Source organism: Chelonia mydas, chromosome 8, assembly GCF_015237465.2.
Source record: "Chelonia mydas isolate rCheMyd1 chromosome 8, rCheMyd1.pri.v2, whole genome shotgun sequence".
NCBI lineage: Eukaryota > Metazoa > Chordata > Testudines > Cheloniidae > Chelonia > Chelonia mydas.
The window spans coordinates 72,042,149-72,186,327 of record NC_057854.1 but is presented as its reverse complement, the minus strand read 5'-3'; the positions used below and the strand labels follow the sequence as shown (position 1 = coordinate 72,186,327).

Genomic DNA, 144,179 nt, shown 5'->3' with positions numbered 1-144,179 from the left:
CATCAGATTTCTTTTGGCCCAATCCTCCAATTTGTCTAGGTCCCTCTGTATCCTATCCCTGCCCTCCAGCGTATCTACCACTCCTCCCAGTTTAGTATCATCCGCAAATTTGCTGAGAGTGCAATCCACACCATCCTCCAGATCATTTATGAAGATATTGAACAAAACCGGCCCCAGGACCGACCCTTGGGGCACTCCACTTGACACCGGCTACCAACTAGACATGGAGCCATTGATCACTACCCGTTGAGCCCGACAATCTAGCCAACTTTCTACCCACCTTGTAGTGCATTCATCCAGCCCATACTTCTTTAACTTGCTGACAAGAATACTGTGGGAGACCGTGTCAAAAGCTTTGCTAAAGTCAAGAAACAATACATCCACTGCTTTCCCTTCATCCACAGAACCAGTAATCTCATCATAGAAGGCGATTAGATTAGTCAGGCATGACCTACCCTTGGTGAATCCATGCTGACTGTTCCTGATCACTTTCCTCTCATGTAAGTGCTTCAGGATTGATTCTTTGAGGACCTGCTCCATGATTTTTCTGGGGACTGAGTTGAGGCTGACTGGCCTGTAGTTCCCAGGATCATCCTCCTTCCCTTTTTTAAAGATTGGCACTACATTAGCCTTTTTCCAGTCATCTGGGACTTCCCCCGTTCGCCACGAGTTTTCAAAGATAATGGCCAATCACTCTGCAATCACAGCCGCCAATTCCTTTAGCACTCTCAGATGCAACTCGTCCGGCCCCATGGACTTGTGCACGTCCAGTTTTTCTAAATAGTCCCGAACCACTTCTTCCTTCACAGAGGGTTGGCCACCTCCTCCCCATGCTGTGCTGCCCAGTGCAGTAGTCTGGGAGCTGTCCTTGTTAGTGAAGACAGAGGCAAAAAAATCATTGAGCACATTAGTTTTTTCCACATCCTCTGTCACTAGGTTGCCTCCCTCATTCAGTAAGGGGCCCACACTTTCCTTGGCTTTCTTCTTGTTGCCAACATACCTGAAGAAACCCTTCTTGTTACTCTTGACATCTCTTGCTAGCTCCAGCTCCAGGTGCGATTTGGCCCTCCTGATTTCATTCCTACATGCCTGAGCAATATTTTTATACTCTTTCCTGGTCATATGTCCAACCTTCCACTTCTTGTAAGCTTCTTTTTTATGTTTAAGATCTGCTGGGATTTCTCCGTTAAGCCAAGCTGGTCGCCTGCCATATTTACTATTCTTTTGACTCATCTGTACCCCATAACATCTGTACCCCATATTATAAGGTTATATTAAGCGTTTGCATTGTAAACCTATAACTTCATAACTCAAACAGAAAAGAAGCAATAATTAATGTAAAGGCTGGCTTCCTAAAGAAGGTGTGAGGTCCTGCACACAAGAACGCCCACTAAACCCAAATGATCCCTTGTGAAACAAAGAACAAAGACTTTGTTAATTGCATTCCTCTCCCTGCATGAAGCAGAGACCTGCAAGGGAACTCATCCCATCAGCTTGAATGCCGGGAGAAAAGGAATAAAAATCCCTGAAAAGAAGAAATTGGATCTCTATGCTGCTTGGACTTGGGCCAGGTCTACACTACAGACCTATATCAGTGTAACTACATCACTCAGGGGCATGTAAAATCCACACAAGCAACATAATTATAGCAAACTACTCCCCCGTGTAGACAGCACTATTTCAGCAGGAGAGGTTCTCCCACTGACATAGCTACTGCTTGTCGGGAAGGTGGATTAGCTACACCAATGGGTAGGGCCCTACCAAATTCACAACCATGAAAAAACGTGTTATGGACTGTGAAATCTGGTCTTTTATGTGCTTTTACCCTTTACTATACCAATGTCACGGGGGAGACCAGAGGGCCCTGACCAAAAACGGAGTTGCAGGGGGGGTCATAAGGTTATTTTAGAGGGGATCACAGTATTGCCACCCTTACTTCTGCACTGCCTTCAGAGCTGGGTAGCAGGAGAGTGGCAGCTGTTGGCCGGGCACCCAGCTCTACAGTCAGCACCCCACCAGCAGCAGCACAGAAATAAGGGTGGCACTTCCATACCATGCCACCCTGACTCCTGCATTGCTGCCTTCACAGGTGGGTGGCCAGAGAGTGGCGGCTGCCATTCTTACTTTCTGCGCTGCTGCTGGGGTGCCTTTGCCTTCAGAGCTGGGATCCCAGCCAGCAGCCACCGCTCTCCAGCTGCCCAACTCCGAAGTCAGCACCGCCACCAGCAGCCGTGCAGAAATAAGGGTAGCAGTACCACAACCCCCGCTACAATAACCTTGTGACCCCCCCCCCCCCCCCGCAACTCCTCTTTGGTTCAAGAGCCCTACAATTATAACACCATGACATTTCAGATTTAAATAGCTGAAATCATGAAATTTACTATTTTAAAAAACGTATGACCATGAAATTGACCAAAATGGACCGTGAATTTGGTAGGGCCCTACAGATGGGAAAAGCTCTCCTGTCAGCGTAGGAGTGTTTTCATTAAAGTGCTACAGCTGCAGGGCTGTATGTGAAGATAACCCCTTGGAGAGGGCAAGATTTCTAAGCCTAAGCAAGAGATCCCTTGTGCTTGGCCTAGGTTAACCCTGGAGCTTTTATAGAGCTTGCATATTATAGCAGCTTCTATTACCTTTTGGAACCTAAGACTAACTCATTTGTGTGTGTATGTTTACTTGCTTTAACCTTGTAAATAACTTGTTTCTTTTTCTTAGTTAATAAATCTTTAGTTATTTTATTATAGGATTGGCTACAAGCCTTATCTTTGGTGTAGGTTCTGAGGTGCAATTTACCTGGGATAAGTGATCTGAATATTATTGTGATTTTTGATGTAAGGGACCATTTGTCACAAAGGCAAGCTTACCTGGATGGCAAGATCAACTGGAGTACACAAGGGGACTGTCTGTGACTTCATGTGAAGGCTGTTATAGTGCTGGAAGAATTCACACTTGATACGTCATAGGTGAAATCCAAGTATAGAGCTCATAACCAGTGTGGGATTTGTGCCCTGCTTCTTAAGTCTGCCCTGAGGTTGGTACTGTCACTCATGAGCCACTCCAGACAGCTTGAGAGCCACCAATGACTTCTATGTCAATTAATAATACAGGCACCACCTGAACAGATCAAAAATGGTGACTAGAGAAACATTAGGCAGAACAATAGAGAAGGAAGCCAAATCCATCAGCATGACACTCAGAAGCCTGAGCAGAGCAGCACAAGACCAAAATAAGCGGCAGAAACTGGTGAATGTCCAAGAACCTGAGTGTGGGAGGATAAAGAAAGAAAGATACACTGGCAACTGCATGTGATGTGCCATGAAAGTGGAGAGCCAGCAGAAAACTAACCAGGGTGATGGAATCTTTCTGTCTCCACAGTGTTTTGCATGTCAGACTATCTCAGAGGTGAGAGCAGGACCCAGGGGAGGGTCTGGAGCAGATGCCACAGTGCATATGATTGGGCCAGCCACTGGAGAGTAGGTATGACACCCAGGCCCAGCTGGGTCCCACCTTCCAGCCACCATGAGTGCTGGCGGAGATGCCCAGCCTGGGGTGCCCACAAACCACCCATTGGGGTGTGGTGGGAGACAAGACAAGGCACAATGGTGGAGGCACCAGGACACCAGCCACTGGGGTGGTGGCACAAGTGAACAGAGTGCCAGCTGCCAATGTATAGAGGCACAGGTACCAGGTACCAGTCACTGATGAATTGCTGTAGGACGAGCAGTAGGAACAATGGGGATGCCCCTTCTAGCCTGGAGCCAGCTGTTCCCTCACCCCTTTTAGTAGCTCCCCTAACTCCCCCTCTTATCCCTCTGTCCCACCCCATTTACAGGGAGCTTCAACCCCCCCGCATGTAACTTATGTCAAGGATTAGAACTTCAGTGCTTGATTCTGCAAATACTACTAAGTGTAGGACTTATTACTGTCAACAGGACTATTTACAGACCAGACCAGACCCTTACTTATTCCCTCTCTTGACTCCTCAGATCAGACACCACTACAGATAAAGGGTCTTTTTCTGTCACTCTTATTCCCATTGTAGTAGTTTTTTCTGCAAATATTCCTATTGACTCCAGAGGGACTTCTTGTGGAATAATAATAATACTCTTGTGGAATAATAATAATACTCAAAATGCGTAAGAATTGCCTCAAATTATAAAGGGCCTAATTCTTATTATCCTAAGGCCTCATCACACTATTCTTGTAGGGTAAAGGGGCCTTAACATGGGCAAAAAGTATTTTTACATTGGCAGGGCAAAGGGATTTTAAAGGCAGAGTGCTGCAAAGGGGCCCTAGTGTAAGCAAGAATAATGCCCATGAATTTGACTGTGGGCTTATAGATTTGTGATGAATGGAAATTACTTTGAAAGACCTATCAAAGAGTGTCTCATTCATTTCCCTTCCTTGTAAAAGTGTAAGCATAATTTCATGGAAACCCCACCCCCCATTACAACACACCCACCATAGAATTATTTCTGCCTGTATAGGATTATACTGATAATAAAAATTACTTCAGATGGAAAGACTGATGATTTGTTTTGAATGATATGAAAGTGACAGGAAAAACTAGACTTGTTTAATTTTAATTTGAAGTTGGGAGTAAAAGACAGTTTCCTCTTCACTTAATTTCTGTTCTTTTTTCCTGAGTTCTGTTCACTGTCATTGTTGCTCAGGAATTGAATTAGTCACAAACTTCACTAATTGCTTATCTCAGTAATTTGTTTTCAAATGGAGATTAAACTACTCTCGATTAAACTTCAGAACAGTTGTTGATTTTTTCTGAATTAATGCTATCTGGTCACATTCCTTTCAGCGTTTTAACCATAATCTTACTCAAACAAAACATCTGTTCTGTATCACACATGTAGTAGTTATCAACAAGACAAGATGTGGCTTTTTTGTTACAGATGTGTCACATCAATTTGGATAATCACAAACATTTTGGGTCATAGGTGCTAGGTCAGTGAGATTTCCTCTGACGATAGGGTTTTGTATTTATAGAAAGACTCATTTAGTTATTAAAAACCAGGAAACAGACATTCAAAGAGTATAGTCTGATAATGCTTATAACAAAAGGATGACTGCATTTTTGGCTTAGCATACAGAAAGTTATCACATAATCAAAGAATTTTACACACACTAGTATGTATGCATGTTAATCAGGACATTATATAAAGCTAGGTTTCAGAGTAACAGCCGTGTTAGTCTGTATTCGTAAAAAGAAAAGGAGTACTTGTGGCACCTTAGAGACTAACCAGTTTATTTGAGCATGAGCTTTCGTGAGCTACAGCTCACTTCATCGGATGCATCCGATGAAGTGAGCTGTAGCTCACGAAAGCTCATGCTCAAATAAACTGGTTAGTCTCTAAGGTGCCACAAGTACTCCTTTTCTTTTTATATAAAGCTAGTACCACTTCTTTGGGGGGTATTGTGCCTATATGGACTACATACATAGGTGCTAGTTAAATCATAGAATCATAGAATATCAGGGTTGGAAGGGACCTCAGGAGGTCATCCAGTCCAACTCCCTGCTCAAAGCAGGACCGATCCCCGACTAAATCATCCCAGCCAGGGCTTTGTCAAGCCTGACCTTAAAAACTTCTAGGGAAGGAGATTCCACCACCTCCCTAGGTAACGCATTCCAGTGTTTCACCACCCTCATCGTGAAAAAGTTTTTCCTAATACCCAACCTAAATCTCCCCCACTGCAACTTGAGACCATTACTCCTTGTTCTGTCATCTGCTACCACTGAGAACAGTCTAGATCCATCCTCTTTGGAACCCCCTTTCAGGTAGTTGAAAGCAGCTGAAGACTAAACATTTGGTAGGGCCCTACCAATCACCCAATGGCGATCAGACCAGCAGATAAAAGGGACACGATCATAATCCTCAACTGTGATGACTACATCAATGAGGACAACTGAAAACACTCTGATGTCACCTACTATTAAGAACTCAAAGAAGACCCCACTCCACAATTCACACAGGAATTTAAGGATATCATCAAACCCTTCCCCAAACAACTCCAAGATAAATTCTACAACCTCATCCCCCACAAACTCATTCCAAGGACCTCCTACATGCTTTCTAAGATACATAATCAAGGGAACCTAAGTAGACCTATCATACCTGGGCATGGCACTCTTATTGTAGGAATACTGGGACTCCTAGAAACCATCCACCACATAAAAGGCCAGTTTCCTCCAGGACACAATCAACTTCCTCCAGAACACCATCCTTACCAACATGGATGTCACTTCCCTATCCAACAACATCCCTCACCATAACAGCCTGACTGCCTGCCTCAAATATCTACAAGACAGTGGCCAGTACTCAGATATCCACCCTAAACACAATCATACTCATCTATTTCATCCTCACCTGTAACAACCTTGCATTTAACAACAAACACTTCATCTAAAACTATGGAAACAGCCATGTGTACTTGGACGGTTCCCCAATATGCCAACATCTTCAAGGGGCAACTCATGGAAGAATTATGGGGAAAATGCACCACAAAAGCAATACATCAATGATATTTTCATCCTTTGGAAAGAGGAACTAAATTCTTTTACATTTCCACCATAGCTACGGTAGCCATCACCGTCCATCAAACTCTCTAGAACATTCCCACATCAGCATCAACTTCCGAGACACAACAATCAGCTTCAACATTAGAACCCTACAGACTTTATCTACAAAAAACCCACAGATCACCACACATACCTCCACAGAGCCAGTAAGCACCCCCCACACACCAAGAAATCAGTTACCTACAGCCAGTTGCTCAGATACCACAGAATATGCTCCAAGGAGAAAGTCCAGGATAAAACACTTAAAAACCCCTTCACCATCAGAGAAGCAGATCACATCATGGAATGGATCACCCAAATACCCCAAGAGAGCTTATTTCAGTATAGGAAAACAAAAAGACTATACACCCCAAATTATTACCTACCACCCCACACTGGAAGCCATATGGGGCATCAAACAAATATAAACCATACTTGATAGGGGACCACAACCTTTCTTCTGTCCTTGAAGCAAACCACCATTCTCGCCAAGCTCATCCTCAGAAGCAAACTCTCCACAGATCATGACACACCTACTCAAAATGGCATCAGACCAGGTCAGAACAAACAGATGCAAAACATGCAGCCATATCTTCACTCCAATGATAATCAATACCCCCCACAACACTCCGCTCCAGATCCATGGCTTCTACACTTGCCTATCATAAGATGTGGTGTACCACATCAAATGCCCAACAACAACTATGGGGGTGAAACTAGACAATTACTACACACTTTCAAATGAATTTGCACAGAAAAATGATAAGACAAAAATATTCTTATCATCCATGAGTGAACACTTTTCAAAGCAACGACTCCATATGTGACCTCACAGTCCTAGTCTTTGAAGGAAACCTGCGCTACTCCTTCAAAAGACAAGCTTGGAAACTTAAATTCATAATTCTGCCAGATACTAAAAATCATGGTATCAGAGACAGTGGTTTTATGACTCATTACAATTTGTAACCTATTAACTCCTTGTCCTATGACCACAGAGGTGTTAATTGCCCACTTCATTTTGAATGGTTTCTTGCAACATGTGTTAACTCCTTATGCTTAATCTGTTTCACCTTATATTTAGCTGTGACACTCTGGGTATATCTACACTGCAATAAAAGATCCACAGCACAGCTGTGGCTGGCCCAGGTCAGTTGACTCAGGCTAATTGGGCTCAGGCTGCAGGGATAAAACTTGCAGTGTAGATGCTTTGGGCCTGGAACTGGAGCCTGGACTTTGAAACCCCATGAGGAGGGTGGGTCTCACAGCTCAGCCTCTCGCCTGAGCCTGAACATCTACACTGCAAGTTTTAACCCCACAAGCCTGAGTCAATTGACCCAGGTTCTGAGACTCTGTGCCATGGGTTTTTTATTGCAGTGTAGGTGTATCCTCTGAGACGCTGGCTATTTTTCCTCACACTCAAAGAAGAGTTCTTTGAAGCTCAAAAGCTTCTCTTCCACCAACAGAAGTTGGTTCAATAAAAGCTATTACCTCACCCACCTTGTCTGTCTCATAACATGTAAAGGAACTCCTGACTGCAGGGTTGTTAACAGGCTGTCTACTTCTAAGTGCTAACTACCTATGCTGAACAATCTGCTTTACCTGGCATTTTGCTGTGATGCTGGGAGTTCCTTTCCCAGATCTGAAGAAGAGCTCCGTTTAGCTCAAAAGCTTGTTCCTCTCACCAACAAACATTGGTCCAGTTAAAGATATTACCTCACCCACCTTGTCTCTCTGACAAAATGTTGTCAGAATAACGAAGTCACACTGGCAAAGTCAGAAACACTTGTCTCCCAATTCATTTCACCTTGCTTCTTTGCATGCTTTCCTGAAGATTTAGGTTTTAGGTCCAGTCTTCAACAAGTAACCTTGAAGGCAATCATTTCTGGCAGTTCTGTGCTTCCCCACATTCAAGCATATTACCTGTTTTAGCACCTGTGTCTGCTTAATTGCCCCATTTACTATTCTGTGTCTGTTTGTAACTACAATTTTCCATACAGCAGCAGCCCAACACAGTACTTCATTTCATCTTTTTGCTGAAACTAGAGTTGGTCTTTTCCACAAACTTCCCGATATCCCACTAAATCTTCCTTCTCACTGAAGACACATGGCATTGCTGGTGCTATCTCTACCAAGACTAGATGTATTCTGGATATCAGACATTCTCTCTCTCTCATCCCCAAAAGCAGGATGGTCATTGCACTCACTAGACCAAATCCTGGTTTTAGTTACACCCTAGAAATCCCACTGAAGGCAGTGGGTTTCATTGTGTCATTGAGGCCTGTCAAGGTTCCTTCCCCACTCTGAATTCTAGGGTACAGATGTGGGGACCTGCATGAAAGACCCCCTAAGCTTTTTCTTACCAGCTTAGGTTAAAAACTTCCCCAAGGTACAAACTTTGCCTTGTCCTTGAGCCCTATGCTGCCACCACCAAGCGTGTTAAACAAAGAACAGGGAAAGAGCCCACTTGGAGATGTCTTTTCCCAAAATATTCCCCCAAGCTCTACATCCCCTTTCCTGGGGAAGGCTTGATAAGAATTCTCACCAATTTGTACAGGTGAGCACAGACCCAAACCCTTGGATCTTAAGAACAATGAAAAAATCAATCAGGTTCTTAAAAGAAGAATTTTAATTAAAGAAAAGGTAAAAGAATCACCTCTGTAAAATCAGGATGGTAAATACCTTTCAGGGTAATCAGATTCAAAACACAGAGACAGGTTTCAGAGTAGCAGCTGTGTTAGTCTGTATTCACAAAAAGAAAAGGAGTACTTGTGGCACCTTAGAGACTAAATGTGTTAGTCTCTAAGGTGCCACAGGTACTCCTTTTCTTAAAACACAGAGAATCCCTCTAGGCAAAACCTTAAGTTACAAAAAGACACAAAAAGAGGAACATACATTATATCCAGCACAGCTCAGCTTACCAGCCATTTAACAAAAAGGAAATCTAACACATTTCTAGCTAGATTACTTACTAACATAACAGAGTTTCTGAAACTGCATTCCTGATCTGTTCCCAGCAAAAGCATCACACACACAGACAGACCCTTTGTTTCCCCCACCCTCCAGCTTTTGAAAGTATCTTATCTCCTCATTGGTCATTTTGGTCAGGTGCCAGCAAGGTTATCTTAGCTTCTTAACTCTTTACAGCTGAAAGGGTTTTGCCTCTGGTCAGGAGGGATTTTATAGCACTGTATACAGAAAGGTGGTTACCCTTCCCTTTATTTTTGTGACAAGGGCAAAATGAGGTAACTCCTTTTGTTTAAGCAATGTTAAAGTTGTAAGCACAGGCTGATAAACTATCAAACTGACAGCTGATGTCCGTACATTTTTCTTCAATGTGTGTGATTTTTTTGTATTATTTTGTTTTGTTTTTTTAAGAAGCACAATAGCATTAGGAAACAGTGCCAGCGAGGGCATTGAACGTTCTGCCTTTGTAGCAATGTCTCACCCTTATTCATTTTAACTTTTTAGTGTTCATCAAACTCTAAAATGTGCGTTTCATTCAGTTCAGAAACTCATGTTAATATATTTATATTTACTTGTGTTTACAAAGGGGGATTATTCTTATCTGAAATATTGAATGAGTTGTCAAGCAGTTGCATACTGAATGCTGTCTGGTTATTTATTCTGTCATGTACTGAATTAACAGGCATTCCATGAGCTGAGTGAGTACAGGATGTGGCCCCAAAATGTGGTACTTTGTTATCCCTGTTTTATAGATAAGTTGAGTGGGCCCTGATTCCACTTGCACCAGTGGTATGATTCTTTTCAGGGTCATTAAAATATGGTATCTTATAGGGACAGGAGGGTCTTGTAGAGAGACTGAATTTCCTGGTGGTGTAATAAAGAGGAGGACCAGAATAGAAAAGGTAAGTGAGAGTACTCCTTGGGAGGATGGAACTTTACTGAAGTGTGACTTGTGATAAACTGTCTTCTCAAAGCTTATCAGACTATTTCCTCGGAACTCTGTACAAGTTTAGTCAGATTTTATAAGAGGTTGTGTTTCAAAAGTTACATTTAGGATGCTGTCCTGCTTCCATGTAAGCAATATCAGTGCTATAGTACTCAAGGAAGAGCTTTAATAGAAACAGCTAGGTTCCGACTTTCAACTTTTAGTAACTGTCCATTCCAAACCTAATAATTACTGAATAATTGCTGCTGAATTATTCTCCTCTGTCTAAATCCAGGTCATAAAACTGGCATTGATTTGAATCCCCAGCCACAGATTTGGTGACTAAATGTGCTCCTTCATTAAGACTGATTCTTTGCAATTCTGCAGCACTTTCAGTTTCTGTTCTTGTTTCCCACACCATCATCCATTACACAATGACAATGAGGCCACTCAGTACATATGGAAGTTCCAGTAATTACCACAGATTGAGCGGAAAGACCATGTTTAGAGCATACATGGTCTCTGAGTGATCACAGTAAGAGAGAAAAAGGCTTGAGAGAGTCAGGCCATTATCTGGAAACAATTCAGGTTCTTTGGAACATCGGGGTTCCCCCCACAGACCATTGGTATGCTGCAGATATTTTAATAGCAAAGTCTACCTACTACTCCCAGAAGTAAATATTCAGTTAATCATTGAGTCATTCAATGGGGCTGGTCATATGGCTGAAAGAAAGATTTTTTACTAGAAATGCTTAGCTTACACCAATGACCATCACAGATATTGGACTAATGATTAAGATTTAATTATGTGAATATTACTGGGATCTGGATGGGGATTATTTCAACAGTCCTGTAACCCTGCACGGCCAGAGCAGTCTAAACACAAGAGGGCCAAGTTCTCCCTTTTGTACAGACTTCAGTGGCATCAAAAACTAGCCCAGTAGTATATTACCCTCATATTAGAGAGTGATTTTAATGTCATATTTAAAATCATCTATGTATTTCCATAGTCAAGGAACATTATGTGCATTATCTAATTTAGTACCAACTATACCTGTCCCTTCTATGTAATGAAAAAATACTGTATGCTATCTCTTATTAATCATCAAGCCAGATCAGTGGGTAAGCAGCACACCCAAAACACAATATTTAGAATTCTAACCAAATGTATCCAGTTATTATTCAGGCACAGTTGCCGCTTTTCAAAGCAAATTACAGACAATGGTCCTGATTCTCATCACACTTTCACGGGTGTAAGTCAGGACTAACGCTCTGAAGTCCATGAAATTATATAATATTTTTCACCAAGAAGTTGAAAATGAATAGGACACTACCAAAAATGAGTGTTTATTTAAAATACATAATTACAAAAAACATGGTAGGTTTTACTTATTGGAAATAAATCATGTGTATATCTTTGAAGGGTGCGTATGAGTTTTAGAGCCATGGTTTATAATGACCACATTACCCACACATGGCAAAGTAGTGAGTAAGTAAAGCAGTCAGTATAATGAGTAACACTTGTAGCCTCTCAGTCTTCCGGCCTGTCTGCATTTGTGTGTATGACCCAAGTAACGCAGACACTGGTACTTTTTTTTAGAGGAAGAGTGCCTTACTGGCTCCTTTTTACTGTTTCACTAGAACAGGTTAAAAAGAGACAAGGAATAAAAGTGGATTTGAGAAACTTATAATAGTTCTGTGCATAAAAAAGAAAATACATGAAAAAATTGCCTGAAATCAGAGTCCCCAAACTGTGGGGCACACCCCCGCAGGGGGGCATGGAGGAATGTCCAGGGGCGTGTGGCAGGACCTGGTCCTGCCCCCAGCTGCATCCCCAGCCCCGCACTTGGCCCCATCCCTAGTCTTGGCATGGCTCCACTCCCACTCCCTCCCAGCCCATTCCCAGTCCAATGCTGAGGCTGGGGGCATGCTGGGAGCAGAGCCACACCTGGCTGCAGACCCAGTTGCTAGCCCCCACCGCAGCTCGGCTGCGGGTCAGCTCCCACCTTGGCCCTTGGCTGCAACCCTGCTCCCGGCCCCAGACGCAACTGCGGCCACTGCCTTGGCCCTTTTACCCCTGTCTGTATCCCCCCCTCCCCCCACACAGTCACAGCCCTGCTCCTGGCCCGGGGGAGTGGGGGAGGCGGCATCCGGACAGGGGTAAAGGGGCACGCAACCCTGAAAATTTTCGGGACTGTTGCCTTAAATAGTATTCTTAGATTTGTTCACAGCTACTTTAGATACTAGTACTGTGATGGACAATATAGATACTGTATTCTCACTACATTCTGTCCCACAGTTTAGCCCTGCAATATTGGATATGTTCTGTCATCCTCATAAGGAAGTTAAGAAGAAAAGAATCCTATCTTTACCAAGTTCAAGTCATGTTGTAAAACGCACCTCTTTGCCATAGCACTCTCAGAGAACTAAAGCAAATGAAAAATCCAACAATCCATTCATGAATAACAGCCCATCATGGTAAGCAGGACAGGGAACTGATATTATGCTCAAAATTAGCGGCCCACAACTACATTTAAGATGAAGAATTGACTTCCCTCGCAGATAGTTTTTGCCATATCTTATTATTTTTACAGGTATATACTATGACAGGGGCTTTAATAAGACCACCACTTAAAATGCATTATATGTACTACTATATGGTGTTGATATCCATATAAACATTGGATTTATCATGCACCTTTGATTTAAACCACCATCTGCTCACTAATGTACCTCCGCTGGGATAACACTTACCTTCCTTTTGTACAGCAATTGAGATCTATGAAAGAAAAGCCTGGTATAAGAGCTAAATATTGTTAATTAAATATAAGAACTAAATATTGTTAAATCCCTGCTATGCTTCAGACTTATGCTTATTTAAAAAAAATTAAAAAGTCAAACCTGCCACAATGATGTGCTTTCCCTTTTCTCCTTAAATGTGGAATAACCCTGCCCCCCATATCTATACCTTATGTCACCCCACTCCATTATGTACTCATTTTTATGCACACACATGCATGCACACACAATGGCTGCTCTTAGAAAGTTGGCATTTGCTAATGGATTCCTCAAAGTTACAGTATCTCAATTATTTCCTTTTCCAAGTAGAGAGAGGAAACTGTGGCATCTCACTGTGTGGTGACTGCGAGTAAACTTGTTAGGGGAGATCACAGTGTAAACCAGGATTGGCAACCTTTGGCCCGTGGCCCATCAGAGTAAGCCCCCATGGCGGGCCAGGCCGGTTTGTTTACCTGCTACGTCCACAGGTTTGGCCGATCACAGCTCCCACTGGCTGCGGTTCACTGCTCCAGGCCAATGAGGGCTGCGGGAAGTGGCGGCCAGCACATCTCTTGGCCCGGGCCGCTTGCCAAAGGTTGCCGATCCCTGGTGTAAACACATACACATACCTATTGGGGCTGTATGAAATATTAGCAAAAAATGCAACAACCTAGCAATAAAATTATGGATTTAACAGGAATTGGTAAAAGTGATCAGATTTCACAAAACAAAAAATGGGAGGAAAAAAACTGTTCCACCACCCCACCCCCACCCCCGAAAGGAACCGTTCTGAGTGAAACTGACTGCTTTTGAATGTCAAAATTTGAAATTCTACTTTGTTCCACTGATCATTTTTTATATCAAAAGATAAATATTTGCTTTCAGCTTTGACAAGTTGTTAAGTTGTGTAATTGCATAATTTTATAGGTTATCCTGTGAAATGTGCTGTATTTGGTAACATATACAAGACATTTTGTATTTTTTTATTTGTTTCTTTATGAAAATAAAAGTATCAATCACAAAAAAGATACAAATATTTGAATGAACCACAAAATGGTCTGTTTTGTAAAATTTTCATTTAAAGCAAAATTTCTGGGCTACAAAATTCATATGTACATACTGAACACAATCCTTATTTCTTGTTTTCCACATTTTTTCTTCCCCCCTCCCCCTTCCCCTCCCTGGGCATTCTTACCTCATTCTTGCTGAGTTGGTGGGCTAGCATTTCTAATTACATGAGTCAGATGCTCCTGTTATTTCCCCACAACCCTCCCACTTGTATACTAATCTTTTCCAGATTCATGGAATACAGAAATATACAGCACATGAGAACTCAGAAGTAGTGTCATGAAAGAAGCAAAATTTTAAAGCTAGTATTAAAAATCTTTAATTTGTCTTGCAACCAAGACCTGGATAATCCGCTGTCTCTGACCATTTATGTACAGAGTATAAAAACTAATACACAACATGTTGACAAATATCAACCTCAAATGAATTCCATCCAAATAAAGCTCAATATAATTCTCAAACCCTCTTAGCAAAAAGCATGCCAGCTGATCTCAAATGTCACAGCTGTGTGTTAAGGTAGAGGTGATCTCTTTAGTAGTCAGAACCCAAAACATGCAGATCTCAACAATCACCTCCTGAAATTGTATTCAGAAGTGAACCAATTTGTAGTCACTTTGGATTTACATTGGTGTAATTGAAACCAGGATTTATCTGTAATGCACTAGCTGTATCTTTTAAGTGACCCTTATGCTTCATTCTTCATAGATCAGAGGTGGGCAAACTTTTTGGTCTGAGGGACACATCTGGGAATAGAAATTGTAGGGTGGGCCATGAATGCTCATAAAATTGGGTTTGGGGTGTGGGGGGAGGAGGTGAAGGCTCTGGTTGGTGGTGCGGCCTCTGGGGTGGTGCCAGAAATGAGGAGTTCAGGGTGCGGGAGGGGGCTCTGGGCTGGGGGGTTGGATGCAGGGGGGAGTGAGGGCTCCAGCTGGGGATGAGGAGTTTGGGGTGTAGGAGGGTGCTCTGGGCTGGGATTGAGGGGTTCAGAGCTGGGGCAGGGGGTTGGGGTGCAGGCTCTGGCTGGGGCTGCAGGCTCTGGGGTGGGGCTAGGGATGAGGAGTTTGGGGTTCAGGAGCGTGCTCCAGGCTAGGATCAAGGAGTTCAGAGGGGGATCAGGACTGGGGCAAGAGGTTGGGGCACCAGGGGGAGGCTCAGGGGTGCAGGCTCCGGGTGGTGCTTACCTCAAGCAGCTCCAGAAGCAGCGGCATGTCCCTTCTCTGGCTCCTACATGGAGGTGCAGCCAGGCGGCTCTGCACGCTGCCTCGTCCTCAGGCACCACCCCTGCAGCTCTCATTGGCTGCGGTTCCCAGCCAATGGGAGTTTTGGGGGCAGTGCTTGGGGTGGGAACAGCGTGCAGAGTGGAGTCCCCTGGCTGCCCTTATGCATAGGAGCTGGAAGGGGGCCATGTTGCTGCTTCTGGGAGCTGCATGGAGCTGGATCGCCAAAGCAGGGCAAGCCCCAGATCCTACTCCCCAGCGGGAGCTCAAGGACCGGATTAAAATGGCTAGTGGGCCATAATTTGCTCACCCCTACTGTAGACCATGTTGTAGTCTTTCATTACAGAGATCAATGGCATGGATCATTGTTACAAGATCTGCATCTGAGGGAAATGCTTGCAATAGGGTAAGCAAATACAAAGGGACGAAAGCAACTTTGGCCCCCCATACTACATAGGAAATTGGAAGCAATCAAGGAACCAAAAGCAGCTCATATTGCAGACTCCTATATGTGAGCATAACTCTCACTGACGTTAACAGGATTTATCTTGTCTATATAAACCCTAATGATTGCTACTGCAGCTTCTTAGAAACTTAACATAATGCAAATTACTTAAATCTTAACTGCTTTAGCACTGAGATTTAAGAATACCAAATTGAAGAGTGCTTTGTTCTAACACAGGGTCAAAGTGATTTGGTAATATCTGCAGAAGCTTGTGTTTGTGCCTACGTTTCACATGCTCCTTTTATTAGACATTATTTCCTGTCGTCTGAACTTTTTGCATAGTTACTGCAAACTCACATGACTTTTTTCAAAAATGTTATCTACAGTCTAGAACAGAGGTGGGCAAACTTCGGCCCATGGGCCACAACCGGCCCGCAGGACCGTCCTGCCTGGTCCTTGAGCTCCCGGCCAGGGAGGCTGGCCCCTGGCCCCTCCCCTGCTGTCCCTCCTCCCCCGAAGCCTCAGCTCGCTGTGCTGCCAGCGCTCTGGGCAGCGGGGCTGCAAGCTCCTGCCAGGCAGTGCGGCTGCCAGTCCTGGTTCTCTGAGTGGCATGGTAAGGGGGCTGGGGGTGGAGAGCGGGGGGGTTGGATAAGGGGCAGAGGGTCCTGGGGGGCAGTCAGGGGACAGGAAGCAGGAGGTAGTTGGATAGGCATGGGAGTCCCAGGGGGCCTGTCAGCGGGTGGGGGTGTGGATAGGGGTCGGGGCAGTCAGGGGACAGGGAGCAGGGGGGATTGGATAGGAGTGGAGTCCTGGGGGGGTGACTAGGGGCAGGGGGTCCCAGGAGGGTGTGGTCAGGGGACAAGGAGAGGGGGCAGGGGGCAGGGGTTGGGGTTGGATGGGTAGGGGGTTTTGAGGGGGGCAGTCAGGTGGCAGGAAGTGGGAGGGGGCGGATGGGGGAATCATAGAATCATAGAATATCAGGGTTGGAAGGGACCTCAGGAGGTCATCTAGTCCAACCCCCTGCTCAAAGCAAGACCAATCCCCAATTAAATCATCCCAGCCAGGGCTTTGTCAAGCCTGACCTTAAAAACTTCTAAGGAAGGAGATTCTACCACCTCCCTAGGTTAACGCATTCCAGTGTTTCACCACCCTCCTAGTGAAAAATTTTTCCTAATATCCAACCTAAACCTCCCCCACTGCAACTTGAGACCATTACTCCTTGTCCTGTCCTCTTCTACCACTGAGAATAGTCTAGAACCATCCTCTCTGGAACCACCTTTCAGGTAGTTGAAAGCAGCTATCATATCCCCCCTCATTCTTCTCTTCTGCAGACTAAACAATCCCAGTTCCCTCAGCCTCTCCTCATAAGTCATGTGTTCCAGACCCCTAATCATTTTTGTTTCCCTTCGCTGGACTCTCTCCAATTTATCCACATCCTTCTTGTACACTGAGAGAGACTGTGCTCAGGTTGTTTCCAACCTTACTATAAGCAGAAGAAGTACTAGAAATAGCCTAGATCGAAAAACAAAATACAAACAAAAACAACAAAAAAATGTCTTCTCATGAGAGCTCCATACTAGTTTTGAAATCGTAGTAGGTTTAAAACATTCAGACAAACATCTAAGCTTGGGGTTGTTTATCTCCCATCCACTTGAGATTTTCCCATCATTGGGCCTGATGCCAAGTGTTTCCTGTAATATGCTAAGAACTTCCACTCTCACTGCACAGTACATGAAGGAGTGATTGTAGGATGTGTAACAATAGCAGAGAAGACATGGCAACATGGGCTTCACATCTTCATTTGCTGTGTGGTGGTCTTTCGATCTTCAGTTGCAGCCTGACCAAGATTTGGCACATATTGGAGACAAGATACAGGATCTCTGAAGCTAACAGCTAGCCTCCATTGACTTTCTAGCGTGTACTTAAGTATCCTTATCTGGGAAGCCATTGTATTGCCTTCCTGTACAGCTCCCATTGAATTCAAGCGTTGTAGGTGTATAATAAACTAACCCTAATAAAAATTACATCAATACAGTCACATGGGGAAGTCTTCTTACCCAATACAGAATAACCTCACTGACCTGATCATATACAGTGTGATCCTCCTTCTCCTTATCTCTGACATGAGTTCATTCTGAATTACAGCAGTGAGGAAGGAGGACTAGGCCCACTGACATCAGAAGGATCTGAGGGTGCTCAGCACCTAGCAAGACAGAGCCCACAAACAAGGAGGATGTCCTTCTTGATTTTTTGTTACACTGCAGCAAGGGCATATTAGACATTTTGGAGAAGGCAAACCAAGTACATAATAGTAACAGTACTTTGCATTTTTTCATCCAAGGATCTTAAAGCATTTTACAAAAGGGAGGTTTCTCTCTTTTACAGATGAGGAAATAGAGGCACAGAGAGGTTAAATGACTTGGCCAGAGTCAAACTATGAATCCGTGACAGTCAGGAATAGAATCTGGGAGCCCTGGCTCTCAGGTGCCTACCGTAACTGCTAGACTGCTCTGTCATCCCAAGTTTATCTTAACAGCATTTAATTAAATCCTTAAACTAAGAGTAGTTTGTTTAATAAAATTTTAAAAAGAATAGCCTCTATCAGATTTTATATAGACGTGGTACATTTATCTACAGTGTATATTAATTTAGGTACAGCACAAGTATTTTCCAATAAATATTTCATACAAATGTTTGCTCACTTTAGAAGTGGTGGTAAATACCCTAATCTCTTCTCACATTATCTATATGGTACAATAAATAACTATATTTTCCAGGGAAGAAAAATAGCCTTTGCCTGGCAACAGCCAAAAACACAAACGCACAAAGGGAGCATTATATGACCTCTACTAACCATTAACTAGTGTGCACAAAGAAAATAACATGTATGGAGAATGGGAAAAGTCTTAGGTAAATAGCCTGAAACCAGCAAACACAGACTTAGCTGGAGCCTGGACAAAGCATCACCATTCTGTTGAACAATCAAAGAAAATTGCTTCAGTTTAAACACATCAGGGCCAAACATTCAAATAAACCATTATGTAGGGAGGAATGTTTTAAGCAACTGAATGAGCCATACAATAACCAGCCAAACTTCACCCCTAACGCCTCCTGATCTCTTTAGGCTTTAGGTCTCAGGCCTGGAGCCATCATCTCTTTCTTGGGGTTGAATCAAGCTTTTCTCCCACTCTCAGACCAGGTGCTGGGTGGCAGTTCCCTGCGTATCAGCCGTGATCACTTTAGAAGTTCTGACTTGGGCTCAGCCTCTGCAGTTTTTCTCCCTCTGGGACATAACAGTGTCAATTTGTGACCAAGCAGCTTCCTTAAGACCCGTGGCTGCTCTAGGCAGATAGGCAACCTAGACAGCTGCCTAAAGTGACAGATTTGGGGATCTTCCCAGGTTCCCTCCATGGATGGCACGGGGGACAGGCTCCCCGGAACAGGGGGTTATGCCAGGTGGGCTCCTAGAAGTAGGAAACAGCCCCCCCCCCCCCCAGGGCTCTGGGGAAGCGCTCCTGCCCCTCTGCAGCTGCTCCCCATCCCCAGTCATTTGGCTTCTGGCCCCAGCTCAGGCGCTGAGCTGCTCAGGGCTGCTTCTAGTGGCACTGCGAGTGCTGCTGGGGCTTTGGCCACAAGCACAATGACCAGCCTGGCTCCATGTTAGTGGCCAACCTGCACCTGCCATGCCACACCCAGCTCCCTCAAACCCTGGTGCCCAAGCAGATCCTGGCCCCTGCTGCTTCCACCACTTTGGATTCGCATAGTGGCCACCCCATGCTATGAGCACGACAGAGAGGCGCTCATCCAGAAACGGTATGTGTATGTGTGTGTGTGATCTGGGGCAGAGGGTGCAAGCAGGGATGGACTGGTAGGGTTGGGAGAGGAGAGAGTGCAGCGGGTCAGACAAGGGTGTGGGCTGCCTGGGTCCTGTTGTGGTTGAGCTGAGCAGCTGTATGGGGAGCAGTGGGGCGAGTCCCTACTGCGAACTTCTAAGAGGATAGGATGGGATTGCATGCTGAAGTTTTGCCCAAGGTGGCAGATTGGCTTGAGTGGCCTCTTCTTAAAGCCAAGTGTTATTTAAGAGAAAACATATCTTAAAAATAATAAAGCATACTGCACGCATATCTAGTTCTTCCCTAAGGCTTAGCATTCCCTGCATCTGGGAGACCCAGTTCCTTCAGCATCCTCCACTGAGCCTGTCTGCCCTGGCAGCTGTTCATAAGCGAAGCCACTCTTCTCCTCCTCAGAGAGGCTTTTTAACTCTTTAGGGTATTTCTGCACAGTACATGAAGGAGTGATTGTAGCATGGATAACAATAGCAGAGAAGACATGGCAACATGGGTTTCACATCTTCATTTGCTGTGTGGTGGTCTTTTGATCTTCAGTTGCAGCCTGACCAAGATTTGGCACATATTGGAGACAAGATACAGGATCTCTGAAGCTAACAGCTAGCCTCCATTGACTTTCTAGCATGTACTTAAGTATACTTATCTGGGAAGCCATTGTATTGCCTTCCTGTACAGTTCCCATTGAATTCAAGCGTTGTAGGTGTATAATAAATTAACCCTAATAAAAATTACATCAATACAGTCACATGGGGAAGTCTTCTTACCCAATACAGAATAACCTCACTGATCTGGTCACGTACAGTGTCCAGATCATTATTGCATATCAGTAGTAATAGCTTAATACATAGAAATTCCTACAGCATTCCTGTGATCTTATTACATATCCACTCCACTTTTGTCATACCATTACAAGCAATTTCTGACACAGTATTTGCTACACACACGAGCTACAGTGACACAGCTTTTTCTGGAGCAATCAAATAAATTGGAAAATGTGTAATCTTATAAACGGAAAGAAGTGATAGAAAAAAACACTGCCACTGATGTTATGGGAGAAGATTCAGCAAGTTCCTTGATGTGCAGAGGATGTGGTCTGAATGAACAAGCAGCAGTTCCCAAGAATGAAGATAGCATTGTTGTTTTTATGGGGCTAACATTACTCAGCAAGTCACATACACATGATCAAAATGATAGTATTACAAGATATTTTTATTCCTGTGGGGGTTTTTTTGTTTTAGTTTTTCCTTTTAGTTCTTTAGTTTTCCTTCTTTAAGAACAATGGCAGTAGCAGGACTCGTTACAATTATTGAAAAGTTTATACCAGATTTAAGTCAGATATAATTTCTACCAAATCTATATCATATAATTATATTTAAGTAATCTAGTGAATTGGATCCTCTGGGCAGTAACCACAGAAATGGGAAAAAATAAATAGTTGCTTAGCATTGCTTACATTTGAAATACTATTTTACCAATGGGTTAGGGATTGACCACAGATAATTTTTTTTAAAGTTAACTTTTCAAATTTGACAATTTAGAAAGAGAGAGAGAGAAACATGTAGAAAGTGAGGTAAGTAAGGGTTTTGTGCATCCATCAAGAAAAAAAAATCACGTCCAACAATTTGGACAGAATAGTTGTAAAAGTAACAGATGACAGGTGGAAGCCATGGTCTTATTTTGCCTAGAGGTTACAAAATAGGGGACTGCATGGGTCAGGAGATTGGTAATTGGATAAAAACCTTTCATGAGTAAGAATCCATCGCAGATGGATGGTGACTGAAAATTGCTACCATCTGAGAGCTGTTTGTTGACTTTTGTGAACTAAGAAAACTGTTGTATAAAGTCATGCTGTAGTTGAATTTTAACTTTGACCAATAACGATATTTGTGATTATCCATACTAGCCTAGATGTAGGTGATCAAATCTTATGCTGCGGGGCATAAGATGATCTCCAGAGGGTTCAGAAAAGAATTTCTTACATCCACACAGCTTTGCACAATTGTTTTGTGTCTTGTGAACAGGTTCACCTTCCTCTGAAGCACTACACATCAGCCATTGCTAGAGGCAGTATATTTAATTTGATGGGCCAATGCCTAATCCAGTATGATAAACTCTTGGCTTCTTATTCTTTTGTCGTGGTTAAAAAAAAGCCACAGATACACAAATGCTATAATGTTTTGGTCAATTACTATACATTTTTAAATTATGAAAATAGAAGACAAAAATACATAGCCACAAGCCACGCATATGTAGAATAAACACCAAGCAGGAAACTGGTCTTAGTTTAGCAGTTGTTAAGGGAACTATCCTAACTGCATTGACAGGGAGCAGGAGCAGGCCTTAATTTCTCAGGGCACAACTTTTAGTGGGAGATGCAGTTGTTCAACACACCTTTCAGAATCATGCCCTAAAATTTGTCAGCACTGAGCTCATAATGGTGGCTATGATTGTGATTATGAAAGCACAAAAATTGGCAGAGGGCGATGTACTTCTGAAACTGCTTTCAACAGTTTTTAAAATCAGCTAGATTTCAAATTGGGTGTCTCTTCAACATCATTGGTTAAATGCAGGACAGGTGGTGACTCTGCTGAAACTAATAGACTTCTATCGGGGCATATTTTGATCACTGCTTTTAAAAGAAACATTGTTAAATTAAAAGTCATACACTGAAAAACAATGATCTTATCAGTGGAAAGCTAAGGGAAGAGGTGTGCTCTAGAACATAAGCCACCATAAGTCACTTTGCCCTTGTCACTTTTCTTTTTGTTGCCTGTTTTCCCAACTGTGAAACTGGGATAACACTTGCCCACCTTTGGAACACACTTTAAAGAAAGGTGGTATGTTATCTGCTAATATCTTAGGGCCTGATCCTACCCCCATATTACTTTATTTTATAAAGCTCAAATCCACTAAAAAAATTCAGAAAGCTCAATGGGAAATTGTGGGATTTGGAGCCACTTGTGGAAAATCACAGAGAAAGTAGTCAAAGAAATTATAGAAAGAAATAAAAGCAAACAATACAAAGTCTAAATTATATTAATCTCAACCACTAGTTTACTTTTCACCATTTATGCTGAAGTCAATGGAGTTGATCCCACTGGCAGCCTTGTAATCTTAAATCACAGAAAAAACATTTCTCTCTCTCTCTTCTCCTGGTTATTATTGCATTTAATAACACTGCTGTGGGTGTTCCTAGCATATTTTCATTCCTTCCTCTGTCATCTTAAATAAATGAATGCTTAAAGGCCATTTTAAGTTTCATATTTTACACCATAAAGTAAAAGTTTTAAAGCATCAGCCGAGCACATGCATTTTGGATCATGGGAAGAAAAAGAAAAACATGTTTTTGGCAGTAGTATCCTTGACCTTGACATATCTCAGGAAAAAAAACATCCCTTCTCTCTAAATTATATTCCCAGCCTGAAGTATGACGTGTCCTAATGTTACCTTGAATCAGCATTACAGATGGGACTAAGTCAAAGTTGGGATCAGAATCCAGCTCCAGATGGTATTTGCATCCGGTCCAATAAAAAGCTAGGGGTTGAGTCTTAAGTTTCATTGCAGATCCAAACTTCCTCAAAATTCTGGAATGTTAAGATATGTGGGGGAGAAATTGGTTCCAGCCAGACTCCAAGGAGTGTAGACTTTGGGTGATGAAACAACATTCAACTGTATTCACTCAGGAAAAATATCAGCAGTAGAGAATTTGTATTTCATGTATGTATTATATTTTCCCTCTGTAGAGAGCATATGGAGAACAACTGCAATTCCTTACTAGTAAGATACTGGATTAAATTTTTAACGGTGAAGATACAGGATTCCGATATATATTATTCAAGCTGATGTTTGTAGAGAATGGATCCGTATCAGATAACTAGAGCTGAGCAAAAATCAGAATGGCCATTGTGTGGGAAATGCCAATATTTCAACATTTGTTTTCCCAATCTAGAATATCAAAATTTTTCACAAAATGAAAAGTTGTGAACAACTTTGATTAAGAAATGGTGATACATTTCTCTTCAGCATTTTCAGTCAAAATGAAACTTTCTGATATTCAAACATTTCATTTTGGTTTGTTGAACTGACCTGAAACATTGGCTTTTTGGCCATCTAATAGACTGTTCTTAAAGAACTCCCAAAATTCATTCACATTTTTCTGTCTACATTTTTCCTCTTGGTCAAGTTCACTGATAATTTTGCTCAGCTTTAGTAAATTAGCCCTTTTGAAGCACCAAAGATAGATAGATAGATAGGGGTGGGCAAACTTTTTGGCCTGAAGGCTGCATCGGGTTTTGGAAATTGTATGGAGGGCTGGTTAGGGGAGGCTGTGCCTCCCCAAACAGCCAGGCGTGGCCCGGCCCCTGCCCCCCCCGACCCGCTTCTTGCCCCGATGGCCCCCCCGGGACTCCTGCTCCATCCAGCTCCCCCCATCCCCTGACTGCCCCCGGAAACCCCACCCCTGACTGCCCCCCACCGCCCCATCCAACCCCTCCTCTCATTCCTGACTGCCCCCCCAGAACCTCTGCCCCATCCAACCACCCCTTCTCCTGGTCCCCCGACTGCCCCCGGAACCCCTGCCCCTGACTGCCCCCCACCGCCCCATCCAACCCCCCACTCCTTCCTGACTGCCCCCCCCCAGAACCGCTGCCCCCATTCCACCCTGCTGTTCCCCGCCCTCTGACCGCCCTGCCCCTATCCACACCCCTGCCCCCGACCACCCCCCCCCCAACTCCCCTGCCCTCTATCCAACCCCCCCTGCTCCATGCCCCCTTACCGCGCTGCCTGGAACACCGGTGGCTGGCGGTGCTACAGCCGAGCCTCCCAGCTGGAGCCAGCCATGCCACCGCGCAGCACAGAGCACCGGCTCAGGCCGGGCTCTGCAGCTGCATTGCCCCAGGAGCTCGCAGCCCCACCGCCCAGAGCATCGTGCCAGCGGCACAGTGAGCTGAGGCTGCGAGGGAGGGGGAACAGCGGGGGAGGGGCCGGGGCTCAGGGGCTCAGGGGCTGGACAGGAGGGTCCTGCGGGCTGGATGTGACCCGCAGGCCATAGTTTGGCTACCTCTGATATATATATACAGAGAGAGAGAGATGGGATTGTTCTCTGTTTAATTTAATCAGGTTGTGATGACTGGTCCCTACGCAATCACCAACTTTCAGCCAAGTGATTAATTCATCTTTACCCATTGTAATGAAGTACATAACAGAGTTATTCATGTGGCGTGCAATACCTTTTGTGTTAGAAAAATCATCTCTAATTTTTAGGAGCTCTAATGATGTTTTACTACTGGCTGCCTGAGCTCTCCAACATGACACCTGCAAATTGAAGTCCCCCATAACAACACAATTTCTCTTTCCACACATTACAGACAGTTGCTTAAGGAGTAACTCATCGTGTTTTCTAGTTTGAGTCAGTGGTCTGTTACAGAATCCCACCAGTACTCTCTCCTGGGCTTTGTTAGTCAGTCATTCAAGATCCTTCAGGTCTAAATTATCAACAACACTGAAATAGGTAATGGCATTTTTAATGCAGAGCGTCACCTTGTGACGTTATGAGTGTAATTTAATATCTCATTGAAAGGTGACAGGGCCAGAAAGAGTTAATTAACTCACAGACTGACCTGACCCATGGCCTAACTTTAAAGATTGGTTAGAAAGATATGTAAATGAATAGAGCTTTGAAATGTAAGTCTGCATTGTTAGAGATAGAAGAGTAGATGTTTGTTCAGGTCTTGTCATGTAAGCAAACAAGTTTGGTCTATTGCTATAGCTTTGATTCAAAGATCAAAAAGGGAATATTAACATTTAGGAAGATACTTGAGTGAAATAGTATTATTGTCTATATGGCTCTTTGAAGGTTGTGGTAACCTGTATCTGAGCTATTTAATGGATAAATTACCCTGTGCTAATTGCCATGATTTTTTGGAGAAGGACAGTTAAGCCTATTGTTTTCTCAGGCCAAAAGGCTGCTGGAAATGTATAAAAACCTTGGGACATGATCCTTCTTCATCTCAGATCTGCTTTGGGTTTCAAGAAGGGGAAACCTTAAGCCATAAAGATTGAGATCCCCAGTCACTGTCTGGAGTCACCCTGAATATGGACATTGGACTATAACCTATGGACTATATCTAAAAGGACTTTTTGCAACTACAAGCTCATCTCTGCTATGTATCTGAATCTCAAGAATTGAATTCAAGTCTGTCTGTATATTGATCTTATAACCAACACTCGCTCTCTTTTCTTTTTTAATAAATTTTAGTTTAGTTAATAAGAATTGGCTATAAGCGTGTATATGGGGTAAGATCTAAGTTATTATTTGACCTGGGTCTGGGGCTTGGTCCTTTGGGGTCAGGAGAACCTTTTCTTTTATATGATGAAATAAGATTTTCAGAATTTATCATAATATGTTTGACATGAGTGTCTGGATGGAGGCCAGAGGCTGGGTACTTTAAGGGAACTGCATTATTTGGACTTGTGAGTAACCAGGGAGGTACTACAGAAGCTGTTTTGTGCTGGCTTGGTAAATCTAAGTATTTGAATATGCACCACTGTTTGGGGTTTGTTTGCCCCATTCTGTTTGAAGTTCACCCTAATTGAGTGACCTCAGCTGGCTCCCACAGGCAACATCGTCACACACCTCTGCACATCTTTTACCTGTGCTGTCATTCCTAAACAGATTTTAACATTCCAATCACACAAATTGTGCAGCAGTGTGACAGGGAGGACTGGCCCCGCACTGGGACTGAGAAGGTCAACCCTTCCCTGCTGGCAGAGGAAGACACGCCCCTGAGGCTCTGCTGGGCATGCTTCAACAGAGAGTTAAGTATAAAAGCCTGCAGAGCTGCTCAGTCAGGGCTGGCGGCTGAGGAAGGAGGATGCCCAGTGGAGGCTCCAGCTCAGGAGCAGTGGCGACTCGTACAGAAGGGAGCCGAGGGGCCAGGAAATGGGACCAGAGACTGGCAGCTGTGGGGACCCCAGGGAGTGCCGGGGGCTGAGGAACCTGAAGATCCTGATGCCATGTTTGGAGAACTGGTAGGAAATGACCCAGGAAAGGGAAGGGAGTGGTATCTCCCACCACTATGAGGGCAGTGTGTTGCGGTAGGATTCCCCACTGACCCGGGGTGGATCATGCCGTCAATGACAGGGCCCTGGGTTGGAGCCTGGTGAAGGTGTGTGGGCCCAGGCTCCCCTACCATGAGTCTCTAAACCGCCCCTGCCTTTTTTGTGACCACATAGTTCACCGACCCCTCCCTTACCTCAAAGGAGATAGATGAACTCTGGCTGCTGGGCCACACTATCCTACGAGGGGAAGAGGACTTAGAGGGACTCTGGCCTTTGGGCCACACTGCTTTAGGAGTGTACTATAGAGACTCTGGCCACTAGGCCACGCTATCCCACCAGGGGAAGAGAGTTTTGGAAGACTCTGGCCATTGGGCCATGCTGCTTTAGGAGCGTACTATAGGGACTCTGGCTGCTAGGCCGTGGTATCCCACCAGAGGAAGAAGATTTAGAGGGACTCTGGCCATTGGGCCATACAGCCCTGACTACCAGGGAGGTGGTAGAACCAGCGTAGAAGCCGGGAGGCAGGGTTAACCTCGGCCCCCTGGAATCAAAGGGGTTGATGAGGTACAAAACCCATCACAGGCAGGTTTCAGTAATACCAATGATTTCAAACTTCTTCTCATCAATGAGAATTTCCAGTTCCTCTTGATTTTATGCAGACTCCTAGCATAGTTATATAAGCAAGTGAAAAATTTCTTCTCTTACATTCTTTGCCACCTTGGTTCAGTTTGTTTATGACACATCAAGTTTGAGTAGTATTGTACCACCTCTGCCTCCTAAACACCCTTCCTTTCCTGCTCCAGTTAGTTTCCAACTGAGAAGATTAGTCCCCTTACCCATCAGATGCAGGCCATCATGTTCAAACAACCCCCCTCTCCCACTGGAATGTGGCCCTTTGTAAATTCTCTGTTGCAGAGATCAATTCCAATCTTTGTGCGACTCCACTGACTTTAATGGAGCCACCCCAGGGATGAATTTGGCACAAACATTTCAGTTTGAAAACATTCTCTGATTCCCTCATGAAGTAAAAGAACTAATTAGAGGCTGAAAGCATCACTGTTCCCCTTCAAGTCCTTCCGCAAACCTCACTTCTTCCATAATCCATACACTAAACTGTAATCTGCTAAGGGTTACGCAGATGACGGCTCTGATCACTACTACTGTATGGCTGAGAATAGACTGTGTTTTCTTATATTTATTTATACCCCTGTATCAACTCCCCCTCCTGCACCTGCTTGTTTATCTCATCCAGTTATTGTCTTGTCTTTCAGAATCTACATTTTTTTGGGCAGAGACTGTTCATTATATGTCTGTATAGCACCTAGTACAAATATTTAATAATAATAATTATAATAAATCCTAAAATAATTATTGTTCATTGGTAAAAGTCATTGTTGTTTTTCAATGGGCCCATAGTTTTACAAGATGAACCAAACATTCACACACGTAAAGAAACAACAACAAACCAAATGAACAAGGTTGGCTTCTGTATTCAGGAGTAACTTAAGCCAAGGGAGTGTCTTCTACTGTTCGTTTATCCAGGCTGGTATTATTAAAAAAAATAAACACGAGCAGGAACAACACAGTCAAAACTGGCTGGTTATGTGAACATCAGAAGTGGTTGTTCCCGAAATGACTTCAGTAAGGATGATCATTAACTAGATATTGTGAAATAATGTTTAAAAGATTGCATGGTTTCTTACTGCATTATTTACAGTCTATGAATAAGTCCCACCCTTAGATATGCTTGCATAACTCCCAGATTCTGTCATCCTCTGGCTGAATTGCTGGCTCACCTACAAGATTATAACTTAGGCTGTGCCTGCCCTACACACCACTGGCAGCGACATGGATATGTGTAGTTACATGCCAAGGGAACAGCAGGCTGCATCTGTTCTGCAGTGTATAGCTATATGTGTTAGTGAAAGACTCTGGTGGAGGGAGGCAGTGGGGAAAGGCTTAATCAGCTCCCTGCTGCTTGAGCCCTTCTTCACTGCAGTGAGGAAAGGTGCTAGAAGAGGGAGGCAGCCTCCCCCCCACCAGAGCCTTTCCCCATGGCTGGAGTCTTTTCATTTTATGGGGAAAGGCTCGAGCAACTTGGAGGTGATGGAGCCTTTACCTATGCTTGGGAAGGGCTCCAACCACAGGGAAGTAGTGGGACACTAAGCTGCTAAAAATAGCACTGTAGATGGGGAGGCTCTGCTTGGGCAAGTGGAGAGCTCTGTAGGTATGTATTTGGGCACATACCTCCACCCTTCAGGCATGTCTGTACTCTACTTGCCTAAGCCACGCATCACTATCTACACTTCTATTTTTACCAGTGCTAGGGGGCTACCTGAGTATGTACCTGTGTAGAAGCATGCTGTCTAGAGGTACCCAGAGAGAGACAAATGCCAGGAGTGCTTGATCAGAGGATCAGGCAGTGGCTAAAATTCAACGAGTATTTGGATTTAGCATTTTTTAGAGAATGCTGAGTTTGACATTAGAAGCTGTGAGAATATTTACTTGTTGCTGTTTCTCAGTTCATCCAAGTGCTCTGCCCACTGAACTGGAGAGACTAGGTTCTGAGTTGAGACCACTGTAGTGATTTGGGCCGTGTATGAAATAGACTACTTGTGAAGTTGGTATTGGGCCCTGGGAAAACTGGGTGGGGAACAGGAAGTGAGTGATTTGCTGAGGGTACACAAAGGTAGATAGCAAGAGGCCAGCTAACAATGGAAGTTAGATAGCAACCAAGTGAATCCAATCAATGAGAGAGCTTGCTCTGAGTGAAGCTGGGTGCTGAATACTGAACTGATGTAACAAAGATGGGAGCTAGTGAATATAAACTTTCAAAAAAGTGAATGGGAGACTTGTAAACATGGGATCTCTGAGCACCCTGATGCTAACAGGTTCTAATAAGTGAGGAGACAACCTAAAGAAAGAAACAACAACTGCTACAAGGAATGGAGGCTGACAGATCCAATCCATTCTGGTGTGGACTATATGCAAAGCTCAGATGAAGATCACAAGGATTATATAAGTATGTACTTTTGAATTGCTTCTGGCCAAGAGGAAAATGGAGCTGGAATGGTGGTTGAGGTCACTGGCCCAGATGCTACTGTAAATTGATGTAGCCCCACTGAAATCAACGGAACTATGGCTGTTACACAAGCTGAGGATCTGATCCTCTGAGAGACAAAAACAGCCTAATAAGAGGAGAAACCTAGAAAGTAGTAATGCTGAAAGACTTTGGAATGATAGTGGACAGAAAACTGCATGAATTTGCAATGCTATAGTCAACAAAATTGGCCGGTGTAGTTTTGGCCTGCATGTGGAGTCTTCATGGCATGGAGCAGGGATCTAAAAGTCCTTCTCCATACAGCTATGCTGAGTACTACATTCAGTCCAGGGCACCTCATTATAAAAAAATAGGGAAATTTAAGAAATAAAACATGTGAGTGGGCTAGAGAGATTGATTTATGGGGAAAGATTAAAAAGTGAAATATTTATAGCAGGCCAGATTCTTCTTTCAGCTAAACCAGCGCAAACTCAGGATAGCTCCACTGAAATCAATAGAATTACTCTTGATTGACACTGATGTGAGATCATATTTTTAGCTCCTTGCTCTTATTATTTCTTGGAATTGGGTGGGATCATAACAGATATAATTTAAAAGTATAAATAAGGAGGACCAGGCATTATTTTGGGTGGTGGCAGGAATAATGTGCAGGAATATGCAGGCTGAATATCGGTAGAGAGATCTGTTGACAGGGAAATATTCACCGAAGGAAAGTGATGAAAGTTCCATTACCTGACCTATTTCCAAACTGGTCTGGACACAGCCCTGGAAGATGCACTGTAGGGAGCATTCTCTGTTTATCGGTGAAGGTGGGAGTGGACATGGTGACCAAATAGGCCTTTTTCCCTCTGATTTCTCTGGGCTGTTCATTGGTGTTTGTCTAGGGAGGCCAGGATACATTGTATTTGTTCTGCCTTTGAGACAAAGGACTCATTCCTGCCTTGTGTTTGTGCACAAAGTGGGGGCTGGGAGTAAAGGCATAGGATTTCTCTCCATTCTATACAAGCAGCAGGGCAGGTCACTCCATACAGAACACTTGAGAGCAAGGAGGTTGGACTAGAGAGTCCTGAGATGGTCGTTCCATCAACTTCAAAAGGCTTTGGATCTGGCCTTCCATTCTCAAGGGGCTGTGGTCTGTGAGCTACAGGGCATGTACAGCTCCACCTTGCTAGTTAGCAGATTTGCACATGAGGTATGAGCACATTGCACCTTCTCAGAGGAGCAGCAAAGTTGCCCTGTGCAATTCTGCTCTGTACCAGAAGAAGCCTGGTGCCCAATGACACATTAATCTGTGGACTGCTCCCTATCACTGCACTGTTTAGAGCAGAGTTTGGCCTAGAGTACTTCAGATACAGTGACATGCTCTTCCCAACTCTATTTTTAACTAGCTTTTTCCTAGGTTTTTTCCACTTTATCCTTTAATTTTTTGTTTTTAGTGAATTTACAGTAGCTCTTGTCTGGCCCTTTTCACAGGAGTTCTCTCTTTATTCACAGGTCAGTAACAGCATGAGCAATAGCAGTGAGCTTCCTCACTCTACCCCACCAGCATGCTTCAAGCCTGATGGAACCATAGTTAGGGATGAGGCAGTCTTTATCACCCATTCACCTCTGGGCCCACTGTGGGGTTTTTTGGGGGAGTGGAGGTGTGGGTGGTGAAAAGATAAAGGAAAACACAAGAGTGAAGAATTAAGTTATTACCAAGGGAGCTTGGGATTCTGGGTGAAGGTTGCGGTGGTCTGTTCTATCATCTCTCTTCCTGATGTTGCTCTTCTTTCAGAGTATTAAACAAAATAATGATTCTTCACATCCCTGAGTCATTTGTATGAGTCAAGGGGTAGGAGGATACATTTCCTTGTCTAACCGTCTATTTGATTTCCAGGCTTGCTGTGAGTGTGAACTACTCTAACATTGAGGATTTGCAATATTGCACCCTATAATCTCATGCACAATGCCCATTGCAGTATTTAGCATAACAGCCCACACACTACATGCTTAGGTTTGGCAAAACTTGATTTGTTTTAAAAATGTTGCTCACATTTAAGTATTGTTTTTATTACTGATTTACATTTTGACAGTTGCAGGAAGTTATGGTAGGAGTCAGACAACCATTATATAATTACAGTAGATGTTGAGATTCAAGAGCTTTATAACTGTGAAAACACAAAGTATCAATATTACAGGCAAAATATACAAAGTAAATATCAAGCATCAGAGGGGTAGCCGTGTTAGTCTGTATCCACAAAAACAACGAGGAGTCCCGTGGCTTAAAGACTAACAGATTTATTTGGGCATAAGCTTTCGTGGATAAAAACCCCACTTCTTCCGATGCATGGAGTCCATCTCCAAGCCTCAGGCAGCAAGAGCTCCTGGGATACTCCTTCCCAAGAGCTCAGAGCAAGGTTTGCTCCCTTCCACTGTCTGTCTCCCTCTGAGCTGCTCTGCGTCCCTTTTTAAGCTCTGCCTCTGCTTGTGCAGGCTTTATAGTGCAGCAGGGCCAACTGAAATCACAGCTGCTCCTTAACCCCTTCTTCTCCAGGGTAGGGTTTGTACACCATCACAGTGCCATAAAAGGTTGCACATTCATATAATTAGGGAACAAACAATAGTACATGGTTTATCTGTCCAACCACAAATGCACAACTCAAATTCAGAATATTCATGATCAATTCACAGAATACAAAATTCATTTGATAAATTTAAACAAAGTTTGAGGAAATCTTCACATGAAAAGTCAATGAGCAGGAAAAGGGGCTCAGTTCAAATAGAGGCTCAGCTCTAGTTGTAGTTGAAAATATTTGACTCTATATTTTTTAAAATATCTTTTTACATTCTGTCAATGCCTCTGTAACCATTACTATAGAGCCTCCAGTGTCACTCCTTAAAACATTGGATTATACCATTTAATAGAGATGGGACTAAATCCAAAACTACATGTTCAAACACCCACAAACTTTGCAAAAGTTCTAATTTGGTTCTGAATTAGATGCCTCTCCTTTATTTCAGTGAGTTGAACCAAACATCTCTGAACTTAGAACTTTGAATCTGGATCTGAACTTTGCAGCTCTAGACCATCTCTACTATAAACCCTAACTAAACCATAGTCCCATATTTCACTGATCTAGAAATCTAAAACTTCTGAATGTAATAATCAATGTTTGATATGTTCTTTCCATGGCAGGGAAAAGCTCCAAAATAAGAAGAGAAAAGTATTTAACTTTTTCACTGTACAGAGATTTAGTAGCAGGAAAGGCAGGGAAAGACTGTTAAACTCTCTGCTGTACCCTGCTTCTCCATGTTCAATGACTTTCCACCCAGAGTGTGTTTTCCAGTTCCATATATAATTTTCTTTGGCTTGTGTCATCATTTGCTTGGGACATTATATTTACCTTACTCTGCATCTTTGAGATCTTTGTGTTTCCCTCACCCCACAACTGAAGAATTAAAGAATAAATTACTGCTACTATAACTCTACATGAAATGTCCAGAGGACAAGAATATTATGTGCCCATTTTAAAAAAAAATCCTAAAGTTTCTTTTGTTTTAAATTTTACAATTGCTAGGATGTTTCTGATTGGGTCTGCTTACACAAAGAGGTTTTATAGTATGTTTCTTTTAGCATTAGAATAGTGACCAGAAATGAAGTGATCACCTTTCTGAACTCCCACTGTCTGTCTCACAAGTACAAATACATTTAACAAAGATAAGAGACAACTGTGACGGGTTGGATCACAGAAACCCCATTGGGGCTGCCAACTGATGTGCCAAGACTACTTCTGCCCCTGCTTTCCCTTCCAGCTTGGGACTCCAGCACCCTGTCTTGTTGAGCCAGACCTGCTAGCCTGCTCCAACACAGACCCAGGGTCTGAACCATGTGTCCCAAAGCTGCAGACTTAATTGAAAGCAGTTTAAGAAATGTTCCTGTCTTTGACACTCAGATGCCCAGCTCCCAGTAGGGTCTAAACCCAAATAAATCTGTTTTACCTTGTACAAAGCTTATACAGGGTAAACCCATAAATCGTTTGCCCTCTATAACACTGACAGAGATATACACAGCTGTTTGCCCCCCTCCCCCAGTATTAATACATACTCTGGGTTAATTAATAGATAAAAAGTGATTTTTATTAAATACAGAAAGTAGGATTTAAGTGGTTCCAAGTAATAGCAGACAGAACAAAGTGAATTACCAAGCAAAATAAAATAAAACATGCAAGTCTAAGTCTAGTACAGTAATAAAACTGAATACAGATAAAAACCTCACCAGTTCCAGTAAGCTTCCTTTTACAGACTAGTCTCCTTCTAGTCTTGGTCCAGCAATCACTCACACCCCCTGTAGTTACTGTCCTCTGTTCCAGTTTCATTCAGGTATCCTTGGGGGGTGGAGAGGCTCTCTCTTTAGCCAGCTGAAGACAAAATGGAGGGGTCTTCCAGGGGTTTAAATAGACTTTCTCTTGTGGGTGGACACCCCTCCCTCCCCCTGTGTAGAATCCACTTACAAAATGGAGTTTTGGAATCACATGGGCCAGTCACATGTCCATGCATGACTGAGTTTTTACAGGCAGCAGCCATTGCCCACATGCTATCTTGAATGTCTCCAGGAAGACTTCTTAAGTGGATTGGAGCCTTCCAACATACATTGTTCATTAAATGCTTCTTGATTGGGCACTTAACTTTGCAAATTCCTTTCTAAAGAAGCTGACCAAATGCCTTACTAAGGGTATGTCTATGAAATTAGGTCAAATTTATAGAAGTCAGTTTTGTAGAAAGCGTTTTTATACAGTCGATTGTGTGTGTCCCCACACAAATGCTGTAAGTGCATGTAGTCGGAGGAGTGTGTCCACAGTACCGAGGCAACCATCGACTTCCGTAGCATTGCACTATGGGTAGCTATCCCACAGTTCCCGCAGTCTCCGCCACCCATTTGAATTCTGAGTAGAAATCTCAGTGCCTGATGGGGCTAAAACATTGACACGGGTGATTCTGGGTACATATCGTCAGGCCCCCCTTCCCTCCCTCCCTCTGTGAAAGCAAGGGCAGACAATCGTTTTGCACCTTTTTTCTTGAGTTACCTGTGCAGACGCCATACCACGGCAAGCATGGAGCCCGCTCAGCTAACCGTCACCGTATGTCTCCTGGGTGCTGGCAGACGCAGTACTGCATTGCTACACAGCAACAGTTTATTGCCTTTTGGCAGCAGACAGTGCAGTATGACTGGTAGCCGTCGTTGACGTAGTCCAGGGTGCTCTTTTAACCAAACTCGATGAGGTTGGGGGCGCCTGGGCAAACATGGGAGTGATTCAGCCAAGTCATTTCTCTTTTAAGTTTCATTTCATGGCAATTCAGTCCTACCGGCAGTGCACTGTCTTTTAATCTGTAGCCAGCAGAAGATGATGGCCAGCAGTCATACTGCATCATCTTCTGCCGAGCACCCAGGAGATGACGATGGCTAGCGGTCGTACTGCATAGTCTGCTGCCACCAAGATCTATAAAGATAGATGAAGTGGATCAAAACAAGAAATAGACCAGATTTGTTTTGTATTCATTTTCTCCTCCCTCCCTCCGTGAAATCAACGGCCTGCTAAACCCAGTTTTGAGTTCTATCCTTGAGGTGGCCATTCTGTTCCTCACAAAGCCACCCCCTTTGCTGATTTTAATTCCCTGTAAGCCATGTCGTCAGTCGCCCCTCCCTCCATCAGAGCAATGGCAGACAATCGTTCCGTGCCTTTTTTCTGTGCAGACGCCATACCACGGCAAGCATGGAGCCCGCTCAGATCACTTTGGCAATTAGGAGCACATTAAACACCACAAGCATTATCCAGCAGTATATGCAGCACCAGAACCTGGCAAAGCAAAACCCGGCGAGTAGTCAACATCAGCGCAATGATGAGGACATGGAAACAGACTTCTCTCAAAGCATGGGCCCTGGCCATGTGGGCATCATGGTGCTAATGGGGCAGGTTCATGCAGTGGAACGCCGATTCTGGGCTCAGGAAACAAGCACAGACTGGTGGGACCGCATACTGTTGCAGGTCTGGGACGATTCCCAGTGGCTGCGAAACTTTCGCAAGTGAAAGGGCACTTTCAGGGAACTTTGTGACTTGCTTTCCCCTGCCCTGAGGTACAAGAATACCAAGATGAGAGCAGCCCTCACAGTTGAGAAGCAAGTGGCAATAGCTCTGTGGAAGCTTGCAACCCCAGAGAGCTGCTGGTCAGTCGGGAATCAATTTGGAGTGGGCAAATCTACTGTGGGGGCTGCTGTGATGCAAGTAGACAATGCGATCAAAGATCTGTTGCTATCAAGGGTAGTGACCCTGGGAAATGTGCCGGTCATAGTGGGTGGCTTTCCTGCAATGGGATTCCCTAACTGTGGTGGGGCCATAGACGGAACCCATATCCCTATCTTGGCACCGGAGCACCAAGCCGGTGAGTACATAAACCGCAAGCGGTACTTTTCAATAGTGCTGCAAGCTCTGGTGGATCACAACCGACGTTTCACCAACGTCAATGTGGGATGGCCGGGAAAGGTACCTGACGCTCGCATCTTCAGGAACTCTGGTCTGTTTCAAAAGCTGCAGGAAGGGACTTTCTTCCCAGAACAGAAAATAACCGTTGGGGATGTTGAAATGCCTATAGCTATCCTTGGGGACCCAGCCTACCCCTTAATGCCATGGCTCATGAAACCATACACAGGCAGCCTGGACAGTAGTCAGGAGCTGTTCAACTACAGGCTGAGCAAGTGCAGAATGGTGGTAGAATGTGCATTTGGACTTTTAAAAGCACGCTGGCGCAGTTTACTGACTTGCTTAGACCTCAGCAAAACCAATATTCCCACTGTTATTGGTGCTTGCTGTGTGCTCCACAATATCTGTGAGAGTAAGGGGGAGATGTTTATGGCAGGGTGGGAGGTTGAGGCAAATCACCTGGCCGCTGATTACATGAAGCCAGACACCAGGGCGATTAGAAGAGCACAGTAGGGCATGCTGTGCATCAGAGAAGCTTTGAGAACCAGTTTCATGACTGGCCAGGGTACGGTGTGACAGTTCTGTTTGTTTCTCCTTGATGAAACCCCCCGCCCCTTGGTTCACTCTACTTCCCTGTAAACTAACCACCCTCCCCTCCTCCCTTCGATCACCACTTGCAGAGGCAATAAAGTCATTGTTGCTTCACATTCATGCATTCTTTATTAATTCATCACACAAATAGGGGGATAACTACCAAGGTAGCCCAGGAGGGGTGGAGGAGGAGGGAAGGACAAGGCCACACAGCACTTTAAAACTTATTGAATGCCAGCCTTCTGTTGCTTGGGCAATCCTCTGGGGTGGAGTGGCTGGATGGCCAGAGGGCCCCCCCACCGCATTCTTGGGCATCTGAGTGAGGAGGCTATGGAACTTGGGGAGGAGGGCGGTTGGTTACACAGGGCCTGTAGCGGCAGTCTGTGCTCCTGTTGCCTTTCCTGCAGCTCAACCATACCCTGGAGTATATTAGTTTGATCCTCCAGCAGCCTCAGCATTGAATCCTGCCTCCTCTCATCACACTGCCACCACCTTTCAGCTTCAGCCCTCTCTTCAGCCCGCCACCTCTCCTCCCATCATTTTGTGCTTTCCTGCACTCTGACATTGTCTGCCTCCACGCATTTGTCTGTGCTCTGTCAGTGTGGGAGGAGAGCATGAGCTTAGAGAACATTTCAGCGCGAGTGTGGTTTTTTTTTGCCTTCTAATCTTCACTAGCCTCTGGAAAGGAGAAGATCCTGTGATCCTTGAAACACAGGCCGCTGGTGGAGGAAAAAAAGGGACAGTGGTATTTAAAAAGACACATTTTATAGAACAATGGGTACACTCTTTCACGGTAAACCTTGCTGTTAATATTACATACATAGCACATGTGCTTTCGTTCCAAAGTCGCATTTTGCCTTCCTCCCACCGCGTGGCTAGCCCCTCATCCTTCCCCCCTCCCCGTGGCTAACAGCAGGGAACATTTCTGTTCAGCTACAGGTAAACAGCCCAGCAGGAAAGGGCACCTCTGAATGTCCCCTTAAGAAAAGCACCCTATTTCAACCAGGTGACCATGAATGATATCACTCTCCTGAGGATAACATAGAGAGATAAAGAACAGATGTTGTTTGAACGCTAGCAAACATACATTGCAATGCTTTGTTCTACAATGATTCCCAAGTACGTGCTACTGGCCTGGAGTGGTAAAGTGTCCTACCATGGTGGACAGAATAAGGCTGCCCTCCCCAGAAACCTTTTGCAAAGGCTTTGGGAGTACATCCATGAGAGCCACGAATGCCAGGGCAAATTAATCTTTAAACATGCTTGCTTTTAAACCATGTATAGTAGTTTAAAAGGTACACTCACCAGAGGTCCCTTCTCCACCTGGCGGGTCCGGGAGGCAGCCTTGGGTGGGTTCGGGGGGTACTGGCTCCAGGTCCAGGGTGAGAAACAGTTCCTGGCTGTCAGGAAAACCGATTTCTCCGCTTGCTTGCTGTAAGCTATCTACAACCTCACCATCATCCTCTTCCTTGTCCCCAAAACCTGCTTCCGTGTTGCCTCCCACTGCATTGACGGAGTCAAAGCACAGGGTTGGGGTAGTGGTGGCTGAACCCCCTAAAATGGCATGCAGCTCATCATAGAAGCGGCATGTTTGGGGCTCTGACCTGGAGCGGCTGTTTGCCTCTGGTTTTCTGGTAGGCTTGCCTCAGCTCCTTAAGTTTCATGCAGCACTGCTTCGGGTCCCTGTTATGGCCTCTGTCCTTCATGCCCTGGGAGATTTTGACAAATGTTTTGGCATTTCGAAAACGAACGTAGTTCTGATAGCACGGATTCCTCTCCCCATACAGCGATCAGATCCCGTACCTCCCGTTCGGTCCATGCTGGAGCTCTTTTGCGATTCTGGGACTCCATCATGGTCACCTCTGCTGATGAGCTCTGCATGGTCACCTGCAGCTTGCCATCATGGCCAAACAGGAAATGGAAATTTGAAAGTTCGCGGTTCTTTTCCTGTCTACCTGGCCAGTGCATCTGAGTTGAGAGTGCTGTCCAGAGCGGTCACAATGGAGCACTCTGGGATAGCTCCCGGAGGCGAATACTGTCTAACTGTGTCCACAGTACCCCAGATTTGACCCAGCAAGGCTGATTTCAGTGCTAATCCCCTTGTCGGGGGTGGAGTAAGGAAATCAATTTTAAGAGCCCTTTAAGTCGAAAAAAAGGGCTTCGTCGTGTGGACGGGTGCAGGGTTAAATCAATTTAACGCTGCTAAATTCGACCTCAACTCCTAGTGTAGACCAAGGCTAAGGTTATTTAAAATCAGACAAGTATACCGCCAATATTCATAACTCCAAATACAACAATGACACATGCATACAAATAGGATGAATATATTCAGTAGATCATAACCTTTACATAGATATGTTACATGACATATGTAGCATAAAACATATTCCAGTTATGTCATATATACATTCATAAGTATATTTCCATAAAGCCTTATGGGGGGCACCGTCACAACAACTATATATAAGAAACTCATAGATGGCCACACATACCTTTTATAGATCCAGTAACTACCCCAAACACACCAAGAAATTGGTTATCTACATCTATATTCTCTGAGGAGTAAGTCCAGGATATACACCTTACCACACTCAAAACCGCCTTCACCAAATAAGGACATTCCACCAGAGAAGTAGATCTTGTCATGGAACAGGCACCCATACATTTCAAGAGTACCTGCTTCAATACAGAAATAAAACCCCCTCCAACTGCAGTGAGCTGTAGCTCACGAAAGCTTATGCTCAAATAAATTGGTCAGTCTCTAAGGTGCCACAAGTACTCCTTTTCTTTTTGCGAATACAGACTAACATCGCTGCTACTCTGACACCCCTATCTGTTACCTAGCTGGTCACCTCATAGTGGAACCCATGCAGGGTATCATTAAACAACTACAACCCATACTTGATGGGAACCCCATCTTGAAGAAATCTTTCCTAAACCCCCACTTCTGGCCTTCAAACAACCCGTCCCAATCTCTCCAAGCTCATCATCAAAAGCAAGCTTCCCACAGACCAGGCCGCACCAATTCAAAGCGGCACCAGACCCTGCCAGAACAATAGATGTAAAACCCGCAGACATATCTCCACTGCTACAGTGATCAACACCCCCCACAACACACCTGTCAAGATCCATGGGTCCTATACATTCCTATCACACCAGGTAGTGTACCTAATCCAGTGCCCTAAATGCCCCAACAACAACTATGTGGGTGAAACCAGCGTATATACTATACGCTCTCAAATGACCTCACACAGGAAAATGATTAAAAAAGGAAAACACCCTATCATCTCTGAGTGAACACTTTTCACAGATAAATTGCTTTATATCTGGCCTATCAGTCCTCATCCTCAAAGGAAATCTTCATAACACTTTCAAAAGATGAGCCTGGGAGCTTAAATTCATAACTTTGCTAAACACTAAAAATCATGGACTAAACAGAGACAGTGGATTTATGGCTTTTTACAACAATCTATAACCCACTAGCAACACTCCCCCAGCTGCCTTTTCCCCTTATGACTGGAGGGGTGTTAACAGGCCACTTCACTTTAAATGGCCTCTTGAAATATGTGTTAACTACTTATGCTAAACAATCTTCTCCACCTTTGATTTAGGCCCTGTCTACACTAGCAAGTTTCTGCGCAGTAAAGCAGCTTTCTGCACTGTAACTCCCAAGGTGTACACACTGCCAAGCCACTTAGTGTGCAGAAACTGCGCAGTTGTAGCGCTTTAAACAAAACACCCCAGCGAGAGGCATAGAGCTTTCTATACCAGGGCTACAGCGCTGCAGTGCCAGTTTAGACACCGTGGTGATTACAGCGCTGCGATTGGCCTCCGGGAGGTGTCCCACGATACCTGTTCTCACCTCTCCGGTCATCAGTTTGAACTCTACTGTCCTGCCCTCAGGTGAACAACCATCATCCCCACCCTGTAAATTCCTTTGAAAATGTGAAAGTCCCCTTCCTGTTTGCTCGGTGATGTGTGCAGTGGTCTCAGCACATCTTGCCAGGTGGCCATGCCTGCTGCACGCACCAGGCGATCCCCTGCTTGGAGCAATGCCGAGCTGCTGGACCTCATCAGCATTTGGAGAGAGGAGGATGTCCAGTCCTGGCTGTGCTCCGTCCATAGGAATTATGATACCTATGGACAGATTTCACGATGCATGACAGAAAGGGGCCATGACCGGGACACACTGCCGTGTTGGGTAAAAGTGAAGGAGCTGTGGAACACCTACCACAAGGCACGGGAGGCAAACTGCCTCTCCAGTGCTGCGCTCACAAGCTGTTGGTTCTACAAAGAGCTGGACGTGATACTCGGTGGTGACCCCACCTCCACTGCGAAGACCACTGTGGATACTTCGGTGGCTTGCGTGCCAGTCGAGAGTGTACCAAGCCAGGAGGAGGAAATCTTGGATGAGGATGTGGAGTGGGAGGGGGAGGGGACCCAGAGGCAGAGGATCACTTGGAGGCCAGAGATCCATGCAGCCAGGAGCTCTTTTCTACTCCGGAGGAGGCTAGTCACAGGTATCGGAGATTGGCAAAGTGCAAACAGGAGAGGAGGCCCCTGGTAAGTGGATCTGATCTTGGAACTCACTGAAATGAGTTGTTGGGGGCAGGAGGGTTGCAGAAAGCAGGCTTGTCTCCCAGCGCATGCCTAGTCTGAGTGGCAAAACAGGCTGCTGATTGACTCCCTCACTTCATGGGAATCTGACTCAGAGATCTCCAGGAAACTCTCATGGAGATACTGGGCAATCTGCTGACTCAGTTCTTTGGCACAGCTGCTTTGTTTCTTGCCCCATTAACAGTAACTTTCCCATGCCACTCTGCCATCATGGGGTGGGGGGAGGAGGGGGACCATAGCTGCACACATGTGAGCCACATAGGGGCCAGGGAAGAAGCCGCAGGTTTGGAGAAAACCCTCCCTTGATTCCCTGCTCCCCCTCAGCAGCGAGGTATCTTCCATAATGATCACATCCTGTGGAAAGTGTGGGGACAGGAACGATTATCAGGCACTGCCTACAGTGCTGGCTCTCCCCAAGAGCCACATGCCCAGTGTACAGCAGGGTCTGGGAAGAGTGATTTACCCTGTGCCTGTGGCTACTCACCATTTTGGGGGTCTTGTGGCTCATGTGTGCTTGCCTGGGGTCAGCCAGTTAGTGACAGGTGTGTGAGTACTGGTTGTGTTTTAAAGCAATGAATCAGTGTTGTCTGTATTGCAAACAATACTGCTTCTGTAAAATGATACATTTAAACTTCACAAAGATTACCTTGGGAGCCTAGCCTCCCTCTTTGTTATCGGCGTCTGAATGGCTGTGCAGAATTAGAAAGCGGCCAAGAAGAACTAAGGAGCACTTTCTGCATGATGTTATGATTCACTCACCGCCGAGAAACAGGAATTAAAGGAGTGGCAGGACAGCGAGAAGAGGGACTGAAAGGGGAATGTGGCACGCCAGAATGAAGCAACGGAGCAGCTCTTAAAGGTTATGGAGTGCCAAGCAGACACGATCCAGGTAACGCTAGCTCTTCGAACTGAGCAGCTCTGTGCCTGCCCTCCTCTGCAGCTGCTGTCGCAAAACTCTGTCCTATGCACCCCCCAGACACCGCTAACACACTCATATCAACCTCCTGGCTCCAGTCTATACCCGCTGCATTCCACTCCTCCCCCCTCACAGTCCAGCACTGTGGACTCCCACTACCCACTGCACTCATCCCTCTGCAGTTTGGCCCTGCCACATTGTACTCCAAAGGAGAAGGTTGGATACGATCCCTGGACAAATACAAATCTTTAGCCATCCTGGGACCCCTCCCCCTCCTGGGACCTTCTCTTCCCCCATTCCCCTACCTGCTGATGTTTTTTTTTTTGTTTGTTTGACTCTCTCCTCAAGTTTTTGTCTTTTAATAAAAGAATTGTGTTGGTTTGAAAGCAATCTTTATTCTATTAATTGAAAACAAAAAGAGCCCTACAAAGCAACTTATAATTATGTTAAACCCCCTTTTTGCATCATGTGCACCAATCACCTCCTACAAGCACTGCAATCCCAAGCATAGCAACAAATATTTGTGGCTTTCAGCTTCAAATTGCTGCCTGAAGGCATCCTTGATCCTTATGGCCCTGCGCTGTGCCCCTCTAATAGCCCTGGTCTCTGGCTATTCAAACTCAGCCTCCAGGCGTTGAGCCTCTGCGGTCCAGCCCTGAGTGAAGCTTTCACCCTTCCCTTCACAAATATTATCGAGTGTACAGCACATAGCTATAAGCATAGGAATATTGTCATTGGCCAGGTCTAGCTTCCCATAGAGGCAGCGCCAGTGGGCTTTTAAGCACCCAAGAATGCACTGAACAGTCATTCTGCACTTGCTCAGCCTGTTGTTGAACCACTCCTTGCTGCGGTCAAGTTGCCTCAAGTATGGCTTCATAAGCCACGGCATTAAGGGGTTGGCAGGTCTCCCAGGATCACAATGGGTATTTCAACTTCCCCTACAGTGATCTTCTGGTCCAGAAGAAAGTCCCTGCTTGCAGCTTCCTGAACAGGCCAGTGTTCCAAAAGATGCATGCGTCATGCACCTTTCCAGGCCATCCTGCGTTAATGTCTGTGAAACACCCACGGTGATCCACAAGTGTCTGCAGAACCATAGAGAAATACCCCTTCTGATTAATGTACTCGGTGCCTACATGGTCTGGTGCCAGAACTGGAATATGCGTGCCATCTATCACCCCTCCGCAGTTAGGGAAGCCCATTTGTGCAAAGCCATCTACAATGTCAGGCATATTGCCCAGTGTCACGGTCTTTCGGAGCAGGATGCGATTAATGGCCCTGCACACTTCCATCAACACGAGTCCAACGGTAGACTTTCACCTCCGAACTGATTAGTGACTGATACATAGCAGTCTGGAGTAGCCAGCTTCCACAGTGTGATCGCCATGCGCTTCTCCAGCAGCAAGGCAGCTCTCGTTCTCGTGTCCTTGCACCACAGGGCTGGGGCGAGCTCATCACACAGTCCCATGAATGTGGCTTTCCTCATGTGAAAGTTCTGCAGCCACTGCTCGTCATCCCAGATGTGCATGACGATGTGATCCCACCACGCAGTGCTTGTTTCCCGAGCCCAAAAGCAGCGATCCACTGTGGTCAGCACCTCAGTGAATGCCACAAGCAATCTCATGTCATAGCTACTGCGCGTGGCAAGATCAATGTCACACTCCTCTTGCCTTTGTAGTTTAAGGAATAACTCCACCGCTGCTCGTGACGTGTTAGTCAGAGCAAGCAGCATACTGGTCAACAGTGCAGGATCCATTCCTGCATCCTGAAGAGGCAGGGTGCGCAGTACACAAATAGTTGAAACATGGCGCCAAATGTGGATGGAAGCACAGGGATTTCTGGGATGCGAAGCAATGCATCATGGGTCATTGGGACAGAATCCAGGGTGCTCTGCGACCCCCTCCACCTTCCCACAAGTTTTAGCGGCAGAAGAGAAAAAGGTGCTCTGTGGGATTGCTGCCCAGAGTGCACCGCTACGAATACCACTGTAAGTGCCACAAGTGTGAACACGCTATTGGGCAGGCAGCTGACAGTGTGAACACACAACAGCCGTTTCCCTTCAGTGCTCTCTGAGCAGCGCTGTAACTGCCGGCGCTGTAACTTTGACAGCGTAGATGTGCCCTTAGCTGTGACACTGCACCTTTCTCAGATGTGAAGAACTCTGGGTAAGCTCAAAAGCTTTTCTCTCTTACCACCAGAAGTTGGTCCAATAAAAGATATTACTTCACGCACCTTGTCTCTCTAAAGTTAACAGGAAACTGTTTCTGAGATTTATCAGATGACTCCACCCATCTGTTCTTCAAAATTCCATTTCCTGATTGATGACTTCAAGCTTTAGGATCTCTGTCCTGCTCTGAGACAAGGCACATTATTTCTACAGTGTTCAGTTCTCTTCCTTTTGGACTAGCTAAAATGAGCTGATCTGTTGCAAACCTCCTCATGTGCCTCTTAGCGATAAGAGGGAAGGTCCTCGTGGATTAGTAAGTGGTTAAAACCGAAACAAAGGGAAGGAATAAATGGTCAGTTTTCAGAATGGAGAGAGGTAAATTGTGGTATCCCCCAGGGATCTGTACTGGGACCAGTGCTATTCAATTTATTCATACATAATCCGCAAAAAGGGGTAAAAAGTATGGTGGTAAAATTTGTAGATGATACAAAATTACTCAAGATAGTTCATTAAGTCCAAAGCCGACTGTGAAGAGTTACAAAGGGATCTCACAAAAGTGGGTGACTGTGCAACAAAATGGCAGATGAAATTCAGTGTTGATAAATGCAAAGTAATGCACATTGCAAAACATAAACTCAACCAATGTTCCCTCTAATTTTTTCCATCCATGTGCAGAGTGAATTTTGTTATGTGCACCACCCGTAGAAACCCCCCCAGATATATTATATATTTTTTAAAAGTTACCATAGGGATAATTACTCCAGCTAGGACAGGTTAGGCATTTTAGAACTCACTACTCAAATAATTAAATTTAAGCATCAGAGAAAAGTAAAATTATGAAATGCATAGACCAGTCAAATAACTAAAATAACAGCACTTTGAAAGAATAAAATTACAGAGAATCGATGTGCATTGCAGGAAGTACCAAGAAGTAGCAACAACAACAACACAAGTATGTAAAAGAGACTCTGTGTGTGTGTGTGTGTGTGTGTGTGTGAGAGAGAGAGCAAGTGTGTGTGTGTGTGTGTGTGTGGGCTGGCTACTGAGGAAGTCTATGAGAGACCATGCGCTGTTTCTTTAAGCACAGCGGCACACACCAGGCTTGTTCAGACCACAGCAGCTGCCAGCAATTCCATCCTGCTCCTGAGCTCTGTCCCCTCTCCCCCACTCTGTGAAGATGAGGTACATGGGCTGGGGGGGGGAGAGGGGGACACCCTGACATCAGCGCCCCCTTGTCCCCTCTGCTCTACACAGCAAGCAGGAGGGTCCCTGGAGCTGCTGGCTAGGAGCTCCAAGGCAGAGGGCAAGAGCAACACGGCTGCAGAGCAGCGGGAGAGGGACACGTGAACACACGTCGCCAGATGTGCATGGCTCTCTAATCAAGTGGGCAGCACTTGATTGACTCTTTGGCGGCCGTGCACCTTGGAGGGAACACAGATCCCAACTATACATACAAAATGATGGGATCTAAATTAGTTGTTACCACTCAAGAAAGAGATCTTGGAGCCATTGTGGATAGTTCTCTGAAATCATCCACGCAATGTGCAACAGCAGTCAAAAAAGCTAACAGAATGTTAGGAACCATTAAGAAAGGGATAGATAATAAGACAGAAAATATCATACTGCCTCTGTATAAATCCACGGTACACCCACACCTGGGATACTGTGTGCAGGTCTGGTCACCCATCTCAAAAAGATATATTAGAATTGGAAAAGATACAGAGAAAGGCAACAAAAATGATTAAGGAGATGGAAGTTTTCATATGAGGAGAGATTAAAAAGACCGGGATGTTTCATCTTGGAAGGGAGACGATTAAGAGGGGATATGACTGAGGTCTATAAAATTGTGAATGGTGTGGAGAAAGTGAGTAAGGATGTGTTATTTAATTCTTCAAATAACACAAGGACCAGGGATCACCCAATGAAATTAATAGGTAGCAGGGTAAAACAAACAAAAGGAAGTACTACGTCACACAATGCTCAGTCAACCTGTGGAACTTGTTGCCAGGGGTTGTTGGGAAGGCCAAAACTGGAACGGGGTTCAAAAAAGAATTAAATTCATGAAGGATAGGTCCATCAATGGCTATTGGCCAAGATGTTCAGGGATGCAACCCCATGCTCTGGGTGTCCCTGGCCTGTGACTGCCAGAAGCTAGGAGTGAACAACAGGGTGTGGATCACCCAATGATTGCCTGTTCTGTTCATTCCCTCTGATGCACCTAGCATTGGCCACTGTCAGAAGACAGGATACTGGGCTAGATGGACCATTGGTCTGCCCCAGTATGGCTGTTACTGTGTTCTAACTTGGAGCTTCAGCTTCTGAGACTTTAGCTGTTCTAGTTCCTAAATTCCATCTAACATTCCAGTTGGAATCATTCCTCTGACTTAGGCCTCCACTGTAGGATGATTATTTGTACCTTTGTATGTTATTCAAGGCTTTAATTGGGGTGTGTTGCAGATCAGGAAAAGAAAAAGCTTTGAAGTGGGTGAGGATTAAAAAGGCTATGACCTTGCCTGCTGAAAGGAAGTAGTATACATTACATGTAGAGCTTTTAAACTGTGAAGATTTGTGACAGACAGCATTGTCAGGGAATGGCAGACCCAACATTTCCTTCAGACTACCTTAAACACAGATAATACCTTTGGAACATGAGAGCATGTAGGATCTACCATATAAGAGTTAAAAACATGCAGCAATAGAACAGACTAGTAATGTATTAATGTGCAAAATATATTAACATAACATCATACAAACTGTAACATAAAGAAACAAAGACGGTTTGTCCACTGTCAGTTTATTTGGAGAGTAAATGTTCACATGCCTTTTATTACTTTAACCAGAGATTCTGAGCATGCCACAATAAGAAAAGCTGAAGCATAAAGTCCAGAGTATCAACACAGATAAAAATAAGTTAAGCCACATCCCACAAACCTGAACTTCTGCCAGTTAACATCCCACACATGATACACATAGTTACACAGCTGTTGACTTAACGTTTACTTTGGACCCTGCCACCACAGTACTTCACACACAATTGTATAACTTTAGTCAAAAATAATGCAGGCTGTGAGTGTTAGTGCCCCTTTGGGGATTGCAACCAGATCTGCTACAGATCATCAAGTGCAAATACACTGCTTGCATCCCTGAGACTGAGTTTTTGTGAGAGTGGAAATTGCATTATTCCGGGAAAAACTGACATGCATCACTGTGGGGTTTTTCTACTGTTGGACAATAAAACAAAACAGGAAATTGTCTTCTTTCACACTTCATCCGTGGGCACCAGTACATGAAATGGAAGCTTCTCTGCTTTATAGCTGATTCCTAGGGGAAAGCATATTTCAAATGAAAATCCTTTTGAGAAAGATACGTATTCTTCTGGCACAAAAAAAAAAATAGTTTTGGTTAACTTCATTTTGAATCTGGTAGAAAGACAAAATAATATGCACACTGTGACAGACCCAGACCACTGGGGTACAGGAGTCTGGTCCTGTTGGTATCCAGGAAGTAGGTGGGCTAAAGGACCGCCCTGCAGCCTCAGGGGGGGATCCACAGGTCCAGGATTCCAAATAAGTGCGGGGGACAACTAATGAGATAACAGGAACAGGAGTGAGGTCACCGAGCTAAACGAAAGGAACCTGAGGGGACACTGAGCAGAGAACCCCGGACAGCGCCCACTGCTCCTTGAAGGTGTCAAGGGAGCCAGTGGACACCGCCCAGAGGAACTCTGCCCGGATGTGTGAACGGACCAAGGAATGGAAATAGGCTCCACAGTCGCAGGAAACCCCATCGGCCAACCTCCTCTCCCTGGTTTTGTAGATGGCCATTTTGGCCAGGGCTAGGAGGAGATTGACAAGGAGGTCCCGCGACTTTGTGGGGCCACGGATAGGGAGTGCATAGATGAACAGGTGAGGGGAAAAGTGCAACCAAAACCGTAATAAAATATCTAGGAGGAGCCGGAATAGGGGCTGCAACCTGGCGCACTCCCTATGTGCGCCAGGGTCTCCCTCACTCTGCAGAAGGGGCATGTGTCTGGGAGGGGAGTGAACCGCATCAAGTACACGCCCGTGCTCACGGCTCTGTGAAGGAGCCGCCAGCTGATGTCCCCGGAGGGCCTCGGGACCAGGGTGGAATATAGGCTGGCCCACCAGGGCTCCTCACCCTCCAGAAGTGGCAAGAGGTCCTGCCACTTCATGTCAAGGAGGGACGCGAGGGTGAGGACGTGAAGAGTGTGGAGCGTGAGCATGTACAGATGCTTTCTTGGCGCGGTCTGGAACCGAACTAGCTGCAAGTCGTGCAGCCAGCTCGCGGTAAAGGGGTGGGACGGCCTAGTAGGTCCATGGGGCAGGGGCCTGATGAAAAGGTCCGGAGGGCCTGGGGTGAGGCTGGGGGTGTGTGCCCTGTCGCAGGACCCAGTCTAGGAAAACCCGAGCAGTGGGCTTACAGGAGTCTGGTAGAAGGCAAATATACTGGCCATTGGATGAATAGTTCTCTGTTCCCTGAGTGACCAGAGCAGGGGCTGCACTAGAGCAATCAGGAACTTGCTAGAACCAGTTAAGACAGGCAAGCTAATTAAAACAACTGGAGCCAATTAAGAACATACTAGAATCAATTATGGCAGGCAGACTGATCAGGATACCTAGTTTAAAAAGGACCTCCCATCAGTTAGTGGAGTGTGTGCAAGGAGTGAGAAGGTGTCCTGCTGGAGGACTGAGGAGTACAGGTGTGATCAGGCCTCAGGAGGAAGATCCTGCGGTGAGGATAAAGAAGGTGCTCGGGGGAGGCCATGGGGAAGTAGCCCAGGGCGTTGTAGCTGTAGCTGTCATGCAGCTGATACAGGAAATGTAGACAGCTGCTATCCACAGGGCCCTGGACTGGAACCTGGTGTAGAGGGCGGGCCTGGTTTCCCCCCATCCCCTCAACTCCTGATCAGACACAGGAGGCGTTGACCTGCTCTGTGAGCAACACCAGAAGGGAAGGTCTAATTTGGAAAGGGATCTGGCAAGGTGGGACAACAGAGACTGTGGAGATTGTTCTCCATTTCCCCCCATGCTGGCCAGTGATGAGGTTAGCTGAGTGAATGGCAGGTTTGAGCCTCTAGCAGAAGCGGCCAAACTGAGGGCTGCCGTGAACCTCTGAGGCGAGCAAATCCGCCAAAAAGCGCAGGACCCACCAAGGCAGAGGAGGAACTTTGTCACAACACATACTGGTTGGTAACTTAAGAACTTTTACAGCATTCGTTCAAGATATACCTAGAATATAATTTACTTATGGGTATGTTCTTTCTGCATATTGTTTGCTATAATTATCTGACTCCATGATAGAGCCTGCACAGATTAACATAATAAAAACAATTCTCAGCTTTAGTATAGCATTTTTCATCCAAAGATCTTAAAGAACTGTACAAGAATGGATGAGCTTTTGACACCCATTTTGCAGATGGAGATACAGAAGTTCAAAATGGTGAAGTGACTAGTCTGGGGCCACCAGCTAGTAAGTCAATGACAGAGCTGAGATAGAATCTAAGGCTCAGATTCTCATGGCTCCATACACAGCCCTACTGCTTTATGCAATTCATTCCTGCAGTAATAGGCTGAGCAAATGAGAATTTATGGGACTGCAGACAGATCAGGGTGTATATGCAGTGAAAGATGCAAATTACTAGTATGCTCCATGACTGTGAGTCTGCCTTGGAATGACACTTCCAGCACTACAAGCCAAAGCCACTAATAACCTGCAGAGTGACATGTCTATGGGTTCAGAGGGAAGCCAGAAATGGATTCGAACTGTAGTCTGCTCTTACCTGACTGGTTTTTCTAGCATAGCTGTGTTCATATACCAAAGCTGGATTTCAGCTCACTGTTTGCTGAGGCATGTCATTTTATCAGCCAAAGTTTGCGAGAACACTTGATTACTTCTGGCTATATGGCATGTTATGTTAATATAACAATCTGTACAGTAATGTGTTTGATAGGCTCACTGGATAAGGAAAGACTAAATCACAAGGTTTGCATAGTTTGGTCCATGGTTGCTAATTCCTTATCTCTGATCCAATACATCCATATCTGGTAGTCACCAGGAAGGATCAAGGGAATTCCCAGTCATATGTATATCTCTGGGTCTTATAAACTTTCCTAAGCAGTTCGTGTTACATTTTGCACAACAGTAAGCAACTGCAATTACGTGAACAGGAACTGAATTTTATTTTACTGCAAAAATTGCCTTGCAAAACTGTTACTGCACACCACGCTTATGCTTTTTAGTCATTAGAAAGAAAAGCAATATCCTGTTTTCCAAAAATACATCTTTCCTTTATCAAACATGCAATGATTGCTACAGACTGGTGTTTCCTCAGCAGCCACACAACTGAAAGATATAGATATTTTTACTCTCCACATTTTTTGTATCATATGTAATAGTGTCGTTCCTTTACTTTTACACACTGCAACTAATAAAGTTTTGTGCAACACAACTGCTTCTTAGAAAAAAGAGAATATTTTCTTTTATCTAGTAGAATTATATTTTCCTTTTGTTGCATGAACATTAACATAGTCTAGTAGTTAGCCAGTAATTTCAGTGATACTAGAACAGGGCTGCTTACACTGTTCCATTGTTTAATCATAATAGTAATGACCCGATATACAAAACACATGGACATTTGTGCAACTGATAATAATAAATCAAATAATAATTCTTAGATCTTATGTACACATCTTTTCTTCTCTAGATTTAAGTTGTATTTCAAAAGGGATAAGTATCATTATCCTCATTTTACATAATACCACAAAAGTGTTAAATAAAATTACTTATAAATACAAAAAAATATCGATATGAATGAACATGAAGCTTTCAGTTTTTTTGAGATAAGCCAAAGCATGATTCAGTAATAAGCATAATGACCACAATATTCACAAGTGAATTATTATTGCAGTAGTAGTGTTATCATTTGAAAATTTGCTTCTGAGAAATATAGTTCCTAAATCTAAGATTAAAAATAAAACCATTTTAGTGACAAAACCATAAAAATAGTAAATTTTAATTTTACTTCTATAATAGGAAATCTGATTTTTTCTTTCACTCTTAAAATGTGTTGTATTCATGTTTCAACTGATCTTTAAACAGACATTGAAAGCTATATAGAAGTTATATTTGAAATTACATGAGTGACATTCTTACAAATACTTTGTTAGCATTTGAGTACACCTGGACAACTGAACAGAACCATTAAGTCAGAACTCATGTGGCCACTAAAGTGAAACTTCTACCACCCAGTGGCAATAACCAGCTGAACCTGATACATATAATTGAGGATAAGCAACTTTCACCATTAGGTGCATGACGTTTAAATGTAGCAGTGCTGACAATATTATTTGACAATAGGGATCATATTAGTTAAGATATAGAAAAGACCTATTAGATCCTAGAGCCTATCCCTCTGCAAGAGTAGCACATAAGGTCAGAGTAGCCCTTATCCTTAAGAGCTGGGACTACTATAATGAGAGTACCTCTCTGAGTAACAACACACGTGAGTAAGAGCTTGCAGGAGTGATCCATAGTTTTCTGACAGGGGACATATCAGATATTAGAGTCCCACCCTGCAAGTCCTTGCTCATGTGAGGAGACACATTGAAGTCTCCTGTGGATAGAACTACTAATGTGAGTGAGAGCTTGTAGTTTTGGGCCTTTGCACTGATTCAGCAGAATTCTGAACAAACAGAATTAACATTTTAAAAAATAACTCATTCCCTCACACTCTGCCCCACTGCCATTCTGTTAATTCCACAGTTACATTCCTTTTCCTTTCACAAATCTTGTGAGTGATTAAGGAGAAAGACAGTATCTCCTCTTTTGTTTTAAAGACGGGGCAGCATAATTTATGAGACGTCCTGCCTGTTTTATAAAAAACACTTCTATAGAATGGTTGGCAAGGTAAATCCATAGTAGATTAGGTAACAAGTCAGATAAATAGATCAGGGGTTCTCAAATTTAATTGCACCATAACCCTCTTCTGACAACAAAAATTACTACATGACCCCAGGAGACGGGACTGAAGCCTGAGCCGTCTTGAGCCCCACTGCCCCAGGTGGGGCGGGGGGGTGGGGGGCAAAGCCTGAGCCCCACCACCCTGGGCAGGAGCAAAGCCAAAGCCCAAGGGCTTCAGTTTCAGGCAGGAGGCCTGTAACCTGAGCCCTACCACCCTGGGCTGACACCCTTGGGCTTTGGGTCAGCCCAGGGCAGGGGCTCAGGCTTCAGCTTTGGACCTGCATGGTGGGGCTCGGGCTTCAGCTTTGGAACAGCCTGGCGACCCCATTAAAACAGGGTTGTGACCCACTTTGGGGTCCCAACCCACAGTTTGAGAACAGCTGAAATGGATGATCTATTGGCCATGAACCAGTTCATACTGAGTAACCACTTTGTAAATGTAGATCAGACGTCTTGATTCATCACTATTTTTAAAGCAACTTGCCACTTCTTTGTAAAGGGAACATGCTACCACTGAACAAATATAATGTCACATTTCCTTCCGCTAATAACATAGTGATTCAGTAGGATGTCATATAAGACGTTCAAGTTTCAAGCACTAATTTCATGCTGGTTATTTCCTCTAACCTCCACTTCAGTGAGATTTTAGATCTACTTCTTGTATTTTACATTCATTTGCATAAGCGATACAGAAACCAAAATCACAAACTAAAAGCTGTATCCTGCAATGATGTACTGCACTCATTAGTAAGTGTTGTAGGCTCAAACTCACACTGTAGTTTGACTTGGAATGCTGATATAATAAAATCTATAAAACATAAAAGGAACACCTTGCACAAGGTTTTCCTATCTCCATTTATTTGATGAGATGGGATTTTCAAATATGAGGAAAACAATTTGGGTTTCATTCGTCTGTCACTTACGCAGTGTAAATCTGGAGTAACTTAATTAAAATCAGTGGAGTTACCCTCGTGTAAAACCAGCATAAGTGAGAGCAGACACAGGCCCCTTATGATCTAAACTGCACTTTCATCTACTTAAAGAAAATTTTGTTAGCTAGCACCATAAACCACAGTACTTTAAAGACCATGCAAAAAGGCCAGGTTCCTACACCCAGAGGACTTACATTCTCATTCAGACCAATATGCGACTCAGCACAACAGGTCTATCTACGTAGGCAGGTATACGTTGCTCATCAATACATTGTCCAACACCAGTTCAGTATGAAACAATGCAAAGACATAGGGCAAATTCACTTTTGCCAGGCAATGATGTTCACAAACAAAGAACCACATCTCTATACCCAGTCAAAAAGAATGTACCAATTCCAAACTGAGGGCCTGATGCTGCAAGCTCTAATGTAAGTAGTTTCATTGACTTCAATGGGATAATTTGTCTAAGGACCTCTCACGTGACTAAGGGTTTGCAAGATCAGGCCCTAATTCATAATTAACTCTTTGGTAGAAGTCAGAGATAAAATTAGAAGAGGTGTGTTTTTCTATACCTTATCAATAAACATCTGAAGTATCAAAGCTATGAGTAACCTTTGAAAAAGCTGACTGATAATGTGCTTCACATTTTCATAAGGGCCCAATCCTGCAAGTTGCTAAATACCTCCTTTAGGGACTGGTCCAAAGCCGACTGAAGTCCAGTAGAAAGATTCCCATTGACTCCAGTGGGCTTTGGATTAGGCCCTTAAGGTGCTGAGTACCTATATCTCTTACTGGCTTTGCCCCATATTAGGTGTTCAGCACCTTGTAGGATTGGACACACATTCAGATAAATTTATTTTGTATTTCTGAATGTGCATAATTTCCTCTTCCAAAAGAGAAAAGGGATTGGTAGCAGTGATATTTTGTAGTTACTATATTACTTGAAATTGCACCTCACTGGGATATCAGGAGAGAAAGTTATAGTATTTTAACTTAATATTTTTCTTAAACTCGTACCAACTATGCAGTTGAGCCAGTGGAAAGATAAACCAGGACAAAAGCATAATAAAAGTTAGTGTACAAATTCAAATGTTATTGATGTCTATTCCAACAGGGACAGTAGCACAAAACATCTTCACAATTCATACAGTTCTGCCAATCAAATAAAAGTCAGGCATTTACAAAGGGAAACTCAATGCATCAGATGATTTACTATCCATTTCTCTACTCCAGAAGGATTCCAGTTAGGTATTTCTATATATTTATTCAATATAATACCTAAATGGAACCCTTCTGGGGTAGAACAGGTAGCAGGTTAAGTTGTGCCAAGTGGCAATAGTTCCCGTAGAATGAGGAGTGAGGACATGTTTTATAATAACCTGCACCATATTATATAGTCTATAGTTGTGCCAAGTTGTACATAGTTATTTAGACATACATCCATTCTATACTATTTTAAAATTTTCCATAGGTTATTACAAAACATGTCCTCATTCCTCATCATAAAGGAGCTATTGCCACTTGGCACAATTTAATGTGCTGCTTGTTGGAAATCATATCTGTCTGTACAAGTACTACAGATACCCTGTAGATGCAGCCTGCCCATCTGCAAACAGCACATATATTTTCTTAGTTAACCTAATATATATAGTATCTGTTATTAGGTTAGTAACTAGTATAGTCCCTAGGCTGAGGATCTGTGCTGTGCTGGCAGGAGGTGACTAGGTCTGTGCCTCTAAACTTTTTTTCCCATCTACATCCACAAGAGAGCCAAAAAAATCATCTTGAAACCTATGAAATTTTCAAAGGACAATTTTACGTCTGTTTTGTGGGTCATAGATCACAAAAGGTGTGGGACTTGGGGGGTGGAGGGGGAAGGGAGATGGGAAGAGCTGTACTGTGCCAGCTGATAGTGTGTGCCTCTCCCACACAAAAGAAATTAATTCTGTGCCTCAGCCATAGAAGATCCTCTCCGCTCCCCACCTGTTTTCCCCTCCCAGGGTCCCATCTGCTCCAGCCCATCCAGATATTCTCTCTCTCCCTCAAAACTCTGCCTTTACACTCCTGGATTGGGGGAGGGCTGGTCTGTGTTTTCTCTTCCTCCCCCATTTGCGTCCAGGCACTTTGTTCCTCCTGCCTGGGTGCAGCCCACAGGGAGGAAGTCCCCATTGTTGCTGCAACAATACAGCTCTCCTGAGACTGCCCTCCTATTTCCCCTCTTGATTCTATTGCATGCCCCCACAGTAAGGGTCTGCCCATCCGCAGCCACCTAAGCCCCCTTGACACCCTCCCTGGGGGTTGCAATCAACAGGTTGGGGAATCCTGAATGGACGAGGTGATCTAACTCAATAGGTCTTCTCAGTTTATCAATTTGAGTATTTATAGTAAGAAAGGAAAGAAAAAAGACAAGCTGCCACCAAAACATCACTATATGTTGCCAGGGCTTTTATTTTTTAAACAAACACTTTGTGAAAATGTAATTTACATGCTTCCAAAGCCCCACATGGAGGAAACAAAGTCTAGATGCATTCCTTCATGCTATGGGATGTGATAAATACAGGGAAAACGGTCCTAAGCAGCCACCAAAGGAATCAGCAAAAATCAGTTGCACGGTTGTCCTATAACTAAAAATCAAGCAAAACTGTACTTAAAACCACTTGGTGATATTTAAGCAACCACTTTGAAGGGAGTTAGTGCTTAGTCCTTAGTGCTGATATCACTGTAATTACATAATATGACATCCGATGAAATGAGCAGCTCACGAAAGCTTATGCTCTAATAAATTTGTTAGTCTCTACGGTGCCACAAGTCCTCCTTTTCTTTTCATAATATGACTGATGAACCTGCATTACACTGACACCTTCTGGGGGCAATCTGTAACCACAAAATTGTAGGCAGACAAATTTCAGTGATTCTAACTAGTGCACCAGTCCAAAGTCAGAACTCCAACCTAACTCTTTGGATTCAACATAGCTACATTTCATAGATACACATAAATTAGTTAAACCCACTTGATTAAAATGAATTGCTCTTAAGAGAAGGAAATTACTTATGAAAGTTCTTATGTTTGGACAAAGGGCTTCCCCCATCTTCGATAAGATTAATTTGTTCTGTTACTCAGTAATCACCTGCCAGCCATTTTGTTTAAAGCTTGCTCAGTTCAGGCAGATTCCTTTGAAGTGAACACAGTATTGGTACAAATGCTGGTTGCTATGATTTCCATCCAATTAATGGACTAGAAAGCCTCAGTCCCTTTCACACATCCAGATGTGAGTGTGTATCCACAGGTATATTGTTATAGAGGTTAGATCATACCAATGTTGCTCTTACTAGCTGGCTGCCTGATTTGTCCTTGTCCCAAATCACTTTCCCATATCGCCCTTGTTCTAAAGGGCTTCTTCCATTCCCCCCTCTTTTTATATAATTTACAGAGCAAAGTGGCCTACTGGGAACCTAATGAAATTCCCAACCTTCACTGTATTTGTGGGTCAGTTTCCATGATGCTGTGAACAATTCACTTCCACCTCCGTTGGTATGGCCAGGCAGAAATAGCAAACAGAGCATCAGCCTATTTCTCTGGACTTGAGATGGATATTGATATTCTTAACATTTGGAAAGCTTAAAATTAAAGCACTTTTTTCCTGGTGCCATAAGTGTAATTTATCATTAAAGATATTTCATATACTCTAAATCTGACAGTTTGCAATGCTACAGGATCACTCTAATTGTCTAGAGTTGTAATTAACATGACATCTAAGGCAGAGAGCAGTAACCCTGAGACACTAACTTCCTTAGAATGTTACAAAGGGCTTGAAGTGAGTCAATTATAAAGCTAAATCACTTTCAGTAAAATGGATGTATTCCAACAGTGTCTTAGGTCCAAATGGTGTCCCAGTGGTTTGCATGGTGAAGAGGGCTACCTCATGAGTGAATTTGCCTTTGCCTATGTAGAAACAGGAAAGAAAAAATAAACCTCTACAGCACAGTATCCCCCACTGCTTTCCTGAATTTTGCCACTGCAGGCCAATGGGGGCTGTGGGAAGCAGCACGGGCCGAGGGACGTACCGGCCACCCTTCTAGGCTAAGGGATTTTGCAAAAGGAATTTTGTCTTTCTTGTATTTTTTCTAGACGGACAAATTAAATATGACTAAAGGAAATACAATTGCTTGTCTATAGTCTTGCACTCTCCCTCTTTCAAAATAAGCAGTAAAACCTGGAAAAAGATTAGCTTCTCTTTGAATAATAAATTTTTAATAAAAGTTCACAAGGTAATGTTAACGAGTGTGCATTTAAGAGGCTGCTAATATTTTAAAAATGTATTTCCTCACAGAAAATTATCAAGGAGAAAGTTAATAACAATTTGTGACTTATCTTGACACAAAGGTTACTAATATCCTGTGTCTGATATAGCTATGTATGTTTTATTTTGCCTTTCTTCCTCAGGTTCCAATTTTAGATTTCATAGCAGGCATGACCTTTTTTATTTATTTTTTTTTTTTGAGCAACATTCCTGAAGTATGTTACATTTTTTAGGTGAAGAAAGGAGAATAGCAATGGAACAATGATTTTTCAATAAGTGCCTAATTCAAAGCTAACTGAAGTCAATGGAAAGACTCCCAAATCAGTAATTTAGGGCCTGCTCTGGTAAACACTACAGAACATAGTGCTTACTTGACTTAAATCATGGTAGCAAATACTCTACTTGGCAGTAAGTACTTGCAGAATGAGACCTCACATTTGTATTTGCAGGTAACTAAATGAAAAATTTTAACTATAATATTTCCCAGAATTTTAAACTCAATCAGAGAAATCATTTATTGTGTTATCAGTTTAGTAACAGATGATGTGTAATTTTATTCTATGCCACCTAGTGGTGGTCTAATTCATTGCTTAGAAATATAACAATTTTTCATCATGATGAAGTACAGGTATAGGGTAATGAGGTTTGGATTATCAATTAGCAAGCTGTTACATTTTAGAATCTCAGCATGTTGTTGTTTGTTGTCTTCTCCAGTATCATAGAATCATAGACTTTAAGGTCAGAAGGGACCATTATGATCGTCTAGTCCAGGGGTCAGCAACCTTTCAGAAGTGGTGTGCCGAGTCTTCATTTATTCACTTTAATATAAGGTTTCACGTGCCAGTAATACATTTTAATGTTTTTTAGAAGGTCTCTCGCTATAAGTCTATATATTATATGACTAAACTATTGCCGTATGTAAAGTAAACAAGGTTTTCAAAATGTTTAAGAAGCTTCATTTAAAATTAAATTAAAAATGCTGATCTTACGCCACCAGCCCGCTCAGCCCATGGCCAGCCTGGGGTTCCGTTCACCTAGGCTGGCAGCAGGTTGATCGGGGCCTGCGGCCAGGACCCCAGACCGGCAGTGGGCTGAGTGGTTCAGCCCGCTGCCGGTCTGGGGTTCCGTTCGCCGGCCCCTGCCAGCCAGGGTCCCAGCTGCCGGCCCCGCTCAGCCCGCTGCCAGTCTGGGATCCCAGCCCTGCCCACATAGAGTGGGTACCTACCCTCTCCCTGGTTCTAGCCCGTTCTCTTCCTCTCTCTCTGCACTGAACTGAGGGTGGGAGTGCACTGAGCACAGGGCTGGGGGTGAAGGAGCAGGCTGGGGAATGGGGTGTAGGGTCTGGCCAGGAGCTAGAATGAGGGAGGGGGCTCAGGGTTGGGGCAGGAGGTTTGGGTGAGGAGTGCTTACCTGAGCAGCTCCCATTTGGTGCTCAGGGTGGGGATGGGAATGTGATGGGTGCAAGAGTCAGGGCATGGGGTGTGGGGGGGCTGGGTATGTGTGGGGGGTGCAGAAGTCAGGGCAGAGGTCTGGGGGCATGTGAGGGGGTGTAGGAGTCAGGGCATGGGATGTGGGGGGGCTGGATATGTGTGGGGGTGCTGGAGTCAGGGCTGGGGTTGTGGGGGGTGCAGTGGTCAGGGCAGGAGGCTGGGGTGTGTGCGGGTGGAGGGGTCAGGGCAGAGGGCTGGGGGTGTGGGCTGGGGTTATGGGGGTGCTCCCTGCCCAGAGCAGCTCGTGGCAGGGGCTGGAGGGGATATGCCCTGATTCCACCCCCCTTCCCCAAGACCCTGTCTCCACTTCTTCCCTGGAGCAGTGAGCGCCCTGCGGCTCTGCTTCTCCCCCTCCTTGCAAGGGCCATCAGCTGATGGGTGGCAGAGAGGGAGAGGAGGAGGGGCAGGAACCCAGCACGCTGGGGGAAGAGGCGGGGGGAGGGGGGAGCTTGCCTGCCCTGCAGCAGCAGCTTCCAGGACCAAGCTTCTTCACCCTGCCCCCACTGGGGGGTGTGGGGGGGCAGAGAAGAGCGGGCCGGGGCAGGCAGGATTTTTAATGGCACGCTGCTGCCTGCCAGGGTCCAGCGGGGCTAGTGGCTGGGACCCAGCAGGCAGCAGCATGCCATTAAAAATCAGCTCGCGTGCCGTCTTTGTCATGCGTGCCATAGGTTGCCGACCCCTGGTGTGGTCTGACCTCCTGCACAACGCAGGCCACAAAATCTCACCCAACTCCTCCCGTAACAAACCCCTAACCTATGTCTGAGCTACTGAAGTCCTCAAATCGTGGTTTAAAGACTATAAAACTTTTTACAAATTATGAAAACGGCAGACAATAAATGGACTATATATATTTGGAAAACTACAAATTGATGAAAATAAGAATTGTTGACTGATAACTGCATTATTTAGCACACCGTTTGTAAGACATTTTTAATTAAAATTATTTCCATTGAGCAGGAGTTATGGTTAGAAAGTAAAACACCCTTTATTCAAGATTGTAGCACCTGGTAGCAAAAGCTATATCTCTGGTCAAGCTTTCATTAGCTGTTACTAGATCAAAGTTGGTTTTCCCTAGAAAAGGGCCTGGGCAATGAGGTTGCAATCCATATGTCAAACACCATATGTTTTGCAGGTGACTGTGTCCAGGAGTTTAGTTTAACCTACCACATAGATAGGGGTCAATTTCAAAATTCAGACATGGACCTGTGTTTGCATTACAAACCACCTGAATGTTTGCCCGGAGACTGATCAGGGTTTTAGCTTTGGCTCCTCCTGTTCCCAAAGCATTCAGAAACAGCCTGGGAAAATACAACTTCTATTAATTTAATTGGAAACTAATCAGTCAGTCTCACAAACCATGAATCAGATCAAATGTTGTGACACACACAAAGAGTTAAATAAAAACAGGCCTGGTGGCTAACAGAGCAACTAACCTTTGTGACTTACAAAGCCAACAGCCACAGGTCTCCCTGATTTGGGGAATTAAGAGTTCCCTAAGTTTCTCCCTCTGGGCATGGGCATTGCTGCCTCACTCTAGGTGTCTATCTCATGCCTATGCCCCAGCACAATCTACAAACCAGGGGAAGATAGTCCTGTGGGGCCCATACAATAGGTGTACTCTGCACATACCTACTGGATTGGGCCCATTCAGAATCAAGAAGGAGGTAGTAACCCCTTATAACTTTTAACCCAGTAGTTATTAGAGCACTTGCCTTCGATATGGAAGACCTGAATTCAATTGCCCCCTCTGCCTGATGGGGAGAAAAGAGTTGAACCAGGGTCTCCCACCTCCCAGGTAGGTGCCTTAACCACCAGGCTAAAGTATAGAGTAAGTCTCTCTCTGGCCTAATGACTATTTAAGTATTTATCCAAAGTGTAATAGCCACCACCACTTTCTCCTCCATCCCCTTTGTGTATAGTTAGGCAGGTGCCTAACTCATTCTTGCAAGAAAGAGCTTAGGCACCTAAGCCACCTGAATCCAAGAGAAGGGTTCCCAGCTCTGGATCACAAGCAGATATAGGTGCTCCCTGCAGCCTGGATTTAGGCACCTAACTTCTATGAGGGGGCAGAACTTAGTACATACCCCTTTCATTTGCAGCTCCCATTGGCTAGCTTAGGTGGCTCCTCACCTAGCATGCTGGCTTTGGTGGATCACATTATTAGGCGCCTATCTCTCCGCATGCAATGTGTAGGGAGCCTACGTGCCTAACTCAGGCTTTGTGGGCCCCATTGTTGTTTCATTAATTTTCTAGGCACCTGAAAATTAGGTGTTGCAACACTGAGTACTGCCCCGTCTAAGTCCCTTTGTGGATAGGGCCTTGAGCACCTACATCAGCACAGCAAGGTAGGGGTGCTGAGTCTGCTCTCATTACATTTCTATAGCTTCTGATGTAGAGTCATAGAACCTAGATTACTTCAGTGAAACAATGGGAAAGAAAACAGATTTTTCACAGAATACTTTAGTAGCATCCTGAAGTTAAGCAGGTAGACAAATCTTGTAGAGTTTAAAAAAAAATACTGCATGACCAAGTGTCAATGCACCTGCAATGTTTTGGATGCAACCCAGACCAGCAAGAAGTTGCATCACTCCCTGCCTTGTAGTCCTGGTTGCCTTAAATACTCTGCTGCTGTGGCTCACATCCCGTGGATCAAGCCCTAATATAATAACCTAAATAATTTCCATGCCATTTAGTTTACAAAATGCAAGATTGACAGATCAAACTGATGTGATAGTTGGCATTTTGACAATACATAGATAATTACCAAATGTATGTCAATGGGTTATTCATAGAGAAATAGGAAACATTTTGTATTTCAAATATTTCTACAAATTCTGTGTTTTAAACTAATGAATAAACTAATTGTAACCTCAAAACACCCTATCCAGACTAGCCAGTGTACATCTGTAAACTCTGGGAAGCACAACTGTGAATGAATTCAAAGCTAGCTCAAAATTTAGCTCTCCAGAACTGCACTTCCAATGGCCACCAGGCTGCCAATCAGTTACTTGTTCTGAAATAAAAGAACAAGCTTCTTGCTGTAAACAGCCATTCAATTTCTAATAGTTATCCCATGGATTTAATACAGAATATCACATTCAGACTGGACTGTAACTCTTTCTGCAACTTTACTGGCATCTTTTTAACATAAACTGATCCAGAATGCTGCAATGAGATTATTTCTGACACATGCTGCAATGTCACATTTGGATATCAAATTGGGTACTGGATTCGGATACTGTTAAGACATGTGCCGTAAGATTGGACTGAGAACCTCCCTTGTCAAATGAATTTTTAAAAGGATTCCCAGTCTTTGCACTAGTCAAGAAAGTGATTTGATTTATTCAAACAAAACCATTTTGAGGCTTCGGAAAAGTGAAATACCCCTTTGCTATTCCAAAAGGATTCAGGAAATTTCCCATAGTTTTCCTTCTCAAATGGGCATATTTTTCCTTTAACAATCTTCTTATCCTGGGTCCACTTACATGACTCAATAGCAGGTATATAGCAGGTCCACTGCATCCATCTCTCTTATGAGAAATGCTTATTCAGGCTCGATATTGAGCTGCATGTTCTTTGGTATTATATCTATGCAACAACTAAAGTGAGACTGAGCCATCTCATTTGGGCTAGATATTTTCACCTCTTAGCTATTATTATTTTTATGTTTCTTTTGTGAGCATCTATTAATTATATTGATACCCATGGCCTGGTTCACTCCGCATCGCAGAAAAAAAAAAGCAAGGGGATTCTCTGAGGACCTCTTTACCTCTTCCCTGTTCTGTTACTAGTGATATCTGCTCCTACACCATGTGGAATAGGCTACAGGCCCTGGCTCAAAATCTGATGGCTTCCCATTTGCAAGACCTTTGTACCTGTGCCTTTGTCCTGGCTCTGGCCCTCAACAACTCCTGGTTGCTGTTCCCATAAGACCCTGATGTTTGAGTTCTATGGGTAAGAAAATGCAATCTAGAGTTTAGCAGTGTAATGTAGGTAGAGAGAATATAATTACTTACGTTGAAATTTAACCAGGCTGCTGGGACTCCTCATGTGTGTAGGTGTTTTCAGGATCAGGCTTTTAAATGTCTTACTGGGGTACTACATTATGTTATTGTTTAAAAGATTTATTCATTAGTAGACCCAGCAAGATTAGTTGCAGGTTGCTAGGCAACACGAGTTCCATTACCTGAGTTATTTATCTTGAATCTTATCCTAGTAGTTCTGTACATTTGGATATGACCGCCAACTGTGGAAAAACCCCTCCTTTGTTTACTTTCCCTCCAACAATACTGTTATAAAATTTAGTTCAAATTTTACAGGCATAAGGTACAATTTCATTTTAATAACAGGACACTTTTTCTCATGTAATGCCAATGGAGATTATGAAATAAAAGAATATCATTTAACAAGTGGGCAAACTCCATTTATGTGAGAAAAATACAGCGTTGGGCTGACTTCTCACCAGAAGACAAGTTCATTTCATAATCCTATTCTTAAATGTTTTCATCAATGCATAATTTTGTCAGTTTCTGTGCAGCACTTGTAGCTAAGGTAAATCTCCTTTTAACCTTGTCCCTGATAGAACCTGTCAGCACTAATCCAGCTTCCTAGGAACACATAAGATTCTACTTGTTTTATGACTTCACCACTACTGCATTTTAATACTTTATCTATTGTCCATTTTCCAAGTGCAACAACTTCATCTTCTTGGCATTTATTCCAAGTCCAAGTCAATGACACCAATTTTCCATAGTAGCAAAAAATATCATCATTAATTCAAATATGTCTGCTAATTGAAGGATGTCATCTGCATAAGATAAGGAATTTAACTCTAGAAAAAAAATAACATTGGATACCAAAGTACAAATTTATCACACCAATGTTCTAACAGATTACTCCATGGTCTGGAAGTAGCTGAATTAAATGAAACAGATATCAAAAGGCTGGAGGCAGTAGAGATGAGAGTTCTTCAAAAGATGGCAGGTATAAAGTGGAATGACTTTAAGACAAGGGAAGAAGTTAGGAGAGTAGGATGTGAAATCAGTATGGGATTGGCTACAATCAAAAAGATTATGATGGTGGGAACACTGCAGAAGACAAATAGATGTTACAATGCCAAAGAAAATAATACAAAAATAGCCAATGTCAGTCTGAGCCAGAGTGTGACCATCCTCTAAATGGCAAGACATCCTACCCAGGGAGGGACATGACCAGGTTGGGCTTAATGGAGGAACAGGTCATGGACAGCATATGAACTTCTACCATTTAAACTGTTTAGTGAAACCATTTGCGCAAAGTCCTATGTGGACATTCTTTGTTCAGTTTAAGAGTGGCTTATCTGGTTTAGCTTTGCCTTTAAATTTACTAATGCAAGCTAAACTAATAGAAGCCTGGTTTAAACTAGGCTTGTCTAAACACAGTTTTTTACCCTGATGCTACTATACAAACTATACAGTGTATGTAACTTTAGAAACTGTTACAGTTAAAGTGAACTGATATAGTTAAACTAGTGCAACCCCCAGTGCAGATGCACTTAATCTGATATAGAAGTATTTGCACTGGTAGGCACGTTTTGATCCACACTAGGGGGTTACACTGATTTAACTGTATCGGTTTCTAAATGGATGCAAAAACTGTATGTAGACGAGGCTTAAGAGGTCTTTTGCAGAGGTTTAAGTTCCTCAATTTAACATCTCATTTTAAAGGGTTGAACTCGGATACACGCCCCGAAGGGGGCGAGGAGCACGCACGTCTCTACTGGGGCTTTGCTCTGATTTCAGCCAGACTCTGGTGTCGCTGGCGGCGCCTGTACAATGCAAACCCTTAGCCAGGGAAAGCGACTGTGTGAAGCTTGTACCCCAGCAGGGGAGTAAGCTCTGCCCGCAGATGGCACCTTTCCCGCCCACGCTCGGGCTGGCACCTGCGCAGCTACCGGAACGGGGGACACGCTCCCCGCCTTGGCTCCCCGGGGGAAGGGGTGCGGGGGAAAGGCTCGCAGTGCGCGCCAGGCGGGGGTGCCACTTGCCCGGGGGCTGGGAGCCGAGCAGCGGCCCTTGCAGGAGGTGAGGTGAGGCGAGCCGAGCAGGGGTCCGCCCCGCGCTGGGCTGGAAGGGGGGAGGAGGGGCCGTGTCTCTGCACCGCATCGCCGCCGCTGGACGCCTGGCAGGCGGGCCAGCTCTGAGCGCGGCCCTCCACTTCCTGCACCGCTCCAGGCGGGACCCAGCGCGCGGCGCCCCCTCCCTGCTCGGCATGGCGTGCTGCTGGGGCGAGTACCAGGTAAGACCCCGCTGTCCGGTCGGGAAGGACGCCCGCGGCCGGCAGCAGCTGCAGCCCCCGCGACTTCCCCACCTCCTCCGTGGGACGCACCAAGGGCCTGGGCTGCACTGACCAGCTGCAAGCCCCGCGGAGGAGCGACAGGCTGGTGGCCCGCCCGCAGTGTGGGGCTGCTGCCTTTCCCGCCCGTCTCCCCCTCCTGCTGCAAGAGCGTCTGTGGCAGGGTCCAGGGAGGAGGCTGCGAGCCAGGGCACCCACCTCACTTCCCCTGAGGTGGAGAGTACGGGAATCCCCTGCTCAACACACTCCCTGTCTCGTCGCCGCTGGCTCGGCAGCGGCCCTCGCTCCCCAACCAGGGACGGCATTCCCCCCCCCCCCTTTCTGTGCGGGTTCTAGCTCTTGCTAACGGAGATCCCATTTACCTGGAGCTTCGGGGTCTTTGGGTGGCTTCCTCCCCCTCTAGGACTCTCTCAACTCTTCGCTAGTAGTCCGAGATGGGAAAGACCTGTTAGGAGCCAGATTCTGATGTCTGCTACAGCCATGCCAGTCCAGAGTAACTCCATTGACGCTGGAGTGATTGAGATCAAAGCTGGCGCTAAATCGAGTCCATTCCCTGGCTGGCACAGAAAACAGCCCCCCGATAGAGCTGTTGTCGGATACTAAACTGATTGATGAGACACTTGAGTGAGTCCAAATGCTAAGAAGCAGCAAACTCGCTCACTACATAGGGGGAAAAGTATTTAGAAAAAAGGAGGAGAGAATGTGCTGGCTTAAAGTTGTTCGACAATTGTTCTTCGCCCAGTATAGTCACATGGAAGCACCTCTCAGGGTACTCGTGGGCCAGGTCTTGTGCAGGAGTAGGTAGTAGTCTCCAGATGTTGGTGTCCCTGTGAAGAGCTGTCATTTGTCTGGATGTGTCCCATTTTCCCTGCACTCTAAAGTAGTTTCCATTATTTGGAGGACAGTTAGGTGATTTAAAATAGTAATACTGTGCACTACACGTAAAATAAATTCGCTATCCTTAAGAATACACAAATTACCAAATGTTTGACATTTTGTGCACACTAAGTTACTCTTTCAGTGCGTTACTCTTTCAGTGCTTTTCAGATGTTTGAAACTGAGTACTATAACTTTAATTGCACTTAAAATTTATTTTTAATTTTAGGTTTCTGTAGATGGGATTTCTGGACAAAGAGAATGGAGACCTCTAATTTATAGAAAATGCACAGATGTACTCTGGTTGATTTTATTCTTTCTTTTTTGGGCTGGTTTGGTAAGCATGCTATCTGTTGAAAGAGAAATCTTACGTAGAACTACTGTAAGCTTAAAGTGATTCTGAATCAAAATTTGGGTGACCTCACTGCAGAAATTATAGGGCCTTGATCTTGTGGTCAGATAGGAGAACTTTGTGCTTGCACAAAGCCACAGTGAAGTCAGTTTAGCTCCACACAGACCCTTCGGCCAGGTGCTTGCAAGGATCCAATGGCAAGATCATCTTCTTGTACTTAGAACAAGCTGTTTGGGGCAGAGTCTGTCTTTTTGTTATGTTTATGTACAATGTCTAGGACAGTGGGGCCATTGGGCATTACCACAATGCAAATTAGTAATCATAACCTATTCAATTTTCTGACATCTTTTTTAAAAAATTACAGTTAATGCAAAAAAACTCTGCATAAGTCTCTGGCACACTTTATAAACTAAACTGACTTGAGAAGCAGGATGAGTTTTGTATGCCACCCTGCGTTTAGTGCACATGTAGATATAAGACATGTCAAACCATGGTGGTATCCAGCAATTTTATTCTTTCATTATTCTTATTGCTTACTCTCTGTGATATTATTTTATTATTCACATTTGAATTATGATTTCCTTTAGTTTGAAACAAATTTGTGGTGACATCCAGTGTTTATTCGCACTGGCTGTGTTTCAGGTGGTTTCATGATCTGGAAGTGCACGTTATTGACACATACACGTTGGCATACCCTTTTGTAATCATTTAATGTTTGCAGCCAGCCATTTATTAGTAGTAGTTGTAGATCAGATTCAGTGTGCTGAGCTTTTGTCTTAGTTTGCAATCTATGTGGAAGCAGTATGGGCTAGCTTAGCAAATAAAGTTCTGTTGGACTTATAACTTCCATCTGTCATAATTTTTCATATTTAGAAGTAGGGTCACAAAAGGCTACTGCATCTCTTTTTGCTACTTTTGAGGTAGCTGTCTGATTGCTGGAAGTATATTTGCTGTATAAATAAACTGAATCTAAAAATATTTATTGTGACAGAGCTGAGATGCACATATACACAGCAACCTTAACTATGGAGTCACTACAATGCCATATTAAGAGAAATTAATATATAAAAATTCAGGCATGACAGTAGTCAAGTGATATAGATCAGAGGTTCTTAACCATTTTCTTTCTGACCCCCCCTCCCCCAACATGCTATAAAAACTCCAAGGGGAGGGGCTTGGGTATAGGTATAGTTTGACTTCTAGTTGGGGGAGGCATGGCCCGGCAGGGCTTGAGCCAAGTCTGTACGGTGGGCCCTGGGGAGGAAGTGCCACCTCCACCCCCTGACTCACCTCAGCAGGCCACCCAGCCTGTCTGGGCTGGGGGGAAAGTGCAACCAAAAATGTATAATTCAAAGGGGGAGGGGGGCTCAGCTCAGAGCATATGAAAACTGCTCAGGATGCAGGCAGGGGGCATCTAAGAGTGTGTGCAGCTGTAGCTCAGGGAGAGGGGTAGCTAGGGGCTTTGTGTGGGCAGGGTTGTAGCTCAGTGCAGGGGGGATAGCTAGAGGCTGTGTGCAGGCAGAGGGGTAGCTCAGGGTGCAGGGAGGGAGTAGCTAGGGGCTGTGTGCGGGCAGGGGGTAGCTCAGGGTGCAGGGAGACAGGTAGCTAGGGGCTGTGTGCGGGCAGGGGGTAGCGCAGGCTGCAAGGAGACAGGTAGCTAGGGGCTGTGTGCAGGCAGGGGTGTAGCTCAGGATGCAGGGAGGGGGTAGCTAGGGGCTGTGTGCAGGCAGGGGTGTAGCTCAGGATGCAGGGAGGGGGTAACTAGGGGCTGTGTGCAGGCAGGGGTGTAGCTCAGGGTGCAGGGAGGAGGTAGCTAGGGGCTGTGTGCCAAAAGGCCCTCCTGTGGTCGCTGCTCCCTGAGGGCTCTGCTGGCCCCAGAGCTGGGTTCATCCACCCAGGCAGCTCTTACTGGCTATGCAAGTAGCTGAAGGGGGCTGAGGAGCAGCTGCAGCCCCAGGCACCAGCAGCAGCAGAAAGAGGAGATGGGAGAGTGCCACAGTTGTCCACTGCATGGGACCAGCCAGAGCAGCAACCGCCCCACACTGCCCGCCTCTGGCTTCCAGCCTCTGATCTGGCCAGGGGGCAGAACCTCAGATGGGGGGAGAAGTAGTGTGGGGGAGTATGGAGCTGCCTATGGGACTGCCTCGCTCTGGCACTGCAGTTTGCGTGGGGCAACGCCTCCTGTGCTGCCCCAACTGCACCCATGGGCTCGGAGCTTGCGGATCCCCCTGAAACTGGGCTGTGGACCCCCAGTTGAGAACTGCTGATATAAATCACTAGACTCTGAACACCTAAGTACAAATCTGATTACTCATATGATTAAAGTAATGAACGTACTTAATTCCTTGCAGGATGAGGCTCAGTTCTGCACAGACTAATTACATTTTTTTTAAAAAAAACCCCAAACTCCTTAAAAGAATATTTAAGTTGAAAGTCAAGCATGCAAAAGTTAGGAAATGCCATAAGTAAGGTTGCCTGTGCAACCTTAATTTGGTGTTTTTATGCATATGTATTATGCTACAGTCTTTAGTTACATGATCACATACTATTTTTTTTTGTGTTGGAGCCCAGCCTCCTTCAGTGAATCGCTAGTTAATCAATATTTCTTTTTTATCCTTCTCATTCAATGTGTGTCCCCAGGAGTACAGTACTTTCATTTTTACATCACTTTATATATTCAGGCACAGCTCTAATTGACCTCAGTTGCTGCTGTGAGTGCTCAGAGCTTCTGCAAATCTGGCCACAGGTGTCTCATATTGGGCACCCAGAAAATGAGGAATACAGAATTACTGAACACCTGTGAAAAGTTTGGTGGAAGTGACTTGTGCAGCATTATACAGGAACTCTGGTGTAGGCATGGTTAGAATGCAGTTTTCCAGGATGTTCAGCTTCTTTAAGCACAAGACCATTTTTCTTTTCCTGTAATTTCCTGCTTCATTAACTACACACCTTCCAAGTTCTATAATAAATTTGGAAGGGTCCTAAAGACAACATACTGTGGGGCCTAAGTGGTCCAAAGGCCTTGCTCTGGCCTTCTAGGCAGGGGTGAATTTTACTCTGAAATATTCATTACAGTGTAAACAATGTTTGAAAATTTTTTGCCTGGTTTTTCAAGCACCAGACAAAAATTATGTAGGTTAAACAAGGAATATTCATTGAATGGGGGAGGAAAAAAAGCATAGTATTCTGTGTATCATGAATTCAAAAGAAAAAAATAATATAACATATTTTTAATAGATGTTTATAACTGGCTATGCTGTAACAGCTGGATCTGCAGAAAGACTTGTTTATGGGTATGACAGCTATGGGAATATATGTGGTAGGAAGAACACTCATATTGAAGGTGCACCTCTTTCTGGACAGGATATGACAAATAAAAAGTAAGTATATCAGATTTTTAAATGAATCAAACAGTTGAGATTTGATCACTGTTGAAGGGATAAATGATCTATAGTAAATAAAACTTTGGTGCATATAGGCACTTTACTAAGGGTATGTCTTCACTACCCACCGGATCGGCGGGCAGCGATCCATCCAACGGAGATCGATTTATCGCATCTAGTCTAGACGCGATACATCGACCCCCGAGCTCTCTTCCTTCGACTCCTGTACTCCAGCGCTGTGAGAGGCGCAGGCAGAGTCGACGGGGGAGCACAGCAGTCGACTCATCGCAGTGAAGACACCATGGTAAATCGATCTACGTATGTTGACTTCAGCTACGTTATTCATGTAGCTGAAGTTGCGTAACTTAGATCGATTTCCCCCCCCCCCCCCCCCCGTGTAGACCAGGGCTGAGAGATACAAATAAGAGTGCAAGAATACTATACAGTAGCAATTGCAAAAATTATAGTCCTGATCCTGCCTTTGGATTCACGTACCCCAGGAAACTCCACCAGAACGTAATGGCCTGCCCACGTGGGTTGACTGCATGTTTGGGGCCTATAATCTGATTTAAGATGAGGTAAAAATATAGTGTAAAATGCAGCATGTGCTAGAATCAGTTTTTAACTTTTAACTTCAAAATCCAGGTGTTCCAATTTTGTGTGGAAGAACACATTACCGATTGTCATGTTTTGTACTGTTTTTAAAGATAGTGAGCAGGTTCAAAATGATATGAAAAATAGATAGCTTGCCTTAAGAGTATTTTTTCCCTCCTTTCTAGACATGTGTTCTTTTTGAATTCATGCGGTCTGGAAATTAAAAACCTTAAAATCAATTCAATCGCCTTGTGTGTATCTAGCTGTCCTCAAGAGCAACTTAACACTCTGGAAGACATCCAGCTTTTTGCAAAGAACAATGGTATGTAATAAAGAGTTTAGATTCCTTAATCTGTGTGTGGAAGAGTTATGCAGTTTTTAATCCTATAAAATGTACTCCTGTTTGAAATATGTTACATTGGATGTTTACTTTATCATTAATTTATTTAAGTCAATGGAAAGCATGTTCTAGTTCATGCTTATTTAAATGTTTTAGTTATCAGAAATTTTATGGATCTCTTGTGTGTATAAAACTGTTATATGCATTTCTGCACAGGACTGGATTGTTCAGCAGAAAGGTGGCTATTGAGGACAAACTAGTTCAGAGGAGGGGGAGTTAGTGAACGGATGCCGTTTGTATGTTTCAGAAATCTGCATTGACTTTGAATTGGATCCTTCAAATTCAATTAAAACGATAGTGAAACACTGTTATTCCATTGACGTATCAGATCTGTGAGCCCTTTATATGTAATGAGTTTTGTTTTCAGAGCCGAAGTAGAATCATTTTGATTGTATTCTGATACTCTAAATAAACATAGACAAATAGCTATTGTGCAAAAACAGTTACTTCTTTTGCATTGCTTTTCAACATTTAAATAGAGTAAGCGAAAATTGATCCCTACCTCAGCAATACATTACACAGCTAAGACTCCATACTCAAGGTACCAGAGAACCGAGACAAAAAATTACCTGGCCTCTACCCAATGCTATCCATGTATAGAATACAAAGCTGAATGTGGAAGTCTGAAATGCTCCTTGGAGAACCCCAGCAGGCACAATTAAGAAACTATTTATATACTAGTCAGAGCATTTTGTAAAAAACCCCAGGGTTTGAGTTCTCTGGGCACAAGGACGGGAAGTTCTGATTCTAAATCTGGTTCTTTTTCTTTTTTAAACAATAAACTACATAAACCTGTCCAACACTGCTCGCTGAATAGAGTGTTTGGCATTGGCAGGCAATGACTAGCGCTCTGAGAATTGTTCTCTTTGATTTTCGTAGATTGGATGGCAAGAATAGCTATTTACAATGAGGTTTTTTTAATGTAATTTTGAGATTTGATTATTATTTGATACTTTTTTAATGTAATCGAGAGCTGCGTATCCCAGTGATGCTCCTTAAATAATCTCAGCATAACTGAATTACATTACATGAAACTCCATCCACATTTAAAGAATTTGCACATCTGTCTTTAGAGAGCTGGCAATATTGCATTTTAATTGGTTTGAGTACATCCAAGCGTTGCTTTTTCACTAGCATTATGGTAATGTAATGTTTTACCAGCAGAGGGCCTGAAGATGCTGGACTAAAGTTCTTAGGTCTGAGGCTGGACGATATTTTATTCCATTCTAAATCATTAAGGGCCCAATCCTGCTTCAGTTTACATGAATAAGGTTTTTGCCATTATCTTAATGGGAAAAAACAAGACCCCCATACTTAGGTATTTAGAGTATTTGTGTGCCTCCAGTCTGGAGGATTGGTGATTGACGATGATAACGAAATGCAGAAGATAAGGCAGAAATAAAGCTGTGCTTGTTTCCCTTAATAAATTCGCATAGCTTTGGAATCTACATTTTAAAGATTCAGTATTAATGAAACTGAGAATTGGAGCCAGATTCAGAGGTGACTCTAGAGGGAGCTGAAGTTGGGGTAATTCCACCATCTTTCCAACCCTGCAACGTGTATATTGCTCCAACTTAAATTCTCCGTAGGCTCCCTTAGACTTACATGTAATAATGTATAATTTACATTCCCACTTAGTATGACCCACTGAGTCTAAGGAAATGTAGATGGGTGAAACTCGTACACCGAAGAGAAGTGTGTAGCAAGAAAAAAAGCCTCCTCTCCCTCTTGACCATACACATGGATACACCTTCTTCTGTCCCCAAAGCATTTAATTTATACCAATGTAGACTCCATTGTTTTACACATCAGCAAATGGGTGGTGATGATGCTAGTCACCTGGATTTTCAGGATGACCGTGACAATTGTAGTTTTTACTAATGGGTCTTTGTGTGACTCCATGGACCAATTTGGGAAGAACATTTATCGTGCAGGTCACAGAGCTATTTGCCTGGTTGTATTGATTGAGCTGCACATCGTTCCTGTGCCTCGGGCCGTGCTTCCAGTTGCTTAGCATGATTCCTCTGAAAGTCGAGGACACATTGCCTTATGGTGTGGTACCATGTAGTATGATTTAAGGTTAAGATTCTGTCACAGGTATTTTTAGTAAAAATCAGGGACAAGATCGCAGGCAATAAAGAAAAATTCACAGAAGCCCACAACCTAAGCCCTAACTTTTACTAAAAATACCCTGAGCAGAGCAGACTAACAGTAGGAGCGCTGCCGGGAGGGCTGTTGGGGGCCACTGCTATGGCAGCTGGGGGCTGGCTGCTGCTCCAGCAGCCCTGGGGCTGACTCCAGCAGCTGCTCCAGCCCCGTCACTGCTCCTTGTTAGAGGGCTTATTCCTTCACCCACTTCCTTCCCTGGTCCTTCTCGCATGAACAGAGAGCAACAATACCCGAAGTCCAAAGGTGCAAACAATTTGATGTTTATTGGGGTGAACGTCCAGCAAGCATGATTCCAGTTTCCTTCCTTAGTGTCCCCCTTCCCAGCTCTGACACCACAGAGCCTTACACCTGTGTCCCTGTTCCCATTCCTGCCCTTAGCCAAACATGATTCCAATTTCCCCACCCCCATTCCCTGTTCCAATTTCCCACCCACCCACTTCCAGATTGACTGCAGACTATATAGTAAAACTTGAGTTCTGCTTAGCTATACCTTAACCAATCATTTTCCTGAAATTTAACTAACCAATCCTAACATATTGTAACATGATTATGTAACCAATTATATCCCACCACCTTAATTAGTTTACACCCAGCAAAATTAATTATACAGCAGACAGAAACAATCACAGAACCAGACAGAGATTATACAGACAAAAAATAGTAAAGTGGGAACTATAGTGACAAAACAATACAGAAGTGAGGACTTCACATCCCAGCTATTGATAAGTGAGTTCTTGCCAGACAGGATGCTATCAGACTAAGTTTTCTTTTACATTTGCTAGGCACTTCCCTTTCTCTGGAGGTGATAGGCACTATCAGGGCAGGACTGTATTCCTCACAGTCGAATAGCACCTTATTTCAGTGTGACTAGTTTGGAAAGTGAGGAGGTGACCGGTCGCTTTCCAGCTTATGGCTGCCTCTCTTGCTTAGCCAAAGGCCTTAGCCTGAGAACAGGGCCTCAGACTGTCACAGTAAGAGAAGGACCTTACACTGGCAGACAGTGATTTTGATTCTTTCTTTTATACCTCTAACTAGCCAAGTGATAGGAATACTTAGAGTATAGGCCTTTAAAGACAGGCCTGAATATCTATATCCTAACACTCCACCCCTTTTTTTCTTTTGGGATCCTCCTGCCCAGGTATCCCTGGAAAAGCATAGGACATATGGCAACACATTTTCTGATAGGGCCAGGCATCAAGGTGGAAGGTGTGGATATTCCATTTGTCCCACTGCCCCTTGTGTTGTATAGTGCCCTGCACCTTCTCTCGTACGGGCATACCACACCTATTCCAATTAATGTTCCAGACTTCCCATTATAGTGGGCCCGAGAAGGTTGGGTCCGGGTTGTCTAGTACACTGCAGGGTTTGGAGGGCTTATTACATTACTTATAGGTTATCTCCATATGCAGTACAGTACAAGTACAGTTAACAATACAAAATCCACAGCAACACCGAGTCCTGACCACTGCAGTATGGTCCAACATCCGACACACCCTCAAAACACTGCCTCTCCTCCTTTGACAGGGTCACGATCTTATGTGTCCAGTTGCTGGCAGTTGCAACAATCTGCTCCTGCAAGTTTCGCATGCTTTTGTTCATATCATAAGTCCACTGAATGTTCCCAGAGAAATGGGATGTTGTCCAAACCAGCTTGACCACTTGGTATGGAATCAGGCAGTATGCCCTGGTTTGTTTATTCACAGCAGTAAGATTCACAGATCCATTTGTGCACCAAAGTCCAGACAGCAGCGTGTGGATGGGTGTAGTTTGGTTATGGGCTGGTGTAATTGTGCCCCCAGTAATATGTACATTCCCAGCAAAACACCTTATACACAGTACACCCAATTGTCCACCCCTTGCGTAGGCCATTGATTCTGCTCCTCCATAGTCGTAGGAGAAGGGCACATCCAAACATCTTCTGTTGATTTACACTATTTTACACACCCCTCCATTGATTCCGAGTGAGCTCCTCCCCTTCTCATTATTTCCATAGGGCTTGTGGGGACCACCTTAGTTGCCATTCCATTTCCAGGTACCACGGTACCTATTACACAGGTGCTGGCTTCCTAGTTGAGCATTTTGCATTCCCATACACATCTCCTTCCCAGGTCAGCCTTTTGAAGCCATCCCTCACCCATGTCATGAGGTTTTCTGTTCATTAAAACACAACAATGCTAGCAACAAGACAAACACCACAGACAAACACAAAACACAGATCCGTGATATTCTGGGTTATTTTTCCCGCTGGTGCCAGCTTGCTTGTAGAGTGTCTGAAAAACAAAAGAAACAATTTCCACCCCCCTTGGTGGGGTCAGATTATTGCTTAATAATAATAATAATATCACTTTCTTTTACAAATTTCCTTGCTAATTGCAGGAAAAACAGAAGAATTACCTCCAGGCTGTCCTTATTTTGTTCTATAGTCAGGCTAGTGAGTTACCCCACTGACTGGTCATTTATGAAATTCATGAGGTGGTGTACCTCCATTTCCCCTCTTGTACAACAGACCATGTTTGCAATAGTTTCTCTGCTGCACCAAGCTTTACGTTTATTCTCAGGTAATAACTGAGACACAGCTTCAGATTTTAGCACTGCACACACACACACACACACACACACACACACACACACACACACACACACACACACACACACACACACACACACACACACACACACACACACACACACACACACACCCCCCCCCCCCCCCCCCCCCAAGGTTAACCTGTCCCCCTTATGTTCAGGCTTGACTTGTTTTTTCACCTCCCTTTCCTGGAGGATCATAATCTGAGTCTTCTAGTAGCTTGTTTGCTGACTAGATGTATTCGTTATTTGCAGGTCCTTTGTGCCCATCAGCTAGGTAATTTGCATTTACACAGAGGCTTACTAGCTTGCTTCTGGATCCAAAGCTATTACCAGCTCAGAGACTGTCTTAAAAGGGAAACATTCCACTTACACTAGAGTTCTGATTACTTTCCACTTTCATCTCCTGCTCCGAAACACGCAGAGATCTGAAAAAGAAAGCACAACCTATTGTGGCTCCTTTTGGAGCCCTAATAGGATTTTAATGAAGTACCATGTTTTATTTGCATTTCTTTTACCCCTTCTCCAATATACACTGCACACATCCTGGGAAAATGCACATTCCTTCCATATAGTTTAACCTCCATAACATTATATTAGCCATATTCATTTTACACAAGGTGTAACTGCCTCCCCCATGCCCACAGAGTTTTCATGCACACCCACCAAAGTAACAATCTGATCTCCCAGAGCCAACCCAAGGCTCAGCGTTCCCATCATTCCTCCCCTTTTCCTTTTCTTTTACCTGTGCGCACACACAAAATTCTCTTTTGCCTAACATCCCTTGCACTATGACAGGTTTCAGAGTAACAGCCGTGTTAGTCTGTATTCGCAAAAAGAAAAGGAGTACTTGTGGCACCTTAGAGACTAACCAATTTATTTGAGCATATTTGAGTGGAAACAGTATGCATCCGATGAAGTGAGCTGTAGCTCATGAAAGCTTATGCTCAAATAAATTGGTTAGTCTCTAAGGTGCCACAAGTACTCCATCCCTTACACTGTGATTACTCTTTTTTATACAACTGTACCCCGATTACACTTCCATCTTGTACAGCTAGACACAACCAGGGGCAGCCAAGTTAAGTTCCAACAGAAACCCCTTACATTCCTTTAGTGATTTTGATTACATTACCCAATAGTCAGATAATTTTGATCAGATTCTCTCTCCTCCTGCTGCCTGCAGCAGTCCCTTATAGACCATTTCTGTGGGAAAAGGGCCCATTTTCCTTCAGAATAGCTGTAAAGGCTTCTGGGGACAGAAGCAGAGTGGTGGTAGTAGCCACTCTACCCGACCCCCTTGGATAATTTAATTACCAAGCTTCCATCCAATGTGACTGCACAGAGTTGCACATACAGTTACATTTATATAACTGGGTTTTATCACTAAACAAAAACTTCCTTCTTGTAACACCACAACTGTTACCTTTTACCATTTCCACAACTCCCAAATGTTTACTTTCCTGCAAACCCTGTATTATCAATTTTTGCAAAAGCTATTTGTAACTTTTCACTCACTTACTTACTCCTACATTTAGTTCTTTAAGGTAGTGCAATTTATCTGTAACAACTTAGCCACCAAGTACAATTATTGCCACACAGCTGCCTTAACTTGTGCTGTCTTTGCCTTGAGACTGTTCAAAGAGGCAGTAAAACATTTGTCTCCATGGATGCCCATGGATCTTTTACTCCAAAAATTCCAGTGGAATACAGCAGACCTCCCTCATACTTTGTCCAGAATAACCAAAAACATCTCACATAAGTATCCAAAGAACACTCCATTAAAACTTCAGAAAAACAAAAAGAGTGTGGAAAGGCGGGGGAGAGGTGGAAAGAAACCAATTAAGCCTGTCGGGTCAGTTTAAAGTATAGGCTACAAGCAACAAATTAAGTAAACCGAGGAAAAGAAGAAGGAAAAGGAGAAAAGGACATAGTTAGCTCTGAGCCAAGAGTAGGCTCCCTGGGTTGAAACAGTTGGGAACCCTTATCCCCAGGTTCTCATTCTGGCTCTGGGAGAAGAGTGGGGGGTTGTTACCTGCTCCTGCAAACTCTGCCATTTTGCACTTTGAAACCTTTTTTTTTTTCTTCTTCTTCTTTCTCTCCACTCCCCCAGGACCAAGTCCCAGCTCCAGTCTCTAAAGGTAGTCTGTTAACTCTGCTTTTGACTTTAAACCCTGTTGTGCCAAATCATCTTTAACCACCCCTAACTAATTTACAACCCTTCAGCAGCCCTTGCTGAAGCAGCACCAAACTTGAAAGATTACTGGCAGCTTCCCATAATGCTGCCCTTACTTCAAACCTCTCACAAGCGGACTGAAGTGCCTCCTTTCCCTGGAAGGCATTCAGTCCCAATGGGTAGGGACCTTCTTCCACTACCCATATACCAAAGGAGGATGGGCTCCTCAGCCACCCCCCATCCCTCTGGGTCCCCTAACACTTCCTCCATTTCCTTTTTAATCTCATCCCAGGTTGACCCCTGCACCTGGTATGGGCCCCTGTTCTTCCTCATCCATTTATCCAAAAAATCCTTTACCCTGGCTTGCCAGAACCCACAACTACCATCACGAGAGTTCGTGATACCCCCTCCAAACAGCTGCACGGACTGTTGGGGAGGGGGACTTACAGGCTGCCACTCACCTATCCGATGCGATGCATCCGAGTGAGTCACCAGCACCAAGATGTTAGAGGGCTTATTCCTTCACCCACTTATTTCCCTGGTCCTTCTCGCATGAACAGAGAGCAACAATACCCGAAGTCCAAAGGTGCAAACAATTCGATGTTTATTGGGGTGAACTTCCAGCAAGCATGATTCCAGTTTCCTTCCTTAGTGTCCCCTTTCCCAGCTCTGACACCACAGAGCCTTACACCTGTGCCCCTTTTTCCATTCCTGCCTTTAACCAAACATGATTCCAATTTCCCCACCCCCATTCCCTGTTCCCATTTCCCCCTTTAGCAAAACATGATTCCAATTTCCCCACCTCCATTCCCTGTTCCCATTTCTCACCCACCGACCCACTTCCTGATTTACTGCAGACTATATAGTAAAACTTGAGTTCAGCTTAGCTATACCTTAACCAATCATTTTCCGGAAATTTAACTAACCAATCCTAACATATTGTAACATGATTATGTAACCAATTATATCCAATGAGATGTTTATTGGGATGAACTTCCAGCAAGCATGATTCCAGTTTCCTTCCTTAGTGTCCCCCTTCCCAGCTCTGACACCACAGAGCCTTACACCTGTGTCCCTGTTCCCATTCCTGCCCTTAGCCAAACATGATTCCAATTTCCCCACCCCCATTCCCTGTTCCCATTTCCCCCTTTAGCAAAACATGATTCCAATTTCCCCACCTGTCAGGCCTGTCTGTAAAGGCCTATACTCTATATCCTAACACTCCTGTGGCAGGGGCTGGCCCAACCCCTGTTCTCCTCCCCCCTTGGCCCTGGCTGCTTCAGCCCTGGGGCCGCTGCTCCAGCTCTGCCACTTTGGAAGTCATGGAGGTTCTGGAAAATCACCGAATCATACCCTTAAGAATGCTCAATCACCAGTTGCTCAATATTCAACTCAAAATGTGCATTTTTTGCAGATTTTGTTTCAGGGTGTCTTTTGAAGCATTTAATCTGCCCTCCACGCTTAAGATTGCTGGAGCTTAATTTGGAATATAAGACTTGTTTTGATAGATGGGTCTCAGGCATAAAAATTACGTGGCCAGTGCGTCTCCATTTGGGCACTGATCAAATGAGTCTTGATGCCAACTGAATTAGCTTTTGCCAGGACTTTAGTGTTGGAAATCCGGTCCTGCCATTTGTTGCCCAGCAGTCATTGTAGGTGTCACAAATAGAAACTGTCAAGATTTTTCACATACCACTGTTAACAGGTCCATGTTTCGCACCTGTGGAACAATGTAGTGAGGACAACAGCATTATAGACTTTGATTTTTTGGTCTGTAGACATATTCCATGTTGCTTCCAGATTCAGTGGTAGAGGTGACCATATACAGTGCTGGCTTTCTTAATTCACGCATCCACATTGTGGTCAGTTGTCACTTTGTTGTTCAACATGCTGCCGAGATAAGTAAACTGTTTGATGGCTTGGAGCCTGGTACCTTCCAAGCTTGTTGATGGGTTTTGGTAAGGCTGTTGAGCAGCTGGCTGGTACATAAGCTTGGTTTTTGTTGGGCTGATGGTGAAGCCAAAGTTATTAGCTGCCTCAGCAAAGCACTCAAAGACGATAAGGCCATTGAGGAGAAATTAAATGAATTCTTTGCATCGGTCTTTACTGTTGAGGATGTGAGGGAGATTCCCAAACCTGAGCCATTCTTCTTGGGTGACAGATCTGAGGAACTGTCCCAAATTGCGGTTCTGGGGCTGGCTGCTGCTCCAACAGCTCCAGAGCTTACCACGGCCGCTGTTCCTTCGGCCCCAGGGCTGGCCACTCGCTAGCTGTTCCGGGGTCTGCTGCTCCAGCCCTGCCCCAGAAGAAGTCATGGAGGTCCCGGAAAGTCATGGAGTTCATGATCTTTATGACCTCCGTGACAGAATTGTATCCTTAGTCGTGATATATTCTCCAAAGTTGGCATGTATTATATCCTCATTAATATTCCTATGTGACTTATGTATGGGATGTGAACAAAGTTATAAATATGCACAAGAATATGTTCTTAAAATGTGTTTGGCAAGCAATGCATAAGCACAGTCTGCCTCAGACAAAGGAATGTGTCATTTCCTTCTATGACAAGCCTGGTCATCAGGCAGAGACAGTGAATGTACATTTACATGCAAGGTTAAAAAAAGGTATCAAATTAGCAAGTGGGGGAGGTAGCCTCTTAACAGTAAAGACGGGGTTCTGAACCTCAAATGATAAGCAATTGAATCAACTGACTGTATACAATATTACTGTATTCTAAAATTGTATCTAGTAAGGTTTTTTATGAAAGCCAGTGACACTCTGGTGATTAATATCATTGTGAAATGTATGTATTAACACTCTCGGAGGAATTATGGATACTCACTGATATTATGCTTTAAAGTCTGTGATCAAATACAGGGAGAAACAGGGTTTCTTCCAGACAGGAGGAAAGGCAGCTATCTACCTGTCTCCAACGTAAATTAAGCAATGTGGAATCAAAACAATGGAAGCCCCATTTAAATACAAATTAGCATGAGGATAGGAAATCCACAAGAAGGGAAGAACAGCAGGAAGCCTTCTAGGCTCTTGAGACAGATACAGTGAACTTTGTGGTGATACAAGGAGGGCAAAAGGATAGTTGAGTTGTCCATCACTTTGGAGATTCAAAGGGCCAGAGCTGGATCCTTCAGCCAAAGGGGTTGAAGTCTTCTGGGAACTTAGTTTGGTGAGAAACCTGCTTAGGCAAAGATTGTAACTTGCTTCTAAGACTAAAACAATTTTCGGCATATTTTTACTTTTTGTTTGTTTGTTTGTAGCCTTTTGTGTCTTTATTCCTTATACTGGATATCACTTAATCCTAAGCCCTTTTTAAAATAAACTTGCTTTACTTTTACTATAAACCAGTTGAGAGCTCTGACTGAAATTAGTGTGTTTGTCAAACCCCAGTTAAATTAATGAGCTGCTTGGTCTCTTTGAAGGAGCAAAGAGCTTATTAAGTTCTGTGAATGTTCCAGGAGAGGGCTGCATGCGGCAGGGAGGCATCTCTGGGGAACTTGGGAGGTGGGGTTCACTGTTTGTTACCTGTAGGGCAAGGTTTGAGTTGGCAGAGCCCTGAAGAGTTTGCTGGCAAGGCACACAAGCTGGTGTGTCAGGGAGTTGTCATACAGCTTAGCAGCAGCAAAACTCTCACTTGTTGAGTCAGAGAGCGTAACACAGTAACTCAGTTCTGGGGCCCTCAGCAGATGGCAGATGATTTTGGGGAAATTCAGGACTGAGAAGTATTAGGGTCATTCTACAAATAGTAACTGGGCGGTGGAAGCCCGGCTGTGACCTGCATGCTTGTGTGCAGGCTGTTGGTGTCAAGGCTGTGAACCACAGAAGCATAGCTTAGAAAGCACCCAGAGGTGCAGGGTAGGTGGTGATACAACCCCTTACTAGTCTGGGTTGAACTCCAAAATGTCACACACTCATCAGAGTTAATCACTGTCAGTGTGTAAGACCTGATTGTTGAAGCGTAACATTCACCTCTTGGGGCAGTCAGAGTTCTCAGTCTGTCATTCATAGAATGGGTAGGCTGTCCAGAGAAGAGACACGATTCCTTCTGATTGCAAAGCCAGCTCCTGTGTTGGCTCATTTTGTGGAAGAAAGTATACCTAGCATGCTCCTCAGCCAGTTGACTCTCTTCAGCAAGTCACATCTTTCTCTGAGTGCAATGTGCATACAATATCCTTCAAGCTCTTGAGCAACTAAGCAGTCCACCGGGCAGGACCATTAGTTTGGTTTGGACAGTTAAGCAGCTTACAAACAGTCCACCTTGCAACATTGAAACAAAGGAAACTTTTCAAGGCTTGTTTGAATTTTGACTGTGTGATGGGATGCCCTCCAGCTTCAGTGGGCTGTTCAGGTTGAGCAATTTTCAGGAGAACTTTTCTAGCACCCTTCTTTGATTGAGGTCAGCTGTGTTATTCCTGAGTAGAGCAGCTGAGTCAATCAAGATGCTGCTGGACTACAGTATCACCCCAAGTCAATGCAGAGTCTTGACCTACCCATGTGCAGGTTCATAACTATGACTCCCAGCGATGTCCATCACCTGTCACTTTCACCATTCCCCCCCCCCCCCCATCACTCTGGGACTTATTAAACTGTGCCAGAAATTGTGTAAGGTGGAGGAGCAGTTCCATACCAACTTACGTACTCTTGGTTAACAAGACCATTTCCAGTGGCAAAGTAAATCGCGACAACTAAAGGACTTGCTGGTTGCAGTTTATTTTTAGAGTGACCTTCTATTAGATCAGTTGCCAAATTTCTCAGGCTAAGAAGCTTGGTCTGCCCAGCAAATGGGTATAAAGTAAGTCTCATTTATACCATGTTACACACCTCTGAATTTGGCCCTAAGGGGAGGCTTCTGGAGGTATGAGAAATGAGAGAAAAGAAAATAGTATAATCATCTGAGTTTAGTGAAATTTGGGGTTTCCAGTGTTTCAGTTGGTTGTACTTGCTTCTCCTAAAACAAGTTACAACAATTTAGCGATAAAAGTGGGAAAAACTGAAAATATTATTCTCTGTAGAGAACAGATAGGGGTTTGATCTTGATTCATGAAACTGTTATCTGGACTGTATAAGATTTTAAGCTATCTCCTAAACAGAACAGTGTTTAGCATCATGGTTTTTTAAATTTTGTTTTGTTTTTGTTTTTACTTAAATACAAAATTATTGAGGAAAAATACTGCAGTTTTGCTAATTAATATTTATTATGCTGCACAAAATCTTGAAAACAGCAATTGAATTGAGCAGCCATGCAATTAAGTGCTATTTATTTAGATTTTTAGTATTTTTAAGAAGTGTGTTTTCTGCCCAGAAATGGATGTGAACTAATAACAGGTTACCATGTGTGGGGTTTTTATTCTATAGGTTCTTGCCTTTGTGTTTATAACTTGAACATATCCAGTTACACACTAAATCCAAAGGCAGCTGAGCTTTGTCCCACACTGCCAGTTCCACCAAGGTAAGAATTACAGGGTGCTTTACTGCACTGTTTATTCAGGACAACTTTTCAAAGACTGTCCTTCCCATTTTGTGTTTTTACTTGATGCATAACCATCAGAATGATTTTACTTTGTTTAATATCTTTGATTTTATATTTTTGAATTCTCACATTTATACCCCCCCACACACGCACACTGTTCATACCCTGTTCAGCAGAGATACTTAAGCATGTGCTCAAGTGAAGTCCCATTGCCTCCTGAAGGCACAGAACTGGACTCTTTATGCTTCCCTACTCCGCTGCACAAAGGAAAGTGAAGAAAAGAGCATGAGAGACCTTTCAGAGGTGAAACATGAAATAAATTGAAAAGAGGGCACCTCACACTTATTTCTTTGACAATCTGTATTTCCTCTCTGCAGCGTGAAATCCTCGAGAACAGTCTCTATTATGTATGTGATACTTCCTCATAAAAGCAAAACTGGTTGAAGCAGTTTCCCTAGTAACAGTCACCATTTACTTATTAATTAGGGAGGCATACTATGCTGATGGACTGCTGTGTCCTTTTAGACACACACATGAGTGTGTCTGAGATCTAAAAAACCTTCTTGCTGGCTTAGTGTAGCATTGCCAAGACTAGAGGGATAATACATTTAAGACACTTGGCTAACAATGCCAAACAACGTTATTTTTATATGTAAATATTTGACTGGGCTACTTGTATTCTAAGCTGGTCAGGTCTAGCTTAATACACCCTAAAGATTGTTGGAATATCTTAAACACCATGCAAAATTTGTGTGTGTATTGAAAATACCTATACTTATTACTACAGCCGTACTAACTTGTGCTTTGATTCCATCCATTCTCCCAAATTAATCAAGTCAAGCCCAGTTCATATTTGAATAGGAGCCCAAAAATGAGCAGAAAACACTGTTGGTGTTCAGTAGATGGTACTCTTCCTGAGTCAATAGTGAACCAGTACCTCATATGAAGGCACTATGCTGATAGACGTGCTGTCTTTCAGATGAAATATAACTGATGTGCCGACTATTTGTGGCTATGAAAGATCCTGTGTCTCTCTTCCTAAGAGTAGGAGTATTAATCACAATGACCTGGGCAAATTCCAATTTAGCTGAATATGTTCTGCCTTCCTAAATCTCTCCCGTCGTTTTAATCAGCTAGAGATACTCACTTTCCGTTATAAACTGCTGTGCAGTGTTGCTGTGCATTGTTAAATTGGCTGTGCTATTTTATCCCAGAAGTTTAGAAAGCTGCAGTTTAGTGGGTAGGGTGAAATGATCTCTGTATGTTGGCTTAAGTTCTGAAACGTGTTTTGAGACAATCTGAAATAGTTCAGGGGAACCCTAAAGTTCAGTCTGAATATTCCAAATTCAGCATAAACTGCTTACTTTAATTTGGAACTGTTTCTTTATTTTGGTGGCAGTGTTAACATATTTCATTTTTACTAAAAAGCAAGCAAACATAATACAACATATAAACAAAACTCAGGAACTTGATTGGGAATTGCACTTGTTTTGGGACTGCGGGATTGATCCCTGAATGTATCTGAAACCTTACTCTCCAGTAATCAATCTTTTCTCCCACCTCTGTTTTTTTAACTTTCCAGCAAATCCTTCCCATTGTTTAATCGATGTGTTCCACAAAACCCTGAGTGCTATTCGCAGTTTGCGTCCATCTTGATAAATGTGGTAAATGAAGTCGATGCTTTTCATCGTATTCTGAGTGGAATAATGGCAGGAAGAGATACTGTAATAGGACTGAGTGTCCTTGCACTAGGTAAAGTTATGAATAGAAGAGGGATTTTAAAAAAATTGTTAAAATAGAGTTTCATGTTTCAAATCTTTGTAGGAAGAATAATGCAATTTTTAAAAAGCTTGATATTTGCTGCATAGAAACATTTGTTTTGTTTAAGAGAGAACTGCTGTTTTGCTTTCACAAGACATTTAGTAGACTAATGAAATTCAGATTTATAGAAACCAGACTGGAAACTTACTCTACATCACTTGTTTGGTTTTTTGTCTGACTCCATTAAAAACTTTAGGTGAAAAAGTTATAAAATCAGAATTTATGCTAGCATGAGGTGTGTTTTAATGATATATACTATTTCCTCTTTTCTTGCTGTTCTTAGGGGGCCATTGAGGTCTTAGAAAGTAGTTTCTTCTTCAAGTGATTGCAGACATGTATTTCCCTTGAGTGTGCATGTGCCAAGCCCATCAAAGCCAGAGAACCTTACCTAGTAGTACCTGTAGGGATGGTGCCTTCTGGCCATTAGCTCCTTCCCAAGCTGTTTAAGAGCACTCTGACCCTTCTTAGTTCCTTCACCAAACATTAAGAATTGAGACTCAGATGCAGAGGGGATGGAGGGTGGGTCGTGGAATACACTTCTGCACCTACATCTTGAAGAACAACACTTATCTGTACTGTAACTAACAGTCTTTTCTTCGAGTGATTGTAGACGTGTGCTCCACTCAGGTGATTCACAAGTAGTTTCAGAAGGAAGTGGGGCTCAGAGTCTGCTCAAGACTGCCTTCCCAAAATTTGCATCTGATCTGCACTCCACTGTAATAATGTAATGTATGGTTAAAGTATGTATGGAAAACCAAGTAGAAGCCCTGCAAATGTCCAATGTCGAAACACCACTGAGAAATGTGACCGATGCCCCTCAGACCTAGTCATATAGCTCTTAACCTGTGTGGAGGCGAAGTCTGAGCTATCCCATAAGCTGTTTTAATACGGGAAGTTATCCACCTGGAAGTCATCTGCATGGAGACCAATAGACCCTTCATGCAATCTGCAAAGGAAACTAAAAGATGAATTGATGAACGGAATGGTTTAGTTCCCTTCAAGTAAAATGCCAAACATTGTGTCTCATCCAAGGAATGAAAAAGCTGTTCGTCAGTGCTTGAATGAGGTTTGGGAAAAAATACAGGTGAATATTGTCTGATTAAGATGAAATTTTGACACGACCTTAGATAAAAACTTAAGATGTGGCACCAAAGTGACCTTGTCTTTGAAAAACTGGTTATACTAGGTATATGCCATGAGGCTCTGCAGGTCACTAACTCAATTCGAAGAAGTTGTGGCCACAAACAACTCATTCTCTGTCTCTACTATACCAAAAGACAAAGTTGCCAAGGGCTCAAATGGATGACTCATGAGTCCTCCAACACAGTGCTAAGGTTCCATTGAGGAATCACTTCCTGTACTGGTGGGAAGAGAAGTGATCCTTTCAGAAATCTGACTACCATGGAGTTTGAGAAGACTTTGATTTGCTTTGGATGGAGGATGAAATGCCAGAATCGCTGCCAAATGGACCCTCCACAAACTGAGAGACGGACCAGAGGACTGGAGGTGCAACAGTTACTCCAGAATGTCCTGAATGCAGGATTGTATTGGTAGAATCCTGCAGCCTAGGGATCAGATTGAAAAACGTTTCCATTAGCTGGATAGGTAGCCCTTAGTAGAACCTGTCGAACGGCTTCAGAACAGCACTCCTGTTCCTTGTCTAGCCATGCAGCATCCATGCTGTGAGGTGCAGGCTGTTTAGTGCTGGGTGTGAAATCTGACTATGATACTGAATCAGTAGATTGGAACCACAGGGATGAACAGAGAGACTGAGGAGATCGCCCTTATGGTAGCGCTGTCCCATCAGTGTACTGCTAGGCAAAGTTCTCTGGCTTTGGTGCACTCAGCATGGACCCCTGAGTGGAATATACATGTGCACTCGCACCTTGAAGAGCAACAGCTACAGTACAGGAAGGTAACAGTCTTACTCATGTAAACTGAAAAATTTTGATATGCCTATAAGTATTAAAGTAATTAAGGTAGTTATTAATAGGTAATTGTAATTTTACATTTTCAGCATTAAAAAAAATCAGTTTGATAGCTTTGATTTCATGTTTCGTGAGTAAGTTGAAATTAACAAAAACTAGCTTCAGAATGAGAGAACAGAGGGTAAATCCATCCTAGAGAGAATGGACTTCAGAAGGCAAGGGTTATGCCAGTAATGAATTTACCCTAAGAACCTGACTATTCTACATAATTACTAATTCTGATCATTTTAGGGCCTGATTTTGGAACATTTCTGGTCAAAACAGAATCTCTTCAGTTTTAAAACCTATTGGTCTCTGCTTTTGAGATCAGTGTTTACAAGTATAAAAAATCTGGAATGTAGAAAAAACTAAATTTTCTTTGTAAAATAATTAGTCTGATTAAATAGATCATAACAGTCATCTGAAGTTAACTCTTTCTATATATTTTTTTTAATTTTCCAGCCTTCTCTTTAATAATGGTTTTAACCTTCAGATTCATCACCACACTTCTGGTCCATATTTTCGTGACACTAGTTGTGTTTGGATTGTTATGTAAGTATATTTATTTTTAATGGATGTTTAAGTAACGCATTTGAAGGAAAAACATAAAGGAAAAAACAGCATACCTGTTTCTTCTCTGGTATCCTTCAGTAAGCTAAATTGGGTCCCAGTCCTGCAATCGGATCCATGCTAGACCCTTTCTCTGTGTGGATGAAAAGGTCTGACTATGCAGATCCAGCTGTAGTATCAGGGTGTTGAGAGGTTTGTTTTGTTTCAATTATTTATAGATGTCTGTTGATTGTATTTCTTTTGACAAATGATTTGAGTATGATCAGTGTTAACGTTTCCAAGAAAGTTTAAATAGAGAATTTAACAATGCATCCTTTATAAAGAGAGAACTATTAAGAATGATCAAAGCCTGAAATGTGAGCTATCTTATAAGTTATGTTTATCTCTTGCAATGAGACTGTAACTTCAAAGCTGCAAGAAAACCAGACTTAATGTTGGCTTTGACTTCAAAATAGCAAACCAGCCACACCATTTTATTCTGTGAGCACAGATATGTGCATTTACACCAGTGGTTCTCAAACTTTTGTATTGGTGACCCCTTTCACATAGCAAGTCTTTGAGTGCGACCCCCCTTGTAAATTAAAAACACATTTTATATATTTAACACCATTATAAATGCTGGAGGAAAAGTGGGGTTTGGGGTGGAGGCTGACAGCTCGTGACCCCCCCCATCTAATAACCTCGAGACCCCCTGAGGGGTCCTGACCCCCAGTTTGAGAACCCCTGATTTACACCTAATGTTTCTCACTTTGTGCTACACTGCTCCATTCTTCAGTTAATTTGTAATTCAAGAGGAGAGCGTAACAGAGCCATAACCTGTGTGCATTAGCTTGCCAGTCACTTGTGAAGCACTGTCTGCACCTTCATGGATTTGTGTTTGTTCTAGTTGTCTCAGGTGTTCTGTGGTGGCTCTACTATGACTACACCAACGACCCAAGCATAGAACTGGAAACTGAAAAGGAAAATGTAAAATTTTTACTTGGATTTGCTATCCTATCTACCGTGATTACGGTGAGAAATTTTACAGAATGATCTTTGGGGAGCTTAATGTTAGAGATGGTAATCTGAAACCTTGAAATAAAACTATATTACAGCAATGTGAGTGCACATGCTCCCTCCTTTATTTACACTTGACATAGAAAAGTGGAAACTCCATTGTAGAGGCGGCAGAGAGTCCTGTGGCACCTTATAGACTAACACACGTATTGGAACATAAGCTTTCGTGGGTGAGTAACGACAAAGTGGGTATTCACCCACGAAAGCTTATGCTCCAATACGTCTGTTAGTCTATGAGGTGCCACAGGACTCTGCCACTTTTACAGATCCAGACTAACACGGCTACCGTTCTGATACTTGACTCCACTGTAGAGGGTAACTGAGGCTGTGTGGTGGTGATTCAACCATGACATGGTCAGTTTATCCCTTTGTGGGTTGCACTCAAGTGCATTCTGCTTTCCATTTGCAGCCAAATAAGATCTGCTTATAATTATTTAATCCTTTTTTTACATTTTATGGGACATTCACCTGTATTATGTAGAGTCTGTACAAGGCTCTCCACAAACTTAAACCCTGTGCTAGGGCTGTAGGACGATGCCAGCAGAGCAGCTGTGCTGTAGGACTTTTGCCCTTGGCACACTGCTGCAGCGTGGATCTATAGGCCATCCTCAGTTAAGCTAATGGTGGGGTTGAGTGAGCAGAGAGACACTGGATCCATGGAAATGTGAATCCTGTGGACCCAACATGCTCCTTTGTGCCACGTACAAGGTAACAGCCACTGCAGTGGGGTGGAAGCTCAGTGCTGCTGTTTAGTTTGCTGGCCACAAGCTGTAGTGCTAAATTTTCACCTTCCTGTCATCCACCTCCTGTTCACCACACAACCTGATTACTATGACTTTATGCTGTTGAAATGAATGTTTCACCTTATTTAGCATCGTAGCCCAGTATGAATGTGTGAATAGTTCATATATTGTTGGGAAATGAGTCAGTTACATTAATGTTTCTTTAAAAGAAAATGGTTGCACACAATGAACAGTCTGTATTGTGTTAAAGTGACCAATATAATTGTGATATACACTAGAGCTTGCTTGCATATTCTCTGTACATTATCAGACAGTGGGCACTGCACCTCTTCTCTTGCTAAATACAAGAATAAGAAAAGGTTTCTTTGGATGCAGATTTGTTCAGGTGCAATACATTTGCCATTTGTAGAATTCCAAATACATCGTCTGCTCCCAGTGGCTCTTCTGAAAGCATCTGGCATCTTTGTAGAGCAGACTAGAAAAGTGGTGAAGCAGCTTCTATTGTGAATGTTTATTGTTTTATAGTTTCCAGTGTGCTATGTCTTTAGGTGTTGTTTGCAGTTCAGTGTTAAAGATTTAGTGCATAATAATTTTATGAAAAGACATGTTCTCCTGTGGTCCCTTTGTGAAATCTGCACCATGCTCCCCCTACAAAATTTGACAACTTCTGATAATTTAAGAAAGAAATTCCTAGTTTACTATTTTTCTGATTTGTTTTTCATCTCTTTTAATAGATGGTTCTACTTTCCCTCATATTTGTACTAAGGAAGAGGATTCAGCTGACTGTACAGCTCTTTTGGGTTGCTAATAAAATAATTAGCAGGGTACCTTCCCTACTGTTCCAGCCACTGTGGACCTTTTTGATTCTCATTTTCTTCTGGGTGTTCTGGGTTGCTGTGCTACTTAGCTTAGGAACTGCAGGTAAGTAGTTGTATTTTATCATGGTCATGGGTGTACACTATCTCGTTTTAAAATTTGGTCTTTAAACACAGAACATGTTGGTGTTAGCTTACAAGGTGTAATATATGTTGTAATATATCTGTTATGATCTTGTTTTCTGTTTACTTCACCTTCGCATTTCTAAGGGTACTGCAAAAGTAGCTGCTGTTTTGTGAATCAAAGATAATACAGCATGTTAGAGGAGAAACACATTTGTGCACTCTCACGGAGTCTTTACGTTTGTTCTTTCTTGTTTAGGTCTCATAATATAAAGCAGGGGTGGCCAACCTGAGCCTGAGAAGTATCCAGAATTTACCAGAGTACATTGCCAAAGAGCCACAGTAATACATCAGCAGTCCTCCTCCCCCCAGTATGTCCTGCCCGCCGGCAGGCCTGCCAATCAGCACCTCCCCCTCCCTCCCCGTGCCTCCTGCCTGCTGTGATCAGCTGTTTCGAAGTGTACAGGAGGCTCTGGGTTGGAGGTGGGAGGAGCAAGAGTGCAACAGGATCAGGGGAGGGGCAGGAAGAGGCAGGGGCCTTGGGGTAAGGGGTGGAGCGTGGGCAGGGCCTGGGATAGAGCAGTGAAAAGTTGGTACTGTAGCTTCAGCCCCGGAGTCAGCACCTATGCATATTAACTTCTGAAGAGCCGCAGTTTGGACACCCCTGATAAAAAGTGTCATTCCAGATCCAAACTATGTTGTTGCTTTTTGTAAATGGGGAGCATAACAGAAAGGAGGGAGTGCTTTGATTTAGTACAGCAGTAGTGAAATTAATGTGTTTCTACTATGGGAACAACAGGAAAGTGCCTTCCCTCCTGTGAGAGATGTAAAATTATTCTGAATATCTCTTCCCAGCATTTGATGGAAAGCTCTGCAGATTTGTAGAGAGATTCTCTCTTTCTCCCCTTCTTCCTCTTCCATACCCAACTGTTGAGGTATTTCAGAAGCACTTGGTTAAAGCATTTGTCTGGCAGGTGACTTGCTGCTTCTCCAAAGTTGTTAGGCACAGTGGCACCAAATTTTCAGCCCCCGTAGCCTCTTCATGAATCTTTCTGGCCTAACTGAACATCAGTTCTTGTGGGACAGATTTACTTTGCTTTGAGATGTTGTCCTAGATGCTTCTTCAAAGCACTTGTCTTAGCTTGTAATTTTTTTGCCTTATTTGTGCTGGTCACATGTGGCCTGGGAATGCCAGATGCTGCACTATGTGGTTGTTACTGAAAGGGAAGCACCCCTTTCAGAATCGTGAATGGTCAGTGCAGTGGTATAGCTCAGGAGGCCATTGGAGCTTTAGGTAGTGAGTTGCTTTCATCAGGTTAAGGCAGGGGTGGGCAAACTTTTTGGCCCGAGGGCCACGTCGGGGTGTGAAACTGTATGGAGGGCCGGTTAGGGACGGCTGTGCCCCCCAAAAAGCCTGTCCCCTGCCCCCTATTCGCCCCTGACCCATCCAACCCCCCCTTGCTCCTTGTCCCCTGACTGCCCCCTCCTGGGACCTCCTGCCCCAAACCGACCCCTGGGGTCCCATCCCCTATCCAGCCTCCCCTGCTCCCTGTCCCCTGACTGCCCCAACCTGTCCACACCCCTGCCCCCTGACAGGCCCCCCAGGACTCCCATGCCCTATCCAACCCCGTCTGTGCCCCGACCCCTGACCGCCCCAGAACCTCCGCCCCATCCAACCGCTCCCTGTCCCCTGACTGCCCCCTGGGACCCTCTACCCAACCCACCCCACCACCGCCCCTTACCATGCAGCTCAGAGCGGCAGGAGCTTGCAGCCCTTTTGCCCGCACGGCTGTGTGGGAGGGGGAACAGTGAGGGTGGGGCCAGGGGCGAGCCTCCCCGGCCAGGAGCTCAGGGGCCGGGCAGGACAGTCCCACGGGCCAGATGTGGCCCGCGGGCCGTAGTTTGCCCACCTCTGGGTTAAGGCCTTTTATTAATTTGGATAAAGCTTATGCATTTAAGCTGTATGGGTGTAACTACTCATTTTTAGGTAGTATAGGATTGCTTTTCATGCACTTTTTGAACAGCTCTATTTGGTCAGAGGTTAGATCTAAGTACAAGGTATTAGTCACGTAAACTACAGTAACTCTAGTAAAGCTGGTAGCTGTTAGTTAGAATGAATCAGAATGCACTAAATTTGAAATACTAATGGCCAGGAATGCTAGAGGAAACAACACAAACATTCTTCATTTAAGCAGAGCTGACTATGAGAGAATTCACAAAAACCCAAAGGAACCTTCACTGTAATTCTCCAATGTGCAACAAAAGACTGTGTGTGAAGTTTGTCCTTGTTGAATCTAAATTCGGAAAATGCCAAGTGAGTCCAACGTGTTCAAAAAGGTTATTAGTCTCTTCGGGATACAGAAAAGAGGTAGAGGTTATAAATATTTTGGCTAGTGTAACAGGATCAATTTGATGAGAAGTGCAAGATGATATAGTTGGGTGTTTCCCGAGTATTGCTGTATACTTCATTAAGAGTTTGTTTTCAGTCCTGTGCCTGGGTTGTTTTTAACAGATGTGTCAATAGTTGTAATTTTCAGCCATTTAGCCAGTTAAAGTATTAATATTTATAGTGAGAATGTGCATGTTACTTAAAACAAACTAAAGTGACAGTATGAGTGTTAAAGTAGGTGTTAAGTAGATACAGAAATATCAACCCATGTGTTCATTAGTTTTCCTAATTGCAAGTGAGCTTTTATGAGCTTTAATTCTGCTTCTAATCAGATTATGGCATGGGCGTACATCACAGTTAAACAGTGGCTATTGTTAATAATTCAAGTGATACTTGTTTGTTACTACCAGTTGAGTAAAAGAAAACTGTAGTAACACCCATAATCCACTAGATGCCATTAATGTAGTTTGAAAAACTTTCTGTTGAGTATCTCATTTTCATTCTTCTTCAAGTGCTTGCCCAAGTCAATTCCATTCTAGGTGTGTGCGCTCCCAGGTGCACGGTCTTCAGAGATTTTTTACCTTAGCAGTATCTGTAGGGTCAGCAGCTGCGCCCCCTTGAATGCCATGCACACGTGCCAGTATATCAGGCACCACCGTCCCTACGCCCCTTCAGTTCCTTCTTACAGCCCATGGTGGTTAATCGGAGCGCCTTTCCTTGCATTGCAAGGGCTAGCGTTTTTTTTTTGTCTACTGACTTCGAGCCTTAGGGCCTTGTAAGTAGTTTGTTTCTAGTAGTTAGTGTTAAGTAGTTGTTAAGTGTAGTTAATAGTTAGCAGTTAGGGTCCCAGCGGGGACTTTGCCCCAGGAGGGGCATCCCCGGTCTCCCGGGTTTAATCCCTGCTTGGACTGCAGCAGGCCTGTGCCTGTAAGTGACCCCCATTGCAGCTACCTCAGGAGCTTAGGGGAGTCACACGTTAGAGACAAGTGCCGAATTTGTAAGAACTTCCGGCCCTGCACACAAAAGGAGCAGGATATTCGGCTACGGGCTCTCCTCATGGAGTCTACCCTGTGCCCGGCCTTCGTGCAGCTCCGTCAGGACTTGCCACGTACCTCAACCTCGGTGCGCAGTGCGCCCCTGGCACCAGTGCCCAAAAAGAAGACCAAAAAGCATGACTCCGCAGCACTGGGCAAAAAGGGCCATGGTCATCAGGCAAGGGACCCGCTTTGGGCCCCCTGGCCACTCTGGAGCCGTGCACTTGTACCTCCCTGGTCGAGGCCTTTTGCTCCATGAAAGGTCCACCACCGACTCCTGGGAGCAGCATGGGACCAAAAGCTCTGGTGGTACCAGTGCCTTCATAGATTCCCCCAGCGCCAAGAGAACACAGGCCTCCGCCTGTGCCACCAATGCAGCATGTGCCTTAGGAACCGGCAAAGGCTCCCCACGAGGGCAAGCCAGCCACTAAGACCCTTAACGGGGCAGTGGAGTGCACTGATCCCCCTAGACAAAGCAGCCCAGACCCTCTGGGGCTCGTTCACATTTGCGGTCACCCCTGTCTTAACGTGTATCACCTAGAGCAAGACGCCAGTCTCCGTACTACCAACGCTGCTCACCCTCATGCCGATCATCCTCTCGGCGCAGGGCCCGGTCACCTGCCTCGTGGGAGCACTCTCTGTTGCGTCTCCAGTCCCCCCGGCACCGGTTCTCCTGATACCAGCACCGATCACCTCGCGCTGGGCACTGTTCTCCAACAACAACAGTCAGCCAACAGACCCAAGCGTCGATGGCCCCAATGTGGTCACCGGACGGGGATTCCTCTGGCACGGAAGCCCAGTTCAGCCCCTCACCTAGACTGCACCGGTGCGAATGGGCACCCGAGGCTGCATCGACATCAACAGCGCTGACTTGGCAGCACGGCCAGTGCCCTTATTGGGGCGCCTGGGGAATGCTGGTTGTGGCAATGCCCCCTTCACACTGCTCATCAGCCGCCACCTCAAAGCAACAGCTGGCGGCGTTGATGGCACCAGGCTCTGTGCATGAGGCATGATCTGTGGTCAAGACAGAGGACACTGTCCCCACCCCTAAGCCTCCCTCCCAGATGGGTGAAGATGCCCCGGAGCCTTCCCCGGTGGTGAAATCATGTCCTCTTCCCCAGATGAGGTGATTGCGAGACCCTCGAGGGCCAGCCCGCTGGACAATTTCAAAGAACACCAGGCCCTGCTGTTCGAGAACTTGAGCCTGGAGGTGGAGGAAATGGCTGAGTAGGCAGACACCTTGTTGAATGTCCTGTCAGCCTCTACCCCAAGCTGTGTCGCGCTACCAGTGTATGACGGTGTCCTTAAGATTGCCAAGGGCCTCTGGCAAACTCCTTCCTCCATTCCTCCCACATCAAAAAGGGCCCAAAAGAAATACTTTGTCCTGGCCAAGGGGTTTAAATACCTCTATACCCACCCTCCCCCAGGCTTGCTGGTCTCTGCGGCCAATGAAAGAGACAAGCAGGGGCATACCAGTTCGACCCCCAAGAATAAAGAGGCCAAATGGTTGGATCTGTTTGGGGGAAAAAATTTATTCGACGGCCAGTTTACAGTTCTGGGTGGTGAACCATCAGGCCCTCTTGGGCCATTAGAACTTTATGGGAATCCCTCCATAAGTTCAAGGAGTCCCTTTCACAGGGTTTGGCCCAGGAATTTGGCACCCTGGAGGGCACTATGGCTGACAGATTGCTCACTCCAGATGGCGTGGGACACAGTGGACTCGGCAGCCGGGGTAGTCGCGTCTGCGGTGGTAATGAGGCGCAGCTCCTGGCTTCAGACTGCAGGTCTCTCCCAAGAAATGCTGACATCCATCTAGGACCTCCCATTCGATGGGAATGGTCTTTTTTCTGACCAGATGGATGCAAGGCTGCATGGGCTAAAGCATACCAGGGCCACCCTTCACTCACTGGGCGTGCATACACTGCAGCCTGTGAGAAAGTAGTTCTGGTCGCCCCTGCTGCCTAGACCGTGGCTCTCTCGTCAAGGATCTGCAAAAAGAAGAGACAAAGACGCTAGTTTCAGCCGCTGTAACCCTTCCTCCTCCCACTCACCCATGCAGCCCGGCCCAGCAAAATACCCCAGGGGCCAGAATGGCTTGTTTTGAGGGTGCGGACGTGAGTGATGCCCCAGTCACCTTCCAGGATCCTCCCTGCTTTCCTCCACCGTCTTCATCTCTTCTGTTCGGTCTCGTCCCAAGCCACCTTGGACTGTTGGGTGCTGGACATAGTTTCTCATGGTTACACCCTGCAGTTTTCAACCGCCCCTCCCTCTCATCCCTCTTAGGGACGCTTCTCACGAAGAACTCCTCATTCAGGAGGTTGAGAACCTCCTGCACCTGGGGGTGGTGGATGAGGTCACTCAGTACATGAAGGGAAACGGTTCTCCCGCTACTTCCTACTCAACAAGTCTCTCAAAAAGTTGAAGTTTCATATGGTCTCCCTGGCCTCCATCATCCCTTTCCTTGATCCGGGAGACTGATACTCTGCCCTCGACTTGTAGGGCATTTCCGCATCTCCATATTCCAAGGTCATAGACGTTTCCTCCATTTTATAGTGGGTGGTTCTCGACTCCACGCGAGCCAGATCATTCCTCCTGGCGGCGTGTTGTCAGGCCACATCGGACCTGATGTTGCATGTCAAGAACCACCTGCTCACCATGGCTCGCACCTGCCTGCAGTTGCTGGGCCACATGGCCGCCTGTACATATGTGGTCAGTCATGTCAGGCTCTACCTCTGGCCTCTGCAAGCATGGTTGGCGTTGGTTTACATCCCAAACAGATACGATCTAGACTGGGTGGTCTGGTGACGGATAACATCCTGTCATCCTTGGATTGGTGGTTGGACACTGGGTCAGTGTTGGAAGGAGTCCCCTTCTTGACCCCGTCCCTGTTGCTGACCCTGATCTCTGATGCTTCGGACCTGGGCTGGGGAGCCCACCTGGCTGAGCTGAGCACCTAGAGCTGATGGTTGCAGGACAATCTGTCCCTCCATGTGAACGTCAGGGAGCTCAGAGCGGTTTGCCTGGTCTGCCAGGCTTTCTTGCCCCACCTGAGAGTCAAGGTTGTGCTGGTCCTTACGGACATTACTGCCGCGATGTATTACATCAACAGACAGGGCTGAGCCAGGTTGTTGGCCCTTTGCCAAGAAGCTTTCAGCCTTTGGCACTTCTGTATGCGGCATGCCATTCATCTGGTAGCCACACACCTGACCGGCACGAAGAATGTGATAGCAAATCACCTCAGCAGGACCTTCTTGTCTCACCACAAGTGGTTGCTCCATCCAGAGGTGGCCAGTATGATCTTCCAAAAGTGGGAAACTCCCCAGGTGGACTTGCTTGTGTCCCGCCAGAACAGGAAATGCCACGTGTTCTCTTCACTCCAGGAGATGGACAGGGGTTCCTGTCAGATGCTTTCCTGCTTCTGTGGTTGGGAGCCCTGATGTACTCCTTTCCACCGGTGCCGTTGATCCACAGTGTTCTTGTGAAGATCAAACAGGACAGGACGAGGGTTATCCTGATAGCCCCCGAGTGGCCTTGCCAGCACTGGTTTGGCATGCTGCTGGAACTTTTGGTAACCGAGCCACTGCGGCTCCCTCTCCGGCTGGATCTCCTGTCCCAGAACCATGGCAGTCTCCTGCACCCGAACCTGGAGGCGTTGTACTTGACAGCCTGGCTGCTGCTGCATGGCTGAATATGGACCAGCAGGAATGCTCGACCCAGGTGCACCAGGTCTTGCTGTGTAGCAGAAAGCCCTCCACCAGCGTGACCTATCAAGCAAAGTGGAAAAGATTAATGTGCTGGGCCTCGGATCGGCACATCTGGGCCGAGCAGGCCTTGCTGCAGGTGATCCTGGACTATCTTCTGCACCTCAAACTTCAGGGCTTGTCCCTTTTGTCGATCACGGTCCACCTGGCTGCTATTTTGGCTTTCCACCCTCCGTTCCAAGTGCGGTCGGTCTTCACTCACAACATGACTGCCTGGTTTCTGAAAGGTCTGGAGTGTCTCTTTACCCTCATGTCTGGGATCCTGTCCCTCCCTGGGATTTGAATCTCGTGCTGTCGAAGCTCACGGGGCCTCCCTTCGAACCTCTGGCTTCCTGCTCTCTTCTCCTTCTCTCCTGGAAGGTTGCATTCCTAGCAGCAGATATGTCTGCCTGCAGAGTATCTGAGATCAGAGCTTGCATCAGAACCACAACTATATGGTATTCTACGAAGATAAGATCTAGCTGCGGCCACACCCGGCGTTCCTGTCCAAGGCAGTTTCCCAGTTTCATACAGGCCAGAATGTTTTCTTACCGGTCTTCTTTCTGAAGCCCCATAAATCCAAAGAGGAGTGCAGGTTACACGCACTTGACGTCCAGAGGGCGTTGGCCTTCTATATCGATAGGAGAAAGCTGTTCCATAAAGTCAACGCAGCTGTTTGTGGCGGTGGCAGACAGAATGTCTGTGCCTATGTCTGCTCAAAGGATTTCATCCTGGATCACAGCCTGCATCCCTGATACTGCTACGAGCTGGCTAGTGTGCCTCCACCGACAGTAGTCAAATCGTACTCGACTAGAGCTCAAGCATCATCTGGTGCCGCCTTATCCCAGGTGCTGATCCAGGACATCTGTAGAGTTGCTACCTGGTTGTCTGTCCATACATTTACATCCTATTATGCGCTGACCCAGCAGTCCCGGGGCGATGCTGGCTTCGGCAGGGCAGTGCTGCAAGACTGTGAACTCCGAGCCCATTTCCATTGGCACTGCTGGTGAGTCACCTAGAATGGAATCAACATGAGCAAGCACTCGAAGAAGAAAAAATGAAAAAACCTTTCGTAACTGCTGTTCTTCGAGATGTGTTGCTCGTGTCCATTCCATTACCCGTCCTTCCCTCCTCTGTTGGAGTTGTCGGCAAGAAGGAACTGAGAGAGCGTAGGGACAGCAGAGCCTGATATACCAGCACATGTGCGTGGCCTCAAGGGGGCACCACTGCCAACCCTACAGATACCACGAAGGCAAAAATCTCCCGACGACGGCGCATGTGGGCACGCATACACCTAGAATGGAATGGACATGAATAACACATCTCAAAGAACAGCAGTTACGAAAGATAGGTAACCATTTTTTCATCTTTCATCATTGCTTGAACTGTCACAATTGTCATACTTTATTAAGATTAACATAAGTGCAAAATTAATGTACTGTCATCAGAGGAGTTCAAAGTGCTTTACAGAGAACAACTAAGCCTCTCAAAATCCTTTTTACACAGGAGGATAGTCCGAATGAGGAATATAATAGTCATTCTGACTCCCAATCCCATGCTCTAACCATTAGGAAACAGTTCAGGTGTTTATATTTCAAAATTATTAAGTTCTAAATATCTAAATCCATATGATGCTCTGTAGGAGCCAGTTTCTGACACTCTTACTCATGTTGGCCCTAATCCAGAAGTGCACTTAGACTTGTGCTTAAGTCATTTGCTGGGTCAGGGCCACGTAATAGTTCTTCACAGAGTGTATTGATTTAAATCAAGATGATATAAATCAGCAATTTAAATCATGATTTAAATGACCAAGGGGAAAGCCTTGATTTAAATAATTGATTTTAATTAACTTTTCCTTGTATTGTAGCTATTTTCTAAGGTGCATTCTCATTGGTTGATGATACCATTACAACATGTTGATTTACAACTAACTCTGGAAACTTTACACTAGATTTGGTACATTTTTTGCTACCTGGGAGGGTACACTAACTGTATACATTTATGTAAGCAATTATATAGCTTAATATTTTCTGATTCTTATTCAAATAACACCTAAAATTAGAGTAAAATAGGTTTACTTTGTGCAATTGACAGCAAATTTTGTGCAAGCCAATTTCACAATTTTCCCTGTTAATTCTGTATTATTCTTGCATGTGGGGGGAGAGAAACACTTATTTTTTCAAAGAAAATTTTACTGTAAAATGGCAAAAAGTTAGCAGGGGTTTCTGGGGGAGGTATAGAATCTGAAACTACTCCATACAGTAGGGGGAAATCTTCCTACTCTAAAATAAATAGTATTTTATTTGACAGTCTGCAAAAAAAAATATTTTTTTTGTTTTGTTTTAAATACACTCTTTAATATTGAATCTCATCTAGGTTTTACAAGGTTCATATTCCATAGTGTATTATCAGAACAGCTTTTGTATTTTCCACTCTCTCTGGAATCAACTGATTGTGGAAATGGAAGAAAACTTTTTCTTGCTCTCTGTTGTTTCTGGGCTTTTTGAGGGAGATCAGAATGCTGCTCTGAACCTCCAGGTGCTGGTCATTTGAGAACTCCAGCCTTCTGTGTTTCTCAGAAGGGGCTCAGTTTGTAAAATCTTTACCTTTCCGTCATAGCAGTTCCTAATTTTCGGCTAAGCGCCCACTTAATTTTACTTTGGACGTAACATCATTCTCAAAATATTTTCTGATATCATATATTTTTACATTTTTTCAGCAAATAGCTGTTTTTAGTTATGTGCAGCTTGAGGAGATGGGCTAATGAAATTGAATTGCTACTGTGTTGCACCTGTTAAGGTTTCCCTTGTGCTTCTTGTAGTTCTGTAATATTTACAACCTCTGTGCATCTTGTAACTCTGAGGCACTTGATTCGTGTTTCAACTGTGATGCAGCTGATCTTTATGCATCCATGCAGATCACCTTGTTTATGTAATTTTTAATATCTATTGTTACATTGAGAAGAAGCTAACTCCTTGGGAGGATCAGATAACTATAGCCCCGGTTGAGCAAGGTACTTTAGCACATACCTAACTTTGAATACATGAAAAGAAAAGGAGTACTTGTGGCACCTTAGAGACTAACCAATTCATTTGAGCATGAGCTTTCGTGAGCTACAGCTCACGAAAGCTCATGCTCAAATAAATTGGTTAGTCTCTAAGGTGCCACAAGTACTCCTTTTCTTTTTGCGAATACAGACTAACTTGGCTGTTACTCTGAAACCTTTGAATACATGAGCAGCCTCACTTCAGTGAGACTACTTGTATATTTAAAGTTACGTACCTGTTTAACTACCTTGCTAAATCAGGGGCTGTAAGAGCGGCTGAAGCCAAGTGTACTGCAAATCTATATGTCTTGGACAAATGCCAAATGAGATGCCAAATTGCAAGAGACTGGAGTTAGCACAAAAATCAAGTGGCACCGGTTGTAACTATGTATTCTAATGAGAATGGAGCTCAGTGAGGATTTGGAAAATCCAATAGGGTTGTTTTATTGTAGAACTAGAAGTGGCCTTGTGGTATTGCAGTAGTGGTACTGTAATGTGTGTTCTCTCATGTATGAATCTGGCAGAAACAGTGAAATCCACATCAGGAATAGGATACTGAGCATAAGTGTAAGATAGGAGTGCTAGGCGAGATTTTCACATAATGGAAATGTATCTCTGAGTATAGTGAGGAGTAAAACTATCACAGTAAAGATGTGCTGCAGATAAACCAGTGGTAAAAGCAAATTTCTTGACAGATCCAAGATATTCCAACTAAATCCAGCTAACTTAATTGTATATTCTCATGTGTGAAAAAGGAGCAGCTACAAGGTAAATTCAGTTGGGAGGAAACACAAATTTTATAGAACAATGGTGAAACCTTTCCCGACTCTGCAGCAGGAAGCATTAAAAGTGGAAAATATTTTCATAGTAGCAAGAACTGGGAAACCTGTTCTGAGTTAGTACTTTCTGGCCAATTGTTCTTTGTTGCCCACAGTGGAATTGATTAATTGAGGAAAATATGATTTCCGGTTCCTAGGAGTTCCAACCGCTTAAAACTTCTGGTTTCTCCAGACATCAGTAAAAAATTCCCAATAACCACTCCCGTAGAATGTATGACAGAAGTCTGCAAGTCACAAAATATACTGTTTGATATTGATATTGTGCATCTCTTTGGCTGTGACTGATATAAGGCTGTAGTATTGGGCTAGTGAATCAGATGGAGAAACTTTTCAAAGTCTTTCTGAAAATGCTATGGCAGCATCTTGGTATCTGACTAACATTTTTTTGAAGTATTAGATTTGTTACTCTGATGCAAAGAAAAGTATATATAGATTAGGCAGCTTTCTGCAATGTCATGGCTCAACAATGGGGATTTTAGTCACTTATTAACCACTTGGAATTGGCAAATGGCTGCAGTGGCAGGACTGATTTTCGGAGAATGACTTCTCTGCTGTGATTATGCTGCTGGAAGAAAAATATACTGCAGACAAAGTAGAACCATATTCTGAGGTTTTGTTCTGTTTTTTGTGCCTCCATGACCAGATCACACTGGAATGACGAGGAAAGGAAATGTATTTTTTAATAGGATGTCAGAGAGATCCTTGCTGTTTGATCCATGCTACCAATATACTCTCATCTTTATATGTGAAACATAATATAATGCATTATTCTGTCATCAGATTTGTATGTGCCTGGTAATCATAGACACAAAGGGTATCAGTCAGGCACAGACAGACACCATGAGGGAATACTACACATGATCTTTGGCTCCTCTTACTCAGCAAAGAAAGTGATCACCGACACATGATGACATCCAGCAGAGGGCAGTGATACACATGCACACAATACTAGCCCATGACAATTTCTGTTTAGCCAGGGCTGTTACTGTTAGTCATTATTTTAAATGGCAGTGGCTTGTTAAGAGCAATGGAATTACTGTTTGTGCTGCAGACATTCATTAATTGTTTTAACCAGTCTGTTGGCACAGAAGTAAAATATCCTAACAATTTGCATAATAGGAATGTTCAAAAGTAAAGGTTGAACACCAGGAAAAGGTCCTCAGTTCTGCTACTGAAGGAAATTACTTCTCTTCAAATGAAATTGAATGCTGAAGAGACCTCCATTTATCTTATTCACTGTATTGCACAGTTGCTGCTGGTCATGATTACAATTGATATATGAGCATGTTTGGCTAGTTGTACATGTTGTAAGAACATAGGAGCCTAAAACTGCTGGAAGAGTTAATGGAGTTGAGAAATGTTCAGAATACAAAATGAGACACAAATGTACAGTGCATCGGATGAAATTTACTTTGATGGTATGTGGAAATGTGCTCCATTTCAGAGTTCTCTGAGAAAGAAAAATAACTCTTGGGTCTGCTTGTTAAAAAAAAAAAGAAAAAGAAAAAAGAGGGTGGGGTGGGGGAAAGAGAGAAATGGTACCAAAGGATTTTCCACTTGTAAAGTAACTTGAATTTTCACAGGTCTAAAAAACATTAGAACCAAATTTCAGTAGCAATATTCCACTAAATGAACATGCTTACAGCAGTGCACAGTCCTAACCCCTCTCAAATGCCTGCAGCTCATGACAGTGCTTTCCTGTTCAGACATCTTTCTGAACATGAAATAACCAGTGCATGCATCACTGTCTTCACTTCAGTGAGGATTGCCTCACGGGCAACAATTAACTAGTCTGTGTTACAACCTATGAACTTTTTTTAGTAGTCTAGTCCAGCTGCATCATGTTGCAGGGTATGACTCTTGATCCAAGGAACAATGAGAACAAGGTTTACCTGAATTTGGTAGAACCCATCTGTTTTGACTTCCAATTCTCAGCTCTACCCACTAGACCAGTGGTGGGCAACCTGCGGCCCATTAGGGTAATCCGCTGGTGGGCCGTGAGACAGTGTGTTTACATTTGCACAGCCACCCGCAGCTCCCAGTAGCTGGGATTCGCCATTCCCGGCCAATGGGAGCTGTGGGAAGCAGCACGGGCCGCAGGGACATCAGTGGACAGTTCCTTATCGTGCCCCTACTCACAGAGTTGACATTGACAGCACCAATGCTGTACTTGAAGTTAGTACCAAGGAATATCCACAGCTCACCCTTAGAGATGTATCATTAAGGTCAGCAAATTTGAGCCCTGGCAAAGTGATAAAGAGAGTAAGTTCCAGATCCAATGACCTTCCACAAAAAGTATCCTGTCTCTGTCTCCCGCCCCCAAACAAAAGTTCAAATTCAGGAATTATAAATAGGAGTGTCTAACTCAAACTCAGCATTTGGGACGGTGCATCACAAATTTTGTGTAGCTACTTTTAGGCTTTTGTGTAAGGCCCTCATTTGTGTAAGAAATACGTTCACGTCTCGTCAACGTAAGTGGAAATAAAATTTGCTAGCATAATTAGATGTAAATGTGTGTTCATGTTCAAGAATACACATCTGATGCAAACAGCCTTAGAGTTTTTGTTATCTTAAAGATATCTACATTCTGTTTAAAAAAAAAAAAGCAATGTCATTCACTTTTGGATTGAATTTTGTCTGTTTAATGTTCTAAAACCTAGTTTTGTCACAGCTATAACATATACTTTATTCTGTTTTGTTTCAATGGTACATATATATCTTTAATCTTTCCCATCAATCTTTCTCTCCCTGCTGTTTTAGTATAATCACAGAATCATAGAAGATTAGGGTTGGAAGAGACCTCAAGAGGTCATCTAGTCCAACCCCCTGCTCAAAGCAGGACCAACCCCAACTAAATCATCCCAGCCAGGAGGCTTAGATAAGCCGGGCCGTAAAAACCTCTAAGGATGGAGATTCCACCACTTCCCTCGGTAACCCATTCCAGTGCTTCACCACCCTCCTAGTGAAATAGTGTTTCCTAATATCCAACCTAGACCTCCCCCACTGCAACTTGAGACCATTGCTTCTTGTTCTGTCATCTGCCATCACTGAGAACAGCCTAGCTCCATCCTCTTTGGAACCCCCCTTCCGGTAGTTGAAGGCTGCTGTCAAATCGCACCTCCCTCTTCTCTTCTGCAGACTAAATAATCCCAGTTCCCTTAGCTTCTCCTCATAAGTCATATGCCCCAGCCCCCTAATCATTTTCGTTGCCCTCCGCTGGACTAGCTCCAATTTGTCCACATCCTTTCTGTGGTGGGGGCCCCAAAACTGGACGCAATACTCCAGATGTGGCCTCACCAGTGCCGAATAGAGGGGAATAATCACTTCCCTCGATCTGCTGGCAATGCTCCTACTAATGCAGCCCAATATGCTGTTATCCTTCTTGGCAACAAGGGCACACTGTTGACTCATATCCATCATCTTGTCCACTGTAATCCCCAGGTCCTTTTCTGCAGAACTGCCACTGAGCCAGTCAGTCCTCAGCTGTAGCAGTGCAGGGGATTCTTCCGTCCTAAGTGCAGAACTCTGCACTTCTCTTTGTTGAACTTCATCAGATTTCTTTTAGCCCAATCCTCCCATTTGTCTAGGTCACCCTGGACCTTATCCCTACCCTCCATTGTATGTACCTCTCCCCACAGTTTAGCATTATCTGCAAACTTGTAGAGGGTGCAGTCCATCCCATCATCCAGATCATTAATGAAGATGTTGAACAAAACTGGCCCTAGGACAGACCCCTGGGGCATTCTGCTTTATACTGGCTGCCAAGTAGACATCAAGCCATTGATCACTACTCACTGAGCCCGACGATCTAGCCATTTTTCTTTCCACCATATAGTCCATTCATCCAATCCATACTTTTTTAAACTTGCTGGCAAGAATACTGTGGGAGACCATATCAAAAGCTTTGCTAAAGTCAAGATATATCACATCCACTGCTTTTCGCATATCCACAGAGCCAGTTAGCTTATCACAGAAGGCAATCAGGTTGGTCAGGCATGACTTGGTGAATCCATGTTGACTGTTCCTGATCACCTTCCTGTCGTACAAGTGCTTCAAAATGGATTCCTTGAGGATCTGCTCCATAATTTTTCCAGGGATGGAGGTGAGGCTGACTGCTCTGTAGTTCCCCGGATTCTCCTTCTTCCCTTTTTTAAAGATGGGCACTATATTTGCATTTTTCCAATCGTCCAGGACCTCCCCCGATTGCCACAAGTTTTCAAAGATAATAGCCAATGGCTCTGCAATCACATCAGGCAAATCCCTCGGCACCCTCGGATGCATTAGATTGGGCCCCATGAACTTTTGCATGTCCAGCTTTTCTAAATAGTCCTTAACCTGTTCTTTCACCACTGAAGGCTGCTCACCTCCTCCCCATACAGTGCTGCCCAGTGCAGCAGTCTGGGAGCTGACTTGTCTGTGAAGACCAAGACAAAAAAAGCATTGAGTACTTCAGTTTTTTCCACATCATCTGTCACTAGGTTGCCTCCCCCATTCAGTAAGGGTCCCACACTTTCCCTGACCACCTTCTTGTTGCTAATGTACCTGTAGAAACCCTTCTTGTTAACCTTTGCATTCCTTGCTAGCTGCAACTCCAGTTGTGCTTTGTCCGCATAATAATGCTGTTGTCCTCATAAGTGAAAACTTAATTTTTAGACATTTCTGTAATTTATCTTTATCTGATTTCAGATTTTGATAATGAAGATTTTTCGTTTATTTCTCAAACATTCATTTTAGAGCAGATCCTGAAGTTTTAACCTGGTTTCTCCTAAATCCTTGCTCAAACACAGATCCTATTGACTTTACTGGCAACTGTAAAAATGACCTGACTTAAAACTGAGGCATTAGGACCTATGAGAATATTTTTCTCAAAATTAGTTGTGTGCTTTAGTAAATATTGCTGAACTAAACAGCTGGATTCTGTTTTATAACTTTACTGAAGAAAAGTGAATACATGGGATATATGGGACATGTGTAAGTTCTGTTTTATTTGCTGAGTTGTGATTTAATATTCTGATATCTTTGATTTCTCAGGGAGTGCACAAGTCATTTCAGGAGGACAAGTAGAATATAAAATTCTGTCTGGCATTCGCTACATGTGGTGGTACCATTTAGTCGGCCTTATCTGGACGAGTGAATTCATCCTGGCTTGTCAGCAAATGACTATTGCTGGAGCAGTGGTTACTTGCTATTTTAACCGGTATGTGCAAAATTTACCTCCTTGTATAGTTGTTTTTTTCTTAGCATTGACTTTGTCTATTTTTAGGAAAACCACTATAAAATGCCTTGGATTTATATTTAGGGTAGTATCTTGGGAGCTAAATTATTCTAAGAATGTGAGACTAGAAAGTCAAGCAGCTCATTGCAAGGCTTCGAACACGATCTCATGTGACATATATCACCTCTCTAAGTCCTAGAAAATTTTGGGCCAAATTAAGCCCTCGTGCAAACCCGTGTAACTCCTCTGACAAAACCCAGATTAATTTTAACCTTTTCTCAGTAAATGTTGGTAGTTCTAAGTAAAAGTGTAACACATATCGCCAGAGTAATTCTAAAGTAGTGTGACTTGGTCTCCTTTCCATCCCTCCTACCAGGCTTTAATCTGGTATGGCTGAATAAGCCTCTAAAGTTTACTGTAGAAAATAATTGAAAATCTTTTGTCATGCCATTCAAATGTTTTTACTTGAAGTGTTTTCGTGTGTGTTACCAAGACACCACCTTAGCTAGACGTACAGGAATTGTAAAAATCTCATTTACTTCTTACTATTTATCCTGTTTTACGTTTTGCACTTCCTTCATATTGGATAGTGAAACAAGATGGGTTTCATGCAGTAAATCAGTGCTGTTTTTGTTTCAATTTCCAACACTGCAGGGGAATGTTTTGATCTTCTAACCACATTACTGTGTTTCCTCTGCTCCATTCCATGCAAATGTGGTTGGTAACACGTTTTCTGTTCTGTGAAAGTCTGAGACTTCGAAAAAATTCTTATTCCACAGTGGAACAAGAACAAAAAAGATTTTTTTTTTTTTTTTTTTTTTTTTTTTGCAGAAAAGCTGTATGGCCATTGGGGAATGGGTATCCGTGTGAGCTACGGGTTTGTAGCTGGGAAGCACAACAGCCCACCTGGCAGGCTGCCCCAGCTGGGAAGCACAACAGCTCACCTGGCAGGCTGCCCCAGAGCTGGGGATCTGGGTTGTGTGGGAGCTGGGGCTCCCAGGGCATCCAGGCTCTTAGGCTGACAGGGAGCTATCAGGCAAGCTGTCAGGAAACCAGCCTGGTTCCTGTTGAAATTTCATCCAAATCGAAACAATCCCCCAGAACATTTTGATTTTGACAAGTCAGCACTTTTGGATAGAAAGTGTTCTTTTGGAAAACTCGTGATGAACTCTACTCTTCCCACAGGAAAGCCAGCTTAGACCTTATCCACAATCAGGATTTTTTTTTCCAAAATTTTTCCCCTGTTGGAACTCTGATTCCACTCCATTGGTGTTAGCAATGTTGGGAGCCCTAGAGTAGACAGGTTGCCGGCTGCCTCCACCATTTTAAGCACTGTGTTTTCTGTCCCTGCTCAAAGTAAGTCTAATCAACACAGCATTTAAAACACTGTCAGAAGCTCATCTACTCTTGGGTTCTCAATAGAGCTGAGGCTGAACTGGTGTTAGCCAGTGGACATTTTTTTTAAAGTATTCCAAGTGCAGACAGAATCTAAAATGCCCATTTTAAAGGGTTTGGGGAGAAGATCAGAATGCTGACATAATCTGTTACCATTTCACCGGTTTACACTTCCTACTTAATCTCCTTTCTCTGACTGAAGGATCAACACAGGTAACTAGTGTCCCTACAGAGCTGTATGTAGTTAATTGGCCATTTGCTCCTGAGGGTACAGCATGGCATCCAATCCTGTAAAAGAAGTTTGCACTGTCTTCGCTAGTACTTTTTATGTAGCCTGTTGTAAAACTAGACGAATATCTAGATGAGTTGCTGTACCCCCTGAAAGACCTTTGTGTACCCCCAGGGCACACATACCGCTGGTTGAGAACCACTGCTCTAGTATAACTATTCATTGTTTAAGATTGAGAAATTCAGATTTCAATAACAGAGCACTAAAATTTCATGCAGACAATGACTTGTTTATACTGCTCTATATTCTATACACTGAAATGTAAGTAGAATTTTTATATTCCAATTGATTTATTTTATAATTATATGGTAAAAATGAGAAAGTAAGCAATTTTTCAGTAATAGTGTGCTGTGACACTTTTGTCTTATGTCTGATTTTGTAAGCAAGTACTTATTAAGTGAGGTGTAACTTGGGGGTATGTAAGACAAATAAGACTCCTGAAAGGGGTACAGTAATCTGGAAAAGATGAGAGCCACTGTACTAGAGGGCCAAATCCTGAGATTTTTACTCCATTAATTTTGGGTAGCAGTAGTCATTGGGAGTTTGCCTGAATAAGGCGCTAAAGATTTGGTCCAAACCACATTGCTTCAGGAATTCGGGGGTTGGGGCGGAAATCTTTCGACATTTTACAGAGGCATCTGCACCAGTGCTTTCTCTGATTTGACACCTATACTGAAGGTCACAGTCATTAAATTGCCATTATTTGTTGAGCATGGACAGTTTGCGCAGTGCTGCATAAAGCACTGACCCAGATACTACGATGCTCCAAGGTGCATGTGGAGTAGTTCAGGGGTGAGGAGGAAAAGGTGACGTTAAGCTACTCTCATATACTGCGCGCACACACATCTGATCTTTAGAGCCCAGCAAATCCGCAGATATTCGCTTTATATCTGCAGATATCTGCATCCGTGGATCATTTTTGGGGATCGGCTACGGATATAAATTTTGTATCCGCACAGGGCTCTACTGATCTTAGGGCTGCTAAGGCAGTCCCTGATGAAAAATATAATGCAGCCTCTGAGCTCTTGTACTTTGCACTGGCTGCCAGCAACCCAAAGGACTATTCTGGAAGCTAGGAATCCCCAGGACATGGAGACAACCTGGCCATGCCTCCTATAACCAGGGCTGGAAAGACAACATTGAAGCTGCTGTGCTGGCTCTCTGCCCCCAGAGGATTAGGTAATTCTCAAGAGACCAGACCTACCAGCTTTCCAGCTACTTCCCACCACCATTGTGAGGTCCACGACTGGGCTCTTGGAGTAGACAAGTTCTGTGCTCCAAATTGCATTGAAATCTCTCTCCTCACATGTACTTCATTTGCTTGGCAACTGATAGCCATTGTGTTGAGAGAGTTGTGCATGGGAAGGGAAATGCTATATATATATTTAATGGTGGTGATCCCTCTTCCTATCCCTCGATCTGTCAGTACAGAGAAGTAGATAAATCAAAGCAGTGAGGTAAGGGGGATAGAAAGGTGAATTAGCAATATTATTGACCTCATAGAGGGCAGTGAACTGTCTTAGTTCTTATTGACAACAATGAATTTGTCACCAGGAATCTGCAATTTAATGTGTTCTGTGATGCAGCCTTATAAATGCTTGTCACAAGTGCTTTGTTTATGATACCCCATGGAGAGGTTTTCCTTCTAGCTAGTGAATGGCCACAGGAAATGGAACAGCCTTTCCCTGAGGAAACCTGCTTCCTCAACACACAACAATCCAACACACAAAACACTTTGCAGCCACTGTCCATAAGCGGAATTAAAAATGGGGAGGGCAGAGAGTTGTTTCAGCTGGATTAGCTTTACAGGTGACATCTGTTTGACCTGAAATAATAATACTGAAACTACACTTTGCTTTCTTTTATTCAGATAAAAGATAAATTCCTAAGAGGCTTTATTAATTTAATAAAAGAAATAGTGGTTCATGAAATGGCTACTCTTTTATAACTTGCAAAAAGAGAGTGCTCTCCTGACAGTCCGTTTTTAGGTTTTTTTTTTTTGTTTTTTTTTTGGAGAAAGCTCTTTGTGGAAATCTTGTTAGCTTGGTTTGTTTTGTATAAGGATTTATTTCCATAATGTGTTGAGGGGTTAAGTGCATAGCTGCTGCCTCCTCACTGCAAGCAGACGTTGTCCCTGTCACTGATTTAAAGAAAAAGGTTTTATGGATTTGATTAGTTACCCAAAATTATTTACTGAAGGCCCAATCCTACAAATGCTCAAGCATGTTGAATAGCTGTTCTCGTGCAAATAGTCCCATAGTACTTCCGTGACTAATTTTACTCACGTGCTTAAGTGTTTGCAGGATCAGGGCGCTGATCCTACAAATGCTTACATGTATTACACCACTGCGCAATGGAGAATTTCGCAGAAATTAACGTTGTGCATGCAGAATTTCCTTTCCCTCACAGAAATGGGCTGCAGTGCTGCTAGCCACCATTAGGGGCCAGTGGACTTGCAGAGTCCAGAATGCACACAGAAGACACTGCTGGAAGGAAGGAGAGGGAGCTAGAGGGTTCCTGGTAGCTGCAGTTCCCAGCGTGCCCTGAGGGAAGGAGATGGTGGGATGCAGGAAATTCCATGCAAGCCTGGAACCAAGCATCAGGCTGTTTCTCCCTCTGGATCCCTAGGTTCTGGGGCGGGAGGGGGATGGGTGTCTGGCTGGGGGGGGGTCCTGCAGTTGAAAGCTGGGGAGAAGGAGGTTTGGGTATATTGGCTGGCAGGGGCCCCCAGAGGCAGGCTCTGGGGGTGAAGGGTTGTGGGTGTCTGGCCTCCTGGCTGGGCTCTGGGGGCAGAGGGAAGAGAAACAGGAACTGGGTTATCACAGGTGTTTCTTTAACTCTCTATTCTTGGGAGAATTTTTGTGCATGTCTGTATTGTTACAGACATATTTGCTGAAGGTATTTTGAAATAAATTACCGAAGTAATTGAAACTGGAACTGGCATGATTATGTAGGGTTATTTTGACAAATAAAATTTGCAGAATTTTGCAAAATTTTAAAATATTGTGCGCAGAATTTTTAATTTTTTGGCACAGAATGCCCCAAAGGGTAATGTATGCTTAAAATTAAGAGTGTGTGTAAATGTTTGTAGGAGTGGGGCTTTAGGACCTGATTCTAAGGGTATGTGTACGCAGCAGCTAGACACCCATGGCTGACTTGTACCAGCCAACTTGGGCTGCAGGGCTGTTTCATTGCTATGTAGACTCTGGGCTTGGGCTGGTGCCTGGGCTCTAGGACCCTCCCACCTCACAGGGTCCTAGAGCCCAGGCTCAAGTCCAGAAGCAAAGCAATAAAACAGCCCTGCAGCCCAACCCTGTGACAAGCCTGAGTTGGTTGGCACGGGCCTTCTGTGGGTGTCTAGTTGCTGTGTAGACATACCCTAAAAAGTGCTGCTGAGCACCACAACTCCCACTGACTTCAGTAGCAGTTGAGTGTACTCAGCATCTCTCAGGATCAGGCACTTGGGGCTTGTGTACATGGAGAGTTAGTGCATTGCGAGCTAGGGTGTGAATATGCAGCGCACTAGCATGCTGTGTACTAAGTGGCTCCGTGGCTCGCGCTACAGAACTTTTAGTACTTGGCAGCAGGGTCCACATGGCTGGCTAGTGCACAGTAAGCTAGTGCGTTGTAGGTTCAGACAAATAAGGATCAACGAGGACCAAACTTTCAACAGCCTATTGAAAATCCATGTCTGTAATATCTGTGAGAATGTTTGTTTCCATGGTCATAAACTTGCATTTATACGTGTAAAAGGACAATTCAGTGTACAGTTACTCAAACTAGTGTATTTGAGCAGGTAAGCAAACTCTTGTGTAAATACTGATAGTAGATTTTTAATAGCTGAACATTTGCTTTTTAGTATAGTGTTATGTATAACAAGAAAAATATGTATTCTGGGAACTTTTCGGCACTGAGGAGAAACCATATGTGTTAGTCCTCAGACAGACAGATCTGAGTATACGATCTGCCCTACTACACATGCTCTATTTTATTGCACTAGTTTTTTTTAAAAAATGAGATTAATACTTTTCACTAAATTATTAGTAATTGCTTAATAGCTTTTAAAAATTATGTTTACATTCCATCTCTTCAACTCTCTTCTGTAAAATGCTTCATGAGCTGAACGCAACATAGAGGTGTATTGCAACTGTGAGTTTTCAAAAATCATGAGTCAGGCTCAAAAAAATCATGATTGGCTTAAAAATCATGAGTTGTTTTTTTTTTGTTTGTTTAAAAAACAAACATTTTGGGTTCTTATTTTCCTTTTGTTTCTGAGCCATTTTCAAGCTTTGTTCCACAACCAAAAGAGAGAATTTTTTTTAAACGAAAGCTACAACTATCCTACAATCATTTGACTCCAGAAGCTGTGGTTTTAAGAAAAATATCAAAAGATTCACAATAAAATGACGGGAGTTGGCAAAATTAGAAATAAAATGCACAAGTACAGCTAACTGGTGTGGTATTAAATACAACTTCACAGGGATTTGGTGCAATATTGTTCTGTATAAATCAAGAAATGCATAGGCAATGAAACAAAAATATCAAAGGAAAATTTAAACTAAGGCCTCAGTCCCACAGTGAGTTCTGTGCAGGTAGACGCTTTTCCATTTGGAGCTCTACTGACTTCAGTGGGCTCCATGTGAGTACAAGGCCACCTGCACAGAGCTCATTGCAGGATCTGGAGCTATGGGTGTGTGTGAATCCATAAAGATAAAATAACTGATTCAAGGCAAACTAAATTTTGAGACACAAATACCACTTGTGGGTTGTTTTCTCTTAATTTGGTCATTTTCTTACAGTTGGTACTTCCTGCTTTGATCCATGATTAGAAGGAAAATCAATTTCCAACATGCCTGGAACCATAATGAAATCTCATTAGAACATGACAGTTCTCAGGTAGACCAAGGAGGTTTGCAACAGCCTCCAAATTTTGTAGAGGTTTATGCAAACCAAACTTATTAATCAATACTGTTAAAGTAGAGAAGGAAAATTATACTTATCTCTTCAGCAGCAAATGAACTATTAACAGAGTTGTAAACTTTGCCTTCCTATATTTTCTAAACTTGGTTAATATTTTAACTTGCTGTTCTTTAATCTTTAATTTTCCCAGGTCTGACTGTAAGCTATCATGAATAGAAAAGAGCAGTAGTACAGGGGTGAAATTTTTAGTTTATCAATACATATGTATTTCTGACATATAAGAATGATGTTTTTAAGAAAGGCTATCAAAGCACTCGCTCTACATAAAAATATCACCATCCCTCAAGCTGCTCCCCTGGCCATAAGATCAAAACTGTTGCATACTAGCAACCGCTTTGCTGGTATTTCCTATTTAAAATAATGTGGTGCATAGACATATATAAATATGACTTTATAGCTGCAAAGTAGTTACTGCTATGAAAGGACTGCAGTGATATACTCCGGATTATTGCAGCACTATGATACCTATCTTGACTTAGTTGTGTAAATCCCTGCTGTGGTGAAGATTTAATAAAAATGTGTTTGCAGACCTTCCTTTTCAAACCCCACCCAGCTGCTCTGTCTCTCACACACATACACACAAACCCTTTTTATGCTCTTAGTTTTTTCTGTAAATATTCATTTTAAAGGCGATAAATGAATCCTTCAAAAGTTCCTTATGAAGAGTGAACATTTTAGTTATGATTTAGGGCAGGTATCGGCAACCTTTGGCCCGCGGCCCGCCAGGGAAAGCCCCTGCCAGGGTGGGCCAGTTTGTTTACCTGCAGTGTCCACAGGTTCAGCCGATTGTAGCTCCCACTGGCCGCGATTCGCTGTCCCAGGCCAATGGGGGCTGCGGAAAGGGCAGTCAGCACATCCCATTGGCCCGGAGCGGCGAACCACAGCCAGTGGGAGCTGCGATCAGCTGAACCTGCAGACGCGGCAGGTAAACAAACTGGCCCAACTCGCCAGGGGCTTTTCCCGGCGAGCCATGTGCCAAAGGTTGCCGATCCCTGATTTAGGGTCTGATTCTTTCTTAATTCCTAATTCAATGTATTTTCGCTTGAGTAAATATTTCAGCATTGAGCCTATTATTTAGGGTTTGCTAATAAAAAGGTCTCCTCGCCTTTTTATGCTAATGTAACTACCGTGAATAGTAATCTGTGTATTTGAAGTCCCCAAAATGTTTTTGGGGGGATTTGTTGTGCTGAGAAGGCTGGTTTCAGTCATTTATTTATTTATTTTTGAGTTCATTTCCTGGTTTTGGAGCATTAATTAGTATAAATTCTTGAGAGCTGTGTCATGCCATTTCTTGTGTCTGATTCATATTAAAGTGACCTTTAAAATGCAAACAAAAAAACCTCTTGCATGTGGGATTCTGACATCGCTTATAAGATAAAACATGAAGTTAATTTTCATGTGTATATTTAGATTTTAGAACATTTATGTTATTATCTCAAAACATCATGGCTCAAATGCAGTAGACTTATGTATTTTCAGTTACGAGTAGGCCAGATAATATTTTAAACACATTAGACCAAATTCTGCTCACATGTACTCCATTGTAAATCTGAAATAAACCTGTTGAATGCACTATAATTCCTCTGGAGTTAAATCAGCAAAATTGAAAGCAAAATTTGGCCCAATCATTACAGTGACATCAGAGAGTAAATCTTAGTTTTGCATGTAAGATCTTGCCAGACTGTTTGTTGATTTTTAGTTTGACCACTGTCTCAGAGCAAGTGGACCCAGTCCTGCAGACTGATCTCCTATTGTAACATCATCAAATAAGGAGTGCAGTGGGGCTAGAAAGATGGCAGAAGCAGGACACAGTCATTCAAAGGAAGAATAATTCTCATACACTGTTTATGTTTACTTGGAACATTTCCTCTCCTCCCTCTTCCCCCCCAGGCCAGTTTTCCTGTTGTGATGTCTGTTACTGAGCGCACAAAAATAGTCATGGCCTATGCACTTAATTAATCCAGTAAAAGATTTAAACTTCTTTTCCTTCATCTGGACTTAGGGCTTGATCCAACTCCCAACTGAGGTCAATAAAAGTCTGGAGTTGGATCAGGCCCTAAAAGAGATACCAGATTGATCATGGAATCATAGATATATAGGGCTGGACTGGACATCAAGAGGTCATCAAGTCCAGTCCCCTATGCTGAGTCAGGACCAAGTAAACCTAGACCGTCTCTGACAGGTGTTTGTCCAACCTGTTGTTAAAAACCTACATTGATGGGGATTCCACAACCTCCTTTGGAAGCCTGTTCCAGATCTTGACTACCCTTATAATAAATTTTTTTCCCGCAATATCTAACCTATATCTCCCTTGATGCAAATTAAGCCCATTACTTCTTGTATTACCTTCAGTGGACATCGAGAACAATTGATCCCCATCCTCTTTATAACAGTCCTTAACATATTTGAAGATTTGGTCTTCTTTTCTCAAGATTGAACATGCCCAGATTTTTAACATTTCCTCATAGGTCACATTTTCTAAACCTTTTGTAATTTTTCTTACTCTCCTCTGGACTCTCTCGAATTTGTCCACATCGTTCCTGAAGCGTGGCACTCAGAATTGAAAACAGTTCTCCAGCTGAGGCCTCACCATTGCTGAGGCGAGCAAGATAATTATCTCACATGACTTATATATGACACATCCCAGAATATTAGCTTTCTCCGCATCACATTGTTGACTCACATTCAATTGGTGATCCAGGATAACTCCCAGATCCTTTTCAGCACTACTACAATGTAGCCAGTTATTCCCCATTTTGTAGTTGTGCATTTGATTTTTCCTTCCTAAGGGGTAGTACTTTCCACTTATCTTTATTGAATTTCACCTTTTTGATTTCAGAGCAATTCTCCAATTTGCCAAGGTTGTGTTTGATTTCTGATCCTGTCCTCCAACATGCTTTCAATCCCATCAACCTTGGCGTCATCTGGAAACTTTATAAGCATACCCTCTATTCCATTATCCGAGTCATTTAATGAAAATATTCAATAGCACCAGACTCAGGACTGACCTCCATGGGATTCCACTAGATATGCCCTCCCAGTAATACTTGTATTACAAGAAAGTGAAACAATAAAAGATATTAATTGTTTAAACAGCAGTAGAATTCGCTGTATTTTCTCTTTCTATAACATTTTAAAATGCTGTTTGTTTTTCCCCCCTAGAAATAAGAGTAGCTCACCACGACACCTGATCCTGTCTTCCGTATCAGTACTTTTTTGCTATCATCAAGGAACAGTTGTAAAAGGGTCGTTTTTAATCACAATAGTGAGAATTCCAAGAATTATTCTTATGTACCTTTATGATGCCCTGAAAGAAAAGGTGGGTACATACTTGTGTAACACAGTAGTACAGTGATTAAGGGGTGAAGTTCAGGAAAGAAATGTACTGAAAAACTAACCTCTGTGTAAGAAATAGAAATGTGATCTGTAGTGTGTTTTATTTTGATTTCTTCATGAAATAGTTCCTTGTCTGTATCTACTCCTTTCTGCCTCAGATCAGATTTTTTTTTTAACTTTAAATAAGAAAATCAAAGGTGATTTATTTTTACTTTTTTAATGTAAAATCTTGTATGAGGAGTAAGGAACAATTTAGAGATGACAGAAGGATTTTTTAAAACTCTCACATCATAATCATTTTTTAAACAATCCAACTTACCAAGAATGGCTTATTTTCAGCATGAAAGCTCTCCTTTCTAGGTGATTTCACCTGCCTTGTGATGGGATGCTCAAGAGTATATAAAAAGAATAGGTAAAATAAGAACTAGCCCACATTCTTGTCCAGAATTTCAGCATATCTTTTAAAGCATAAAGAAGTGTGGTTAAGTGTTTTTGTTGTTTGTCTTTTTAATTTTCCTGCACTTCTGCATGTCCAGGGTTCTGCTGGAAACAGAAGTACCATAATAACACAGGAATGCGAATGGTGGTTATTTCTGGAAATCTCATGGGAGGAGCTGGTTCTCATGAGATGTCCAGCTCTATTTCTAAATCAGCAGTTTTTAATAAATTAGGAGCAGTAGTGCGTCTGTGTGGTGCTCCACTGACATCACTGGGGCTCCATATGAGTGCAGGAATCCACTTGCAGGCACCCTATAAATGCCTAAATAAGAGGGACTTGATGTTCAGATGTGCTGAGCACTCAGAACATTCTCTGAAGTCAATAGGAGCTGTGGGTGCTCAGCACCTCTGAAAATCAAGTTACTCTTTTTAGGTGCTTAAACTTGGATGTAGTTGCTCAACTTTAGGCACCCATTTGTGGAAAATTTTGCCCTTAAACCTTGGATGTTTGGTTCAGTTAAACACCTTGAGGCTTGCCTTTTGCCAATAAATATGATGGATAAGAAGGGTTTTGTTACAAGGAAGAATATATGTTTTATTTTCCACTTGTGAAGGCGTTCATAAAACCACAAGCATACAAGACCATTCACTGGAGTCTGTGTAAAAGTCACAAATAATGCATAAGAACAAATGGGAGATTACAGATTAATCACAAGATTAAACTACCCAGAAACTTTATGGTCTGCTGCTTTTGTTGTACATCTGAAGCAGATTTGCTAGTTGCTGGAAATTCTGGATAAATTTTGAATGAGCCAGTATTGTCTAGCAAAGAGGGTTTATTTGTATCCTAGGTATATCCTATATGTTGTCATCATCTTTTCTACCTTCCATGACCCTGCTGCCCAGCATCCAGCCTTCCAGCTGAGGAGGACTTGACAGGACTTCCTCTGAAGTTAGGCAGTGCAGCTCCTAAACAGCTCCTAAAGAGCTCCTGACTGTTCCCCCCAAATCCATGGAGGAGATCCCCCACCCAGTGATACCACTCTGTTCTGGCACACCAGAGTACAATCCACCATATTCCTGGACCCTGCAGACTCCCCTCCACAAAGTACAGGGGCCCACAAGGTGGCAGTGGTTGGGGAGTGGGCAGACTGGATGGGATGCAAATCATACCTCCTGTGGTCTCACAGGACTTACCCAGACTGTATTACCTTTTCCACAGATGTCCCTGTTCCCTCTGGAGAAAGGGGATCCTTGGCTCCACTGCAGTCATGCTGTCTGGGAGAGGGGAGGGTACTGCTAGAGGCCAGAGCATCTGCACAGGTGTCCCTGGAGTGTCATGGGTTTGTAGAAGGACATCTGGGCCTTTTCTACAGGCAGCCCCCTCCCTCCCTCCTGACAGAATTACCGGGAGAAATTGCAGCCTGCAGAGTCTCCTCCTCTGGGTTTTAATGTGGAAGGGGATGAATATTGTCTATTGTGGGGAAATTAGCATGCTGCTTTTTTAATAAACGCAGCTCTCCAGCATGACATCGCAAAGTATTTCCATTCAGCTGGGCTCATGGTATTATTCTTTGGTGACATTTAAAAAAAATATTGAATGCTGGAAAATTTGCAAGGATATTAAACTCCAGATTAAAAAATTCTCACTTTCACTGCTTCCATACAACTCCACAGCTATGCATATGACCTGAAGATGTCACACAGCCATTCTAAGAAATTTACTTTTAAAAAAACAAAACCGAACCTTTCTGAGCCCTGAAGGCAGAAGATAAAGGCTTTTGATCAAATATTACCAAATGGAATTTGCCTTTAAATACCATCTGGGGAAAATGGCCATGCCACAGTGGCCCTCAAGACGTAGGATTTCATAATTATATTTTAAAATACCCTGTAGGATTAACAACTTTGGTTTTTGAGTAATGTTAGATGTTTTCCCTGTTTTGTTTTGTTTAATATAAAGCTAATATTCGTCAAAGTCTTTGTAAGAATTCAAACTGTTTCCTGAAAGGAGTGATCTCCTTGAGAATTTAAGCCTGCCGTTTTCACTTTTCCTAATAAAATTAAAGTACTCCATGGGTATGTCAACATAGCAACAGCCAGGAGTGTGCTTCCCAGCACAGATAGACAAGACATGCGCTAGCTCCACTTGAGATAGCGTACTAAAAATAGCATTGTGGCTGTGGTGGCTTTGGGTGGTGGCTCAGGCTAGCCATTTGAGTATGTACCCTGGGGTTTAGGCAGGTTTGTACTTTTGTGGGTAGCCTGAGCCGCTGCCATGCCCACGCTGCTATTTTTAGCACACTAACTTAAGCAGAGCTAGCGTGTCTATCCATGCTCCCAGCTGCTGTGTAAACATTTCCTGTGTGTGCATGCGCACATTTGTGTAAATCTCTCTATTCTTTTTATTTCTGTCAGACAGGGTTCCAGTTATTTCAAAAACTTGAAAAACGGCCCAAAAATAAAACTAACATTTGTATAAATTACAAAGAATATAAATACTCTCTCTCTCTCTCTCTAATATATATATATAGTTTAAAAAAATAATAATTTGTAAATAGACTCTCTGTTGGTCATTGATCAGTACACTGACAGTTACTGATTTGCCTGCGTGCTTTGTGCTACATGCAGCTGTTAGCAAACCAAAGCTGCTTACGGCAGTTATTTTCCTTCCAGAGTAGAATCTTCCATCCAAAGGAAAAAAATGTTCAGCTCATCAATCATTAGTACTGTAGGATCTGAAATAAAAACAATTCCCATAAGCAGGAAGGAAATCTCTGCTGTTTACATGACTGCTTTGTGAGAAGAACTGCAGTGTCCTGTTAAGCAAGTTGGTGTAAAATGTCAGTTTTATATAAAATCTGTCTGCACTAACTAGTTACTTCATTTCCTTGCAGGAGAGCGCATGTGCAAGATGCATGTTCAAATGCTGTTTCTGCTGCTTTTGGTGTCTAGAAAGGTGCCTCAGATACTTTAACCAGGTACAATACATTATATCAAGTGCATATCTAAAGTAATCGACAAGTAAAGTTAGATTCAATATAGCGAAGCATGTATATAAATGAATTGTACTCTGTGCCCTAGAGTTCATTTCACACTGAGTCTTTGTCCACATTGTGTCTAGCTATATTAGTTTAAATGTTATAGACTATTGTCTACAGTATGGGAGAATCCTGTCATACACAGGCACAATCTTGTTGTGTAAAATCAGGAAGATTAATGTAGACGTGCCAGATGAGTGATCAGACTGTTTTAGTTCAAATTAATTGATTGCTGATTAACTTGAGTTAGCTAACACATTTGTCCATGCGAGTCTGGATGCACCACAAACATTTAACCCCAGTCAACTGGCAATCAATTAACTTGAGTTTTAAAAACAAACTGAAGATGGGTGTTGGCAACATTTCTCCAACTAGATTTGAGGGCTTTTGTGGGTTGTTTGTTTCACTAGCATATCCAGAGATGCTTGTGGCAAAGCAACAGGGAGATTACAATCAGCTACAAGTAGCTGGGTGTAACGGATGGTGTAGCAGATCTGATAATTTAGAACAGTGGTTCTCAAACTTTTGTACTGGTGACACTTTTCACATAGCAAGCCTCTGAGTGCAAACCCTCCCCCCCCTTATAAATAAAAAACACTTTGGGTTTTGGGGTTTGGGGTGGAAACTGACAGCTCATGACTCCCCATGTAATAACCTTGCCACCCCCTGGGGGGTACTGACCCCAAGTTTAGAACCCCAGTTTAGAAAGATCTTATTGGAAAAGCTACAGTGGGCCTTCCCCTTCTTCAAGGGTTAGAAAACCAGAGAGTTCTGACAGTCAGATGACAGGCTATTGAGATGCAGGGGGCCCAAATAGAGGATTTAGAGGATGCAAGAAGCCTAATTGATGTCCAGCTTCCTGCTGGCTCATGGACACTGTGTGACTTATTATTTATTATTGTGTTTATAGGATAAACAGTACCTAGAGGCCTTATGCATTCAGTTTAGAGAACTAATTGTGCCAGGCACTATACAAACAAAAGCAAAATACATGGTGCCTGCTCTGGAGAGTTTATAATACAATCTAGATGGATAAATAACTGTCCACCCTGGGAGCTTCCACTAAAAGAAAAAACTCTCTCACTGGTCTTTTCTGATTTTCAGTATTATTATATCTGGAAGATAAACCAAAATGGGGCATCCACAAAATACAGTATTCCCTTTCTTAGAAAGACAACTTTTTTAACTGTTATTTTCTGAAGTGTTTTTATTGGAAATTATTGATCTTCTACATACTGCCAGTTTTAAAATACTTGACTTCTACTCTTTTCTTCCTGGTCCTTTCTTCCACATCTTCTAGTTTTACTCCAGTTCCCTCTAAAGCTACAGTTCTGAAGATGCCATTGGGCAGTACAAGTTGAGCTTTGATAACTCTTAAATCAGATTCTGCTAGAGCTGTACTTTGCTGTTTTAAAGTGGCTACATAAATGAAAATGAATGCTGAATGGCTTGGAAGAAATAGGGTATGTCTTAGTCCAGACCACACTAAATTCTTGTTCAAGAAAATCATTAGTTCTGTGGGGTGAACTTTCTCGGCTTACATTCTGGGTTAGATCTCATGGTCACTGACTTGGTTAAGAGCCTTGTAGTTAGTTTAGACTCCAAGCATGTTATTGTCACCCTTCACCTTGGCTTCCTGCCCTTCAAAGATGATAGCCAATATAAAAGCATTTGCTTTCTCCAGCTGCTGTTGTATGTTATTTATGTGTTTGTTACAAGAATACCTAATTATTGTAATGCTGTTTGCTTGGGTCAAAGGCTTGTGCTTCAGTTCTCACTTTGTTAAAAGATTTCCTGTTATTTTCCTTGGCCATTGTAGTAAAAAATAGAATTTAAAAAAAATAAAAAACTGAAGGTTTTTTGTTTTGCTTTTGTTTTTTTTTAATTCAAGATCATATTACTGTGCCTGTTGTTAAACTGTTTGTTTGGGTATGTTTTTGGCAAAGATGACCATGGCTTCAGCTTTGAAAACCACAGCAACATAGCATATAAGAGAAGGTTAGAAAAGAAGATAACCACAAACCTTTTGTAAGGTAACCTATAGAAGTTATAGCTGTATGAAAAGTAAGAGTGAGCACAGGTTAGTGTATTATGCAGGATAAGCAATTTGTCTAATCCTTCCCCCCCTCCTCCCACAAAATAAGGTGTATGCAGGTTTTGGGGGGGTGATTAGGTAAATAAATATGAACCAGGCTTCAAGTTCACAAAATTGTGACCAAGGTTTTCAAAAATACAAGCCCAATTTTAGGCACCTAAATAAGTGGCTTGATTTTCAAGAGTGCTGAACATTCAGCTACTCTCATTGAAATCAGTGGAAGTTGCTGGGTGCCACCTATCTAGTTCCTTAATTTGGACTTAGGTGTGAACCTAACTTTAGGCACTAATTTTTAAAAATTTGGTCTGTCTGTATATTTCTGATATTTTTAAAGCTTTTAGTACTTTTCAGATTTTTTTTTAGAGGAGTTTTAGTTACTCAAACGTGGAACAGTTGTCATTGAAGTTGACCCTAGAGTTACTGTGTGTACTGACATTTTCCATTCTGTGTTTGTCCTTTGTCCCAGTCTTGTTCATCAGCGATAATATTCCCTTACCAAATGCATCGTTACCTGGGAATTCTAAAAAGAAATCCATTGAGAACTCTGATAGGTGGGAAGAAATCACATTTTTAAAAAATGATTACAAATCTCTCCCCATCATTCCAACACTGATATTTTCTTCTCCTTCCTGTCTCTGAGGAGGAATTAAATAATCTGAATGACACAAATTCTGATCTCGCAAGCTAAGCAGGGTTGAAAGGGTCAGTACTTGGATGGGAAACTTGCAGAGGAATAGCAAGTGCCCCAGGAAGTAATGTTGGTAATTCAGATGATAGCACTCTTACCTGTGAGATAGTATCAACCCAGTGGCACGTTATGTTGTCAGAGGGCACTGTGCAGTTGGATATGCCATCATTCAGATGAGATTTTAAACTTGGGCCCTGATTGTCATGTGCATCTCCTACAGGTGGAGAATTAGCCCATTGTCAGTCATGGGGTATTTTACTATGTTATTTTAACTGTCCAGTGCTGTGTGGATTTGGTGATCCCCCGCTTAAGCATCTGTTACAACATAATGTTGTTCAAGTGTGGATCCATTTAGGCTTCTTATTCTGCTTTTCTTTCCTTTTATCTATATGGTACAGTCCAAAAGATATATTTGTTCACATGCAATATGTAAAGACCTGCATGTGGAATAGAAACAGTAGCTTGGATGTGCAGAACAACATGACATTAATATTAAATATACCAAAACATGAACAGGATGCTATATCTCTAAATAATGGAAAGAGATTATAACTGCCCTTTCACTCATCCACAGATTTAAAAAATGGCTCAGGCAGTAAGAACCTCCTACTGATTACCTTCTCCCTAGACCTTCCATTAAGGCCTGTTCACTGAATAAATGTCCCGTCTGTGGATTTTCAGGATTATCTGCACTGCAGTATCTCCACTCTTCTGCCTTTAGTTCACTAACTCAAAGCATCAGGTCCTAGGCTAGAAAACAGCTGGTATATAGTAATGTCTATGTTCTTCTCCCCCCAGCTCAGTTCAAACACAGCCTCCTTGAAGTGAATCATAATCCCAAAGCACTTCTCTGAGTCTCATTCAGATCTCTAAGGACCTTGCTCAAGAGATACCCAAGGGGATATCTACACTGCAATAAAAAACCTAGTGGCCTGTGCTAGCCGTTGCGGGTTTGCGGGGCTTAACCTAAGGGCTGTTTAATTGCAATGTCGATGTTCAGGCTCGGGTTGGAGCCCAGGCTCTAATACCCTGCGAAGTGGGAGGATCCCAGAGCTCAGGCTGCAGCTTGAGCCCGAACGTCTGCACTGCAGTTAAACAGCCCCATGGGCCAGCAGTGGGTTTTTAATTGCAATGTAGACATACTCTCAAAGACATCCTGCCATTACCTGGTTTACTCCTTAGTCACTAATAGTTACAACATGTGCAGACTATAGAGTTCTGTTGCAGTGGCCGCTTATAATCATTAAAGGTCCAATGACATTTTCTGCATGAGCAGGAGTATTAACCCAATGTCCTGTTTGGACTACAATTTGGGTAATTACATTCTGCCTGCCTAAATTCCCTCTGTACTTGCAACTGGGTTCTGTCCTGTGGCGTAACGTTACTATGTTAAACAGTTCACCCATAAGCTGCTGTATTTCTGATTTGCATGTGTATAATACATTAGTAAAAACTCTCTGGGATCTATCTGGATGAAAGGTGCATTATGAATACAAAATCATTATCCTTCTGTTTGCCAACATTTGTTAGAATTACCATAGATTTTTTCATCATCTTGCATTCATGGTTTCAGTAAGGCCCAGAGAAACCTATCCAAATCATGTCAAGTAAAATCTGGTGGATTGAAATTTCTCTTCCATAAAAATAATCCCCCCCCCCTTTTTTTTTTTTTTTGGTTTGGTAGTCACAATTTCTGTCTCCTCTCTTAAATAGTTGTGGCAGTGCCTTAACTTTGGGTATTTCAAAGACATATCTCCTTCCTTAGTCTTGTTTCAGTAAATTTATTTTACAGTACATCACCAGAAGTATAATTTTGCTTTTCTGTGTCCGGTTTGGGTTGATCTGCAGCCAACTGGCAAGCACCCATTCCAAAGTGCAGCACACAGATTTCTGAAGAAATTGCTGAGAAGTGTGTGGTTTCTTTATTCTGATCAGTACCATGATTTTGAGGTTGCAATGTCATATAGAACCTTGTGGTGGCCATTAGTGATAATAGCCAGTGTTGTGGCTCACCGTTTCTTGGCACTGAAATTCAGCAAAATTATGAAATTATTTTAACTGCCTTAGTGTATAAATATAAAAGTAATAGTAACCCTGGTTAACAATCATGTTCATGTCTACTGGTGGGCTTTCTTCTGTAATTTAAACCTTTGGGTGGCAGTCTGGCAAGAGCTTTGTGGTCATGGGATTAAAATACCTTGTGCAAAAGTGATGTGGATGCAGACAAAATCCAGAAACGCTAATGTAAATACACTTTCTTCTGCAGACTGCCAAACATTCTTACTGTCTTACCTCATCAAATATCTCTTCCCGTCCCCATCCTCCCAAAAATACTGTATTTAATGTCACTGGCAGATTTGCTACTAGATGGTAGGCTGGAGTTTTCAGGCTTCACAAAAAACAGAGTCAACTAAAAGAATGAATAGTTTCAGTTAAATCATTTAAAAAAAAAAAAAAAGCTTGTTTGCTTTCCCTAAGGGCCTTCATAAATGCCTCAACAGGAAATAAAAACTCCTTCAGTTTTATATATTCTATTGTATAGTTTACCATGTGGAGAGCAGAGAACAATTATACTGCACTGGCCTATGTTTCCATTGATGCAGGTTGAACTGAACTTTTGACCGCATAATAAGCTCTCAGTTAATAGCAAGTGTAGTTCATAGACCTGACTGTGATCTGTGAATGTCCATTAGCGTCTGCCAAATTGAACTTCCTTTTTAAAACAAGGAAGCAGGTGCCAAGGAATTCAGAAACGGTGCTTTTCAGAAGGGTAGCTCCTGAGCTACGCTGGGGCTCAGTGCAGGTTTATTTGAGAACATTCAAATGAAAATCCATGTAGCACTAACTACAGAGAACATTGTTAGTAATTAATATAGAAATATATTATGGCTACGGGGTTGATAGAGGCAGGATCCTTATGGTTAGGTCCCAGGGTTGAGAGGAAACCCAGATGCAGCGGTGAATTGCTGAAGGAGAGGGATGGGGCTGAGACAGAGAATGTGCTATCAGTACCGCTCTGTCTTTGATAGCCAGGGAGGGACTAGATTACATGCATGGGAAAGAACAAGAAGACAGTGGAGGGGCATGAGTAGTCCTTTGAGTGGGGCAAGGATTCAATGGTGGAAAGGGTTGAAGATCAAGGAGTTGAGAAAGGTGGGCCTGTGAGTCTGTGTGGACATCAGGAAAGTTGTTGGAGGGCCACAATATTGGTGGCCTGGTTGTTTTAATGCAGCCCTTTGGATAAGTAGCCCTTTTTAATTTCCTGAGACTTCAAGAGATGGCATTTTCCAAGGCTCCAAAGGAGTCCTGCATTTCCTCCCTGTTGTGGTTCTCAAAGACCCTGTGTTGTTCTGTTTCCTCCCTCTATTCAAAGGTGGCATGACATGGCTTCCTCCACAGTCTGCTCTGATAGTGCTCTGTACACTAGCCAGAGTGACATCATAGTCTCTTATTTATCCCGCTTTCATTCTCTGAGCATGTCTCTATGGCACGCAGGATTCAAACTCAGATCCACCACATTTCAGGCCAGCCCTCTTGACTCTGTGGCTCTATTGCAGCAAGGAGAAAATCAGGCCAGGCTGGGCAGAAGAAGCTGAAGTGGGATATCTGAACAGCTTGGTTTTGGCTTCTTTTTTAAGATGACTCTGTTGTGATGGCAATTCTTTTTCACTGAGCTCATTTCATTATAGCCAGTCCTTCAATGGAGGACTGCATTCAGCTGTTACACAAAGTAGCAATTATTCTCAACAAACAGGGAATTTACAGCCTGGATCTCTGCCACAGTGCTTTTCTCTTGAAGCTAGCATGTCAGTTTTTCCAAGACCCTTGACATTCTGTGTTGTGAAGTATAGAAGGATGTTTTTCTAAATAGTTTTCTTGCATACTGTGGTATTAGAAAATATGTAAACATTCACATTCCTTCTTTATCTGTCCTGATACTGAGAAATATGTCTGGTTCCCAGGCTTCAAAGCAAAGAGGGCTGTGTTCTTCACAAAGGTGGTGGTGGTACATTAACTCTTTTTAGTGAAGGAGTGAGGTTGTGTCTTATCTACAACATCCCAGGCCCTTTGATTTATGGCGCAACTCTGATGTCATAACTGCTTGCCTGTAGCTTTGGGAAGGACTGCGCTAATGCAAAATCACTGGTGTATTAAACAGAAGCTAGTGACTAAGGGAAAAGTTTAAAATCTATTGAAAAACATATTTATATTGCCTGTTTCCAAATGAAAGCAAGTTCTAAATTGACTTTGATTTACCTTCTCTTACTCAGCAAATATATCTGAAAGGAAATGAGTTGGTGAATACTCCCAATAACTAGAAAACAATGGAACGTTTAAGATTTCGTAACATGTTGGAAATGCTCCTTGTGATTTAGGATTTGGGCCGCTCTTTCCAAATAGGTGTTAGGTTGAGCATAATGTAAATGTGAATGTCCAAAAAGGAAGAGAGCTCTTCTGGGGTGTAACTAATTTGACTGCTCAGTTTGGGGACACTGATTTAGCTATTGTCTGTCTGTCTGGCTGTCTCTGTCTGTGTTGGTTGCTGGTGATTGTCGCAGATCCTAGCAAGTTCCCCGTTTCAGCCACTCACTAATACTGTTTTGAGGGAAATCCAAGCCTCTTTCGCTCTAGATTCCTGTGTGTTTTAAGCCCCTGGAGTATGAATGGAGTCCAGCCATTTCTCCATTTCTGGGTCCCTAGGCACATTTTCAGGGCTCAGACCTTCCATCTGGCACCTCCTTGTGATTTGGAACTTGCTGTCCAGCTGCCTAATCCCTCTGAGTGCAGTGGTGACCCCTCAAGCTACATTGTTGTTAAACACACCCTCTCCAAGAACTCCACCCCAAAGGGGTTAAGCTTCTGGTTTATAGTTTAACTCTCTAAGGTGCATGCAGCGGTTATGAAGCAGTTAACATGCACACAGAGTCTGCATGTCTAACACATTTATTCTCTTTTATACTTGATCACGTAAAACACTAGAGTGTAGCTCATATAAAATAATAAACACTAAATTCATGTCCCTGTCTTAGTTTCCTCATCACTCCAGGGCATTCTTTTGGGCTGGGGTCGGAATCCCATGGGTTTTCAGAGGCCGTGGGGCCATCTGGGCTCAGAAAAGTGGTCAGGGCACTTTGTCCCATGAGGCTGCTACATGCTGGGTGACCTTACTCTCTCCTCCCCCTTGCTTCTTCCTCCTGTATGGCTCTCATATTCCTGTGTGGCTTGCTTTTTAAACCCTGCTGACTTCCTTTGTTCTACCTTTCAGTTAACTTTCCACTGCTCCTTCCTTCCTTCGTTCTTCCACTCTTCAGGGGATTAAGCCAAAACTGGTTTTGTAAAGATGCAGCTCACTCATTGTACCCAGGTGTTTGTACCTGACTAGAAAAAGAGTACTCGTGGCACCTTAGAGACTAACAAATTTATTTGAGCATAAGTGCATCCGATGAAGTGAGCTGTAGCTCACGAAAGCTTATGCTCAAATAAATTTGTTAGTCTCTAAGGTGCCACAAGTCCTCCTTTTCTTTTTGCGGATACAGACTAACACGGCTGCTACTCTGATACCTGACTAGGGTCACTGAGTCCTAAGCACCCACATTGTATCAGTTTGGTGTGTATCTGCCAGCAGTGGTGGCTCCACATGCATATAGACACTTGTGATACAGCAGTTTTTCCTAAATCAACTTCACAATACCAATCAGAACTCTTAAATTGTACAGGCATAATGACCCCAGTTCTTCGCAGTGGCTAAGGCCACCATCCAGCAAAACCCTCCAGTAATGTGCATAATGTCAAGCATGCAGGTAGTCCTGTTTATTTCAGCAGACCTGTTCATATGCTTAAAATTAGGCAGGTACATAAGTGGTTTAATGGATTAGGACCATAGAGACCTGAACTGTGAGATTGAGGTTTTATATTTGTGGGACCAATGTGTTATTTCATTGTTTGTATAATAAACTAGTAAAATGTGATTAAAGTGCATGGAATTGCTCTCTAAACCATACATTTTATTTTGTAACTATAAATTTGATCAAAGCATGGAGATAGCTTGGTTTGTGAGATTTAGCCTGCACTGTGAAAGCCAGGAACTCTCGAGTTCCAATCCTGCCTCAGTCACTGACTGCTTTTGTGACCTTGGACAACTCACTCAATCGCTTTGTGCCTCTTTTTACTCCTGTAATATTGCATCATTACTTACCTGTCTGCCTTGCTGGGTGTTGTGGTGATTCAGTTAATGTTTATACGGTTCTTTGAGATTTCAAAGTGTTGAGTAAATGGTGCTGCTGCTGCTTCTGTGTCTGCTGTGGTTGCTTGTAGAACTACAAATCGTCATGCAGGTGGTATTCACAACCCAACAGAGCTGAAACCTGCTTTTTTGTCTTTTGAAGGATGGAAATAGGGTTTGTACAATGAAAAGTGCATACTATTCTTTTAATATTCAAGAGAAGAGACTGTGCCAATTATATAAATAGGGTCCAATCCTGCTTTTGTTGAAGTTAATGGCAAAACTCACATCCACGTCAGTGGAGCAGGGGCAGGTACATAGCCTTTACGCTTATGATACTGAAGGCACATAGTGTCACAGTGTTAGATAAATCCATCAAAGTTTGTAAAGTGCATTGAGATCTTCAGATGGAAGACATGCTGTGCCCATAGTATTGCTAATTATTATTATTATTAATAGATACGTTAGCTAATATTTTTATACCCTGCACAGACATTGTTACAGTACTGGCAAGGGAAAGGAGCAGCTTGAGTACAAATGAAACTGTCTACTACAGGAGTCTGTTTTTCTAACCTACTTATTTAAATAATATGAACAAGCAGATATTCATGCAAACATTCCACATAGTGGTCTGTGTCCATTCTGCTGTCTTAAGTATGTATTGCCCAGTGCTGTAGAAATCAGTCTTGATATTAATTATTTTAAGCTCTGTGGAAGCTCTTGGAACACATTTGGTGCTATATAATAATTTCCCAGTGAAAGAGCATCATTGCTTACGTGTCCCCACTGTGTAGTTTCACTGATTTAGGAACTGAAATTATTTCCCTTGTCTCATCAGATAAAATGAATATTCTGCTACTACATTTATACTAAAAGTCTTAATTTGCTTTTATGAATTCCCTTTTTAAAATATTTTAAGTTACTGTCATATCAGTTTATATTATAGCAGGACTTGGTGCCTAGATGTTAGTTATCAAGTTATGGAATATAACTGGGCATCGCAGGAATATGTAAAGGAGATAGAAGCTGGGCAGTTCTGCATTTTGATTTATAATAAGAAAAAGTGGAAAGTTGGACCAGAAATAAATATTTTCTTCAGCAGACGCGGAGAATTTTTTTCACTCACAAGCAAAGCAGAAGGTATTCTAATCCCTAAATAAATGGTGGGGCCGTCAACTTCCTTTTGCACAAAAACTCTTGCATGATGTTAGTCTTAGTGAGCATGCCAAACTTAACTAATGTTTTTAATACTGTATAATCTGTCTTTTTTTCTCAAAAACTAGTATAGAATAACTATGTTTTATATATCAAGAGTGAAGTTTTTCCTGCTCCTTATTCAGATACTAATTCAACTCCTCATTGATGATTTCTATCCATTATGTTGATATAAGCTATTTTGAAAAAATGCTAGAAGAATCCTATAGAAGTAGATTATAAGCCTATCCTCCAGTCTGCCTTTGCAAAACTCCACCCGAAGACAATTAATATTAATCTTGCAAAATTCTTGGTACCTACTTGAAAATCCTGAGTGCCCGCAATTTCCACTGAAATCAACATAAGTTTTCCTCTCATAGGACCAACTGATCTAGTCCCGACACTCCCTGCCGCTCTTCCATTATTCTTTTGTCTTTCTGTGAAGCGGTTTTTTTTATGGTTATGGGTCCATGAAAATTCAAAGGCTCAATAGTAAGTGAAAGGGTCACACATAAAACTTGTTTAATCATTGATTTTTTTAATATGAAAAGTGTAATAAGAAGGGTTACCTTTTGTTTCACTTATACAGTTTACCAACTACAACACTCTAGCTGGCATATACATAGAAAAGGCTGCCAGCATGGCATATGTCCAGATACGAGTTTCATTGTAATTTACATGTCATATTAGTTATTCATTACCAAAGGACATGGGGGTGGCTCTTCATTGGTCCAAAAGAAATTGGAAAGAGGTAGTTTCAGAAATACAAATTTTACTTTTGTCCTTATTTACCCAGCGTAAAAGTTATGTGAAAAGTCAGTTTGAAGTTACAGGCATAGTTACACTTGCTTGAAGTTAAACTGCAAGAGTATGCAAAATAACTCTTGTATGTGCAAGCACAACATCAGTATTTCCAAAGATATTTTAAGGCTTTCTTTTTCCTGTAGTAAATTCCAGATTAAAAGATTTCTACGTTTTTTTCCAATCACTTTATCTTTTTATTCTGTCATTTCAGCATGTATACACCACAACGGCCATAAATGGGACAAATTTTTGTACCTCAGCAAAGGATGCTCTCTTTATTTTAGCAAAGAATTCTGCTAATATAGCATTCGTTAATTGCTTTGGAGACTTCATCATTTTTCTAGGAAAGGTAAGAGACTGTAATTTACAAAGTCCATGAATAAACTCCTAATTATAGACTAACTATAGGCTGAATTCTGTAATAATGAAGACAAAGATTAGGGACTGATTCTCTTTTCACATACACTAATTAAATCAGGAGTAGTCATGTTGAAGTCATGGAGTTACACTGATGTAAAATGGGGTTGGTGAGAGGAGAATCAGGTTTTTGCATTTTTGTTGGAGGAACTTAGTTCACTGCTTATTATATTTACTTCATTATTATCATTAGTATTACAGAAGCATCCAGAGGCCTCATTGCACTAAATGCTGTACAAATGCATAGTAAGAGAGAATTAGTGCCCCTTAGAACTTAAGACAAGGCATGACAAGTGGGTATAACAAACATATGGAAGGGACATGGATGGGAGGACAAGAATAACAAGGATAGTAAATCTGTGTACCCACATGTGTCCTGTGTGAACAGGTAGATAGTTTCAAATTGATTGATCTCAAGCCTTCTCTCCCCTTTATGAAAGAAATTGTCTTTAAAACATCAGCCAATAAAATATTTGCTGTAGCTTTGGTGCATATTGTAATATAGCTGCTTCCTTTTTTTCCCCTTTATACAGGTGTTTGTTGTATGTTTCACAGTTTTTGGAGGGTTAATGGCATTTAACTACCATCGTGAGTTCCATGTATGGGTAGTTCCTCTGTTGCTAGTTGCACTTTTTGCCTGCTTGGTAGCCCACAGCTTTTTGTCGGTATTCGAAGTGGTCATGGATGTCCTGTTTTTTTGTTTTGCTGTTGATATGGAAACAAATGATGGATCTCCAGAGAAGCCATATTTCATGGATCAAGAATTACTGGTAAACTCTTGACAGTAACGTAGACACATTAGCAGGCAGATAAATTCAGTAATACGTTTTAATAGTGTATTGATCAAGTGGTGTTCTAGTGCCTAAGATTCACTCTTCCTCCAACTCTCTCTCCCCTTAAAAACTAACCTACAATAAATGCCTTCTCTAGCTCCTTAGATGATTTGGACAAAAGGATACAAATTATATAATAAAGTTAACACCTCCCGTTGGGTCTCCCAGTGCATCTGCTTCAGTCTTTTAGACCCAGCCTCTCTGGATAAAGACAATCTTTGTTTGTGTTTTGCATAGGTTAAATACATTATTGGTGCTTAACAAATTAATAGGTGACCCGGTATGTAGAGTCCCCATCTACATCGTGAAGACCTAAAACTAGAAATGTAGATGTAATGTATCTTAACTTGCATCCAGAAATGTTCCTTCTAGTTTTCAGCAGTTGTTCAGATACCTATGGTGAGCCCTGAAGACACTACAATTTTGAACAAGCCTCATCCATGTCTGGCAAACTTAATCAGTCTCTTTCCACTGGGTTGTTTATCTGTACCATGGGAATTCCTGTGTCAGACTCCTGATGTTACATGGAGAATCATTAGAAGGATTAGGAAGACAGCTTTAGTTTAAACAAATGTTCAGTAGTTAGTGATGGTAAAAGGTGCTTTAGTTACAAAGGCATGTGGAATGTTTAAATGTACATATACCTTCTCTTTCATATGGAGAGGAAGGTTAAAGAGACAGATGTTCTTTCCTTTCATGCTGCTTTCTGGACAGGTCTGCATTTTTCCTCACATGCCATGTGACAAAGACAGTGTTACTGGTCCATGAAAAATAAATTTAGCAGCCAGAATAACCCATACAGTATGGATGCTGTTGATGGATTTCTTCAGAAAAAATGCCATAATATCTGATTTGAAATGGTAGTTGTTACTTTCCTTGTAATGTTCACAGAATTCAGGTTTTTTGGGGGTTTTTTAAACGCCCAAACTTCCTATAAATGAATTTAACCTTTGGCCAAAAGAAGACAGTTGTTTGGTTTTTTTGCCCCGCTTCAGGACAGCACTTAACCACATGCTTACGTTCTGTCATGAATAGCGATACATTCCTGAGTGTGGAAACTTTGGAGTCTGGCCCTCCAAACTTTTCCTTCTTCAAATGAGAGACTTCTCCTTCTATCAACCACAAACTATTTGCCAAATGCCAGAATGTGTATAACTTTAATTTTTGCCTCAAGAAGGCAATTTATAGCCACTCCCTGACTGCACTGCACTGCTGTCTACTTTCTTTCCTAGCCCCTACTGCCAGACTCTCCAACTCTGGCCTTAACTCCCTGGGCAACTTGCCATGCCCTTTGGGCCACAGGGAAATGAAGCTTTCCAGTAAGGGAGGTTGTAGAGAGAGTGCCCTGTCCTCAACAGCTGTAATCATCCCACTGACATAGCCGGTTTCCAATGTCATCCACTTGAACTAGTTAAAGAGTTTAACGCTCCATGTTAATTGTACTCCTTTTCAGTGATTCACCAGGTTGTTGATTTATATAACAGTTTACATTTCTGGATGACCTCGTCCTTTATTTCTGCTTTGTAGAGTTTTGTGAATCACAGCAACAAGCTAACAGAGTGGGGGAAAAGCAGAAAGCAAAAGACCCCCCGAAACAATGAAGATGGTACAGAACTACAGCCTATGGTGAAACAGGAACAAAGACGATGTGTTGAGGACCTCAAATAACATGTCTCCCAGGTGTACTACAAGAATGGGGGTAGACTGTAAATATTTATTTTCTACTTTGTGATTTCTTGAAGCAGCCAAATTGTTGAGCCCCAGGGCTTTCATCCCTTCATACTAATCATTGTTACTGACACTGGAAGCTCAGGGCCAGATTCTGGCCATGAATGGCCAGCAGTGAACTCTGCTGGTATAAAGCAGGCAGAACTGGCTTTTGTGCCAACCACCCTTCCCATCCCTAGCATAGAGAGGGATGAAGAGGCCCAGAGACAGCATGTGGCAGGGTTCCTTGCAGCCTTTGGTCCTCCATTGGCATAAAGGCTCAAAAGGCCTTAAGTGTGAATTACTGTAGTGCTAGGTTGTTCTAATTCACACTGGGACTAGTGTAGATTTCCCACTTCCCTGCACTGAGCAGTGCTCAGATGTGGTGGAGAATCTGGTACATAGAATCATAGAATATCAGGATTGGAAGGGACCTCAGGAGGTCATCTGGTCCACCCCCTGCTCAAAGCAGGACCTAATCCCCAACTAAATCATCCCAGCCAGGGCTTTGTCAAGCCTAACCTTAAAAACCTCAAAGGAAGGAGATGCCACCACCTCCCTAGGTAACCCATTCCAGTGCTTCACCACCCTCCTATTGAAAAAGTTTTTCCTAATATCCAACCTAAACTTCCCCCACTGCAACTTGAGACCATTACTCCTTGTTCTGTCATCTGCTACCACTGAGAACAGTCTAGATCCATCCTCTTTGGAACCCCCTTTCAGGTAGTTGAAAGCAGCTATCAAATCCCCCTTATTCTTCTCTTCTGCAGACTAAATAATACCAGTTCCCTCAGCCTCTCCTCATAAATCATGTGCTCCAGCCCCCTAATCATTTTTGTTGCCCTCTGCTGGATTCTTTCCAATTTTTTCACGTCCTTCTTGTAGTGTGGGGCCCAAAACTGGACACAGTACTCCAGATGAGGCCTCACCTATGCAGAATAAAGGGGAATGATCATGTCCCTCGATCTGCTGGCAATGCTCCTACTTATACAGCCCAAAATGCCGTTAGCCTTCTTGGCAACAAGGGCACACTGTTGACTCATATCCCCTGATCCTGTATTATCTCTGTCTTGTTATGTGGCTTTGGTCTATTCTAGCTTTATCCATTATTGTACTAAAGGTATTTAAGGTTTTACTTTGCCCTCAGTGTGAGGGTTCCTGTCATCTACCCCAAGACTCCCCGCAAGATATTGAACTCCATAGTGTGAATTCTGGGTAGCCTGATCCTGGGGGAAGAACCGTGTCACAGTCAGAGCAATTGGCCCTTAAGCTAAACATTAGCAACCTTAAAAAGGGTTAGGCAACAAACAAAAATCACCAAAGGAAAAGAGAGCAGATGCATTTTCCTGTTTCTGTACAAGGCACTTTGGGATGCTTGGATGGGAGGGCCTACATTATCAACCTAGGCCAGCAAATGAAAGAAAGACCAGCTGATACCAGTCAGTGGGCTAGAGCTTCTCACCTCTGGCCATGGTTTAAGCTGACATTTTTGTTTGATTGTGCTTTACACTGTTTAAAAATTAGGAGGTGAAAGAAGGGAGATGCCCCTCAAGATGCAGTTTCAGACTTAAAGACTAAGGGTCTGTCTTCAAGCAGAATTAACTCAAGTTATAATTTCAGTGTTACCCCTAGACTCCCATCCACACTCACAAATCTCTAGCTTGAGTTAGACCATGTCTACACTACATAGTTTTGTCAACATAAGGCAGCTTATGTCAACCTAACTAGAAGTGTACATACTGCAATGCTCCTCCCGCCACTTTAACTTGCCTGCTACGCTGATGTAATAAAACCACCTTGATGAGAGGAATAGAGCTTAGGGCAACGTAGTTAGAGTGATGCAGTGTCAGTGTAAACACTGCATTGCATACGTTGCCCTAAGTGGCTTCCAGGAGGTATCCCACAATGCCACCCCTGACAGCTCTGGTCACCATTTTGAACTCCCCTGCCCTGCAGCCTGGTATACAAGTGAACGCCCCTCACCTGTTAAAGCCCAGGGCTTCTTTTGCTAACAGCACCAAGAGCGGTCTTTTCAGTCTGCACCTGACCCAAAAACCTCTCCCCACGTGTCATCCAGGGTGAGCCACCCACTTTCATCTGCTTCTTCAGCCTGTCAGTGTCACTCACTCAGGCTGTGGCTACCCTAGAGAGCGTACAGCGGCACCACTGTATCGATGCAGCTCTGCTGTTGTAAGATCTCTAGTGGAGCCACTGAAAGCCAACAGGAGAGAGTTCTCCCACTGGCTTAATTAATCCACCCTCAACAAGTGAAGCTCTCCTGCCGACATAGCGCTGTCCACACCAGCCTGAGGTCGGTGTGACTGATGGTACTCCGTGGGTGGCTTATTCACACCCCTGATCAACATAAGTGATAGTGTAGACATAGCCTGAGTCTATTCTCAGTTTCTGTGTGTTCTGTCTGCCTATCACAATACCGAGGCAAACCTTCCATTCACCCATAGCAAGGTTTTATCCAGCTACAAGTGCTGCAGAGGTACAACTGCAGTGCTGCAGCAGCATTGTAGTGTAGACACTACGGCGATGGAAGGGGGTTTTCTGTCACTGTAGTAAATCCACCCTCTCAAGAGATGGTACCTCGGTTGATGGAAGAATTCATCCTTTCACCTGTCTACATCTACGGTGGGGGGTAGGTCGACTTAACCCCCCACAGCGTGTGAAATTTTTTACAGCTCTGAGCAGTGTAGCTAGGTTGATCTAAGTTTTAGGTGTAGACCAGGCCTCAGGCACTTACGCTTTTTTCATAGCATTATTGTACAGAGAAATAACCTAAGCTCTTCGGTTAGAATTCATGGTTTTAAGTTTATTATTCTAATTACGAATGTCTGTGCTTGGTGTCTTCATTACTTGTACTTTTGGTGAATTTAGTCAAAAACTATTGAAAAGCACAAAAGTGGAATACAAAATAGTTTCCCCCCCAAAGAAAATCCTGGATACACAGATACAAGAGTGCACAATCCCCCTTTATTTTCTTGAAAGATCACATTTTACAAATATTTTGACAAAGTTATCAGGGCCAGTGCTACATATTTGATTCCCCCTCGCCCCCCCCCCCCCCCCCGGGGCTGTAGACTTGAATTTGAGATTGACCTTGAAAGCATGCAGGCTAAGCAGTAATAGCAGAAACTCAGACAAAACAAAGTGAAGGTTACAGATACGTTGGGACAAAGTAATTTTTAGATGTGTAAACCCTGGTTTGTACCTCTTGCACTGAAGAAAAAATTAGAGATTTAATTGTTTAATTTTTTTATGTACAGTAATGGATTTTTCCAGCATATCTGATTTTATTAAAAAATGTAAAAGTATTTATGATGTTTTATAAAAGTTGAATTAATAAACAAATCTCCTGTAAGATTTGTGGTGCTGCTTAAAAACCATAAGTTGACAAAGTCTAAGAGCTATCCTTTTGGTATCGGACCCTCTTGATAAGTCAGCTGATGTGACCCACCAGTAATTCTGTATGCACCTATATGGAAAATATTGGCTAGTAGTCCCTGGGTCAGTTGATGCACAGAATTGTAAAGAAGGTTCTTTTAGATCATTCCCATTTGGACCATTTAATATCCCTTAATAACCACTACACCCAATTAAGGAGCAATATTGAAGGCATTGGAAGGAAATTATCTCCAGTTTCCCTCAGCCAAGACAATGGCTACAAGGTATGTGGGGTTTGTGGGAGGTCGGTCAGTTGTTTTTTGGTTTGGGGAGGGGTTTTTTGTGCAGGTGGATGGGTGGTTTTGGTGAGGAATGGTTTTAAATAGAGGAAAATTATGAACAGCACTTTGGCTCCTCTCTGCAGGGCAGATGAGGGATAAATCCTCTAGATATACTAATGTTTGTAAATAAAAATGAACAGACATTTTGTATGTGACAGAAAGCAGGGAAAATAAGCTGGGCTCTTTATGTTGATCTGAGATCATAGGATTAAATGGCCTAGAGAGGCAGATGTGATTGGACAGAAGTTGAGTACTAGGGTGAAGAAGTAGATGTGGAAGTTTCTGGCATAGAAGTGGTAGTTTGGGGAGTGAAGGAAATTACCTCATGGTGAGAGAGTGAAAAGATGACAAAGGATGGAGTCCTAAGAAGACTCTGGGAGAGAGGAGGAGCCTCCAGAAGAGATGCTGAAGGAGTAGACAAAAAGTTTAAATAATAATAAAACCCTCAAAGAGCATCAGGGAATGTCTTTTTATGCAGAATTGAAGTTTCGTTGAGCTCTGGGGTTGGGTTTGGATCCTGGATGTCATACATTTTCATGAGGTCAAAATTTTCTCATTCTGTGAGATACATGGGTCCATTTCTTTCTTTTGGGAGGAAATTGGAAAAGATTTCAAAAGATCAGGATATTATAGTGAGTTTTTTAAATTCACTTAGATCTAGATCTGATGTTGGTATTTACTGAGCGCTACACAATCCTTTCCCCCCCAACCCCCTTCTTCCCCAGAGCTGCTTTAACTTCCTGTTTGAGGGCAGGATTGAGTGGGAGACCAGAAGGTGTCTCTAGCAGAAATATACAGGCAGTACAGATGGTTTCAGTCTATGAGCTGGAACATTTCTGCAGGTAAGAGAAAGTTCCTGTCTTTGCTGCCCTAAAGAACAAACTCAGAGGTGGAGGAGGACAGTTTGTTTAGTAACTGAGGAAATATCAGAGGCAGCAAAGGCAATTGGTGGCAATTCTCTTGTCTTCTAATAAAAATTGGTGAGACCATTCCACTGAAATCTATGGATTCTTCCCCCTCCTCCCCCCACCATGTGAAAAGGAGACGTAGAGATTTCTGTGTCGGCATTTCCTTATCTCCCACCTTTTCAGCCAGACATTAACACTCTCTATAGGTTTGGGGATCCATACAGGGGAGGGGAGCACGCAGTGGGTGGGATCATCCGCAGAGGCTGTATATAAGGGATTGCAGGGATGGCCACTGGCTGTGAAAGCCCTACTGCTACTGGGGTGGTCAGAGACACAGGTCCTCTATGAGGATGGACCCAGTTTCCTGCTTGTCCCAGGAGAACTTAAGGTTTGGGGGCAGGCCCTGCAGCCTTTTCCGTGTGGCAGCAAGCCCGGCCTGAAAACCCATGCACTGGGGAGAAAATTCCACAAAGGAAATACTATGGAGATTTCTTCCCCTTTAGCCCCCTACTGAGGTTCTTCCCTTGGGACAGGGCAATTGGGTCCAGCGTTGGGAGAGTTTAGTACAGTAGAACCTCACAGTTATGAACACCTTGGGAATGGAGCAGGTTTGTAACTCTGAAATGTTTGTAACTCTGAACAAAATGTTATGGTTGTTTTTTCAAAGTTTACAGCTAATTGATTTAATACATCTTTGAAACTTTACTATGAAGAAGAAAAATGCTGCTTTCCCTTAATTTTTTAGTAGTTTACAATTAACACAGTACTCTACTGTATTTGCTTTTTGTGTCTGTCTGTCTCTCTCTCTGCCGCCGCCGCCTGATTGTGCACTTCTGGTTCCAAACGATGTGTGTGGTTGACTGGTCAGTTCGTAACTCTGGTGATCATAATACTGAGGTTCTGCTGTAAAAGGAGAATGACCCAAGTGGCACAGAGCTCAGCCAGACACTGTGAAAACTTCTCCAGTCATGTCTATACCTATGTTCAGCAGAAGTATATCAAACTATGCTGGTATTTTGTGAGGCGGACTAAAATTAGTTCATTTACTTCACTTCTGGCTCCCAGAAGTGAATTCCTACTATGTGAGAGCCTGCCCCTACTAATAGCTGCTCTATCCAATTGGCAAAGACAAAGGCTAACAGACTTTCTCACCTATCTTTGATAAGATATCATTAATGATTCATTTGTATTCTATCTTTGTCTCTTTGAGTATCTACCCTACCTTTAGATGGTGTCAGGACAACTTATATAGGGTTAGTCCTGTGACCTAATGTCCTCATTGTTAAATCAGCAGCCTTCAGGCCAAACAGAGGTTAGCGTGTACTGTACTTCACCCACTCAAGAGTCCTTCCTAATTAAACAGCACAGACTTATTTTAAAGGTATATAATCATCTTGAAAATAGTCCTTGACTGAAAACTTAGTGGCCATGATAGATGCAAGCAACCCCTAGTATGACTATAATTTAAAGAAGTTGATAGATTTTTTTTGTCATGTAAGTTTGTTGTGTGCATTTAATAGCACTTTGTGTAATCAGTTTCTCTGTTGCTGAAAAGACTTCTAAACACCAATAGGAAAGTAGAAAATCATTTATAAAATTTTATTTTACAAGAAATTTAAAAATAGAAAAAAAAAACTTATGACCTCCCACTTAAAAGATCCTATGTCAGAAACTGGAGTATAGTTTATAATGGTAAATTTAAATCTGTGCAGGGACCTTAAAGCCAAAGAAAAGGAGACATGATCTTTAAGTACAGTATCTTCCATAGTTGTTTGCAGTGGAGTTGTAGCCGTATTGGTCCCAGGATGTATGAGAGACAAGATGGATGAGGTGGTAATTTATTAGACCAACTTCTGCTGGTAGAAGGTACAAGCTTTCGAGCAGTGCAGAGGTGGTCTTCTTCAGAATCTGAAGAGCTCTGTCTAGCTTGAAAGCTTGTACCTTCCACCAACAGAAGTTGGTTCAATAAAAGATACCATTTTACCTATCTTGTGTACATTCCTATTTTAAAAAATTGAGTGCTCTAACCCCTACCAAAATTCAGAAAATCTTAAGACTTCAGAAACCTGATAAGTATCCATGGCCATTCAGTATCCTACCAAACAACATATCGTTTCTTCTCAAAAGAAAGTCCTGGATTTTCAGTTCTTGTTTTATAATAATGTGTATAGTCCCTTAAACTTGTACAGTGTTATTACAAAGGAAAGATTTTTCCTTACCCTGAAGAACTTGAGTATGTTAAGAAAATGTGTGGATGGATTACTGACTAGCTACCTTCCAATATGTTGGAGGACAGTTAAGCTATATTGCATTTAATTCCCAGACTAAGCTAACAGTAGTCCTCTATCATTGTTTCATCTCCATGTTCTCCCACATACGTCTTTTAATGGTTTCCTATTGAGTTTTTGGTTTATGTTATGCATTGTGTCATCTTTCCATGGCTACATCTGCTAGAAGTGGGAAAGGAAGGACAATTCTAGAGATTAAGCATTTAAATAGGAACATGAGCTTTTGTGTGAAAGATACACTTCCCGAATACGTGTAACTACATCTCTTTCAAAGAATGCCTAATTGATCATTTTCAAAGGTACTTTAGAGCACTTGAATATCAAATGTTGTCAGGTGCAACTGCCAACTTAATGCCTTTTGTCTTTTGATGTCCTATATTCCGTTGCCTTTACTTACTTTTCACCATTTATGCTGTTTACATGTTGCTGTAAAACTAGATTGGTCAGTTTCATTTTTTGCAGGCTCTTAAAAGTAAAATCTGATCCCGATATATGTGTTGGCTCTCCATTCCTCTGATCTGCTACATTAAGAGGCAGGACCAAACCTGTTGCGTGTGGCTAGAGTGGGGTTGGGCTTCCCTTCTAAAGAACTCTTCAGAGAGACCACTTCCAAAAGGACTATCTTAAGAATTGATAAACAAGTTATAACAACATTCCCTTAATTTTATCAGTCTACGGAGCATAATGGAGTCAGATTAAGAATTAAATCACAAAGTTAGGAGGGTATCAGTTACTGCTGAAGAATAGCTTTTTCCTCAATGTAAGGCCCATGCTGCTAAATGGAATTTCCATGAGTCTGGATGAGTAAGGGCCTTGACTCAATAAGTCTTTCTAGAATGGTAGAGGGAAGGAAGGTCTGTTTTGAAAAACAAACCTTCTCATCTAAGACCAGCTTTAAGACATTGTGGTAAAGGCTGCAATGCCACTTTCCTTACAGTACCTTTTCTGTGAACAAAGGTCTTTTTAAAATTTGGCAGTTGACAGGCACTCACACTTCGTAGTGGGGAACTTTAAAATCAGAAGGGACGTTGCAGGTAAGAATCTGTACTGGAGTTTGTTTCGGATGTACAGCACTAGTCTGGTATGTACAGGTCTGCCACATGGAAGTCATGAGCATGACAGTACAGCATTAAGTGACTGACATCAGGATTAGTGTATTAATCAATTTTAGTGTATTTCAAAGTACATGAATTTGAAATACAATTGTACACAAAGCATGGGCTTTTAAGAAAACAGGTAATGACATTTGTGACTTTATGTATGTACCAATTAGTTGGTACGAAATTTATAGTTTATTTTTAAGCACTATGTGGGTATTCCCTCATGCCTAGTGTGGACTGTCCACTAAATTCAGAGTCATGATACCTTAAACTACTGAAAAATGAAAACTTGTGTTTATAGATTGAGGAAAGTGATTTGCATATTACATGCTAATTAACTCGTTCCCTGGTGCATCATAATGCGGAAAATAATTATATGTATTTGAGTCTGATCCTGTACTATTGACTTCAGTTGGACCAGGATTGTGGCCCTAATGAGCAAGGTAAGTTTATTTAAAAAAAAAAGCAAGCTCCAGGAAACTAATCCATATGACATAACTGACATAGTAGTCATAATACTGCTTTTAAGCATTTTGTTTAACATGATGGGTGGGCACTGAGATGAATTACTTTCATAGGGATTGAACTCCTATGCTGTCTTATACAGAACTAACTGCAGTAAAAATATAGTTCACAGGTTTGATGGACAGTTCTTTTCCTCCCTTAATATGTGAAATGGTTATTTTTAATTCTGTTGACTCAAGCAGCGACTTCAGGATGATTTGTTAGACATAAATAGCTAAGCTAGAGTCATCAGGCCAGCTGAAAATGTCTGATATCAAACCATATCAAAAGCAAACAGCAGGAACTTGGTAACAAACAAGCAGTTTATCTGTCTTCCTCAAGGAAGGGCCCTTCACAAGCTCAGGCTGCTTGCTATTAGCATGACTCTTTAAGTACTCACATCAAAGACCCCATCTACAGTTTTTTAACTGTCCCCCTTCCACTGCTAATGTTGGCACAGCCTTGTTAGCATCCCTGGGACCCCTAGTGTTAGGCTACTGTTAAAGTGGTTAGAGAAGGCAAATAAGATAGGCCTGGTCTACAGCTACCTTGCTCAGGGGTTTTAAAAATCCACAGCCCTGAGCAACAGTTTGGCCAACCTAACCCCTGGTGTAGACGGTGCTAGGTTGATGGAAGAGGTGGATGACCTACACCAACAACAGGCAAAGCCTTTCTGTCATCATAAGTATGTCTACACTGAAATGCTACAGTGATGCCACTGTAGCGTTTCAAGTGTAGACAAACCCTTAGTGTTGCTTCTCAGTAGTCTACACAGAGGGAGACAGCCTTCTGTTCCACTCACAAATAATGCCCTTTTTTTTGTTTGCTGGCAGCTGCCTAAGATTTGTATGCTTGTAGTTTTTGATTGCTACACTTAATGCTCTGGCAACTTGTTAAGCATTAATTGAAACACCACCTCTGAGTTGCAGATATAGTATGAATGTACATGCTGCCATGTCAAGGGTATAGGCCAAAGCAGAGGCTCTGTTGTAATTCTGCAACTCCTCACTGTGTTGAGAAATGAACTCTCCTATTCCCAAATTGTAAGATTCTGGATTTTGTAATTGCATTTTCATCATAAACTGCTATTCTCCCCTCCACAGATTATTCTCAC

At 43.2% G+C, this 144,179-nt stretch overlaps 1 protein-coding gene across 2 annotated transcripts; it reads left to right on the top strand.

Moving 5' to 3' along the window:
• The first annotated feature begins 65,133 nt into the window (after window positions 1-65,133).
• Window positions 65,134-137,901, top strand: SLC44A3 (solute carrier family 44 member 3). 2 transcript variants are annotated; one of them, XM_007065176.4, is made up of 15 exons: window positions 65,134-65,661; window positions 66,824-66,931; window positions 70,184-70,326; window positions 71,109-71,245; window positions 83,619-83,712; window positions 85,316-85,485; window positions 87,984-88,073; window positions 88,978-89,102; window positions 90,625-90,811; window positions 106,908-107,073; window positions 116,918-117,074; window positions 120,427-120,510; window positions 131,786-131,923; window positions 132,525-132,761; window positions 134,352-137,901. In XM_007065176.4, the coding sequence occupies exons 1-15, from the start codon at window positions 65,635-65,637 to the stop codon at window positions 134,490-134,492; spliced, it is 2,004 nt and encodes a 667-aa protein (XP_007065238.2). In that variant the 5' UTR covers window positions 65,134-65,634; the 3' UTR covers window positions 134,493-137,901. The 2 variants fall into 2 exon arrangements, with proteins under 2 accessions (XP_007065238.2, XP_043377420.1); XM_043521485.1 differs by lacking the exon at window positions 66,824-66,931 and having other exon boundaries at window positions 65,184-65,661.
• Window positions 137,902-144,179: the final 6,278 nt, after the last annotated feature.

Coding starts and splice junctions, on each gene's coding strand:
- SLC44A3 (XM_007065176.4), top strand. CDS start 65,635: ATGGCGTGCTGCTGGGGCGAGTACCAG. Junction 85,486..87,983: donor ACTGAGTGTCCTTGCACTAG/GTAAAGTTATGA, acceptor TTAATTTTCCAG/CCTTCTCTTTAATAATGGTT. Junction 89,103..90,624: donor TCCTATCTACCGTGATTACG/GTGAGAAATTTT, acceptor CTCTTTTAATAG/ATGGTTCTACTTTCCCTCAT.